The sequence below is a fragment of the Heterodontus francisci genome, chromosome 1, assembly GCF_036365525.1.
Source record: "Heterodontus francisci isolate sHetFra1 chromosome 1, sHetFra1.hap1, whole genome shotgun sequence".
NCBI classification, from domain to species: Eukaryota; Metazoa; Chordata; class Chondrichthyes; order Heterodontiformes; family Heterodontidae; genus Heterodontus; species Heterodontus francisci.
Window position 1 is genome coordinate 201,975,475 of NC_090371.1, and position 144,179 is coordinate 202,119,653.

The window sequence follows — 144,179 nt, forward strand, 5'->3', positions numbered from 1 at the left end:
ATCGGCGCAGGCTTGGCGGGCCGAATGGCCTGTTCCTGTGCTGTACTGTTTTTTGTTCTTTGTTCCCTGGAGATAATGCTGGAGGCTTTAAGGCCAGAGAAAAGTCTTCTTCCCTGAGGTTAGCAGGAAAAGGCCAGCCAACCTAACCAAACAGGCATGGCTGGAAGTAGCAGAGGCTGTCAGCAGCAGGATTGTGGTGCCCAGGACCTGGATACAGTGCCGCAAAAGGTTTCATAACTTTATTGGGACTTGTAAGGTGAGTGTCATAACACTCTCTGACCTCTCTCGTGTTCTCCCGCACAGCACTCCTCTGACCAACACATCTTTCCACACAAATTCCTTTTCCTCCAGTCACCACCTCAAATCTCCTTCTCAACAGACTGCACTCACGCTCGCCCTCAACCTATTGCCCTCTCACACCCATGCCTCACAGTCACTCTCCACAAAAGTTCTCATTCCATCCTCAGCACTCGTTCCACCTCTGACACTCTTAAGTCTCTGCTTTCCCTCATTGCAGAAGTGAGTGCACAATTCCAGGGAGAGGCAGAGAACTAGGGGTGGACCTGCAGCCATCCCCACTGACCATAATGGAGGAGGACACCCTTAAGATCAGCAGAGTGGCACATATACTGGACTTTGGCATAGAGAGATGGGGGTGGCCCAAAGACCTGGTGACAGCATTAGATGAAGCACTCTGGCTCAGCGTTAGGGTTCCTTACAGGAGTCAGCAACCAGGTCTTCAATGGATAGCCCTTGTCTCCCAAGAACCAGCCGCTGAGGCTGTTGAGGAGAGAAAACTGTGGTAGATGTGATTGCTGCAGAATGAATGAGTTATGGCAACTTACTGTAAATCTGGTGCAGACATACATGATCACCATCCAAGTGATCACAAACTAACTGGACATTGAGAGAATGGAATCCCTTGCGATTGATGAAGACTCCAAGCTGATCTGAGGGTACCTTGATTGCCAAATGCCTACAGTCTATGATTTCCTGTAACTGTGAGAAGTCAACAGCCCTCTGGGTTTGACTGGCCTCATCTGTGGTAAAGTTGATGTAATTGGGCAGCCTTGGAGTAAAAGGCATTGGTGACCTGGGAGATGCACTTGTGTGCAGCAGATTGTGAAATCCTGCAGATGTCAGCAGCAGATCCCCGAAAAGAGCTGGCTGCAAAGAAATTCAGGACTGTGGTGACCTTGACAGCCACTGGCAATGTGTAGCCTCCTAACCCTCTTGGGTGGAGTTCTTGTTCCAGGAAGCTGCAGATGTCAGCAATGACCTGCAGTGAGAGCCTGCATCTCCTGAGGCACTGTTGCTATGTCATGTTGAGGAAGTTCCCCCTCGGCCTGGAAACCCTGTGCTGGAGGTATTGCCCCCTTCGAGCTGCAGCTCTCTGTCCATCCCCTCTGTCCGACAGAGTAGCATATGACTGCGGAGAAGGCAGCTGCTGCTACTGCTGTTGCTCTTGTTGTTGTTGTTGTTGTTGTTTCTGCTGGTGTGGCTGCTCGTCATAGATCTAGGCTACTACTACATAAGTTTCTCCCATGCTGCTGCAAAGGCTGACAGGAAGTTGAGGTGCAGGGGAGTATATTCCAAGGCACTTGAAAGTAACTCCAGAAAACTACAATTGATACTCAAAGTAGTGATTCAATGTAGCTAACCACAATCTTGCCAATTTCAATCTTTAAAAATCTTCCTAGCACGACAGTTTCATTCTGCAATCACTCCTGGCAGTGCTGTGCCCTCTGGGACCCTGGTGAGATGCGGAGAGCTTGTAGAACATGTGTGCTGGCTGTTAAAGCCAGAATGCAGGGTTAAAGTGGGACTCAATGACCTGTTTGAATATTTTAATTAGGTTTCGGACAGCTACACAGGGTTCCCCTCTCACCTCCAAACCTGCCTGTGTCAAACCCCGTAGTGGGCAGGATGATGTCTGGTTCCTGACCTGATGCCACTTTTCAGACAATTAACCCCGCACCCACATCTGAGCTGGCCTCCTCTTGCCCGTTAAAATTCTGCCCTGCTTTGCAGACATTTTTCCAGCTTCTTTGGATAAATGGCCTTGCATTCATGGTTGGGATGGTGGCTTGGTTGACCCTTTACTTACTAATAGGTTTCACATATTCACAATTGTCCTTCTGCTGTCTACCATTACTTCCAGCTTTCATCCGTAAGTTGCTGTTTATGCAGTCTGCACTCTCCCTCCATTCAACAACAATTTGTATTTATATAGTGCCTTTTATGCAATAAAATGTCCCAAGGCACTTCACAGGAAGGTTAACAAACAAAATTTTACACCAAGCCACATAAAGAGATATTAGGTAAGATGACCAAAAGCTTGGTCAAAAGAGGTTGGTTTTAAAGAGTGTCTGAAAGGAGGAAAGAGAGGCAGAGAGGTTTAGGCAGGGAATTCCAGACCTTAGGGTTTTGGCAGCTGAAGGCATGGCCACCAATAGTGGAACGATTAAAATCAGGGATGCTCAAGAGGCCAGAATTAGATGAATGTAATGAAAATCTTTTTATGTTGTCTGATGCAACATAAATGAGATGCGTGGAGTCCAGGTTGTTGAAGATCTCAAATAGGTTTATTAACAGCTAACAAGTATATACAGTGCAAAGCTAACTATTTACAGGACTTGCCTCTTGGTATTATAGTAGCAGAGTAATTCTAGCATATAGTCACATGATTACATACTGGTACTGGGCTCATTAGCATACTAAAATCTTAAAGGTACATTGCTCAATCACACAACATCCCCCTTCTTTCCAAAGATAAGTCTCATATGCTGCAAGTAAGAACATATAAAATGGGATAACATCAAAATTATTTGTCCATGAATAGAGATTATGAACTTTACAGATGTAGAGGCTCAACAGTCCGTATATCATCTCGGTGGTTTGACAACTCTTGCTCTGGGAGTTTGTGTCTCATCTGTTGCTGTTTTTTCTGAAGTTTCTCCCTCTCTACATTCAGTTTCTGTTGCTCTGCCTTCAGCCTGCGAACATACTCTGTTGCTTTTCTCAAAACGACCACTTTTGAGGCCTTGCCATGTGTCCTTAGTCTTTCCTCATCCTCCACATCTGAAGGCTTGGGACTCCAGATTGAGGACTTATTCGGGGAAGAGTACTTGGTCTCATGGAGATACTTGACCCTTCTGGCTCATTGTGGTGCTGGCAGTTCCCCGGATAGCAGAAGTAAAGGTGCAGTTTAGTTGTGCTGTTGCTGGGATTCCAGACTGCACTATTTGATGCTGGCCAGAGTCTGCGAGCGGGTTCCGGTCCTTAGAGATTTCCCCTTGGCAATACTTTCGTGGATAGTTATGATGTTGAGGTCCTAACTGCTGGTAGTCCTGCCACTGCTGGTCCGCTTGTGTCTCCTAGGTAGAAAATTTGTGGTTTCCAAGCCAACTTGCCAATGCTGCATTGCAGTGATAGTGTGCCACTGCAAGGATGAGTGACCCATTATATGCAGATAGCTTAGCAGTTGTCAGTTGTATCATTGACTTCCAATGACTCCAGTACATATCTTTGACTATTTAGACTGGTAGGATATTTGCACTAGCGCCGGTGTCAATCTTGACCTTGAGTGTAAGTTAGCCAGCTTTCATTCGGTATATTATGTTAATAGTGGCAAAAGCTTCCAGTTTTGGACTTCATCAAAGTGATGTGTCAGGTTGACAATGTGGAAAGCCTGTTCGTCTTCTGACTGAGAACTACTTCCCTCTGGGTCTTGTCTCAGGTCTGTTTTGCCATGGATTTCATGTGTCAGTTTGCATTTACACCAGTCTCTGTCACTTTCCTTGCTGCTGTTGCCCTATTGTCTGTGCGTTTTCGTCTGACCGTGACTTCTGGCTGCGTCTTTGGAGCCATAATTCCTGCAGAGGCTGGCCCAGTGTCCTTTTGCACCGCATGCCTTGCACAGGTCATGAAATCCAGGACAACTTCGACGTAAGTGGGACCAACAATATTTACAGCTTGCTTGCCCTTTTCGACCTGGTTATTGTGCCGATACAGTTGGCTGCACCTAGTGCTTGCAGATGCTGTTGTCGAGCTACAGTGGTTTCATATTTGTTGTCATCTTCCAGCAGTATGTCAATGCTGTGACCTTTCTTTTTCCCCCAAGAGGTCCTTCTGAAATGCTTCAATGGGTGTTGATTCAATCACCAGCTCAATTATTCGGTCTGACAGCTCAACTTCTGAAAAATCACATTTGTTGCCCTTTCTACAGCATCTGCTGACAAACTAGTCTATTGATTCCTGTGGCTATTGCCCGTAAAACATCAATTCCAGATGGTGAATTCTAAAATCTGTGTTGATCTTCCAGCACTTTCCATATCTTTGTGGGATTTTTCTGGTCCTCTTCAGATAAGCCTGAGGTATTGATTCTGTATAATCCCTCATCTCCAATTGTTATTAGTATTTTAGAGCTTGCTTCTCTGGTTCTACCATCTCTTTGTCTGTGAAGCATAACTGCATTCTCTGCTTGAACATTTGGAGCTCAAATAGGATATCCATCCCTTTCCAGTTCATGCTGGAAAAGCTCGTATCCATCTTTCTGCTGTTCTTTTGCTTTAAACTTGCTTTAAGAATTGGTTGTGTGACTTTGGACTATCTTCCTTTTAAGAAAATCTCTTGGCTGCTTTGATTGGGAGCAGCTTGTCTGTTTATCTAGCTTCCAGCACTCTAGCCTGTCTGTTCATACAGTGTGCAATAGGCATTTCAAGTGCTTTTTTCTCTACTAAAGTTTGTTTATCCAGCCATTCAATAGGCAATTCTTCACACTGGAGTGGATTTGAGTTTTTTTTTAAACTCTGGCTAAATGAATGAAAGCTCTTCACACTGGAGTGATTTAATGGATTTCTTTTTTATAGCTCTAGCTGTGAGCTGCATGAATGGAGGATTCCCGTGCTGTTGGTTGCCTCCTGTAATGGCGCGGACCGCACTAGGCTGGGGAGCCTTTGAAAACAATCGATCAACCTGGGATAGGGATTGGCTTTTTCCTTATTGTTTCTTTTACTGAGCCTTTTCAAAAAATCAACTTTGCGAGCACCTCAAAACTTTTGTTTTTAACTGGGGTTCCTGTACCAATTGCACACTGACTTACCCACTCACAATGATTGATTTGCCCCCTGTCATTCAGCTCTATCTTCTACAGCTGCAGGTGAGTCTTTTTTTCTTGTTTACATTGTTTGGGCCAGTGTTTTGTTTAACTTTCTCTCTTTTACCTGTAGGTAGTTTTTAAAGCTGTTTTCCTGTCATCTTCAATCTTGGATTTTGTCTTCTCATCACCATGTAATGAGAAGCTTTTTATGTTGTCTGATGCAACATAAATGAGATATGTGGACTCCAGGTTGTTGAAGATCTCAAACAAGTTTATTAACAGCTAACAAGTATATACAGTGCAGAGCTAACTATTTACAGGACTGCCTCGTGGTGTTACAGTAGCAGAATGATGCTAGCATGTGGTCACATGATCACATACTGGCACATGGCTCATTAACATACTAAGATCTTAAAGGTACATTACTCTTAAAGTCGATCACACAACAATGAGCACGGATAATATTGGAGGGTTGTAGGGCAGGAGGAGATTACAGACAGAGGGAGGGGTGAGGGCATGGAGGGTTTTGAAAACAAGGATGAGAATATTAAAATTGAGGTGTTGTTTAATGGGGAGCCAGTGTAGGTCAGTGAGCACTGTGGTGATGGGTAAATGGGACTTGATGTAAAATAGAACACAGGCAGCAGAGTTTGGATGTGTTCAGGTTCACAGAAGGTAGAATGTGGGAGGTGGACCAGGAAATTCTCCCTGAAATTGTTCACTCCAGAGCTGTGTTGAGTAATGGAATGCTATTTGTATTAGTTAAGTGGCTGTTCAGGGAGTTGAACAGTGCTATTGCAGGGGCTTTTGGATTGGTCAATAAGAAATTATGTGTTTTAGCGCATTAGCCTCCAGCAAGCTTGACATGTCGTACATGCCTCACAGTATGCTAAAACCAGGCAAATTTAACTCCCATTTAAAGCAGTGAGTGCTAAGAGTAATTTGACTTTCTGTATGTTTTTAAAAAAAATTGATAATCTGTCCTGTAAAAAGATTTTGCATCAGAAAGCAGTGAAGAACAACTGATTACTTTATTATGTTTCAAATTGAAGATGAGAGTCATAGTTATACAGCACAGAAACAGGCCCTTCAGCCCACTGTGTCCATGCCGGCCATCAAGCCGATCTATTCTAATCCCATTGTCCAGCACTTGGCCCATAGCCTTGTACGCTATGGCATTTCAAGTGCTCATCTAAATACTACTTAAATGTTGTGAGGGTTCCTGCCTCTACCACCCCTTCAGGCAGTGTATTCCAGATTCCAACCACCCTCCGAGTGAAAACAAATGTCCTCAAATCCCCTCCCCCTTACCTTAAATCCCCTGGTTATTGACACCTCCGCTAAGGGAAAAAGTTTTTTCCTATCTATGCCCCTCATAATTTTGTATACCTCAATCATGTCCCCCCTCAGCCTTCTCTGCTCTAAGGAAAACAACCCGAGCCTATCCTGTCTCTCTTCATAGCTGATATGCTGCAGCCCAGGCAACATCCTGGTGAATCTCCTCTGCACCCTCTCCAGTGCAGTAACATCTTTCCTATAGTGTGGCGACCAGAATTGTACACAGTTCTCCGGCTGCAGCCTAACCAGCATTCTATACAGCTCCATCATAACCTCCCTGCTCTTTTATTCTATGCCTCGGCTAATAAAGGCAAGTATCCCATATGCCTTCCTAACCACCTTATCTACCTGTCCTGCTGCCTTCAGTGATCTATGGACGTACACCAAGGTCCCTCTGACCCTCTGTACTTCCTATGGTCCTACCAGCCATTGTATCTTCCCTTGCCTTGCTAGTCCACCCAAAATGCATGACCTGACACTTCACAGGATTAAATTCCATTTGCCACTGCTCTGCCCACGTTACCAGCCCATCTATATCGTCCTGTAATCTAAGGAATTCCTCCTCACTATTTACGACACCACCAATTTATGTGTCATCTGCGAACTTACTGATCGTACCTCCCATATTCACGCCAAAATCATTAAGGTACACTACAAACAGCATGGGTCCCAGCACCAATCCCTGCAGTACACCACTAATCACAGGCTTCCAATCGCAAAAACAAACCTCGACCATTGCCTTCTGCCTCCTGCCGCTAAGCCAAGTTTGGATCCAATTTGCCAAATTGCCCTGGATCCCATGGGCTCTTACCTTCTTGACCAATCTCCCATGCGGGACCTTATCAAAAGCCTTACTGAAGTCCATGTAGACTGCATCAACTGCTTTAATCTACACACCTTGTCACTTCCTCGGAAAATTCAACCAAATTGGTTAGATGTGATCTCCCCTGACAAAGCTATGCTGACTATCCTTGATTATTCCCTGCCTCTCAGAATTTTCTCCAATAGTTTCCGTACCACTGATGTTAGACTCACTAGCCTGTAATTACCTGGTTTATCCCTACTACCCTTCTTGAATAACGGTACCACATTCGCTGTCCTCCAGTCCTCTGGCACTTCCCCTGTGGCCAGAGAGGATTTGAAAATTTGTGTCCGAGCCCCTGCAATCTCCTCCCTTGCCTCACATAACAACCAGGGATACATCTCATCTGGGCCTGGGGATTTATCCACTTTTAAGCCCACTAGAACCGCTAATACATCCTCCCTTTCAATGCTAATTTGTTCAAGTATATCACAATCCCCCTCCCTGATCTCTACACCTACATCGTGCTTCCCCATAGTGAACATGGATGAAAAGTAATCATTTAAAACCTCACCTATGTCCTCTGGCTCCACACACAGATTGCCACTTAGGTCCTTAATGGGCCCTACTGTTTCCCTGGTTATCCTCTTGCCCTTAATATATTTATAAAATGCCTTGGGATTTGCCTTTATTGCCTGCCAGTGTTCTTGCATGCCTCCTCTTCACTCTCCTAATTACTTTTTTAAGTTACCCCCCCACCCCCCCACACACTTTCTATACTCCTCTCGGGCCTTCGCTGTTTCAGCCCTCTGAATCTGCCATAAGCCTCCTTTTTTTTCCTTATCCAATCCTCTATATCCCTTGACATCCAAGGTTCCCTGGACTTATTGGTGCTAGCCTTCAGCTTTACGGGAACACGTTGGCCCTGAACTCTTACTATTTCCTTTTTGAATGACTCCCACTGCTCTGATGTAGACTTTCCTACAAGTTGCTGCTCCCAGTCCACTTTGGCCAGATCCTGTTTTATCATATTGAAATCGGTCTTCCGCCAATTCAGTACCTTTTATTTCTGGTCCATCTTTGTCCTTTTCCATAATTACCTTAAACCTTAAAGTTATGGTCACTATCCCCGAAATGCTCCCCCACTGACACTTCTACTACTTATCCGGCTTCACTCCCTAAGATTAGGTCCAGTACTGCCCCTTCTCTTGTAGGACTTCCTACGTGCTGGCTCAAAAAGCTCCCCTGGATGCGCTTTAAGAATTCCACCCCCTTTAAGCCTTTTGTACTCAGACTATCCCAGTTGATATTGGGGAAGTTGAAATCTCCTACTATTATTACCCTATTATTTTTACACCTCTCTGAGATTTGCCGACATATCTGCTCCTCTATCTCTCCCTGACTGTTTGGAAGATTCTGGCATAAAATTAAGAAATAATAAATACTGGAGAAGATGTGTTCTATTTGATGATTTATATCAATGTTTTTGGACATGGCAGTGTTTTTATAACAACGGTACACATTTTTAAAAAAGGATTATTGACATTTTGATCTATGTTATGAAGCTAGCTTAAGTATGATTTATAAATTCTAGTGATACAATTCTGTTTTTGATTTACCATTCAATATAGTTTACTAATGGGTAAAATCAATGCTGAAATACTTCCATCAAATTACATTTGTGCTTTCAAGTTAAAAATGAAAAGCATAACATATTTTTCATCATTTTGTAAGAAACAAATACATAATTTTGCAGAATACAGTGCTGTTTATAACTCATTAGAACATGCATGACTACAAATGTACTAAAGCTTCTCAGTCTACGTGGGTTGTGCTGCTGCCAAGCAATTATGCAGCACATGGTCTGTGAAGCACACAAACATGGGCAAGACGATAACATAAGAATACTGAACGTGCCTATTTACAAAAAAATTTGGGCCATGAAAATGGAGAACAAATTTCTGCGAGTGTGATTCATTTCCAGTTTTCAAAGGGCTAAGCTTAATTTCTTAATGGTGGTCAATCTAAAAATGTCTTATGTCAAACAGCAGCAGGCAAGACTGCCACTGATTGTTCACTGAAGTGTTTTAAAATGTTATTCCTATTGCTCCAGTTTTATTCAGCTGAACAAAGTTTCCTCAAATATCACTGTGTATCCAAAAAGTGTGGATTTTCATGTACTGTGGAAACTGCTGAAGTGGCCCTGAAATAAATAAATAAATATTGTCAATCACAGTGACCTCCATGTCCTGATTCAAACTTCAATACTGTCACAGGAAATTAACCAATAAATACTTAGGCTTCAAACTCTACAATCGGGGGAGTTGTACAGCATCTGCCTGGGGCTGCAGCTAACCCTGCCAAAGTTTGCAGTGTCTGGGGAGGTCCCATAATTTTCCAATGACAGATTCTCGTGTCTCTGGGGTGCCTGTCGCTGAAGTGGCCAAACTGGAGGGGACATAGTGGGGACCTTCTGCAAATAAGAGAAAGCTACCCCCAGTGATCTCCTTGTTTCAACAAAAAAAATTGTTTCTGGATCCAGACTACAATCTGAACCAGGACCCCCAGGTAACCCCTTCAATCTCCAGTTGTTAGGAACATATACCTGATTTGATTTACGGAGTCCTTGCTGTGGCCCCTAATGGGGCAAGTGAAGGTTCTACCACCATCCTCCACCCCCCCCCCCCCCCCCAAACAGGCTATCCTGGATACTCCAGTGTAAGGCTGGAATTTCCCAGGGGCAAGGGTCAGGAATATTGGTGACTTAACAAATTTAAATCCCACTAATCCTTTTAATACAGTTCTCTTCTTAATACTGATACTAGTTGATCTCTTGTGACATTGAATATCGCAATCTGCAGAAAAGGTTGCTCTTTTACCTGTCTCTGATGTCTTTGTTTTGCTGTTCCCCTCTCCTTTTTTGCTTCTGTTTCTGTCCTTTCTGTTGCTTTCCTACTCTTGTCCTTTTTGCTTCCCTCAATTTTCTGTCCTTTAGGATGGGTGGTATGGTGCAGTATGGGAAATAAAGCCAGCAACAGATGCAGGCTGAAAATGGCCCTGAAAAGGGCTCTTTTGTCATCTCTTCTCTCAGTTATGTGTGCTTCCCTATGCTTTTTCAACCCCCCCCCCTCCAACCTGCCCCTCATTCCCATTAGTACCCTGTTGAACTACCCATTCAAGCCCTGTATCCTCCCATCTCCCTGGCTCGGCCGTCACGCACCTCACCCTTAGCCTTGCATCTATTCCACTCATTGACCCCAATAGTTGATACTGATAGGCCTACAGCCTCCTCACCTTGGCCAGTTTCCTCCTTTCTTCCCTGTCAACTCCGCTTCGTGTTTTCCTCAGAGGTTTTGGTTACTTTTAAAATTGAGCTTGCCTTTTTTAAAAAAGAAAAATCAAACGAGAACCAAGTCTACTGTCTTTCTCTGTGTCTCACTTTCCCTCTTTTTTGGTTAGTAGAATCTTATGGGTATAAGCCATTAGCACTGATCTTTTCTAATTGTCAGGTGGAGATAATCAGTTAATTTCAAAATAAATTAGTTGAATTTTGAAGCCATGAAGGAAGATTGATTCTTTCATTTCTCTTTCACTTTCTAAAGTTTATAATAACAGAAAACCTGCAATTGATGTGGAATCAGCAGTCCTTTTTTCAGTCAGTCATTCACCCACAGACTGCCTCCTGTTTCAAAAAAACAAATTAAAAAAATACCTCAGAGAAGCTTTTGAAATTCGTCCTCTTGTTTTTCAAAATTATTTGAAGTAAAGCTACTGGGCAGGAACGACTGGAAGGTAAAGAAAAATATTCCATCAGCAGAGTTGACTGAACAGCACTAATACATCCTGGGAATTCAGGTCCATGCTGAGAGTACACAATCCATATTCAGCTCAGTGTCACCATTCTAGACAAAAATATTAAGCTCAGTCTCAAGAGTTTGGAAAATGCTGTGACCTTTCAGTAAAAATTTTAAATGAAGGCATTAAAAGGTACAATTCAATGGATGTATTTACTAATTGTAATGTGAAATGCATATTTTTAATATGTTGTTTAGACTATTACTTTGAATATTTGAAAATTGAGTTAATGGGGAAAAAAACTCCAGAAAGCTTTGATTTATGGGAACCCAGTGGCCAGATTGCATAATCTCAGGGTAAAGTACACTAACTATACCAGCTATTATGGGTCACTGAGTGGCCAGGCACAATGCATCTATCCGCTACTCCGCCTCTATCCAGCACCCAGGCAGAGGAAAGGGCCAGGAAAATTAGCCCCACACTCTTTTCCAATCCAATACATGTGTTTCTGATTCATCTTTTTCTTTAACAATTTTGACTGTAAGTCCAATTATGTTATTATCATTGCCTCCAAAATGTCTTTACTTGTTGGACTTGGAATGCATTTATAACCATTTTCTATGATTCACACACTATTTTGGCCACCACCATTAATGTTATTTCTATCAAACACTCCGGGCTGAATTTTACGCCACCCCAGCAGGTCAGATGGTGGCCTGGGGGCGGATGGGGGTGGGGGGGGGGGGGTGACGTAAAATTGAGTGGGAGGCCTTCCTGCCCCACTCCCACCTCCGGCTAACTTTACGACGGTTGGGCGTGGAGGGGGTGGTGGGGGGGGGGGGTGTGGAGAAGGCCTGCCCACCCAAAGCCAATCAAGGCCCTTAAGTGGCCACTTAAAAGCCACTTAAGGGCCTTCGCCTGCCTCCATGGGTGTTTTACCCATGGCAAGCAGGCGTGCTGGGGACGTGAAAGGCCACCCAGCGATAGCTGCCGGCCTTTCCACACACTGGGGGGGGGGGGGGTGCCATGGCAGTCAGACACAGGGTGCCTGATTGAGGGCCCCCCCTCCCCCCAAATGACCACCCTAGCCCCTGGTGAGGCATGCCCAACTTGCCTTCACTCCTGGCTCCATGTTGGCTGGGCTGCATTCCCAGCAGTGGCCACCGCTCCCGGTGGCGCTGCTGGGACTAAGAGCTGACAGCCCACTGATTGGCCGGCAGCTCACTGAGGCGGGACTTCCTCCCTCAAGTGGTTGGAAGTCCTGCCTCGGGACAATTAAAGCCCAGAGACTCGTAAAATGTGGGACTGATCCCCAGGCTAGACAGAAGCGGGTTCCCACCTGCCTAAGGTAAAATCCAGCCCTCAGTAGCTGAAGTTCCCCTTTAAAATAAACCTATTACTTTTACAAATCTCTTTGAACAGTCTACAACTCCCTTCCTCTGTTTCTTCTTCACTATATGATGGTCTCTAATGGATGGCTAGCGTTGTTGCAGAGCTCTTATTAGTCTGTCTAATGCATAGAGACTCAATCTGAACACCACCTTAATAATCTCTCTGCCCCCCTTTACCTCTCTCTCAAATTTTATAGCCAAGTATGTTTAATTCCCAGTCCTGCCCCAGCTGAAACAAATTTCTGCAAATTCTATGACATCAAAACACTCCATCAAGCCACACCATAATAATAGTGTGCTTCCAGATCCTCAATTTCATTTATGATCTACTTATTGTTAACACTCACTCATCTGCTCTAAGATATATCTCTCCATTTCACTTTGCTGAGCTTATCAGTTTAATTCGCACAGAAAATTTTGTCTATTCTTGGTGTCAAAGCATTGGTACTCTTTTGGTTCAGGTGAAGTCCCTTCCTCCTATATAACCACCCTTGTTCTAAAATTATTCTTAAAACTCCACAAATTTGAAACCCTTCTTCCAACCACACACTTAGTTGCCTAATGTTCTCATATGCACTGATGGTGGGGTACTCCTCCCCCTCCTCCTCTATCTCTCGGCAGATCCTGCTGTCAGACCTCTTGTCTGACCTTAAGTTTTCCAGCTCAACAGCAGGAAAACCAAAGCCATTGGCCTGGAAATTCAGGCGAGAACATGGGGGACAGAGGGTGCTGGCAGGGCCATTGAATATTTTTAAGGCGGGGGTAGATAGATTCTTGTTAGGCAAGGGAATCTAGGGTTATCAGGGGTAGATGGGAGTGTGGAATTCGAGACACAAACAGATCAGCCATGATCTTATTGAATGGCGGAGGAGGCTAGCAGGGCTGAATGGCCTACTTCTGCTCCTAATTCGTATGTTCGTATGCGCAATCCTTGAATCTCAATGGTGAGGCCCGAGGTGCTCTCCCATGTTGGGCCTCAGGCCTGATTTCCATGGAGCCGTCGAGCAGGGCAGACGGTAAATTGTAATTGGAGATTGGGCCACTACTGGGGAAGTGAGGAATAGTGGGCAAGCGAGCTGTTATCCAATATAGTGAGTGGCACCCTTCCAGCCAGATGTGTATGAGTGCTTCCCATTGCCATAATAGGAGCTTAGTAGACCTAGAAAAACTGGTGCTGATTAGCCGAATAAAAATTCCATCTGCCTCCCCATTTTCCCTACACACTCAGGCAGAATCGGGCTACTAGCATTCTTGGTGTTGCACCTGATTTGTACACAACTTTGAGTCCCAAATTCTAGCCTCACCAAGACTATTTACTTCCAGCTTTGTAACACTGTTTGCCTCCGCCCCTATCACAGCCATTGAAAACCAAACTCCAAACTCAATGGCCCTTCCGAAGAAAGGTCACTGACCCGAAACGTTAACTCTGCTTCTCTTTTCACAGATGCTGCCAGACCTGCTGAGTGGTTCCAGCATTTCTTGTTTTTATATTATATATATTATATATGTAATACGTACTATTGTATTTCATACATTTCACAGGTTTATTTGTTGTATATACCCCTTTAAGCATTATAGAATAATTTAAAAGTCAATTGTATTGAGATGTAAGAAACAAAAGGATTTGGAGGAAGGCTAAAAAAATGATTAAAGTGTTTGCACCAGCACAGGTGGGATCGCTATTGTAATTTCTATAATCTCAAGCCTTGTGTTTTTCTTTATCTACAGTTGTGTTTGTAATTATAATATATTTTTATGAAGAAATTATACCATTTAAAGGCCTGTTATCACCTCACCTCCTTTGAGACAATCACGGTCTAGTGTTACAGAGCACCTAGCTAATGTTCCATAGAAGGACACTATAAATAAAACATACTTAGTGCTGGTTTCTCTGATACTAGCTTGACAATAATTATATGCTTTCATTGACAATAATTCCTGTGGGCAGTGCATAGGTCTTGCTACAAGCTCCATGAAGGATGGGCCCTGATAAATTGAATGACTTTTCCAAATGGGGATGAATTTTACGAGTTTGTCTGTTGTAACTTTGGCAGAAGAGCCGCAAATAGCTTAGATAACAGTAAAAATAGTTCCATTCATGGAAACTATTCTTCAAAGAACAAACTTTCAGCAAAAACAGATGCTGTATCAATTATGTCCTTCAAAATGGAGCTGGATAAATATTTGGTGAGAGTGAGATTGAAGGTTATAGGAACAAGTATAGACCAAGATGAAATAATACATCGGAGGAGAGAGAGAGAGAGTTTAAAAACAGTGCAGGAACTCCGGGACCAGCAGAGCACATGGGGAGGCAGAGAGAGAGAGTTTAAAAACAGTGCAGGAACTCCGGGACCAGCAGAGCACATGGGGAGGCAGAGAGAGAGAGTTTAAAAACAGTGCAGGAACTCCGGGACCAGCAGAGCACATGGGGAGGCAGAGAGAGAGAGTTTAAAAACAGCATGAGAACTCAAGGTGTGACATCACGGGAAAATCATAAGTTGATTGGCTCATTTATCTTTCAAAACTCAGGTAATTTATCAGTAATTGTAAGCTTTTATTTGTAAAGTTTAGCAATTAGTAAGTTGATTGGCTGGTAAGTGCTTAGTGTAAGGGACAGTGTGTTAACAACCAGCTTTGGACACCAGAGTTAGGGAAGATCTATAAATAAAAAGAACTATAAATTTAAAATAAATACTTAACACAAACCTGTATAATTAAGAAATGTATAACTCTTAGTTGTAGGTGGTACTAGCATTTAATAAGCACAGTAAATTGTAGTATACATAGGAATTGTTAGAAATTAATTAAGAAAGTAATTAAATTAACTAAATAACATAAGTAACAATGGCAGGACAGGTGTGTTGCAGCAGTGGAATGTGAGATCTCTTGGATGACAACACAATCCAGGACAAACGCATCTGCAGAAAATGTAAGCAGCTAGACGAATTCTGGATCAGCATTATTGATTTGGAATCTGAACTAGACACACTGCACAATATCTGGGAGGGGGAGAGATACCTGGACACTGTGTACCAGAAGACGGTCACCCCCTTTAGAATAGGATCACCTGTTTTGGCCAGTGGTGAGGGACAGGAGTGTGTGACCGTGAGTGAGGCAGGTAAAGGGACCGAGCAGAGAGTAGTGGAGGACCCTCAGCCTTTGCAATTGTCAGACAGGTTTGAGGTACTTGCAAGCTGATTGGTGAAAGCGAGGTCTGCTGGGTGGATGAGCAGACTGGCCATGGCACTGTGGTACAGGAAGCCATTAAAGCAGAGGGAGCAAAAAGGAAACTAGTGGAGGTTGGGGACAGTATAGTGAGGGGGATTGACATTGTTCTCTGCAGCAAAAAGCCAGAGTTCAGAAGGCTCTGTTGCCTGCCCAGTGCTAGAGTTTGGGACATCTGCTCAGGGCTGGAGAGGAACTTACTGTGGGAGAGGAAGGATCCGGTTGTCATGGTCCATGTAGGAACCAATGATCTAGGCAGGACAAGGAAAGAGGTTCTGCATAGTCAGTATGCGTAGCTAGGCAACAAATTATGACGCAGAACCTCAAAGTTAATAATCTCTGGATTATTACCAGAGGCACGTGCAAATTAGGCTAGGGCAAATAAGATTAGAGAAATGAGTGTGTGGCTCAAAGACTGGTGTGGTAGAAGTGGTTTCAGATTTGTGGGGCGCTGGCACCAATACTGGGGAAAATGGGGGCTGAACCATGCTGGGCCCAGTGTTCTAGCACGCTGCATAACTAGGCAAGTAGAGAGGGTTTTAAACTATATAGTGGGGGCAAGGGATCAAATTTGGGAAGATGTGGTAAATCAAAGAGTAAAGGCAAGAGAGAAAGGTATTAAAATGGGAAACGATAAACAGACTGTGACAGGAAGGGACAGAGCATACAAATCTAACAGTAAATCAGCAGATAAGGTTAGAAGTTACAAAAATAATAAAAGAGCAAAACTAAAGGCTCTGTATCTGAATGCACGTAGCATTCGAAACAAAACAGATGAACTGATCGTACAAATAGAAATAAATATGTACAACTGGATAGTCATTACTGAGACATGGCTTCAGGATAACATAGATTGGGACCTGAATATTCAAGGGTACATGACATTTAGGAATCGACAGAAATCTAGGAAAAGGTGGAGGGGTGGCTCTGTTAATTAATTATGGTATTAGCACAATAGAGAGGGATGACCTTAGTTCAGGAAACCAGGATACTGAAATGGTTTGGGTAGAGATGGGAAATGATAAAGGCAAGAAGTCACTTGAGGGAGTGGTGTACAGGCCACCTAACAATAACCACACGGTAGGACAGGATATAAAGGAAGAAATAATGGGAGCTTCTCAGAAAGGTTCGGCGATAATCGGGGAAAAATCAGAAGGCAAAGGTGGCCTAGATGAGGAGTTAATCGAATGTTTTTGGGATAGTTTCTTAGAACAGCACATTCTGGAGCCAACCAGAGAGCAGGCTATACTAGATCTGGTATTGTGCAACGAGATAGGATTAATTAATGATCTCATACGAACATACGAATTAGGAGCAGGAGTAGGCCACTCAGCACTTCGAGCCTGCCCTGCTATTCAATAAGTTCCTGGCTGAACTGATTACTCCACATTTCCACTTACCCCCGATAACCTTCCATCCCCTTATTGCAGAAAATAAAAGCTCATGGTGTAGGGGGTAACATACTAATATGGATAGAAGATTGACTACCTAACAGGAAACAGGGAGTAGGCATAAATGGGTCATTTTTTGGTTGGCAAGATGTAACGAGCAGTGTGCCACAGGGATCAGTACTGGAGCCTCAACTTTTTACCATTTATCTCAATGACTTGGATGAAGGGACCAAAGGTATGGTTGCTAAATTTCCTGATGACACAAAGATAGGTAGGAAAATAAGTTGAGAAGAGGACATAAGGAGGCAACAAAGTGATATAGATATGTTAAGTGAGTGGGCAAAGATCTGGCAAATGGAGTATAATATGAGAAAATGGGAAATTGTCCATTTTGGCAGGAAGAATAAAAAAGAAGCATATTATCTAAATGGTGAGAGATTGCAGAGCTCTGAGATGCAGAGGGATCTGGGTGTCCTACTGCATGAAACACAAAAAAAGCTTAGTATGCAGGTACAGCACATATTTAGGAAAGCTAATAGAATGTTATTGTTTATTGTGAGGGGAATTTAATACAAAAGTAGGGAGATTATGCATCAGTTGTAAAGGGCATTGCTAAGACCACATCTGGAGTACTGTGTACAGTACTGGTCTCCTTATTTAAGAAAGGATGTAAATGCATCGGAAGCAGTTCGGAGAAGGTTTACTAGACTAATACCTGGACTGGGTGGCTTGTCGTATGAGGAAAGGTTGGACAGATTACGCTCGTATCCGCTGGAGTTTAGAAGAGTAGGAGGCAACTTGATTGAAACATACAAGATCCTGAGGGGTCTTGATTGGGTGGACGTGGAAAGGATGTTTCCCCTTGTGGGAGAATCGAGAACTAGGGATCACTGTTTATAAGACAGAGATGAGAACTATTTTCTCTGAGGGTCATGAGTCTTTGGAACTCTCTTCCTTAAAAGGCAGTGGAAGCAAAGTCTTTGAATAATTTTAAGGCAGTGGTACAGATTCTTGATAAGCAAGGGGATGAAAGGTTATCGGCGGTAGGTGGGAATGTGGAGTTGAGGTTACAATCAAATCAGCCACAATCTCGTTGAATGGCAGAGCAGGCTTGAGGGGCCGAGTGGCCTACTCCTGCTCCTAATTCGTATGTACTCCATAGACCCTGTTGATGGCTCAGCCTTCTCATATTTAGCTAACCTTTACGTCAGCCCATCTTCCCCTCCACCTTGTTAAAACAGAACGTCATACACTGTTTTTAAACTTGTAAAGTGCTGTTATATGTGCAGCTTACCTTCACATATCTTTCGTACCAAGTTGATTTCATAATGTTTAAAATCTTCATAAGAACGAATAGGAATCATGAACTTGCGGCTTCCTGCAATTCTCAGAAGTGATGTTGCCTGAGAATCCGTCTCTCCCAGTACTATTATGGTAATCCCATTATGTCTCAGCTGTTCAGCATCAGCAACAACATCATCTGAACTCTTACCATCAGTAATCATCACAACAAACTTGTGGATTCCTGGCCTAGCTCCCTTCTGGATACTTAGGGTATCCTCCAGTATGTATTTAAGTGCTTTCCCAGTGTGAGCACTTCCATCCAGAAATGGGCCTGAGCTGATTGCCCTTTTAATTTTGCCTTCACTGTCAAAGGAATCCAAGTTAAAGAGAGTTCGGGGTTTGTTGCTGTAGATCACCATAGCAACCTGTGTAAGTTCTTTGTCGATATCAAACTGTGAAATCACGTTCCTCACAAACCCTTTTATTTGACGAAAATTCTGTCTTCCAACATTACCAGAAGCATCCACAGCAAATACTAGATCTAAAGACTTGGAAAAGCAACCTGTAAAACAACAGAGTTACACAGCACCAACATATTCTAATTTATATCCCATCATATCAGAAAGTGTCACATTTTGATTGGTCTCTGAATCTGTAAAATCAATTAAATTTACATTAATACCATTGGGAACACCTTGTGCACGATCCTTTACTTTCCAACTCAGTTATAAGCCCGACAGTGACACAAATTTCAAACAAAAAGGATATAGTTGGATTCTTCATATTTTGACTGCATAAATTCTTGCCCCACTCTCACTTTCAGACATTTTCTGGAAGCAAATTTGGAAGTGTTAATTCAGTCAGTATTGTACATCCTATAGATCCTTCAGGGATACCAGAGGTAATGATGCAGGAGCAGGAAGAGAAGCTGGTGATTAGATTAGATTAGAGATACAGCACTGAAACAGGCCCTTCGGCCCACCGAGTCTGTGCCGAACATCAACCACCCATTTATACTAATCCTACACTAATCCCATATTCCTACCAAACATCCCCACCTGTCCCTATATTTCCCTACCACCTACCTACACTAGTGACAATTTATAATGGCCAATTTACCTATCAACCTGCAAGTCTTTTGGCTTGTGGGAGGAAACCGGAGCACCCGGAGAAAACCCACGCAGACACAGGGAGAACTTGCAAACTCCACACAGGCAGTACCTGGAATCGAACCCGGGTCCCTGGAGCTGTGAGGCTGCGGTGCTAACCACTGCGCCACTGTGCCGCCCATTCTCTGGATACAATTAAGTAGGTAAGAATGGAACCAGATGAGTGCAATCCCACCCAGCTGGAGGACAGTGGAGAGGCATTGGAGGAGGATGATGTGATCAAACAGGTCAAAGGCTGCAGACAGATTGAGAAGGATGAGGAGAGAAAGTTTACTTTCATCACAGTCACTTAGGATGTCATTTCAGTACTGTGGCTGGAGCAGAAACCTGATTGAATGAGATTCAAACATGGAGTTCTAGGAAATGTGGACATGGATTTGGGAGGCAAAACAGGTTCAAGGACTTTAGAGAGGAAAGGGAGGTTAGAGGTGGTATGTAGTTTGTAAGCATGGTGGGGTCAAGGGTATTTTTGAGGAGGGGGTGATGATAGCAGATTTGAAGGAGAGGGGGACAGTGCTTGAAGAGAGAGAAGCACTAACAATATCGGCCAACAAGCGGACCAGGAAAAGAAGTTGGGTCGTCTGTAGTTTAGTGGGAATAGGGTTGAGAGAGAAGGAGACAGATCTCATTGATAAGATGAGCTCAGAGCGGGCATGAGATAGGAGAGAAGCTAGAGAAAGGTACAAGGTCAGGGCTAGGGCAAGGGAAAACCTTAGAGGAAGTTTGGCCCCGTGGGCTAGAGGAAGGGAGGGAAGTGGCAGATGCAGCTGATCAAATGGTCTCAATCTTGGTGACAAAGAAGTTCATGAACACTCGCACTCCTTTTTGGAGGTGAGAGTGGAGGAAACAGGGGAAAAAAGAATACAGTTTGCAGTCAAGAAAGAAGCCTGAGGTTACCTTTGCATTCCAGAATGACCCTGGAATAGTGAGCAGCTTTCACAGATGAGCGCAGGACCCGATAGTGCTTATAGCTAGGGCCTTACCAAATTCATAGCCATGAAAAATGCATCATGGACTGTGAAATCTTGGGTCCTCTGTGAAATTGGCCATTTTGCAAACTTTGAGCATTTTATTCATTGACACAAGATTCACCTCGCTGATTGCTGGGCATGTTGTGAACATTGTGCGTTTGTGATTGACACAAGGCTCGACTCGCTGATTGGTAGATGAGGGAGGACTTGCGGTGCAGTTTTGAGAGAAGTATTAGCAGACAAGTGAGAATGCCAGAATGAGCAAGTCAAAAATGGCCACAACCATTACTGCAGCAGTGAAAGAATTTGGAAGCCAAATTGGGCATGCCGATGGTGGAATACTGTTTTGTACAAGCTGCAATGTTATGTTGGATCATACTCAGCGGGCAACAGTTCAGCGCCACTTACAGTCTAAAAGCCAACACAGCAGAAAGAGAACATCCGACACCACACTGCTGGGAAATGAACATGCAAAAAAAACAAGCAATGATTTCATCTCTTTTTAAGATGTCAACAGAGAGCTCAGAAAATCGCCAGTTGGTTACAATGGAGTTTGTAGATGGTTTTGCAAGCGCCAACATACCATTGCAAAAACGTGATCAGCCAAAGCTGCTCATCTTCATTCAACGTAATGTGTAAAATGGTGGTTGCTTGCTAATTGCAAATAAACGATGACAGGGCTACCCACCGAAGGTTTTTGCTACACACTGTGAGGTGATGAAATCTCAGATTAACGTATGTGAGTCTTCTGCAATTATTTGTGATGATTCCACTGATGAGCAAGACAACTATGTTCTGCGTGTTTTCTTTGACTTTATGTCTGGTAAGGCTGAAGATGTACAATCAGGATGTACAATGTAACAACTGTGCTCACAGACTGCGCCCACTGAGAAGCTGTTAAGTACAACACAGTTTCTCAAGCAATGATCAAAATTGTTTTGAAATATGGCACGGTTTTCAACAGTGTCTGCTTTCGTTAGTGACAATGCAACTTACATGACAAAGGACGGAATTTTACGCCCCCCAAATGAGCCGGCTGGTGGCAGGGGTGGCGTAAATTAAGTGGGAGGCGGGGGAAGCCCTTCCCGACACCCTCCCGCCCCCGCTGTAATTTTACGAGGGGCAGCGGCAGCGCAAAACGGCCCGCCCACCCCAGGCCAATCAAGGCCCTTAAATGGCCAATTAACTGGCACCTGCTGCTGCGGGTATTTTACCCTTGGCAGCTGGACGGCAAAAGCGTCAAAAAGCCCACTTGGTAAAAGCAGGTGGTCTTCTTGCAGGCTGGTGAGGGGCCCTCCTGATTGGGCACCCTATGCCCTTCAGAGGGCCGCCCTGAAGCCCCAACCGCTTCCAACACACAACAGTCCCTCCCCACCCTCCTAAGCGACATCCCCCCTTTGCCTCACTGGACCCCGACCGATTGTCCCCGTCGAGGCCTTAAAAACTTACCTTAGATTAGATTAGAGATACAGCACTGAAACAGGCCCTTCGGCCCACCGAGTCTGTGCCGAACATCAACCACCCATTTATACTAATCCTACACTAATCCCATATTCCTACCAAACATCCCCACCTGTCCCTATATTTCCCTACCACCTACCTACACTAGTGACAATTTATAATGGCCAATTTACCTATCAACCTGCAAGTCTTTTGGCTTGTGGGAGGAAACCGGAGCACCCGGAGAAAACCCACGCAAACACAGGGAGAACTTGCAAACTCCACACAGGCAGTACCTGGAATCGAACCCGGGTCCCTGGAGCTGTGAGGCTGCGGTGCTAACCACTGCGCCACTGTGCCGCCCTTAGTTCCAGGGCCGTCCTTCACCTTGCTTGCGCTGGCTATGTGTAGTCCCATCAGTGGCCACCACTCCCGGTGGTGCTGCTGGGACTAACAGTTGCCGGCCCACTGATTGGCTGGCAGCTCCATTAGGCGGGACTTCTTGCCTCAAGGAGGTGGAAGTCCCGCACAAGACCAATTAAAGGCCTGGGAAGTGAAAAATGCGATCCGGGTGGAGACAGGCTCGCCACCGACTTCTCGGCCGGTGGACGGGGCCTCTCGCCCAATGAAAAATTCTGGTCAATGTCTTTCAAATCTGTGATCCAAGGTGTAATGCCTAATGCTGTCCATATTACATGTAAGGCACATTTAGGGCTGGATTTTGTGCAGCCATCGAGGATGGGAAAGGTGCCGGAGGGGCCGGAGAATCGCAACGCAGCCGTCTGCCTGGAAATCCGGCATCAGTTCTGGATTTTGTCAGTGGCGGGAAAGCACAATGGCGGCACTCTCACCGCAACGTGACAGGAATCAATTTTAAATTGCAGGGATGTGATTAAAATGTTATTATAAGCGACTTAATGATCAATGACTGATTCTGTGAATGGCGGGGAAGCACTGATGTGTCTCCGGCTTCACAACCAGTAAAACCTGACAGCACAAAGGCGAGAGGGCACATTGATGTGATAGGTAGGCAGCTTGGAGCATTGCTTCATTGAGGAAGAGTGGGGTATGGAGGTCATTGTGGGAGTCCATTGCTGCCGGGTCTGCAGAAGAGGCTGGGGTAGGAAGGGCTTTGCAAGGATGTGAAATATATATTTGGGGGGCTGGGGGTGGGGGTGTCAGTATCGGGTAGGCAAACTGCTGCAGCAGAGGGTGGGCCATCAAGGTTGGGATCTGAGGTCCATGAGAGACTACACCGACAGAATTGGCACATCCTCAGGTACCAAGGAAGCAGGCCAAATGGGAACAATGATGCGTGAAGGAGGCAAAAGACAACCTCACAATGACTTGTTTGCGCAGCCATCCTGGTGTCCATTCACAAAGAGTAAAATAAAGGCTCATCTTAATGCCTGAGCTCTGTCGCCTCCTTTCCATTTGTGGTCCTTGTGTTCCGAGCCAATGCAATGTGTGCTGGTGCCCATGGGAAAGCATATGTTAATGAGGGCTGTCATCACATTGACATGTTAGTGAGTCTGTGGTCACATTGGCATTGCACTAAGAGGAAAGGGTGAGGTCTACATCTCATAATTAAGGCACAATGGCACATCCTTTTCAGATAGTGAAGCCTAAAGATTTGAACAAAGGATCTTTATTTAACACAAAACTTATGTTCTACACTCGTGAAACCCAAAGTGTGGCTCTATGCTCTTTTTAATCCATTTGTGGGTGCTCCTACACGGTGTGATCCCCGCGACAGCCGCTGTGCTGAAGGCAGGCTGCTGATCAGGCTTCCCCTTGGCCTGTGAAGACTTTGGCAGCCATCCTCTGACTGCCTGAGGCCTGGAAGGCCCCAGCTGCCTGGGGGTGTCCTGGACTGGTGCAGGACTGTCCTCAGGCATCGCGGTGGCTGGAGATGGGCTCATGGCAGAAGGGCTGAGGAGCAGGGTGCCACACTCGGAACACCCTGAGCGGAGCCTCTCCTCCTCCCTTTGAAGGTTCTCTTGCGCCTCCATGCTCACCAGAGAAGGACCAGGAGCTGCAGAATCATCTGGGCTCCTGTTCCTTCTCTCGCCTTGCCACTGCTGCGTTGAGCTCGTGCCAACACAATTGTGTGCAGGTCAGTGCGTATCTTTGGGATCTGGCTCTCCTTGAGGGTTACCAACCTCTCAATGGAGGAAGCCATGTGCTCTTAGGCCTGAGACATGGCAGCTGTCATGGCATGGATGGATTCCTCCATCGTCCACTAATGGCTGTGCATGGCCTCTGGCATCTCCACCAGATTTTGCCTATCCCTCTCTGCAACTCCAGCATGCTTTGTGCTGTCGACCTGGGGCACAGCATGGGCCTGGCCACCCACAGTCCTCCAACTGTCGGAGACCTCGCCTGTCTCAGCCTCTGCCAGCTGTTTGGGTGTGTGGTTCTCTCACCAGCTTGTGTCCCTGATTCTAAAGCTGAGCGGGTACCCACCAAGGTGAAGGTATCTGTGCTGATGGAGGGTGCAATAGCATCATGGGACAGTGCATCCTCTGAGTTGTCCTCCTCCTCAGAGGTAGATGGTTGTCTGCCAGTGGTTGTGGGCCCCTGCAAATGGCTACCCTGCATTAGAGAACACAAACATGTGTGGGTTAGGATGTGCAGATCTCCTGATGCCTACCAGGCGTTGTCTCCAGCATTGATGCGCATGCCGACGGGATGCAATCCTCACTCCCTTGTGCAGGGACTCCAATATTACGCGGCTGCCCTGTGTGCCCGCCAGCTCCAAGGCCTGTTCCTCGGCAGAGGTAAGTGAATGTGCATCTTGGATTCCTCCACCTGTGTGGGATCTCCCTCCTCTCATGTGCCCTCTTGTCCTGTAAGAGGAAGGATGGAGACGGTAGAGAATGGCACACAGATCAACATGACAGTTCAGCTCTTTTCAGTCTGTCATTCCTTACTGGGGAATCTGATGTCTCTCATACTGATGCTCGCTGCCACAGGAGTTAAGGGGGATGAGCTATGAAGGAAAGTGGCCTCTGGCTGAGAGACAGCCATGGATCTGTCAGGAAGAGACAGAACCCTAGCCACACAGCCTATGTCACAGCGCTGCCACCCTCCCCAAGTCATGCAACCTTCCACATATTCACATGCAATCCTGTAGAAGGTGACTGGTATGGAGCTCTCACCTTGGCAGAATGCAAGAGGTCATTGACCCTCTTTCTGCACTGGACCCAGTTGTGTTGGGTGACCCCATAGCTGTGACCTCCACTGCGATCTCCATCCAGTCTTGCTTGGTCAGGCGGAAGGACCTCTTCTTGCCATTGTGAGGGAAGAGAACCTCCCATCTTTCCCTTGCAGCCTGGAGGAGAATCTGCAGGGATTCATCACTGAACTGTGGGCCCACCTTAGGTCTTGCCTCAGCCATCATCATCTTCCCTCCTCGGGGAGTGAGGGGGTACAGGAATCAGTCAGACAAAGTTGTAGGCTGCACAAAGCTGACAATGTATGCAGGACAGGACTTAAATATAATGCCAGCATCTGCTCCAGTGTCATCTGAGGCTGTAATCAACAAATCACCTCCTGGCCCTGCCATGTGACTGGGGGGACCCATGCCTCCCCTATGCAAAATGGGCACCCGGCACGTAATTATGATTGGGGAGGCGCCCACGTGACAGACGGGAATGATGCCAACTATCAGGCGGCGGCGGGCTCATTAAATTCAGCCCATAATTTCTCTAGTCAGCGAGCTGTGGAAAAGCGAGTTTGGTAAATTCGATAAACTGGTCAGCTACATTAAAAAGATCTTCAAACAATGTCCTAGCCACAAGCTAACACATTGCAAATTCAGCTGAAATTGGGGGAACAAAATATCGCCCTTCCTCCAGAGCCGGTAATTACACATTGGATTTCTTGGTTTCTGGCCGTACAGTATCAGACAGCTCACCTGAAATACTACTCAGACTTCATCTCAGATGAGCTTTCACTGACACCAAAAACACAAAGCACAAAGAGGGTTAAGTGCCATTCCTCCATGGAAAAGGAAGAAATGGCCACCCTCACCTGAGGAGCACAGGGACCCAGATCTCAGAGGCCCAATCCTCAAAAGGACAATGTTTCAGGAGAATCAAACTCGGATGCAGGCAGTGGGAGAGAGTTTCCTCACATACGGTTGAGATGATAAGTAAGTGACAGGAGTCCACTACTTGCATTCTACAACCTATTGCAGTACATTTCTGCAGGCTTGATCTCTCGGGAGCTTGCCGGAACCCAGTGAGTTGAAGCATACTGATCACCACCCTCGCAAACATGGAACCCCCCTCCATTTTGGGGTTCAAGTATGTGTTGCAGCTTGGACTGCCAAAGACAAGTAAGTGGTATTTAACTAACCCAGATGTGTCTCCAGTGGCACAGGTGTCTGTCGTAGGCACTCAAATTAGGTAGTCTCTCATTGATCCCAAAATACTCTGTAGGGTTATTGCCAGAGATCACCAGTGGCCACGATCCAGCGTAATTGCAGGGCTTGCAGTCTGTAGATTTCCAGGACCTTAAATTTTTTTTTTTAAGTTCAAAGCAAACATTTTAGGCTTGGGGTTAAATTTTGCATGACCCCACATTGCCAGCTGGGTTTTGCTGACAGCCGCTGGATATCAGAAAATTTCCCTTATTTATTTTTCTCCCTGAACAAAAGGTGATGCCTCTAGACTTTACTTCCAATTTAAGATATTAAGGGACTATATCTGCACACTCATACCCATTGGATCTCCAGATATAGCATTAGATTTGGGTATGAGCTACTTTACACAACAGGAGCAGAGCTTGGCGAGATTATCTTATGTTGTCTGACTACTGCCCCAAACTAGGTGCATCATTTGCAATTGCCCCTAATTAAAACAGTCCAAGCCTCATTTCTTCTGCAGTGAGTCACCTCACCATCCACATCTTGCCTGGAGTTAAAACCGGTGCTTAAGTGCTCATTATTAGACTACAGCAACTAACCAAAACAATAAAACAACTTACCAGGTGTGTTAACGCCACATATTTTCATCCTAAGCTCCAAAACCTTACTGTCGAGTTCCTGGGGCTCATTATATGTAAATGCCAGCTGAACATCTCCAGCTATTTGGTTTAGTTGATTTATTATATGGTTTGCTCCAACAGACAGAATAAATATTTCCTTCTCTTTAGTGTGCTGTGCAGGGAGCATCACTGAATCATGAGATTTCGAATTGGACAGCACCACAAGAACATGAGGAACACCCATTCTGGAGCCTTCACTGAAACCATTTTCAGCTACATAATGCAGGGCCTTTCCTGTAAAAGTGTTACCTCCGGTAAAGTGTATGTCATCTATTGCTTTCAGCAAGTCGTTGAAGCCACTATACTGTCCCATTCCGATCTCGATATAAACTCTGTCACTATACTGAGCAAACCCCACTAGGACTCTCGATGAAGAGGTCATGATGGATCGAAGAAGTCTTTGAGTAAAAGCTTTAGCTTGAAGGAATCCCTCGAGGCCCATGTTCCATGATCCGTCCACCAAAAAGAGCAGGTCAACAGAACAGTCCATAATTCCAGCAGGGACTGAATAGGGAATGTAAATACATTGGTTCATGAGGACAAGGCTTTGAAATGGCACACTCCACTGAGTGAATTGTCTTAGTCAGGTACTTACTCAGGTATCTGTTTCCAGCTGTATAACAAAACAATAAAAGCTAATTAGTAAAGGAAAGTGTTTATTAAGATTGATACAATTGCTATTTGTATAGATTTCCAGCACTCTCAGTCCTTTTGTGAAATCTAATCTATAAAAGCATTTCTTACGTCCAGAGATGTTGTCAAAGAACCACTACTGATAACTCCTTCAATAATTAAGAGTTTATATCAGATCACTTGACCAACTGATGCTGTTGTCATACCTTAGGGGCCCCCTTACTCACACTCACAGATAGTGATGTTCCTGTTACCTTTGAAACACTGAGCAGTGTGTTTAGATATGTGTACTTTGCACATGCATAGTAGGATTTCAATTTTTAGAGCAAATAAGAGTGCCTGATGTGTGGGGCCTATTTCGCCTAACTGCATACATGCTGAATATATGGATGGCTGAGTCGGACACCAACACATGTGGTTTCAAATGCACATCATTAGTTTCTGTGGTATGTGTAAACTACTCCTTTTATACTGCAGCTAATACAGTGCTATTCTACTACCAAACTATTTGCTTAGGTGGATCTCAATGGAGGTGGAACAGCCCAAATGACTGTAAAGTGGAGCTACTCTCAGAATACAGGAGTTCACAGGAGCAGAATAAACCATTTAGCTGGTGTCAATGTTTAAAGGAAAACATATTCAGCCTCTGAGTGACTTATGTCACCAGAAATACTCTCTTGAACTTTCAACACTGTCTCCACAGACAGTTTACTCCACATGCTGACTCCTCACGCCTGAGGTAAGTAGACCTAAAATTATCACGTACCTTCCCTCTTTTTCAGCTGTAATCTTTACCCCATTACAGAAATTGTGATTGTATTTTAATAGGGTCCAGGTTATCCTTTATTTAGTTTTTATTTTTTTTAGACATACAGCACTGAAACAGGCCCTTCGGCCCACCGAGTCTGTGCCGACCATCAACCATCCATTTATACTAAACCTACACTAATTCCATATTCCTACCACATCCCCACCTGTCCCTATATTTCCCTACCACCTACCTATACTAGGGGCAATTTATAATGGCCAATTAACCTATCAACCTGCAAGTCTTTGGCATGTGGGAGGAAACCGGAGCACCCGGAGGAAACCCACGCAGACACAGGGAGAACTTGCAAACTCCACACAGGCAGTACCCAGAATTGAACCCGGGTCACTGGAGCTGTGAGACTGCGGTGCTAACCACTGCGCCACTGTGCTGCTCTAAGAAAATTCTATAAGATTTCCCTTGAGCCTTAATTTCTCCAGTCTAAATATTCACAGCCTCCTTACTCTGTCCTCACATCTCAGGAATGTGAAAGGTGCTTTAGAAATGCAAGTTCTATCTTTCTCCTCATAGCTCAGATACCTGATCCCTGGGATCAGTTGACCTGCTCTTTTATACTTTGTCCAGAATCAGATCCTGTGCAATATCGGGACCAGAATTGTTCACAGTACTCCTGAGCCGACTACTAATCCCTACTATGATACTTGCAGTGAACAGGAGACCTACAGAGAGTCCAATCAGACTAACTGAATTGAGAAAAACCCAAGTAAGAGTAAATAATTGGCCTCAATCAGCTTTTACTGATTGTTATAATTTGGGCCCTCTTCAAACTGTCTTTCTTTCGGTGAGGGTCATTTGCAGTTTTCATAGGCAAACCAGCCTTTCCAATGAGTCAAAACTTACAACTTGCCATGTGGTGATTGGCATTCGCATGTTTCAGGATTAATAATATAACTTTATACCATTTTATACACTAGATTATACAAAAGAAGTCCTATAGGAGTCCCACCATATACGACCAATCACTTTGATAGACAGTAAAAACATCACATAGTCTCAGAGTATATTGTTCAGGATAAAGTACAAATCAGATTTATTACAAAATACAACTTTTTTATTTATTCATGGGATGTGGGCATCGCTGGCTGGGAAAGCATTTATTTCCCATCCCTAATTGCCCTTGAAAAGGTGGTGGTGAGCTGCCTTCTTTAACCACTGCAGTCCTTGTGGTGTAGGTGCAGCCGCAGTGCTGTTAGAAAGGGAGTTCTAGGATTTTGACCTTAGCGACAGTGAAGGAACGGCGATATTGTTCCAAGTCAGGATGGTGTATGGCTTGGAGGGGCACTTGCTGGTGATGGTGTTCCCATGCATTTGCTACCCTTGTCGTTCTAGGTGGCAGAGGTCGCGCGTTTGGAAGGTGCTGTCTAAGGAGCCTTGGTGCGTTGCTGCATTGCATCTTGTATTTGGTACACACTGCTGCCACTGTGGGTCGGTGGTGGAGGGAGTGTTTAAGGTGGTAGATAGGGTGAACCAAGTGGGCTGCTTTGTACTGGATAGTGTCGAGCTTCTTGAGTGTTGTTGGAGCTGCACACATCCAGGCAAGTGGAGAGTATTCCATCACACTCCTGACTTGTGCCTTGTAGATGGTGGACAGGCTTTGGGAATCAGGAGGTGAGTTACTCGCCGCAGGATTCCGAGCCTCTGACCTGCTCTTGCAACCATGGTATTTATTTGGCTAATCCAGTTCAGGTTTTGGTCAATGGTAACCCCCAGGATGTTGAAAGTGGGGAGGATTCAACGATCGTAATGCCATTGCATGTCACGAGGGGATGGTTAGATTCAATGCCTGGCACTAGTGTGGTGCAAATGATACTTGCCACTTATCAGCACAAGCCCGGATGTTATCCAGGTCTTGCTGCATTTCAAACATGGACTGCTTCAGTATCTGAGGAGTCGCGAATTGTGCTGAACATTGTGCACTCATCAGCGAACATCCCCACTTCTGACCTTATGATAGAAGGAAGGTCATGGATGAAGCAGCTGAAGATGGTTTGTCCTAGGACACTACCCTGAGGAACTCCTGCAGTGATGTCCTGGAGCTCAGATGACAGATCTCCAACAACAACAACCATCTTCCCTTGCACTAGGTATGACTCGAACCAGCGGGGAGTTCCACCCACCCACCCCCCCCGCCCCGATTCCCATTGACTCCAGTTTTGCTCGGGCTCCTTGATGCCATACTCGGTCAAATGCTGCCTTGATGTCAAGGGCAGTCACTCTCACCTCACCTCTTGAGTTCAGCCCTTTTGTCCATGTTTGAACCAAGACTGTAATGAAGCCAGGAGCTGAGTGGCCCTGGCGAACCCAAACTGAGCATCACTAAGCAGATTATTGCTAAGCAAGTGCCACTTGATCGCACTGTCAGTGACATCTTCCATCACTTTACTGATGATTGAGAGTAAACTGATGGGGTGGTAATTGGCCAGGTTGTATTTGTCCTGCTTTTTGTGTACAGGACATACCTGGGCAATTTTCCACATTGTCAGACAGATGCCAGTGTTTTAGCTTTACTGGAACAGCTTGGTGAGGGGCGCGCCTAGTTCTGGAGCACAGGACTTCAGTATTATCGCTGGAATATTGTTAGGGCCCATAGCCTTTGCAGTATCCAGTGCCTTCAGTCCTTTCCTGATATCATGTGGAGTGAATCGAGTTGGCTGAAGACTGGCATCTGTGATGCTGGGGACTTCAGGAGGAGGGCGAGAAGGCCTCAGGAGAACCGGAAAGGTGGGTTGCATCCCACTTTCAGACGCCAACGCCCACACTCTGACTTTCCCAGCATTTTCTTGCACAGCATTATTCAGACCAACACGCCTTAGAGCTCCACTCATTCCTTTCTCTCCAGGTACCTCCTCATATCCCCATATGAACAGCCAACACTCACAATCATCGTATTGCCATTTCACAGTCACCCTCCACAAGTGGTGTCATTCCCTCCTCTCCATGCAATCCATTTCTCATACTTATAACTCTCTGTTTTCTCTCCTTGCAGGATAAGAGAGCACACAACTTCAGGGAGAGGCGGAGAACCTGGGGTCGCCCTCCAACAATAGCCACCACGACGGTCATTGGCAACATCTGCCCATTTGGTCCACTGGGAAGGAGGTCTTGCTCCAAGAGGTTGTACATATTAGTAACAACCTGCTGTTGAAGCCTGAGCTTCATGCAGAATTGTTGCGCATACATGTCGAGAGAGCTGATTCTTTGCCTGTAGACCCTGGGCTGGGGTGCATTGCCTCCATGGAGCTGGATCTGTGTGTCCATCCCCTCTGTCCTGTGGAGCAGCATGTTGCTGAGGAGAAGGCAGCTGGTGCTCCTGCTGCTGTTGCTCCTCTCGTCCCTCATCAGAGATACAAGGGAGAGCTGCATAAGCTGTTCCCATTCTGCAGTGAATGGTTGACAGTAGGGAAGTACAGATCGAGATGAGTGAAGTCCAATGCAAGTGCAATGGCTTCCAGAAAGTTGGAAATCACCTGTGAAACAGTGAAATCTGTCTCTCAGAAAAACTGTTGTGAGTGCAAGCCTTTCACATAGGCAGCCCAGCAGCTATGCAGTTTCACTGTTTGAAGGGTTTCAAGCTTATCAGTTTCATTGAATAACGGCTCTCTGCTGTGTTCTCATCTTATGACTCTGGTGAGTTCCACACAGTTCGGAAAACCCATGCACTGGCTGTTAAAGCCAGAATGTTTGGTTAAATTCATAGCTAATTGCCTATTTAAATATTAAAATTACTTACTCAACAGCTCCATGAGAATTTCCTGCTCAACTCCAAATGTGTCCATGTTAAACCTGAAAGTTGTCAGGATCATTTCAGGTTTCTGAGCTGAGGCCACTTTTCAGGGGCTTTAATTCTGCCTAGTCCACACCCGAACCTGCCTGCCCATGGCAGTTAATGTTAGAATTCTTCCCAAAATGTCTGAATTCCAAGTGTCCTTTTCAGACTCCAGTAAATAAGTGTCTGAAATTTTACTGTTATCCATTGCTGTGAACGGTGTCCAAAATCAGTGGGGCAGGGTCATTTAAATACCCGGGGATGGGCGACCTATGCCCTTATGGGCACTGCAGAAGTATCTGCCTTGAAACCACCAGGAAAACTAAAGATGTGTCATACCACTCTAATGGCAGAACTGAGTCCTGGGAAGCACAGAAGAGAATTTATTTAGTGCCGCTAAGAGAGAAAATGGATACGTTTTGGCGGAGATAACTGACCCTCTGGGATCGATTACCTGCCTCTCATTCAGTCTTGTGGCCTTTACTAGACTCACATCATCATGCAGGTCATCCCTCAGCAGAGATCTGCTGGACTTTATAGGGGCGTAATGATGGAATTCCTGGGTTAGCCTGGGAATATCGCTAGAGATCCCAAGATGTGGGAGGGGTGTCTGAGAGACTTGCTTGTTCATTCTAGCAGAATTTAGTTTAAATGGGGTGAAAACTTAGCCAAGAGCCAGTTTGAGCTGTGATGAGGCCCCAGGAAAGGCACAAACATCTTAGCAGGCCAAGACAATCAATCTGTTTTATTCATTTGGGGGATGTGGGTGTCACTGGCTAAGCCAGCATTTATTGCCCATCCTTAATTGCCCTTGAGAAGGTGGTGGTGAGCTGTCTTCTTGAACCGCTGCAGTCCTTGGGGTGGAGGTACACCAACAGTGCTGTTAGGAAGGGAGTTCCAGGATTATGACCCAGTGACAGTGAAGGAACGGCGATATATTTCCAAGTCAGGATGGTGTGTGGCTTGGAGGGGAACTTGCAGGTGGTGATGTTCCCATGCATCTGCTGCCCTTGTCCTTCTATGTGGTAAAGGTCGCAGGTTTGTAAGGTGCTGTTGAAGGAGCCTTGGTGAGTTGCTGCAGTGTATCTTGCATATGATACACACTACTGGCACTGTGGAGGAAGTGAATGTTGAAGGTGGTGATGGGGCGCTGATCAAGCGGGCTGTTTTGTCCTGGATGGTGTTGAGCTTCTTGAGTGTTGATGGAGCTGCACCCATCCAGACAAGTGGAGAGTATTCCATCACACTCCTGACTTGCGCCTTGTAGATGGTGGACAGGCATAGGGGTGAGTTACTCACCACAGAATTCCCAGCTTCTGACCTGCATTGTAGCCACAGCATTTATGTGTCTGATGAAGTTCAGTTTCTGGTCAATGGTGACCACCAGGATGTTGATAGTGGGGAATTCAGTGATGGTAATGCAATCCTGAGATTTATTACCTCCATAAAATCCCACAGGAGCTAATGATCAAATATTTGAAGTCATACTGTAGGATAGAGTGTTTCATCTATCACAATAGGGCCAAACATGGTTGTCATTATTTCTGAGATTAGATCCATCTACCAGTTCTCTCACCATATTTCTCAATCCATTTTTCTCTCCTGAGGCATGGCCAATAGTCTCTTGACCCCTTTCAAATATTTCCCTTCTCTGGTGTTATCAGCTACCTCATTTCACAATGCTATTACATTTGAAATGAAAAAGCACATCATTGCAAATAAAGTGCAAGTTCTTGGTTCAAGATCTTATAATATATACTTACTACAATGTTTGTCCCCTCCGTAACCAAGGGGGCACAAACAGCTGTAATCATCCACAGTCTCTGGAACACAGGTTCCTCCATTATGACATGGACCTGAATCACAGGGATCTGTAACAATTCACAGAAAAGAGTAACAATGATATTTCATAATTGTGGTACAGTACCAGTAATAGAGCTGAGAAGAATGGATTAGCAACAAAACTATAAATATGCAAATATCATAGTCATTTCAGATATGTAATAAATGATTCGTTTGTTCAAGAGTGCAGGAATTTATCAAACGTATTGGAGTCCACAGAGGACAGTGAATATTTAATACAATTAAAAACAGCGAAACATTCTCATATAAACAGAACATGCTGGGAATATTAACCCACTGAGGATTTCCAGCATTTTATGTTTATATTTCAAATTTTTAGCATCCACATTATTTTGCCTTTTGTATAACATTTGTATTCGTCATCAAAGAGACTTCGCTTCAAAGTATTTTCTCCGCTTCTTTGGGTCTCCCCATATTTCACATCTTCCCCAGTCAAGAGGATGGGCATGCATTCTGCTTCCAACATCCATGAATGTGGCTCTGAAACTGAGGGGGCATACAAGTGCAATCTGGGATTTCCTGCTCACTGATCATATCTCCCTTCCTATCCTCTATTTAACATCTCCGAAGATGCTACAACTGAGAAAACTAGGAGCTGAAATCAAACTGGCCACAGTTGACATTCACAGGTTCTAATGAATACTGTTACAAGCATTTCCTTTTTTCAATGGTATCTTTGTTAATTTCACTGTAATCATGTCACAAATTCCTCATTCTCATCTAAGTTCAACTGCTATAACAAGGAATCAAGCAGATGCTAGGCACTTCCTTGCAGGAAGGAAGGGAAAGTCAAAAGGCAAGTCATTCAGGATAAAATTATGCAACATGCAGTAGGCAGTTGCAAACTGACAATGTTGGCAAAGACTGTTTATCCAAATGAAACCTAAAAAAGATGGAAGGTGAAAAAAATCTAATGAAAAAATATAAAATAGCAGGAGAACTTGATGCTTTTAAAAGATAGGGTAAAACTTCCATATGGGTTCTCCAATTTCCTGCTTTAACTTTGGCTGAAGATTGGAAGAACCCTGCAGAATTGCCAGCCAGATGTATTTACCTGGGCAGAGCGTGCGGTAACAGCGACTTTGAATCTGACTGTATGTTCTTTTCCAGCTGAATGGATGAAAAATTCTGACTATTAAAATAGAGCAATCACATTTCTCATTGATTTCTTTTTTAAAACAAAAACTTCCACTGTGCATTAAGTCTTTACAAAACCGGTTACATGTTCATCTCTTTACCATGATAGCATTCAATCAGCTGGCATTTAACTATTTTGTGGTAAAACTGAATTTCCAATCATAATATTTTAGAGCCTTGCATTCTAACATTAAACCATGCATTCAAAAGTAAATGCATTCAAAAAGAGTGTCCTTACAGGTGTTACTGCACATTGTGACCAGAGTAAATATTTATAGATCTATAGCAATGTTTGGCACTGCACATAGCTTCTTAGCTAGAGTGATTGTGAATATTGATCGGGCTGGAAGAGGTACAATGCAGGATGAATTATTTTGAGCATTGGTTTCCTTGTGAGAAATGGAAGAATCTTTCATGTCAGCCCAATTATTAACTATGTTAATATGAAAAAGAGAAGAAAGGTTGTATGCATGTATGTACATGTTTGCATGTGTAGATATGTGCCCAAAATGTGTAGCCCAGGATGTGTACATGCATATGCGCACGAGAGGATGTCTGCTGGCATTGTCTGCTTTGGGTCCCAGCCACCATTCTTCCCATCAGATGTCCTGTTCACATGCTACAAATGTTGACTGTTGGTGAGATCACTGTCAAATGAAATAATAAAACATGCTAGAAGTATCTGCTGCTATTCAGACAAACTGACGTGTAGAAAGGACAGAAGGTAGCCATGGGTTTTCCAGGTCGTTTTGTGCTGTCAGTTTTGCCTTTCCAGCAAATGTGGTTTCCAAGGTATTTCTTCTCGGCGTTGACTGTTGTTCTCTGACAAAACCGTGACACCACCCTGCAGGCTGCAAAATCACAGGACCAAATATGACTGAATTAAATATTTTTAAATTTGGCAGTGAATTTTAAAGACAAATAATGAAAGATAATCACACTGGCACTAAAATGATTGGACATGTGTTTCAAGAGTATCTTCATTCAAACCGGAGTTACAAACTAGAAACATTGGAAAAGACCATCAAGTTATCCAGCTCCCTCCAACATTTAGATTCCATCTATTTGTCCATCTCCCACAAGCCATCTGACTCCACCAGTACTGGTTTAATTCCCTGCTCTCCCCATCCCTGCCCCCACTCCCAAAAAATCACAAGAACTAAAAAAGGGTTAGCAAATTATAGTTCAAAACAATCATCACATTTTAAGTTATGACAAGTCACCAAGCTAAACTTGGTGGGCGGCACAGTGGCGCAGTGGTTAGCACCGCAGCCTCACAGCTCCAGCGACCCGGGTTCAATTCTGGGTACTGCCTGTGTGGAGTTTGCAAGTTCTCCCTGTGTCTGTGTGGGTTTCCTCCGGGTGCTCCTGTTTCCTCCCACATGCCAAAGACTTGCTGGTTGATAGGTTAATTGGCCATTATAAATTGCCCCTAGTATAGGTAGGTGGTAGGGAAATATAGGGACAGGTGGGGATGTGGTAGTAATGTGGAATTAGTGTAGGATTAGTATAAAATGGGTGGTTGATGGTCGGCACAGACTCGGTGGGCCGAAGGGCCTGTTTCAGTGCTGTATCTCTAAACTAAACTCACTTTCATTGGAGAAAAGAACATTGAAGTTGATCTGACCATTTTGCATAGCTCTCCTACTCAAACCCATGTGCCTCTACTGTAATGAATCAAGGATCTGAAGGTTGATAAGAGTATACAATGCTAATTTATAATAATTTGGGAGTCAATTTAAAACACCTTGAGTACACACTGGCAACATAAGAAAGCATGGTCTGAGAAAAGGCTATTTGCCCCATCAAACCCTATCAGGGATCCGTGCTGGGACCACTGTTGTTTGTGATATACATAAATGATTTGGAGGAAAGTATAGGTGGTCTGATTAGCAAGTTTGCAGACGACACTAAGATTGGTGGAGTAGCAGATACTGAAGGGGACTGTCAGAGAATACAGCAGAATATAGATAGACTGGAGAGTTGGGCAGAGAAATGGCAGATGGAGTTCAATCCGAGCAAATGCGAGGTGATGCATTTTGGAAGATCCAATTCAAGAGTGAACTATACAATAAATGGAAAAGTCCTGGGGAAAATTGATGTACAGAGAGATTTGGGTGTTCAGGTCCATTGTTCCCTGAAGGTGGCAACGCAGGTCAATAGAGTGGTCAAGAAGGCATATGGCATGCTTTCCTTCATCGGACGGGGTATTGAGTACAAGAGTTGGCAGGTCATGTTACAGTTGTATAAGACTTTGGTTCGGCCACATTTGGAATACTGCGTGCAGTTCTGGTCGCCACATTACCAAAAGGATGTAGATGCTTTGGAGAGGGTGCAGAGGAGGTTCACCAGGATGTTGCCTGGTATGGAGGGCACTAGCTATGAAGAGAGGTTGAGTAGATTAGGATTATTTTCATTAGAAAGACGGAGGTTGAGGGGGGACCTGATTGAGGTGTACAAAATCATGAGAGGTATAGACAGGGTGGATAGCAAGAAGATTTTTCCCAGAGTGGGGGATTCAATTACTAGGGGTCACGAGTTCAAAGTGAGGGGGGAAAAGTTTAGGGGGGATATGCGTGGAAAGTTCTTTACGCAGAGGGTGGTGGGTGCCTGGAACGCGTTGCCAGCGGAGGTGGTAGACGCGGGCACGATAGCGTCTTTTAAGATGTATCTAGACAGATACATGAATGGGCAGGAAGCAAAGAGTTACAGACCCTTAGAAAATAGGCGACAGGTTTAGATAGAGGATCTGGATCGACACAGGCTTGGAGGGCCGAAGGGCCTGTTCCTGTGCTGTAATTTTCTTTGTTCTTTGTTCATGGATTGTACCCATCTAGCTAACCTCTGGAGTGTGCTAGCACAAGCCCTGTGCACAGACATGTAGTTTTTATCCTCTTCAGACAGCAAATCAGTTGTTACAGTGTGAGATTGAGGGCAACTAGTTGACACCGATATGCTCAGTCATTAGGGGAACAGCAAAAGCATTTTTATTAATTCCCATTCCAAAAACTTGAGCACATAATCTAGGCTAACACTTCACTGCAGTACTGAGGGAGTGCAGCCATGTCGGAGGTGCCATCTTCCGGATGAGACATTGAGTAAAACACTAAAACAGATGATCTGGTCATTATCACATTGCTATTTGTGGGAGCTTACTGTGGGCTAATTGGCTGCTGCACTTCCTACATTACAATAGTGACTACACTTCAAAAGGACTTCATTTACTATAAATGGCTTTGGGATGTTCTAAGGTCATGCTATATAAATGCAGTTCTTTCTTCCTTTAGCAAATGACAGAAATTGACAGTCATGAGGCTGGCTACAGAGATTGGCCAGTGCAGTAACATGGGCAAAAATGTTCATGAGCATGTGATTAATGAAGCCTGTGAATACTGTGAGACTTGGTATTAAAGTGCTCACACAGTCTGCATCAAACCGAAAAGAAGTAAATGTTGATTCCCCTGCACTCCAGCAACATTTTGCAGTAGAACACACAATGGTGTCTTAGACAGGCTGAAACTAAACCCGACTTTTCTTCGTCCAAACAAGTTATTTTTAGGTCCTCTGTAACTGGCTGAAAAATTTTGTCCTGAAACTACGGGCTGCAATTTAAGACTCCACTGCAGAAATAGATGGCGGGCGTAATAAAATGCTGCCCTCATGCATGGGGACCACGTCACGGAGCTGCCGCGATTTCAAACGCAGTGGCTCATTTGCATGGCTGCGGCACACGCCCCTGCGATGACATGGAGGGGGTGGGTGAGCTGCTGCTGGCAATGGCAGCCAGCACCAATGCATAGGCACCAGCACCATTTTTAAAGGGCTTGCAGCCTGAAAAGAGCTTTGACATTTTTAAAGGGCCAGTAACTTTAGAGTTTAAAAAAATGAATGGACAAGTCTTCCCATGCACCTTTCTCTATACCCCTTCCCATCAAACCCCACCCCCCCCCCGCCAACCAATACGAGTCATTCTAACCTCGCTCCCCACCTCCCACACAGAGAAAAAAACCTGCTCCCCACTCCCCACAGGAGCTGCGCCACGTTTCCCTGAATGGGGATTCGAAGGCGCAGCATTGTCAGCCAGCAGAATAAAAATTGGAACGTACTGGAAGAATCGCTGCTGCCTGCATGGTAAATAGCAATTAACATATTTGAATGCGAGTCCTGTCGCCGAGCAGCAGGGGCGGCTGCAACGAGACCTTGCCACCGCTGCCGCCGTCAAGATCAGTAAGGGGTCTGCCGGTTTCAGGGTCGGTGGCAGGCCTCCACCGTACTGATCTTCATTGACCCCCCCCGCCACTGTTCGTGACGGCGGAGGGCTTTTAAAATCCAGCCTATGAAATAATTAGTCTCCCAGACCCAGCAGAGCTTAAAACTACTGTAGGAAGAGTAAGAGGCAGGCTGGATCTGCCTTTAGGCTCATTCACGGTCTTGTCAATGGCAACCCTGGCTGGAGCACTTATTTGTTACTGGTAAAGGGGGTAGACTTTACCATGTGCTGTGAGTATCATTCCCAGTTACTTGATATGTGGTCCTGATGTGGACGGACACACATACACACACACACACGCTCTGTGAACTGGAGGCACCTGGGTTAGAAAAGAAGAATACGTCTGCGAAGGGGAGGTGAGTATCCCTAAGAAGGGGGAAGAGTGATTATTCAAACAGCTTTTTGGAAAAGTAAAGTTCTGGTTGAGCTGTTGAAAATAGTCAAACCCAAATACTACTTATTTTTCCTTTCTTGACTGATTACCCACACAGCAACAGTAATCACACTTCAATGTAATTCATTGCATATTAAGTGCTTTGGGATACATTGAGAGATGTACTGAAGTGTTATATACAGGCAAGACTTTCTTTATTGGAATAAAAACCTAACAGCTGTGGAGTGAAATACTATTATAAAAATGCAGCTTTTTAAACTTAACAATTAAATCTTTCCAGGAGTACCTGCTTCTGGACCCACCTAGACATGCCCACAGCAGTGGGCATGGGGCAGCATTTGAAAGGAGCCTGCATAATTCTAAATTTTCTGCCTTAGTCACTGTCCTGAAAGGATTTTGGATTAAAAACTACCTGATCCCCAAAAGGTAATGAATTCAACTCTTGCATGTCCATATTAACTGCATATGTGCGGTTGCTGGAAGTTGCTGTCTTATTTTCAAGTAACAGTGAGCACTGTTTATTTATTCATTCATGGGATGTGGGTGTTGCTGGCAAGGCCAGCATTTATTGCCTATCCTTATCATATTTCTGATATTTAGCTCTGGGCTACTGTACTCCAGATAAAATCCCCATTGCTTCCACAGTGCATTAACCATTGTATTTCATCATTTCTATCTATACCTGACCTGTGTCCCAGACATTTATGCAGTTCCTCGTTAAACATGTTGTGGGCCAGATTTTGTTGTAAAGATAATGGTGAAGCTAACATTCATGCAAGTTACATTCAGGCCACACATGTATCAGATAATGACCATCTCCAACAAGACAGAGTCTAACCACCTCCTCTTGGCATTCAATGAAATTACCATTGCTGAATCCCTCAACATCAACATCCTGGGGGTCATCATTGACCAGAAACTTAACTGGATCAGCCATATAAATATTGTGGCTACAAGACCAGGTCAGAGGCTGGAAATCCTGACTCGCAAAAGTCTGTCCACCATCTACAAGGCACAAGTCAGGAGCATTATGGAATACTCTCAACTTGCCTGGATGAGTACAGCTCCTACAACACTCAAGTAGCTCAACACCATCCAGAACAAAGCAGCCCACTGGTTCGGCACTCATCCAACACCTTACACATTCACTCCCTCCACCACCAGCACACAATGGCAGTAGTGTGTACCATCTGCAAAATGCACTGCAGCAACTCGCCAAAGGTTCTTTGATAGCATCTTCCAAACTCGTGACCTCTACCACCCAGAAGGACAAGGGCAGCAGCTGCATGGGAACACCACCACCTCCAAGTTCCCCTCCAAGTCGGCATCTTCCCGACTTGGAAATATATTGCTGTTCCCTCACCATCGCTGGGTCAAACTCTTGGACCTTCCTCCCTAACAGCACTGTGGGTATATCTACTCCATATGGACTGCAGCAGTTCAAGAAGGCAGCTCATCACCACCTTCTCAAGGGCAATTAGGAATGGCAATAAATGCTGGACTACCAGTGATGTCCACATCCTGTGAAAGAATTTTTAAAAAGCACCACAGGTGTTCACATTGGCTTGTGTCTTGTCTGCCACTTAACATCATACAGCTCTTTGGCCTCCACCAACTTGACTTTAAATGAGATAATATCCTAACAGCCCCATTACTCTCTATAACATGTATCTGCCATAATATTAATAACAAGCTGTATCAGTTTTTTTTAAGTCACATTAATGATCTGTGTATGCAATTTCTACTATTTGTTTATGTCTTATTTCGATGTGTACTTTAAAAAAAAATGTTTGGTTCTCCCCCCAAAGCATTCACTAAGCAATTTTACTGTTTAAAAAATCATAAATATGCATACATTGAGTTCTGAGGTGAAACAAATAGAGTTGAATTTAGCTTCATTATAGAAAAGTAGATTGTAGGGGAACATGATCCAAACTTTAAAATACGAAGATGATGCTGACATAAACGGGTTATTTGATGTAAACTTGGGCTGAATTTAATCATGCCAGTGGGGTTCCTGGCTCCCTGCTGAAAAGGCGAAGGGAGCCTGGCCTCGGCCTTTCGGAGCCCACCGCCCCTCCTCCCCCACCCGGGCAGGGTTCAACGGCGCTCAAACACTGAAGTGCCTGGCATCAGAATCCCCATCCTTTTACGGATGGGGATCCTGCCTCCCAGAGCTGCCAGCCAATATGAGGGCCAGCAGCTCAATAGTATCGGCAGTGCCACTGAGAGTGATGGCCACTGTCAGTACTACAGGAGGCCTGGGACCAGACACAGCGCTGGAGCCCGACACCAGGGGCTGAATTTTACCGGTCCCTCGACACCACGGGTTGTGGGACGGGGGCCGGTAAAATTCTGCGGGGCGAGGCACGCCTCGACCCGCGACGTTGAGAAGGGCCCGCCGCATATTACTGGCAGCAGCAGGCCCTTCATCAACATATGCAAATTAACATTAATAATATGTAAATAAACTTAAGCATACGGAGTTCCGAGGCGGGAACCTGGTGGGGAGGGGGGAGGAATAAAATTTTAAGGGCAGGAGGGGTGAGGGAGTGGGGAAAACAATCTTCATTGGATGTCGGGATGGTGGGAAGAGGTTGAAGGGCAAAAGTTTGAAGGTTGGGATGTAAAGTTCGGGTAGGGAAAATGGCATGTTTCTGTTATCCTGGGCAATTAAATGACTATTGGGGGGTTGGGGAAGGGCCTCCATCACAAAAGTTTTTATTTAATAAAAATTTATAATGATACACCTTTAAAAATTAAAATTAATTGTAAGGGCTTAAAGCTCTTTAAAATTGGCACCTGCGCAGTGGCACCAGACACCGTTGCTGGGGACATAGTGACCACTCCCTCTATGTCATCGGGGCGACCCCCTCTATTTAAATGAGCCCCCACGCGGAATACCGTGGGGGCTCAGGGACGGCGCAGCCGCGCAGGATGCACGCCGCCATCAGAGTGCACCGCCGTGAATTGCGGTACACTCATAAAATTCAGCCCTAGAGGTAAGTGACGTGGCCGGGGAAGAGTGGTGGCGGTTGCCGGGGCCAGTCCGGCAGGCACCAGCAATGTTGATTGCTCAGATTCAGAGCACAAAACGACAACAGCAACTTACATTTATATAGCACCTTTAAATGAAACAAAATGTCCCAAAATGCTTCATTGAAATTTAAAGAAAGGCTGAGTTTGCTGACAGGACAACCACTAGGTGGCACAGTACTGGCACATGTTCAAATGCAGCCTCATTGACAGAAATATCACTCTCTGCGACGTCTCAGGTAGCTGCCAGTAATAAAGATGGCACTGCTCAATTTAACACAAAAAAAGAAGTGAACCCAAACCCCCTCATCCCTCAATGACCACGATCACTGCCTCCACTCCCCAACAGTACCCTCTTGTGTTTGTCACATTTGTTCGCACTCCCTCCTGCGATCGCCGCCTCAATCACTGCATTCAGTTTCCTGCTCCCTCCCACGCCCACCTTCTTGCCGCTCCTTCCCACTGCTCGCCACTCCATCCCACCACTCTCTCCCACGCCTGGCTGGTTGCTATTCCCTCCCGCTGCTCGCTCCTCACCTCGCTGCCCAGCAAAGCGGCGGGTTGGGGGCAGGGAGGGGGAGCAAGCAGGGTGCTAGCGGCGACGCTGGAAGTGAGCGGCGGGATGGAGCGGCGACCATTCGGGAGCAGTGAAATGGAGCAGCGAGCAGGCAGGTATGGGAGAGAACAGCGGCAGGGAGCGGGGAAGAGAAGCGGCGATTGAGGCCGCTTTCCAAAACTCGCGCTGGAGGCCGATGTCTCTTTGTGTAATGATGTATTCATGATCATGCATGCCCGAGTACTGGCAAGCTGACAAAGCTTGGGTGTAATTTGCACGTGTGCAAAGATGCGTTCTGCACATGTGCGCAGTTCGGACCGGTGATGACGTCAGCGCTTGGCTGTGTTGTCAGGAGATGCTCCGTCAAACAAATCATCAACTTCTATAATGAGCCAAAGTAAGAAGCTTAAGCAAAAGCTATTTATGGACATAAGCTTAAAAATTACTTCTGTCAAGATTAGTGGACAAACTCTTCATGTGTTTGATATTCTACTGCCTGTTATTTTAATGGAGACATTGAGGCATTTAAAATAAATGGATTACTGCCTCGGTCAAAAGAGTGGGAAGGGGAATGTCATGTGAGCACATGAACATGTTTGTCTGGCCATACTGGCAACAGCATTATCTAAGTTGCAGGTGGAACATGTTCCACAGTGTCCATGATAGAGGTGATAATCTGGCTTTGCACTTCCAGCAGACAGCTGCCCCACTGCAAGAGCATATTGAAAATCTAACTGCACAATGAACAGTTTAACTGGTTGGAAAATAATGCTCTGAGCACACCGCGGTTTCCAATGGGAGTGCAAAGTAAGGAAATTAACCTACAATATTTCCAGACACATTAAGCACATACGGAGATTTACTGCATTGTGTCCAACAGAGGATTCAAAGCAATGCTCCCTACCTGGATGCACATCAGAGCAGACTGTGGACTGTGTCAGTGTGGTGTACAAACCGTTAACAGCATCATCATAGTGTTCTGCATAGAACACATGCATCTCACTGGGAACGCTGGCTAAACTGTCCAGTTCTTTCCACCTACAGATGGCATAGCAGTGAGTGAAAAGCAATGCAGCAATTGTTGTTCAAGCATAAAATTAGTATCACAGCTTTCTTTCAGCACAACAATATATTCTTACCCTGGATGCTTAATTCCTACAGCAAATATTGTCATTCCACTGTTCCTAGCAAACCTCAAAGGCACTGTTGCATTGTCTTGTGATTTACCATCGGTTAGAATCACAATGATCTTCAGGGCATCTTTCCGCCCTCCACGAAACCCTTTGCGTAGCACGTACATTATTGCTCTGCCAATCTCAGTGCTACCACCCCTAAATGAAAACATTGAGAGAAAACACCAGGTTAATTCTTTGAGAACTTTTGAAGTTTGGAGTTTAGTAGAAAGTTATGGTCCTATATACCAGGAATGTATCTCCGGATTCTTTCCACTAGTTATGCAGTGGCCATACATGCCTGAAGAAAATCTTTTTAATAGCTTCTTTTGCTTCTTCTCTTGTAGAGTAGGTTTCTAACCCAAATTCTACTTTTGGTTTGGAACTGAACTGGATCACTCCAATGCGAACCTATTTGAGAGTAAACAAAGTCTTCAACGAAATTTGAAGATACACCGATATGACAACCATAGCCACTGTTGCTGTGGGATCTGAATTCGATCGTTTTTCTCCCAATTGTTCAAGTTTACATTTTGATCAGACTTGTTAAAGCTGTATTATCTGAAACTATACCCAAAATTTCAGAGGCACTTGACTCGCAAAACAGAAAAGTTTCCATTTGTCACAAGTGTAGCCTCTTGTACTGTGTAACTAACTGATATTGAATACCAGGTTTAAGGCATATTAAGTATTGCCATGGCCCAACAGACTTCAGTAAAAAAACTGATTTAATATTTCATGCTATAAAATATTGTTGCTACGTGTAGTGAGTGGATCTTCACAATATGCAAACAATGGGCAGAATAGCTGAAGTTCAGTTCTGTTGTTTGGTTCATGACAAAATAGGAATGGGGTATGCCCTTTAAACTGGCACATTTTGCTTGAAGGAATACTTCAGGGTAAGGTACTTCAGGATAGGAGTCTGTAAAATTCTCATTCTTAAGTATTCATATGAAATACATCTGAAATGTATTTTTCAGAACATCTCTTGTTAGCTTGGCTCAGTTGGTAGCAATTTTGCCTTATGTCCAAACCTCGCTCCTGGACACTTCAGAGCAGAACTAGAGGTATCATCTTTCAGATGAGAATTAAATTGAGGTCTCAGCTGCCTGTTCAGTTAGATGGTAAAGACCACATGGCATTATATGAAGAAGAGGAGTTCTTCCATGATTGACATTATTCACACCATCACCAAAATCTGTTGTTTGTAGGATCTTACTGTATACAAATTTGCTGCTGTGTTTGCCTACCGAACAATAGTGGCCCACTTCAAAAGTAATTCATTGAATGTGAAGCACTTTGTGATGTCCCAAGGTACAGTCATAGAGATACAGCACTGAAACAGGCCCTCGGCCCACCGAGTCTGTGCCGACCATCAACCACCCATTTATACTAATCCTACATTAATCCCATTTCCTGTGATAAGATTTCTGGATTTCTGATTATGACAGCAGGACTTTAGTGCAATGTTGAAAAAAATTTACTACTTAGCTAAATATAGTTCAATGTGGATTGGATTGACAGGGCAGCAAGACTTGGAGATGTGGATTTAGAGTCAGATGGGGCTTCTAAACCAGGGTGTTGCAGACAAAGAAAAGTAGTATTACATTATAGAGATCATTCACACTTAATGCTGCTGCAAAAACTTTATTTATTTAAACTCAGCCAGTTAGACTGGTGGATTATACAAGGGAAGGACAGGGAGATTGACTAAAATCTAACACTGGAGTCAGACTGACCAGAGAGGAAATTCAGCCTTGGACATAAGGCAAGCATGCAAGGGTTCACTTTCTCATAGCCAGTATTTGTACAGAATGTAAGTTAATTCCAAAAATACAACTAAGCAAGTCCACCGATGTGAAGCGACATGCCGAGTTCACCATATATTGAAACTAAGTGTAACTGAGTGGAATAAATACGCATTGATTACAACTGATACTTTGTAAGTTCACTCGCTCTCTAGAAAAATAAAACAGCTTAATGATTCAAATCTTCTGGTGTTACCAAGTACTTTTATCGGTTTGCCTTTGAAGAGGCACAAACGTGAAAGACGCAAATATCCAATTCAGATCACAGCAGGATACTATTGTTACATCCCTGGGTTATGCCAATAGATATAGAGCAGTGAGAAACAATTCCCATAAAAATAGGATCAACTGCTACCACTGAATCTGAGAAGGTATCTATGGCAGATCTGAATTCATAATAGTTCTAAATATTGTGTGCCATCCTGTCCTGCAAGAGGGAGGGTAGAATGTCAGTGACTGTGTAAGTGTGTTTGGGTGATGTGCCTGCCATAGCTAAATAGCTAGATTTATGTGGGGGCAGTGAGAGGAGGGTGTGAGGCTGGCAGCATTGGTAGGTGTGTGAGGGTGAGGTGGAGTATCTGGATGTTATGCGTGAGTTCTGAGAGCCAGGGAGTGCTGCTGGGTGTGTGGTACATTGAGCAGTGTGAGAGGCTGGTGGTATGGTGGGTAGGAGGTGTCGTGGGAAGATGCATTCACGGACCTTGACCACCCATTGGGGTCATTAGACTTCTGGTGGCACTGCTACCAGCCCCTCGGGTCCAGAATCCGGGAGTTGATCTTGCTGGTCACCTGCTCCCAATCTCCTCTGAGAGGGTGGTCCTTGAGGGGCTCCTGGCGGATCCGGGGTGTCTCTCCTCATGACCACATGAACTACTAATGCCTCCAGCACCGCATTCATCACTATGTCTGCTCAGGTGTTCATTTTCCAAGAACTGCCATTGCAGCAATCTTTTTGTCCAGCTTCCCTTTAAGAGACAACCTGTACCACATGGTTGGCAAACACTGCCAAGGACTCCTAATATGTGCAGAGCTCACCGTCAGCATAGATCAGAGTTGGAGGCATTACCAGCTAGCGTCACAATTATTCAGATGAGGTGGGCATGTGAATTTTGCATGTTTCCCACCTTGATCCAAACAGTCGTGGGCACATCACCAATCTTGACCTTAATGCCCAAAAATCAGGGCAAACAAATTGCTAGTCCATAAATCCTACTTGTCCATTTTCTTTTCCAATCACACTTTCTTTCCTCCTCTCCCGAAGGGCAAACTATTTGATTATGGAGGGTATCACGGGCAAACTCTTTTTCAACATCCACACATATGTACTTTCCAGCACTTTTTCCCCCCAAAAATATACTTTATTCATAAAAATCTGTAAAAAAAAACATTACAAAACAGTTCAAAACTGCACCAAGTTGACATTCCAGAAAGTGCAAAGGAAATCAGTTTTCTTCAAATTAGGAGTGAGTTGCCTCACAACCCTTCTATTCCATTTTAAATGCCATGTACATTTTACAGCAAAACCATATTTGGTGTATACAGCCAGAGGGGTTTCCCATAGATCCAACCCCTCAGTTCACTATGGCGGAAGGACCTTACACTGTGGTCTTTTCCCATTGAGCCTTTGCAGCGGCTGCCCCAAGCTTTAGTGCGTCCCTCAGCACATAGTCCTGGACCTTGGAATGTGCCAGTCTGCAGCACTCAGTCGTGGACAACTCTTTGCAGTGGAAGACCAGCATGTTTTGGGGAGACCAAAGAGCGTCTTTCATCGAATTGATGGTCCTCCAGCAGCAGTTGATGGTTATCTCGGTGCGCGTCCCTGGGTACAGCCCATAGAGCACAGACTCCTGTGTTACACAGCTGCTTGGGATGAACCTCGACAAAAATTACTGCATCTCATTCCACACCTATTTTGCAAAGGCACATTCCAGAAGGAGGTGGGCAACAGTCTCTTCCCCACCACTGCCACCTTGAGGGCAGCGTGTGGAAGTGGTGAGATTCCGGGCATGCAGGAAAGATCTGATGGGGAGGGCCCTTCTCACCAGCAGCCAAGCTACGTCTTGGTGCTTGTTTGAAAGTTCTGGTGATGAGGCGTTCTGCCAAATGACTTTGGCAGTCTGCTTGGGGAACTATCTGACAGGATCCATCATCTCCTTTTCCCGTAGGGCCTTGAGGACAGTCAGTGCAGACCACTGCCTGATGGATTGGTGGTCAAAGGTGTTTTTCTGCATAAGCTTTTCCACGAAAGACAGGTGGTACGACACAGTTCAACAGGATGGAGCGTTTCGCAGCAATGTGGCCAGACCCATCCTTCGTAACACTGTGGACAGATAGAACCTCAACATGTAGTTTTCTATGTACAGCTTGATACAGCCGCACATGAAGGTGGTCATCAGGATGAGGGCAACATTGGATACATTTTTTCCGCCTTTATCCAGAGGTTTGAATATCGTATCCCTCTAGACCCGGTCCATTTTGCATCTCCAGATAAAGCAGAAAATGGCTCGGGTCACCGCCACGACGCAGGAGTGGGGTATGGGCCAGACCTGCTCCCCATACAGCAACAACGTGATCTCCTTGCACCTGATGACCAGGTTCTTACCCACAATGGAGAGAGAACGCTGTTCCCACATGCTCAGTTTATAGTGTACCATGGCTACTCGTTCCTCCCAGGTTTTGGTGCATGCCCGGCCCTTCCGAACCATATCTCCAGCACTTTCAGGTAGTCTGACCTGATGGTGAAGGGGACAAGGGATCGGTCAGCCCAGTTCCCAAAGAACATGGCCTCACTTTTGCCGTGGTTAACTTTGGCTCCCGAGGCCAGTTCAAACTGGTCGCAGAACATACAGCGGGTCCGAGCAGAAGACGGCGACATCATCCATGTACAGGGAGGCTTTGACCCGAGTGCCTCCGTTTCCTGGGATTGTCACTCCTCTTATGCCGCATCCTTCCTAATAGACTCAGCAAAAGGTTCGATACAGCAAGCAAACAAGACAGGGGAGAGACACAGAGACACAGAGAGAGAGAGAGAACAGCCCTGTCTGACTCCAGATGTGATCGGGAACCTTTCCGATTCCCACCCATTGATTGAAACAGCATTACTGATGTTTGTGTAGAGCAGTTTGATCCAATTGCAGATTCCCTCCCCAAACCCCATTTTGGAAAGCACGTCCATCATGTAGGTGTGCGGTATCCTGTCAAAAGCCTTCTCTTGGTCCAAGCTGATGAGGCAGGTGTCCACCCTCCTGTCCCGTACATAGGCGATCGTATCCCTGAGTAGCGCGAGACTATCAGAGATCTTCCTGCCAGGTACAGTGCAGGTCTGGTCAGGGTGAATCACCAACTCCAGAGCACACTTGACCTGGTGATGACTTTGGACAGAATCTTGTCATCTACGTTAAGCAGTGAGATGGGCCGCCAATTTTTGATTTCCGCCCTCTCCCCGTTCCGATTGTAGATGAGGGCGATGATGCCTTTCCTCATGGATTCTGACATGCTGCCGGCCAGAAGCATACTCCCGTATACTTCCAGCAGGTCTGGGCCGATCCAGTCCCACAGAGTAAAATACAACTCAACCGGTAAGCCGTCGCTTCTGGGAGTTTTACTCGTCTCGAAGGACCTGACGGCCTTTGTCAGCTCATCCAGAGTTAGCGGTTTGTCCAGACTCTCCCGCATGCTGTCATCTAAGACCTCCGTGATGGATGACAGGAAGGACTGGGAGGCCAGGCTGTCCGTGGGCTTCACATCATGGATTTGCTGATCCTTAGTATGTCAGACTGAGAAGACATTACTGAACCATCCTCTTCCTTCAGGTTGCTGATCACAGAGCTTTCTCTGTGTACCTTTTGGAAGAAGAAATGCGAACACATCTCATCCTGCTCAACGGAGCGGACTCTGGGCTGGAAGATGATCTTGGGAGCCTCCGTGGCAGAGCGAGGCCTGCTGGCTCTTCATCTCTTGGAGAGCCTCCTTGACCTCGACCCCATCAACTGCAGCCGGAGCAGATTTTGCAGTCTTTCCTGGAGTCAGGACATTTCCCTCGGTCTTTCTCTCACCCTCTGAACACCTTTCCAGCACAAGCCACTGGACCTTGATCAGGATTGAGAGTGCTGATGGATTGTTCCTCTCCTTAGCTCAGTGGTGCTGAGGCTAATTGCACTGACCTGTTAGTCACACTGGCTACCATCAGCTAACTCAGCAAAGAAATAGAAGTGAATGTAGGACCTTGCTGGTTTGTACATCTCAATGGACTTTCCAACTGAGCCTCTGGACAAGCATTCACCATTTGTCTTAAATGTCAACTGAAGTGTGTGTTTGTGTGTGTGGTGCCATATGATGTAAATTTACTGTTACTGTATTGTCAGTCTGTACAAAAATAAATGGAAGCTTTGTTAATTGCCATGGTATTTTCACGGGCAGTGGATCTTAGCAGACAAACTGAATAATCAATAAAAATGCATAGTTAACTTTCACAGCATTAGCACAAACAAATCTATTAGAATTTAGAATAAACATGGCGCTTCGGTTTTCCAGCTAATTTTATTACATTCATTCTCTCTTACCCTGTCAGGATTAATGTCAAGAATATCGCACAGTTTGGCAGCAAAGTGCTTTGATCTTTCAAAGCTTCCTTTTCCTATACTATGGGATCCATCCATCAGCAACAAAATGTCAATAGCTGACGAGCACTGAATTACTAAAAAAGGAAATAAAACATGGTTGCATGTTCAAATTAACAGTTTTCAAGTGTGCAGGTAATTTCGGTAATAGTACAAAAAGCTAGGCATATTCTCGCTTTCAAATGTTAGTATAAGTTCAAGGAAATCTTGGTACTTTAACGCAACATTCACTAGAAAATATTTAAAGGAGGCACTGTTCTTATCACAGAGGACAAAACTGGTAGAAAAGCCACACAAGACTTTCTTTTAAAATGATGCCACTTGCTCATGATGGGATGTAACGACATACATTGATGCAAGTTGTGTCATCAGACTGCAGTAAAAGGTTTGATGAAAATTTCTCAATAGATGGTGTCCCTTAGATTGAGCATAAATGTCTCTAAACATGACTCTGTTCAGCTCCATAGGGATTTTCCATTGATTGCCTCATATCTGCAGATAATATTCCATTACTGTGTACTTGGGAAATGACAGGTGAGTGTCAGGCACATGGAATTGCAGCATAGCTCCAGCTGATTGGGTTTTACTGTTCCTGCATTTACATAGTTGGTTTGCTACCAACAGCAATTCTACTGTCACCGACAAATAGGTAATACAAAGCTGTTAAAAAAAAAGGTGATCGGCACCTCCAACTGTGATTTTCTCATGTGCTTGTTTGCCCTGTACAGACCAGCAAAGTGGTTTGAAAAGACAAAGGCCCCCAACTCAATTAATTTCAAGCTCAGCACAATGCTGAGCTCTTCTTCTAGTGCCTTCGCCATCACACCTACTTCTTTGGCCAGGAGTCCTCCCCCTGCATGACGGACTCTTTTACCCATCTCCAGTATTTCCCCCTTCATCTGGATCCCTCCCTCTGATCTCTTACCCTGTTTTGGTCATTTCATTGAGAACTGCCGTCTCAATTTCTCTACTCCCCTCACTCACTCTAACCGGTTTTCCTCTGAACTTGCTGCTTTCCAGTCTCTCAGGTTAAACCCTAACATTGTCATTAAACCTGATGACATGGGTGGTGCTGTTGTTATCTGGCAAACTGACCTCAACCTTGCAGAAAATGTGCACCAACTCTCCGACACTGCCTCCTACCTCCCCCGGACCATGAGCCCACCACCGAACATCAAGCCAATGTTTCCAGGTCTGTCACTGATCTCATCTCCTCTGGAGATTTTCCCTCCATGACCTCCAACCTCATAGTCCCCCAACCCCGAACAGCTTGCTTCTGCCTCCTTCCCAAGATTCCAACTGGACTGTCCTGGTAGACCCACTGTTTCAGCCTGTTCCTGCCCCACTTAACTCATTTCTTCCTATCTTAACTCTTTTTTTTCTCTCCTTGTCCTGTCCCTTCCCACCTACATCTGTGACTCTTCTGATGCCCTCTGTCACTTTAATAGCTTCCAATTTCCTGGCCCTAAATGTCTCCTCTTCACTATGGACGTCCAATCACTCTACACCTCCATCGCAAACCAGGACGGTCTGAGGACTCTCCGCTTCTTCCTCGAACAGAGGCCCAACCAGTCCCCATCCACCACCACCCTCCTTCACCTGGCTGAACTTTTTCTTACATTGAACAACTTCTCCTTCAACTCCATTCACTTCCTCCAAATAAAAGGTGTTGCTATGGGTATCCACACGGGTCCTAGCTATGCCTGCCTTTTTGCAGGATATGTGGAACATTGCTTGTTCCAGTCCTACTTGGGCCCCCTTCCCTCAACTCTTTTTCCGTTACATTGATGACTGTATCAGTGCCGTTTCCTGCTCTCGCCCTGAACTGGAAAACTTCATTAACTTTGCTTCCAATTTCCACCCTTCTCTCACCTTCACATGGTCCATCTCTGACTCTTCCCTTCCTTTCCTCGACTTCTCAAGGCTGGACTTTGTTGAGCTCCTGGCGTCGGGCTCCATGGAGGGGTGGGGGCCAGAAGATCAAAGCAGCAGCGGCGCACCACGGAGCCTGACGGCAGGAATGCTGGGCTCGATCTTCCCGGCACAGGGAAGCTCTGTAGCAGAACTTCCGCCACTCTGTGGTGGGACTTGGATTTCAATATTCAAATCAATTATTCAAATAAATTTAAATGGAAGCCATAGCAATCTTACCTGCAGTTCCAGATCTTCCGAGCGACATGCGGCACTCCTGCGCCTTCACTTTCCCATCCAAGGTAAGCTAACACCACCGAGGTGCAGGAGGAGGGATCTCTGCATTTGTAGTGAAGTTGTGGGGTTGAGGGGAAGGGGGTCAAATCTGCACTTAGTGCATTTGGGATGGAAAAGAGGTAATCTGGGCTTTTTTGGTGTGATTGGGGTGGGTCAAACTTTATTTTTTAATGCAGTTGGTGGGGGGGAAATGGGGTCAACTTTCATCTGTCAATACAGGCCTGGCAGCCCTTTAAAAATGGTGCTAGCATCTACGCAGAAACAGGCGATGGCATCAAGCCACCCCTGCCACGTGATTGGGGGGTGGGGGGGGGGGGGTGCTGGTGGCTGGCAGGCAGCCGCCCTGCATATTATAATGAGCAGCTGCGTGCTAGATCGTGGCGGCATGGCGGTGCACAGCTCACACATGCGGGCCGCCATTTTTTCGCCAGCCAAATCCAGCCCTCTGTCTCTATTTGTGGGGAAAGGAGATCAATAATATTCACGATAAGCCCAATGACTCCCACAGCTACCTGGACTACACTTCCTCACATCCTATTTCCTGTAAGGACTCTATTCCATTCTCCCAGTTTCTCAGTCTCTGCCGCATCTGTTCTGATGATGCAACCATCCACATCAACGCTTCTGATATGTCTTCCTTTATCCTCAACCAAGGATTTCCCCCGCACCATGGCTGGCAGGGCCCTCAACCATTAAAGCGTGGCTCCCCGACCAGACCCGACGATATATGGTCTTATTACTGACGCTCTCACATGAATATCGAGGTGTGAAATGCTCAACCTCACTTACCCAGCAGCTCAAAGCACACTGGCCTCAAGTCTTTCACTAGATGTTTCATTTAGCCCGTTTTAGTGCATGTGTGTGTGTTTTTTTTTTTTAAATGGAGCCGTTCTCTGTCCTTTTAAAGCTAGCGAGAGAGCGCCAAATTGTGGAGAAACGACTGAGTGCCTGAGAGACAGCGAGAAGGGCAAGACTGGAGCCTACTTTCCGCAAGACAGCAAGACAAGAACCAACAGAAATCAGAGGCGAGAAGAGTGAAGGGGAAAGAAGGGGAAAGAAACAGCTACAAGTTCCGACATAAAGCACTCGAGTGAAATTAACACAACCCCTTACACTCTGAAATCTATCAAGTCCAGAAGAAACTGACAAGCCCGTGTAAGATAGCAGCAACTGCAGTAAGTACAGAAATATCAACTGAGCTTTTGCTTTAATCTATACTTGGCCCAAGGATTTAAAATTATCTGGAAATAGGGAGATTGAACTTCCCAAACTGAGTTCTCCACGGAGATTTATTTTTGTTAATGTCATCTGAACTTGATAAAGCTCAGAAGCTTGTTTGTTACATTGCAAGATTTCCTGAAGTGAATACTTCTTTTCCCTGCGAGTGTTTAGGGTCACGACGCCTTCGCCTGTTTGAAATCAGTGTTTGTTGTTTTTTTTTAAACTTTATGATGTTAATTGAACATGGGTACATCAACAACTGGCATTGTATTTGATCACTGGTGACCAGTTAAAAAAAAAACAACAAACACTGATTTCAAACAGGCGAAGGCGTCGCGACCCTGAACACTCGCAGGGAAAAGTAGCATTCACTTCAGGAAATCATGCAATGTAACAAACAAGCTTCTGAGCTTTATCAAGTTCAGATGACATTAACAAAAATAAATCTCCGTGGAGAACTCAGTTTGGGAAGTTCAATCTCCCTATTTCCAGATACTTTTAAATCCTTGGGCCAAGTATAGATTAAAGCAAAAGCTCGGTTGATGTTTCCGCACTTAGTGCAGTTACTGGTATCTTACCCGGGCTTGTCAGTTTCTCCCGCACTTGATAGATTTCAGAGTGTAAGGGGTTGTGTTAATTTCACTGGGGTGCTTTATGTCAGAACTTGTAGCTGTTTCTTTCCCCCCCACTCTTCTCACCTCTGATTAAAGCCTGGTTACCCGACCAAACCTGAATACATGTGTTGGGTTCGGGTCGGGTCAGGCATTTAAAAAAATTAAAGGACTCGGGCTCGGGCTGGCTGTTGTCAGGTTGGGCCCGGGTCAGGTTTTAATTTTGTACCTGAACCAGGCTATATTGACCATGTCCAGCCCACTTCCCACACTTCTGCTCTTACCCCTTCCCTTTTTTTTTTAAAAGTCGTTCTTGACGTGAATGTCACTGGCAATGCCTTCCCCTCCTTCCCAGAACCATGATCGGATTCCTGTGGTCCTCACCTTCCACTCCACCAGCCTCTACATTCAATGGATCATCCCCCATTTCCACCATCTCCAGCATGATGCCACAGCCAAATACATCCTGCCCTTCCCTTTCAACATTCTGAAGAGACCATTCCCTTCACGACACCCTGGTCCACTCCTCAATCACCCCCAAAACCCCATCGCCTTTCCATGCAATCACAGGAGATGTAACACCTGCCCTTTTACCTCCTCTCTCCTCACCGTCCAAGGCCCCAAACATTCCTTCCAGGTGGAACAGTCACTTACATGTACTGCTTTCAATTTAGTATACTGTATTCACTCCTCACAATGCGGCCGCCTCTACAATGGGGAGACCAAATGCAGATTAGGTAACTGCTTTGCAGAACACCTCCTTCATGTGTGATCCCAAGTTTCTGGTCACCTGTCATTTTAATTCTCCTCCTTGCTCTCATGCTGACCTCTCTGTCCTAGGCCTCTTGCTGTGTTCCAATGAAGCTCAATGTAAGCTCAAGGCACAGCACCTCATCTTACCATTGGCACATTACAGCCTTCCGGACTAATGTTGAGTTCAACAATTTCAGACCATAATTTCTGCTCCCATTTTCTTTCCTTTTTCTTTGCAGGTTTCGGGTTTTTCTCTGGTTTTTGCTTTCGGACAGCTGCTGTACATCATTCTGCCAGTCACTCCTCCTCTAGACACATCTTCTGTTTCTTTACTTGCCCCATTGCCACTCACTTAGGCCTTGCACCACCAACTTTTTTGTCATTTAATCTCTCCTGTCTTCCAGCCTCTCACAGACTTTCCCTTTCTTTCTTTTTCCACCTTTGCCCCATTTCACTTGCTTAAAACCTTTTACATTTCTAAATTTTCCAAGTCCTGATGAAAGATCATCGACATGAAGTGTTAACTGTTTCTCTCTCCACGGATGTTGCCTGACCTGCTGAATATTTCCAGCATTTTCTGTTGTTACTTTATGGTTTGAAAAGACCTTCCCTGGCCATTGAGCAATGTACTAGTGTCAGTGGAGTAGATGCTACTTACAATCGTTTTGTAGTGGAACCAGCTGCTGTGGAAAGATGCCACAATATAAATGAGGTGGTTCCCAAAGCACTGGGACTAGGACCCAATAATTATTGAACAATTCAATTTAATTTCATATATCTGAACGCCAAAAGCTTCATATATACTTTGCACTTATGTTTCCCTACTCCAGGAGTCAGATGTTATGAAAACTGAAGCATGAGGTTGCAGCGTTAAGTGGATAGGAGGTGCATTAAAAACCCTGTGAGTCTTTGCATACCATCCTTTTCATATGTTCAGTAACTATATATTGCGCAATTCAAAACTGTGAGCTTGAACAGGCCATACCTAGAACCTGCTTCAAATCCAAACCAAACCAGCAATATTATGGAATAGAAGTTCCGTGCTGGTTCTCCTGATCTCAAACTGTAACTTCAGCAGACGAACAATGAAAACCCAAGGTCATTGGAACAGGAATAGGCCATTTAGCCCCTTTAGCCTCTTCCATCATTCAATTAGAACATGGCTGATCAGTTTCTTAATGCCATCTACCCACCTTGGTTCCACAACCCTTAATAGAACAAAAATATATCAATCTCAGTTTTGAAATTTGCAATTGACCTAGCCTGAACAGCTTTTTTGGGGAGAGAGTTGCAGATTTCCACTATCCTTTATTTGAATAAATGCTCCTGACATCACCCCTGAATGTTCTAGCTCTAATTTTAAGGTTATTTAATTTTAAGCCCCTTGTTCTGGATCTCCCACTGGAGGAAACAGTTTCTCTATATCTTCCCTATCAACTCCCTTAATCATCTCAATTAGATCACCCTTAATACTTCTATACTCAAGTGATTACAAGCCTAGTATACACAAGTCCTCATTATTTAACCCTTTTAGCCCCAGTATTATTCTGGTGAATCTGTGCTGGAATGGCTTCAAGGTTAATATATCCTTCCTGTTGTGCAGTATCCGGAACTGAACACAGTACTCCAACTGAGATCTAAACGGAGCTTTATAAAGCTTACTCCGGGGTTTATTCTGAAGTTGTGAAAGGAGATTGGGAGAAACACCGCAGAAATTCCAGGCTTGCCGGTCCTCTGTGAAACAGATCAGAACAGTCTTAACTCAGTTCCTAGTGAATGTCGTCAGCCTATAGCCAAATTTGTCCATAATTTGGTACAAGTTGCCAAATTTGGCAGTTTCACTCAGAGATGAGGATGTGAGATTTTTTTTTTAAATGACGCTGGCGTAGTAGGGGGTACTTTTCTGAGATTGGTTTTAAGGTTTAGGGCAAACTTGAAAGAGTTTTAAGATGCATCTGGTCAATGCTTCACCTGGCCTTAGAATGCTCAATGCTCATGTTGGGTATTTTCTATCTTTGTACCATTGTCCTCTTGAGACTGATATTCATTAATGGCCAACTATAGAAACAACATTTCACTTCAGTGAGAATGTTCATAGCACTGAATTAGTTGAATAGGTTATTTTTAGATGCATTTTTCAAACAATTTATAGATTTGACTTCAGGACGACACTAATCTAGGATTGTATGCTTGTTTGATAAACCCAACTTACACTTCCCTGAAGACAAAATCTTCACAATTGTTCCTTTGTCAGCCATGAGCTGCTGCAAGCCATAACCTTGGGAGACTGTTAAGAAATAAATGGAGTGGATTACTTTAAAAACCAATGTACTTAAACTCACTTATATGTAACTCCAAAATTCCACTTGTATATAATTCTTCCTCAAGGCCCAATTCCTTTATCTAGCTTAATCCAAATTTGAATTGGTATTTAAATTTAGATTGTATACCCCAGATGAATACATTAGCAAGGCTTGTTGTATTGCTAGCACATAGCATTTTTAAATTCACATCCATTTTATACTTGTTTCCTTTTGTTGTGTACTCCAGGTCAAAGATAAATTACCCAGCTTCAATTTCTCTCAGTAGTTTAAAAAACTGGATTGTGTCTCCTTTCAAGCTTTTTATCAGTGAAATCAGGTTACATTATATTCTCTCCTTGCAACTCTTGTCTGGTCTCTCCACAATTTCTAAATGTTCTTTTGTGCCATAAACCATGCACAATATTCCAAATACTGTTTCATCAATAATCAAAGAAGAACAAAGAACAAAGAACAAAGAAAATTACAGCACAGGAACAGGCCCTTCGGCCCTCCAAGCCTGCGCCGATCCAGATCCTCTCTCTAAACATGTCGCCTATTTTCCAAGGGTCTGTATCTCTTTGCTTCCTGCCCATTCATGTATCTGTCTAGATACATCTTAAAAGACGCTATCGTGCCCGCGTCTACCATCTCCGCTGGCAACGCGTTCCAGGCACCCACCACCCTCTGCGTAAAGAACTTTCCACGCATATCCCCCCTAAACCTTTCCCCTCTCACTTTGAACTCGTGACCCCTAGTAATTGAATCCCCCACTCTGGGAAAAAGCTTCTTGCTATCCACCCTGTCTATACCTCTCATGATTTTGTACACCTCAATCAGGTCCCCCCTCAACCTCCGTCTTTCTAATGAAAATAATCCTAATCTACTCAACCTCTCTTCATAGCTAGTGCCCTCCATACCAGGCAACATCAATACAAGGTGCTCCATTAATCAAATGGTCTATACACTGATATTTTCTGCTTGTCCTTTCTTAAAACAGAAGGTTCCTGGCCTCAGATTGTAGGAATTCCCTACTACTGTGTTCCTCTCGGCCACACACATATGGAGTATATTTTCTAATCAGGGGAGTTCACATGCAAATGCTTCAGATACTTTAATTTCATTCCTCCAATGCATCATTTTTAGGTTGGTAGTTTTTGAATAAGTTTAATGTCAGCTGACAAATATATAAAGGGGAATGTAGTCTGAGCATGATAAACATTCATATGTGAACTTTGCCAATTGAAACTATGTCAACTATACCCCCATTCCTGGTGTCTTAGCTCTCTTTCACTCTTGATTCCAGTTTCCACATAAGAAATGACTCGAATATCACTTAAAGTCTCCCATAATAGAAAGTTATATTGACCTTGGGGCTTGGGTATTAGAGCACTGAATTTTCGTCTTCAGGATCTAGCTTCATAGATAATTTGTCTACTCATTTTTTGGTTGATGATGCTAAGTGAAATGAACCTGGGGACTCTCAGGCTAGTTCCTAGGGGATTTAAGCATGGAGGAAAAAACCTTCAGTTTTACGTTTCTTAATATAACTGGCAGCATAGAATAGTCAGACTGATGAAATATGAAGGGCTCTTCGGAACTATGGTGTGCTGTCAGGCTAATGTAGGAAGCCTCGATTGTATCTCACTAATGTAATCATCAGGGGAGTAATGCTATGACTCAGTACAAACTGGTAAATTACTGCTTTCAGTAGCACTGCTCTCCTTCATCTCCGAGTGTACATATGTTCCACATAGCATTGTGAGAAGGAATAGATATGTAACATAAAAGAACCTGCACTTGCTTTCATTATGAGATTTTAGTGATATTTACCAGAGAGAGCCCATTGTCTATAATTGTTTTGATACTCACTTGTGATATGTAAGGTAGCTTGCCACAGGCAGAGACATGTGTTATGAGAGTACTTTTTTTTCGTAAAATATGTTTTAAGGTCTTATAGTTGAATTATGCACATTTATTCATCCGGAATCTTGAACAGTTGCTGAACTTTGTGGGTTTTTTTACAAAAAGAAGTCACCAGAAGGTTCCTGGATTTGGCTTGTAAACAGGTTTTATTGTAAGGCACCTCTCTGTGGATAATCACCCAGCAGGGGTTGTTTTTAGAACTGGGGAGATGTCTGCAAAGAAGTGAGGTGTCAAGATTTATAGAGGTCAGGAGACTTGACTTCTGAAATGTTTTTAGTTTCAGTTTGAACTGTTGAAAAGGACAGTTGGTTTTTGCCTGCCAGAGAAGACCCTGCTCTCTCTCTCTCTTGAAAAAAACCCTGCATACAGTGTGTCAGTTTCCTATTTCCAATTGTATTGGAATAAACCCTGCGTATCAATTGTGTGGGAACTGAAAACCCTTGTTGCTGCATTTCTGCTGCATGACCTAACTGAAGCCTCTGTAGCTGTATTTCTTGGAAAGCCTACCCAAACTGATCTTCAACATCGCCTGGAAAGTACTGTAATAGGAAGATCCCAGTGACAGCCGTCTATACGCATTTGGGATGCTAAACCAAAACCAAGGACAAGTATTCTGCCTAAGTGTTTTTAAAAAAAATTCTTTGTAACAGTGCTGTAAACAATCATCGTTTTTATTTTTCCAGTTAATTGGCGTATGTATGTGGGTGTGTGGGGGGGAGGGGCTAGGATAGATAAGGGGCTTCGATATTTCGATTTGTGTGTGTATGTTTTACTTCATTACTGGTTAAGATAATGAAATAAATAGAATATAAAATATATAATATATAATAAACTGATAGTTTTGTTGTTTATTAAAGAAACCTGGTTGTTGTGTTTTATTTTGGGAAAAATAGAATATATGATTTACGGTCTCGCTAAGTGGGAAAATTTAAATATATGGTGTGACCTATGGAGAAGTGGGACTAGAATAAACAGTGCACTCCTCCCACCTCGGTCATAACACAATGAAAATGTACCCTTGTATCTTCCAAAAGCAAATACTATCCAATCTTTCATTTCTGATAAAAAAAAGTTTAGGGAAAAAAATCTTACCCAAACTCATGAGAAGAACAAAATAAAAACTGCTGCTTATGGACCTCATCCACAGATTCATCTAAAGATAAGAAACAAAAAATAGTCAATCAATGGTGAAGTGGCATAAATTAATGTTTCTTTTCCAGAAAAATGCAGCTATTCAGTGTAATATGTGATGTTGCTCATGAATGATCTGTCATCTTGCACCCGTTTTCTGGGTTTACATATTAAAAATAGATCACTTAGGCAGGGTACCGGGACAGGGCATCTAGCATCAGTGGAATATGCTCCAGTGTGATTCAATGCTTCCAGGATAAGAGAGGAGAACATTGGAAAAAAAAGAGGCTTAAATATTTGGGATCTGAAAAGCCCGTAGGCAATTCAACCTGCTGAAAGTGCCAGCATGGGTCTGTTAGTGACGTCTGCTGCTCACCCTGCCAAAATGTCTGTTATATTGAAAACAGTCAACCTATTTACATAACCTGGGCACCCAACAGAAGAAAAAAATACAAAATATGACATATGGTGCCCTCTCCAGGGGAGAGAACCTACTGAAAAGATCTCCAATGTGACCCACTGGCCTTCTTTACAGGGGGGACTGGAAAACCTGCAAAACCTTTTTAAATCTTCTGGGGTCAGGCCTAGACCGCTTGATGGGCCCTATTTCCACCGAATGCCACTTGCTAACTGACCCACTACACTTTGTCCAGGCGAAGATGGCAAAACCCCCAACTAAGGAGTTTCCTAACCTGGATGGGCCTCTTCTAATGCAGGGGACTACGTTTGGGGCAAACAGATGTGTTCTCCCAGCAAGGAGGCTCCATGTTGGAAGAATTCATTCAGAAAATGTTTCTTCATGAATACACCATGAGCAGAAACATTTTGCTTGTGATGTGTTTTATGGCTTGCTATGATCTAAAATAAATATATTTTCATGAACAAAGAAATCATTGTATAATTGTTTTCAACTTGTCAGAAAACAAACATAATATTTGATAATTATAGGAACCGTATTCATCACTAGACAACAGAGAAATTCTAAGAAGAAGATAGCAAGGCACAATTTTTGACTTAATCTTCACATTTTGGACCTCAGCTTTATGTTAAGGAGGCAAAAGGGTTCAAAGGTTTTGAGTAATAAGTTACTATGGCACTCATCTTTAGATACAAAACAAATAGGGAAATAATGAATAGCCACAAAATTACCTCTGTTACTGAGAGATCCCAGAACTCCTAGATGCAAGATATATGTTTTGAGTGTGTAATTGGCGATAGGAGCTTGCAGAGGCAATGCACAAATTAAAATTAGTTAAAACAAATTCTTAGTTTTTTTTTAACCTAATTTACAGCTTCTGTCTACAGGATTAGCATAACAACCTGCATAATAAAGGTGGTCATTTATAAAGAAAAAATGCAAATGACCCACTAAGTGTGCTATCAGATTCCATCTGTCCATTGGTTCCATACCTCTGCTATCCCTCCTACTCACACCATAATGTCTGTGCCTTGCATCTGTGCTGATCCTATTGCCTCTTACAAGTGAAATGTTGTGGAATATTAACAAGAAGGGTGTTTAGCACATCTGAAACTATTCTATAACTTTTGGTGATTACAGCACATTTTCAGTGCAGCTGAAGAGTAAAAGGAGGAAGTATGTGTCTTTGGACAGGGGGAAGAGAAGAACAAAAACATAGTGTGGAGTCAGGGGGGAAAGCATGACAGAATCATAGCAGAGAGAGATGATAAAAACATTGAGTAGAGGGAAAGAGGCTGGCAAAATGAGAAGGAGGAGTGTACAAATGAGTGGAAGAAAACATACTATATTCATCAGTAAGGTTAGTCTATGTTTAGTTCAAAAGACAACTCTGAGCATATTCTACAATAATCCATTGGAGGTGGCCATAATTTTGGCTAGATGAGTTTAGGGAGGATAGCAGGGCAGTGAATTTAGAGGTTAGAAGATTGGAATCACTGAGGATGAGACGTTATTCAGTGCAAAGGCTGAGGGAGGAATGAAGCGAGGACAGTTCAGTGAGAGATTTGGTGTGGGGTTTGAAGGCAGTAGACAACAAAGCTTTTAAAGGAGGAGAGACTGTTGGAACAAGGTGAGGTCCTTGAAGGCGGAGAAAGTACCAGACGGATAAGGGAGAGACCAAGGCTGGAATTTTATCCCAGCGAGAGGAGTTCTGGCAGCAGGCTGAAAGGCAAGGGGAGAGAGGAGTGGGTGAGACCCCACCTCGGCCCTCTGTTAGACCCCTAGTGGAATTTTACAGCAGGCAGCCAATTAACTACCCACCAACAGGTATGCCATCCCTTTAAGGGACAAGCTCCCATCTCCAAAGCTGCTGGCCAGTTGGAGGGGCTGGTAGCTCAGCAGTACCAGCGGCACCATCAGGAAGCCTGTAGTGGCAAGATGGAGGAGACCTGGGACACAGCTAAGTTGGGTTGTGGGTTGCCGGGGCCAGTCAGGCAGGTCCCGATGAGGGCATGGGGGGGTGGCTAGTTGGTGAGGGAGGGGTGGGGGGCCTTGCCGTGGGGATGGCCATTGCCATTGGGTGCATCCTCTGTGGACCATGGATTTCCCCCGGAGGAGGGACACCCCCGAGCCCGTTAGGAGGCTGCTGGGTCTCACCTCGGGGTGTCTCCATGTGGTGACAGGACCCTCTGACATTCATGAAATGGAAGCAGAAGGGTGAAGCTTCCCTTAAGGGGATGTAATTGGTCACTTAAGGGCCTCAATTGACTTTGGGTGGGAGGGCTGTCCCCCAACTTCCCTACCGTGGACAAAATGATGTGGTCACAACAAAGTTGGGCATGCTGCCCGATGCCACCCCATGACATTTTGTGTGCCCCTGCACCTCCATTCCTGTCTCCAAGGGTTGGATAAAATCCAGCCTCAAGGTGCAATTTGGTGATCTGATCCACACCATCATTGTGACAGTTTGAGTGGGATAGGTAGTGGAAACTATAGCCAGGTAGAGAGACTTCAGTAAGGGGAGAGGTGTTACCACCTATGCGCAAAGTTTCAGTCAAACACAGGGCCAGATTTATTCCAGTGACAGGGGTCTCAGCAGCATGTCTGAAGGAGGGGGAATACCCCGCCTCGGCCCTCGGTCAGACACCTGCTGCGACTTCACGGCGGGCAGGCAATTAACTGCCTGTCATCAGGAATGCCATCCCTTTAGGGGATGAGCACCCACCTCTGGAGCTGCTGGTTAATTGGAGGGCCAGCAGCTCTGCAGTACCAGCAGTGCCACTGGGAGTGGTGGCCACTGTCGGAGGCCTTGCACAGTAGAAGATTGATGAAATTCACAGGAGAGGTACGCCGGGGGGGTGGGGGTGGGTTGGTGGTGGTGGTGTTAGTAAGGGGAGAGTCTGCTAAGGGGCGTGCCCCTCACTGCTGGGAGGCCCTCCAGGGGCTGAGGACTGTCCCAAAGGCGGGACCACCCCGACTCCAATAGGTGACAACCAGGTTTTATATGGCGGCGTCTCCCCGCAGCAGCTGCCCCCTCTGCCTTCAACTAAATCGAGGTGGAGGTGGGAAGAGACCCTTAAGAGGCCATTAAATTTTTTAAAACACAACCTCCAAACTGGAACATAAAAATATGTTTAAAATAAGTTTACAGAGTTCAGAGTGAATAATGAGCCTCCCTGTATATTTCAACGAAATGCATGCATTCCTTTTCCTCTTCAAAATTCTTTTCGAGATATTCCAAACAAGGAACTGTAGCAAGTTGCAGCAAGCAACTGTCAAAGTGACCTATTATTCTCCGATTTGATGCATTGGGTGAAGAATGTTAGACTTTAGAGACACATACACGTGTTCTAATATTAAACATTGCGCACATTCACTTCGTTGCTTCAACGTCTTTCAACAACAAATGAACAGCAAAGCAACTCACTTCTTAAATTGTACAAATATAACACGGAACGAAGCATTGTGCATATTCTGGGTTAGCAATGCACTCTGTCGCCCTAATGATTTAATAATTGGACCTAAAAAACTAAAGACTCACCTCCCCAGTTCGAGCAGACAGGGCGTGAGTACTGCGCTGACACTGGGTTTATTTAACAGAATGAGCCAGGTTCCTCCAACACTCAGAATTTTGGAGAGGTCGCCAAGTGCCAGTGCAACCAAGTAAAAAAAGAGAGAGGGCACAGCTCCAGATCCGAGCTATCACGAATTCTTCTCTCCGCTCAGATTCCAGCTGTCAAATTTCTGCATTTAAAGCATCTTTCCTCACACACCTGCAACCACGCCCAGAAATCACAAACACTGAGGGAAGGGAAAAACATGGAGATTGGAAAACAAAATCCGTCTCAAGTTCCTCTGGAAACGCCACAACAGATAGTTGTCATAGCCATCAATCATCTTCATCTATATTTATAAAATAAAAGTGTGCATATGTTTTTACAATTTGTATAATAAAGGCAGAAAAAGAATTCGAACTTTTTTCCAATCCCTGCAATCCTGAACAATTCTGATCAACCTGAAACTTTTTGCTAAACTATAATTAAACTTTAAAGGGATTTTAAAGGGATATAAACTCTAACTTAGCAACACCTTGCATGGCCTTACATTCCTGTTCTTATAAAACTGCCTATTGTGTGACTTACTGTGAGCAATGCAACAGGAGATACACTAGTGTATATTTCATTATTAAAGTGATCAAGACTACTAATAACCCTGCAGCTGATGTTGTTGCGATGCTGTTTAGTAGGCAGTGAGTTTATTATGAAGCAAAGTGCTTACATATCCTGTAATTTTTACCAGATTATTTTTAAATTTACAAAAAACTCCCTTCAGAAACAGTATATCTGCTTGTTAAAACCGAAAATCTGCTTATACAATGAACACGATGAGAAAATCCAAACACATAACTAAACTGTTTGGCAGGAGGCTACTCAGTAATTTTGCATAAACCTGAAAAAATGTGATTCAAATCTATTTGTGCGTAAACAAATGTTTTACATTTTAAACTAACATCAACAGCACCTTGCATTTATATAGTGCTTTTAATGTAGGAAAATCCCCCATGGCACTTCATAGGTGTGTAATCAGATAATAACTTGACATTGAGTCACATAAGGAGATATTAGGAGAGGTGCCTAAAAGCATGGTAAAAGAGATATGTTTTAGAGGAGAAGAAAGAGGTGGAGAGACAGAGAGGTTTAATGAGGGAATTGCTGACCCGAGAACCTGAGCAACTGAAGGCACAGCCGCCAATGTTGGGGTGAAAGGACTGGGGTTCACAAAGAGGACAAAATTGAAGGAGAGTAGGGTTCTTGGAGGGTTGCAGTGCTGCAAGAGCTTACAGAGATAGGGAGAAATAAGGGCATGGAGGGATTTGAACATGAGGATGAAAATTTTAAATTTGAAGTGTTGCTGGACTGGGAATCAATGTTGGACAGTAAGCACAGAGGTAATGAGTGAATGGGACTTGTTTTGGGCAAGATACAGGCAGCAGAATTTTGGGTGATCTAAAATTTATGAAGGGTGGAAGATTGGAGGTCAGTCAGGAAAGCATGGAAATCGTTGGATCTGTTGGTAAAAAAATCATGGATGAGGGTTTCATGGATGGACTAAGCAGAGCAGAGACTGATGATTGCAGAGGTGGAAAAGGTGTTTTTGGTGATGGGGAAGACATGGAATTGGAAGCTCAGTTCAGCATCATACAGGATGTGAAGGACATGAACAGTCAGATTCAGTCTGAGACAGGTGACAAGGAAGGGGATGGAATCAGTAGCTAGGAAACTGAGTTTGTGGTCGTGACCAAAGACAATGGCTTCTGCCTTCCCACTACTCAGCTGGAAAAAATTGCAGCTCATTCAAGACTGGATGTCAAACCAGCAACCTAACAACACAAAGGCAGTGGAACAGTCGAGAGAGGTGGTGGTAAGGTAGTGCTGGGTGTCATAAGTGCACCCATTGGAGCCTGATATTATATCTTCACACGTTATCATTGAGGGGCAGCATATAGATGAGAAACAGGAGGGGGTAGCAAGAATCAATCCTTGGTGAACTTCTGGGGTAATGGCGGTAGAGCGGGAAGATAAAACTAGCAGGAGATTCTCTGAATAGAACTGGATCGATCAGAGTGAAACGAGGCAAGGGCAGTCCCTCTCAGCTGGACAACAGAAGAGAGGCATTGGAGAAAGATGGCATGGCCAACCATGTCAAAGATGCAGAGATGTCAGAAAGGTTGAGGAGGGATAGTGCACCACGCTGTCATTTGTGACTTTAATTAAGGCCATTTCAATGTTGTGGCAGGAGCAGAAACATGATTGGAGGAGTTCAAACGTGAAGTTGCAGAGAAGATAGGAAAGAATTTGGAAGGTGCAAACATGTTCAAGGACTTTGAAGAAGAAAAAGAGGTTTGAGATGGAGCAGTAGTTTGCAAGGACAGAGGAATCAAGGGTGAGTTTTTTGAGGAGGGGGTGATGATGGCAGGTTTGAAAGTGTGGGGGACGATGCCCGAGGAGAGGAAACAGTTTATAATATCAGGTAACATGGGGTGAGGAAAGGAAGCTTGGCTGCCAGCAGTTATTTGGAATGGGGTTGAAAAAAGCAAGAGCTGTGTCTCATGGATAATATGAGCTCAGAAAGGGCATGAGGAGTGATAAATGAGAAACTAGAAAAAGATGAGAATTCAGGGTTAGGGCAGGGCTGGGGGTGGGGGGGGGGGGGGCGCATGTTGTTGGGACTTTGACGGAAGTTTGGTTTGGTGTGCCAGGAGCAAGCAGCAGAGGCAGCTAAATGGATTGTCTCAATTTTAGTGACAAAGATGTTCATGAGCTCCTCACACTTGTCACAGGTGAAGATGGAGGGGACACTGTAGAGGGGTCTAAGGAGATGGTTGCTAATAAAGAAAAGAAGCCAGGCATATCTTTGCATTCCAGGATGATCTTGGAATAATGAGCAGTTTTGGCAGCGGAGAGCATTGCTCAGCAGGAACACCCCTCAAGCCTATCTGCCATTTAATAAGATCATGACTGATCTGCACATCATTGTTTCTATTTTCCCATCTTTGTTCTATATCCTCTGATACCCTTACTTAACAAAAATTTATCACTCAGTCTTGAAAGCTTCAATTGTCCCAGTTTCCTCAGCCTTTTGGGGAAAGAAAGTTCCAGATTTCTATTACCCATTGTGTGAAAAAGTGCTTCTTGATTTCACTCCTAAATGGCCCAGCTCTAATTTTAAGATTGTGCCCCTTGTTTTTGATTCCCCCAGCTGAAGAAATGATTTCTCTGTATGTACGGTATCGAATTCTTTTAACATTTTAAACATCTTGATCAGATCACCTCTCAATCTTCTATACTCAAGGGAATACAACAACTACAGGAACTTGTATTTATATAGCACCTTTAAAAAAACAAAACATCCCAAAGCACTTCCCAGGAGCACTACAAAGCAAAATTTGATATTGCGCCACATAAGGTTGCCAAAGATTTGTCAAAGAGGCAATTTTTAAGGAGCATCTTAAAGGAGGAAAGAGAGGTAGAGAGGCAGAGAGGTTGAGGGAGGGAATTCCAGAGCCTGGGGCCTTGGCAGCTGAAGCTATGGCCTCCAATGGTGAAGCAATTTGGCAGGAAGAATAGAAAAGCAGTATACTATTTAAATGGAGAGAGATTGCAGAACTCGGTGGTATAGAGGGATCGGGGTGTCCTGGTACATGAATGTGGTGGAGGCAGGTTCAACTGAAGCATTCAAAAGGGAATTAGACAGTTATATGAACAGGAAGAATGTGCAGGGCAGGGGAATGGAACTAAGGGAGTTGCCCTTTCAGGGAACAGGTGCGGATATGATGGGCTGAATGGCCTCCTTCTGCGCTGTAACAATTCTGTGATTCTGTGAAAATGAACATGGTATTCGTGCTGTGCAATCCTGCAACTGAACTATTTCTGCTTAGCTTAGGTATGTTATTCCTTGCATGTTATCTTTTACTGTTTTCTTAGCGAAAATACCACCTGGTCTGGAAAATTGGTCCATAAATGTCACAGAAATCTCTGAAAAAAGCAATGAGGGGAATCTTGACTTGGGTGATGGTGTAAAACAGGCAATATTGATCCAGCCGAATGTTACTCATCTCTCCTGATTTTCATTCCCGTAGTGTTATTTTTAAATGCACTTAATCCTTTAAGTTTGTAATCACCAAAAAATCCTGAAACAAAAAGAAATTCAGAAATACAACAAAAATATTGAATAAGTACATGTGCCTGCATGCTTTCCTCCTCCTCTGATATTCAGCTATAACCATTTACAGGTCCTCTGGACCCCCTATTGTTTCTATACTTGTTTCGCCTCATCTTTCCTCTCACCATCGTCACTTTTGTCATTTGGTTTACTCCTTCCCTCCACCCTATTACACACCTTTCCCTGTTGCTCTTTTTTGACCCCCATTTTCTTGGTTCTTTATTTGCTTAAAAGCTGTTCATCTCTATCATCTTCCAGTTCAGATGAAAGATCTTGCAACTGAAACATTAACTCTGCTTCTCTCCAAAACCGCTGCCAAATCTGCTGAGTATTTCCAGCATTTTCTGTTTTTATTTATCTATCCAATTGCATCTAGTAAGGAAAATCATTTTTATTTGTCAGGATTTGATTTTTTTAAAAAACTTAATTTTGCAATATCTAGGGAGATCATTTCCAAACTTCTTTTCAAATTCTTTCACGAGATCTAAATGTGTGCTACATCACTCCTCTCCACTTGCACTAATGCTGCAGTTTTAACTATTACTTACCATGAACGATACTAAGGTATTTTTTTTCTCAGGTAATATTTATGTCATAAAAATAATCTACTTTAGTTGTTTCATGAAATAGTGAAATGTAGTAATAAAAATGGCTTCTTATATTAGTTTCTTGTTTACATATATATGAATTTAGATTAAATATTACCATATTTTTTGGCACTGTCTCATTTTCTATTGTTGGCGACACTTTATCGCAGAATGATAGACTACATTATACCACATGGTTACCTAGAATATTTCCCATTTAAATACGTGGAGCAGTGGCGATATGAGCAGCATTAATGACTGGGCCCTGCATCACATGGGAGCCTTCATTTTCTGTATTCATATAGTTTTCCGATCACCCACCAGACAACATCTGTCCCAGATTTTGCGGTGATAGTAACAATGAGACTATCAGCACTCATACAGGGTAAATCTGACAGCAATGTGACCTCAGCACCTGTGTATTTAAACATGGAAAACCAAAGGGTGCACTGTTGTGGTCCTCGCTGATAGACTTGGCATTGAAATGAATACAACAGCATAAACTTTGAGTACTTGCCCACTAGTTCCTTACTAAAGATGGCTGAAAAAGTTAGGGCTGGTGTATTGAGGAGTGAATGAGTTAGTAATGGCATAATAAGCTAAAATTACTGCTCGTCAACTTCTCTGGGCCTGAAAAATTATTTTTACAATTATGGAGTCTCATTCCCTCAAAAGAAAATTAATGTTGCAGTTTTTTTTTTACCTTTTCTGTTTGTTTCTTTTATCTCTCCCCATTAATCCCATCTGTATTTTTCAATCTTTCCTTGCTTTCTATACATCATTTAAATTTAATTCATATTTCCTGCTTCATACTTCATGGTTTGGGGTCTCTGCATGTGTCAGTGAGGATACTTCATTCTGATTGGCTGGCAAGCCTCACTCTTGCTTGCCCTGTTCACAGATCTTCTGTAGGTGGCACTGCACTGGAAAAGATGCCCGATTAGAGGAAATCTCTGCTGACAAGCCCGCAGATGTCTGTGGGCAGTTGTTAGCAAGGTGAACAGTGAGCACCATTCCTTCGTCATTGAAAGCAAAATGCAGGCCATCATCGCATTGCACAGCCCATTAACATGAGTCTTCTCCTGTTTGAGACAATTCATCCTCACAGCACTTGAAAGATTAAATTCAATTTATGTTGTCTTGCATTGCACTTGTATCTCAAACTCTCATGACTAACACATTGTGTCTCTTATCCAGAATTTATAGTCTCTGTGACTTATTAGTTAATTTCCTTCATCCAGCCGGGGTTCCTGTGCATCGCACTAGATAATGAGAATCCATTGCTAGTATGTTAATCGATGTCTAGTCCATCTTCCTTATCACAGCTATACCTTATGTCAATTAGTGACTATTAATCAAATGTTCAAGTCCAGCATATGACAAAATTTACAGCCTGGTAGGCCTCAGCAGTCGGCAACAGGTTTCTGTCACTGAAACGCATGATTTAGACAGAAGTGTAATATGGTTTTGCTGTTAGTTGCAGGGAAATATCAAACCTGATGGATATGATATTGGGCCATCATACCTATTAACAGATTGGTTATCCAGAATAAATTATTTCTCATTGTGGCATTGATGGCTAGGCATGGGATGCTTTTATTCACGTTTTCGGCAGGTATAGCCAAACTTTCATCATTAACAAAATATGCATTTGTGACCTATCATGTGACATTGAATAGCATTCCATACTAAGCATGGCCTAAAGCTGCAGTTCAGCCAGACAGCAATTCATGTCAGTACTTGAGAAGAATGCCATTCTGTAATAGAAAGCAGCAAAGGTGCTTCCTTCAATTTGGAATATCTAAGTCTAAAATTAAATGATTTTTTTGACAAAACACATAATTATAATTCTTTGCAATTCAATATTTTAATTAATTTGACATTCCAGCAAATGTAATTAATTTTAGTAAGAGATCATCATTGCTGTTTACATAAATTACACACAGAATTTTGAATTTGTAGGAAAATCTAAAACGGGCAATAGCAAATCTTACATCTCTCCCAATTTTTATTTCCTTTGAATTCAATGGAAATAAGGAGAGAGATGTAGAACAGGTTGCTAATTCACTATTGCCTATTTTGCACTACATACAATGTCAAAATTAACCCACACATAGACAAATGGTTGGAACACTGTAGCAGGCAGTCTTTACACAAATCTAATAATCATACAGCACACTTTATCCCAGAGCCATCACTGTAAAGACTCGGTTATATTTAGTGATCTTCAGGTAATTACATCCGCAGTATTTTGCTTTTATTCAGGTAATTACAACTTATTTCATCTGTCAAGTGCCAATGATAACAGTTAAACATACAACAATGAAAAGATGTCCATGCTGACAGCCATTTAAAGATTACAACCTCCTTCAATAGTCTTCATCTTAAAATATTAAAATTGTCAAGTGAGTCCATGAGAAAAATGAGCCAACTATATGACATTACTTGAGTCATTGATAATTAATTTGTCTAGATGAGGGTAAATGAATATGATGATAAAAGCTGGTTGCCAAGTTCTTTTATCATGAACATGGTCGGGTGGGGGTGGGTGGTGAATTCCCTCATCGCCTCTCCACTCCAACACCTTAACTTCAGTAGTAGTTCAGGGGAAACCCATTTAAATACAGAAACAAGGGGCTGAATTTTGAGCGCGCCACAGTCACGGCAACATGCTCTGATCTTGGCGGTCTGCCCGCACAGATCCGCTGTCACTGAGCCCCCGTGATATTTCGCACAGGGGGCTCATTTAAATAGAGGGGTGGAGTGCCCGCCCCGGCTACGTCATCGGGGGTGGGCGCTCTGCCCCCAGCAACGACGTCCGGCGCCATTTTTAAAGGGCTACAAGCCCTTACCGGCAATTTTAATTTTTAAAGTGACCATTACCTTTAATTTATATAAAAACATTAATATACAGATCAAAGCATCTCTTCCACCACCTCCCCCCCCCCACAATCATAAACCAATACATTTAGTTCCTTCACCACCACCCCCCCCATAAACCATTTTTGACGGTCCTGACCTTTCACCCCAAACTTTATGTTCTTTGCCCTTCAACCCCTTCTCACCATCCCCTCAGCCAATGGAGTAAGTTTCCTCTGTTTACCCCCTCCCGACCTGAAAATTAAACTCCTTCCCCCTCCTCACCAGTGTCTCACCTTGAATCCTCAAACGGAGATCGGAAGGCGCGGAACTTCCAGCCACCGGCCGGAATATCGGCGTGAGACGGCCGCCCAGTCCAGGTAAGTTAATTAACATGTATCAGCCAACATTTTATTAGGCAGATGAAGGCCCCACTGCTGAGCAGCAAGGCCTCGCCGCTGCCGGTAAAATGCGGGGGTCGTGACAGGCCTCTCTCATAGGAATTTTCTAGGCCGCCCCACCACAACCTCCGACGCCGGAGGGCAAGTAAAATATAGCCCAAGGTTTCTGCTGAACTTCTGTTGAGGTTTGCTTGAGGTCATCATAGCCACAGTTAAACTGCCTGAGCACCTTTCCGAACTTGGGGAGGAAACACTGTACAGAAGTGAATAGCTACTGATGGTTCCAGGTGAGAAACAGGAAAATGTAGGGATGTTTTATTTTAGTGGCGTTCATTTTATGCCTGAAAAATGGACAGCCAGGCATTAAAACTGGAGGGGGCGGCGACTGCATCATTGACACACAAGACCTGCCTAATTCCATATTAAGGCAGATCTTTAAATTGGTGAGCAATCTATCCCCCTAAAACAGGCATAAGTCTGCTTGCTATACTATGTTGGCTGTACAACGCTGATGGAAAATTCAATTACAATTTAGAGCTTACAATGTACCAGATGAGCAGGTGTGCTCCTCCGGGCCCTAATAGGAGACCTTGTGTTTCCCCAGCCCTTACCTTGCATTTCCCTTCCCCAAATGAGATCAGTCCTGCAATTCTGTCTCAGTACTTAACTAATGGCGGAGATTGTTCTCTTGCTTTCATGGTGGCATCTGCCTTCAGCCCTAAATCCTGCTCCCAGCCCTGACATCATTCCTGATGTCCTCGGGCGACAGAGATTTTAGAAATTTAAATGATGCTCACGAGTTAAAATTGGCCTGGCCTTGCTCACTTCCTTCACGATTTCTGGGTTTGCTGCCCACTTTGAACCCTGCATGCACCGATCCTGCTCCCAGTTAAAATCACACCCCAGTCTCAACTGTCATGGCACTTGGGATATACAATTCTGTTATATACTTCAAATGGTTCCAGCTAATGGGCTTAATTATCTTTCTGAGAAGGTTTGTGCATTGTGAGGAGTTAACCTCTGGGAGTCAGTTGCCAGCATTCGCCAGAGCTGGCGGGCAGCCATAAAGACAGGGCTAAATTGTGGCGAGTCGAAGAGACTTAGTAGTTGGCAGGAAAAAAGACAGAGGCGCAAGGGGAGAGCCAACTGTGCAACAGCCCCAACAAACAAATTTCTCTGCAGCACCTGTGGAAGAGCCTGTCACTCCAGAATTGGCCTTTATAGCCACTCCAGGCGCTGCTTCACAAACCACTGACCACCTCCAGGCGCGTATCCATTGTCTCTCGAGATAAGGAGGCCCAAAAGAAAAGAAAAAAGAAAGAACCTCTTGTGGGCTGAATTTAACTTAATTGCATCATCTTGATATAAATCAACTTTGGGCTGGATTCTATATGCCCGCCGCCAATATTGGTGGCGGGCGATGAAAATGACGGCCCACACACCGGGGTTGCATGCCAAAGAGCTACCGTGATTCCAAGCAGAGCAGCTCATTTAAATAGCCAGGGCGGGCCGCCCTCCCCAATCGCATGGAGGGGGCGGCCCGTCCATCATTGGCAATGGCATCTGGTGCCACTGCGCAGGTGCCGGTGCCATTTTTAAAGGGTTTAGAGCCCTAAATGACAATTGGAAGTTTTAAAGGTAAAATGCATTAAAAATTATTATAAATAATTTAAAAATTCTTTCCAGCCCCTTTCCCACCCCCTGCCCCTTAGCATTACATGTCATTTCTGCCCTTTCCCCTACCCCAGAATACCTACCTTGAATATATGACCTTCCCCCTCCCCGCAAAGTTTAGAAGCTTTGTCCTTTACCACTTCCCATCACCCCCTCGACCAATCAGGTAAGTTTGACCCCACACCCCCTCTCTCACACTGAGAAAGTACCTCCCCCCCCCCCCCCCCCCCCCTTGCCACATGTGTCATGCCTCATTTCCCTGGATAGGGATTTGAAGACGCGGCAGTGCTGGCTGCCATAATGAAGATCGCGACAGCAAATCAGGAGGCAACGGGAATTTCATTAATTCAGGTAAGTTAATTTATTTAAATAAGTAAATCGTGGTCCCGTTGCCGAGCGGCGGGCTGGGGTGGGGGTGGGGCTGCCGCTAGGCCTCTCTGCCTCTGTTGAGATCAGGACAGGCCGTGCCGGCGTCGAGGTTGGTGGCGGGCATCATCTGGGGCAATCTTCATGCCGCCCCTGCCACCGTTCCCGATGTCGAGCGCTCTGTAAAATTCAGCACTTTAAATTTTTGATAGGCTAAATAGGCAAAAACCTCAAAATGTGAGAAATATATGTGAGAAATGCCTGCAAGATATAACTTCTGTAGCATTATAAACCGTCTTTTTCTTGCATCGTCAAAAAAATAATTTCACTAAAACCTTTAGGATCTTCATTTTTATAATGTACTTTCTTAATGATTTACTCTTTGTCTTTTTTAATAAGATTTATTCTCCAGGGTTGACAGCTGTTGCTTGAGGGACTTCCAAGCAACCTATTCAACAGCCTTTTTAACCAATAGTGACTACGGGCTGAATTTTATCCGGCTAGCATGAGCGGGATTGGGGGCATGGAGGGCTGACAAATTGGAAGGGGAATCGCTTGTCTGGAAACATCGCGACGTCAGTTCCAGATTTCATCAGCGGCAGGAAAGGTGATGTTACCATTACAACGAGGAGGGACTGCAATTACCGTTACTGTACAGCTATTTACCATGTATTTGCATTGACCTGACTCGGATTTTATGGGGGATTTCCAATTTAGTGAACGGCAGACGGGGATCTCCTGCCTTCAGATCCCCGGCTGTTTAAAGGTGATGGCACCAAGCTGAGGTCTCAGTGCCACCACGGGAAGGCAGCCACGGGGGGTGTTGGATGAATGCAGGAACGGGAAAGGTAGTGGGGGAGAGAGTGTGCAGCGGCCATTGCCCGATAGTGGTGCAGCCCTCATCGCAAGGTGTGTGTAGAGGGGTTGCAACCCTCTCAGCAAGGATGGGCACAGAGGGGTTGCAGCCCTTGAGGCAAGGGTGGATGCAGAGGAGCATTAGCCTGTGTTTTGAGGAGAGTGGCAAGGGGGAAGGTTCCAAATACAGGTCCTCTCTCCAAGGACAGTGCACAGGAGGGGGAGTGACCAGCTGGCATGAGTCTCATACAACCAGTCTTTGTAGGCACCCGTGCCATGTACAGAGACTCAGAGGGAGGCATAGCCAGGCAGTGGCTGGATAAGCTGGTGACGATCGACTGGGGAGCCACAGCAGCCAGCCGCACCAAGAAGGGCCAATCTGCGGCAGAGAGTGTACCGGACTCACCTCAGTTACCTACAAATGTCCAAGCAGCAGTGCCAGCGAAGACTGCGGCTCTACAGGGAGGCTTAACTGACTTATGTGTCATGCTGCAGGATGAGCTGTGACCCATGGGCTTTGGTGAACATCCAATGCCCAATGGCCTGAAGATCACATTGGCACTCAACTTTTAAACCTCCGGCTCTTTCCAGGGATCCACTAGGGACATGTGTGGAGTGTCCCAGGCAGCAGTCCACCGCTGCATCAAGGAGCCCAGTTCAAGAGGGCTGGTGACTACTTGCGATACTGGACTGACCCTAACAGTCAGCCAGAGAGAGCATCGGATTCAGAGCAATCGCTGGATTCCCCCAGGTGCAAGGCAATTGTCAATTGCATGCCTGTGGCCATCAAGGCTCCCATGGAGCAACCAGTGGCCTTCATCAACAGGAAGGGCTTCCATTCTATCAATGTACAACTGGTCTGCCACCACCTGCATTTCTTGCAGATGTGTGCCCGCTTCCTGGGAAGCAGCCACGCCACCTACATACTTTAGCAGTCCCAGGTGCCACAGATTTTCTGGCTCCCTGCTCACCTTCAGAGATGGATTCTCGAGGACAAAGGCTACCCATTGAAGTCATGTGAGGAACCCTCACAATGCAGCAGAGGAGAGATACAACACCTGCAACAGCTCCACCAGAGCAACCATCAAGCAGGCCATTGGACTGCTGAAGATGAGATTCCGATGCCTCAATCAATCCAGTGGAGCCCAGCGCTATGCCCCCGTGAGGGTATCCCATATTGTGATGGTCTGCTGTGCTCTGCACAATCTAGCACTGCAGAGTGGGGAGGCCTTGCATCAAGAGGACATGATTGATTGCCAGCCCTTATCTGATGAGGAGGATGTGGAGGAGGATGCTGAGCAGGCAGCGCGGGATGATGAAGCCCTTGTACTGCAGGCGAGTGCCATTGAGGGATGCTCAGGACAACCTCATACATACCTGGTTCCTGCCACCATGAGGCTCATTCCAACTGACCTCAATAAATACTCACCTCACTGTATTCCACATGTTGCCTCTTTCCTATCTCACTCCCACACCTTGCCCCCAAGCTGACCAGGTACACTCACAGACCTGAGAAGCTGCACATACACAGCCTGTCTGTGCATTTGCAGCCCATTGAGGGAGCAAGCGTAAAGATGGCATCTGACAGGGCAGCAGGGAAAGCATGAGAGAGTCTCAACAATGAAAGTGGTCTCCATGTATTTAAACATTCACGATACCCAATTACAAGACCAAGTTGCACACACCCGTGAAACTCCAAGTGCATCTAGGCACTCTTCTTCACGAACTCTGTGAGCTTCTATGAAGTGCTCCCCCTGCGCTGGCAGCTGTGGAGGAAAGCTGCTGAACGTGCTGTCCACTGGCCGGGGATGACTTCAGCAGCAGTTCTCTGGCTTCCTGAAGCCTTGAGGGCCCTGGCTGGCTGAGGACTTCCTGTACAGATAGTAAGAGTTTCTACAGATATTTTTTAAAAAGAGTGAGCGTTGGTCCTATAGAAAGTGAATCTAGGGAATTAATGAGGGAAAATAAAGAGATGGCAGATGAATTGAACAGGTATTTTGCCTCGGTCTTCACTACAGAGGATACAAGTAGCATCCCAGAAATAGATGTAAATCAGGAAATGGAAGGGAGGGAGGAACTCAAGAAAATTACAATTGCCAGGGAAGTGGTACTGAGTGGTACTGGATAAAGGGGAACCGGTGGATGTACTGCACTTAGATTTCCAGAAGGCATTTGATAAGGTGCCACATCAAAGGTTATTGCAGAAAATAAAAGCTCATGGTGTAGGGGGTAACATATTGGCATGGACAGAAGATTGGTTAGCTAACAGGAAACAGAGAGTAGGCATAAATGGGTCAGTTTCTGGTTGGCAAGACGTAACGAGTGGTGTGTTGCAGGGATCAGTGCTGGGGCCTCTACTTTTTACAATTTATATAAATGACTTGGATGAAGGGACCGAAGGTATGGTTACTAAATTTGCTGATGACACAAAGATAGGTAAGGAAAATAAGTTGTGAAGAGGACATAATGAGGTTACAAACTGTTATAGATACGTTAAGTGAGTGGGCAAAGATCTGGCAAATGGAGTATAATGTGGGAAAATGGGAAATTGTCCATTTTGGCAGGAAGAATGAAAAAGAAGCATATTATCTAAATGGTGAGAGATTGCAGAGCTCTGAGATGCAGAGGGATCTGGGTGTCCTAGTGCATAGAACATAGAACATTACAGCGCAGTACAGGCCCTTCGACCCTCGATGTTGCGCCGACCTGTGAAACCATCTGACCTACACTATTCCATTTCCATCCATATGTCTATCCAATGACCACTTAAATGCCTTTAAAGTTGGCGAGTCCACTACTGTTGCAGGCAGGGCGTTCCACACCCCTACTACTCTCTGAGTAAAGAAACTACCTCTAACATCTGTCCTATATCTATCACCCCTCAACTTAAAGCTATGTCCCCTCGTGTTTGTCATCACCATCCGGGGAAATAGACTCTCACTATCCACCCTATCTAACCCTCTGATTATCTTATATGTCTCTATTAAGCATGAATCACAAAAGGTTAGTATGCAGGTTCAGCAAGTAATTAGGAAAGCTAATAGAATGTTATTGCTTATTGCAAGCGGAATTGAATATAAAAGTAGGGAGGTTATGCTAGTTATACAGGGCATTGGTGAGACCACATCTGGAGTAATGTGTACAATATTGGTCTCCTTATTTACGGAAGGATGTAAATGCATTGGAAGCAGTTCAGAGAAGGTTTACTAGACTAATACCTGGAATGGGCTTATGAGGAAAGGTTGGACAGGCTAGGCTTGTATCCGCTGAAATTTAGAAGAGTAAGAGGCGACTTGATTGAAACATACAAACTTCTGAGGGGTCTTGACAGGTTGGATGTGGAAGGGATGTTTCCCCTTGTGGGAGAATCTAGAACTAGGGGTCACTGTTTAAAAATAAGGGGTCACCCATTTAGGACAGAGATGAGGAGAAATTTTTACTCTGAGTGTTATGAGTCTTTGGAACTCTCTTCCTCAAAAGGCAGGGGAAGCAGAGTCATTGAATATTTATAAGGAAGGTAGATAGATTTGTGATAAGCAAGGGGGTGAAATTCTATTGGGCGTAGCTGGGAATGTGGAGTTGAGATTACAATAAGATCAGCCATGATCTTGTTGAATGGTGGAACAGGCTTGAGGGGCCGAGTGGCCTACTCCTGCTTCTAATTCATATGTTCATATAAGCCTTTGCAGCTACTGGAGCTGGCCTCACTGGCAGAGGGGCTGAGGAGCCACTGTCCACATTCAAGAGTGCCCTGAGAGGAGCCCCCAGCTGTGAAGGTCAGCCTCTCTTTCTCCCTTTCAAGGCTCACTTGAAGCTCCCTGCTGACCATAGAAAGATGAGGATCTGGAGAAGACTCCAGGTACCTCATGCCCCTTTCACCTTGTGTTGAACTCATGGCCAAGGTGATGGTGCACAAGTCTGCATGTGTCTTTGGGTGCTGGCTCTCCAGAAGGGTCGCCAACCTCTCCACGGGGGAAGACATGCGCCCACATGCCTGAGACATGGCAACAGTCATGGCATGGATAGACTCTTCCATTATCTGTGCATGACAGTGCATGGCCTCTGGCAGCTTCGCCAGATTTTCCCTTACCTCTCTCTGCAACTCCAGTATGTTCTGTGCTGCTGACACCAGAGGCTCATCATCAGCCTGGGGCTCAGCATGGGCCAGGCCTCCCACAGTCCTCCAACTGTCAGTGGCCTCGCCTGTCACAGCCTTTGTCAGCTGCTCGGATGCAAGTGTAGTGCTCTAACCTGCTTGTGACCCTGCATTTAAGCTGGAGCGCATACGCACTGAGGTGAGAGTAATCGCACTGGTGGAAGGTGCATGAGAACGGTATGATGGTGCACCCTCTGAGGATTCTTCCTCCTTGTCCTCAGAGAAGACAGGATTTCAGCGGCAACAGAAGATGATCTTCCCTCCAAGGTGCCACAAGCTGCATGAGAAATCACAAACATTTCTGGGTTCTGCCTATAGCAACTATATGTGACATCGTTCTCCAGAAGGGCAGTGGTGGGCACATAAACACAATGCCTCCTCACTCTCATCGGCGGACAGTCCAGGCTCTTCATCTGCTATGGAACAGCCACCCTGGGAGCCCACTAGTTCCAGGGCTTCCACCTCTGCCGGGGTCAGTTCTCGGATGTACGGAATCCCACCTCCAGTCCTCGCCCTTTCTCTAGTGTTGTGGGCCGTTTTCTCCTGCGAGCAGAAAGAGGGACACAGTTAGTCTTCCAAAGTGAAGGGGGTCATGGGCTTTCTGGTAGCATTGGACTCTGTTTCGGAGGGTGACCCCATGGATGCTGACCTCCTCTGAAATCTCTATCCAGGCTAGCTTGGTCAGTTGGGAGAGTCTCTTGTTGTCCCTTGGGAAGACGACCTCCTGCCTTTCCCTTACAGCCTGGAGGAAAATTCACAGGGAGGCATTGCTGACATGGTCCCTCTTGGCTCCCAGTCAGCTCCAGGCCTTATGAGGCCTTGGTCAGCAGCACAGTCTCCAGGCAGGGGGGTCAGCAGTATAGGGACTCCATCCAGGGGGTCAGCAACACATGGTCTCCAGGCAGGGGGGTCAACAGTATAGGGACTCCATCCAGGGGGGTCAGCAACACACGGTCTCCAGCCAGGGGGGTCAGCAGTACAGGGACACCAGGCAGGGGGGTCAGCAATACAGGGGCACCAAGCAGGGGGGTTAGCAGCACAGCAGCACAGGGACACCAGCCAGGGGGGGTCAGCAGCACAGAAACTCTGTCCAGTGGGGTCAGCAGTACATGGACTCCGTCCAGGGGGGGTCAGCAGCACAGACACTCCAGCCAGGGACGTCAGTAACACAGCAACACAGGGTCTACAGTCAGCAGCACAAAGGCAAAGCAGCAGCAAACTCACAAAGTGAAGCAGCAGTTCAAGCAGGGATGGCCATGCTTTAAATATGGTGCCAGCACTTGAGTTCATCTCTGCTGATGAAGCCATTGGCGTCTCACTGTCCACTCCCATCCTCCAATGGGACGGGCTCCCTGCCTCCTGCATTTAAATGGACCAGCCACCACGTGGTCGTGGTCGGCCACACACTGAACGTGCAGCAATGCCACCCTCATCTAGTCACATTGCTGGCACCTGGGATGGGCTGATAAAATTCAGCTCTACATGTCCATCCGTTTGGGTGTAACAGTAGTTAAGGCACTATTGATATTTAAGAAATGCATCAGTGAAAACACAAGATGTAGTTTACGATAGACTCAAACACTTGAAGAAAATTGAACTGGCTTAACAAAGAAGGAGAAATTACCTAAGGCAGAATCAGGCAATGTTCCTTCCATGCCTATTTTACCCTTTCTGGTGCAGTTATCACACAAACAATATGTTGGAGCCATTCCGACTTAAGCCTCTTTATCCACTTGAAAACAGAGTGCAGTCAAGTAAAAGAAAATCCCAGTACATTCCACACATTGCTAAGAGGGCAAAGGTCTATAATTCTGGATATATTATAAAGTGCTCTGTCTACCACATAATGGGTGAGATATTGCAGTGCTGATTTGATGCCAGCGGTGGCATTTTTGGAGTTCAGCGCTCCAGCTAACACCCTCTCTTAACCTCATACAGCGGAACAAGTATATAGCAGCAGGAAGGGCACCCCAACAGTGCTATTTAAAGGGATTATCAACTACTTACAGATTAGTTGCCGGTTGATTTCTTCTGGCTGTAACTTCAGTTCTGTAAGGGTTTGGTGATTTCTATAGTTATTTAAAATTGCAGAAGTCTCCAAGGATTGGTGTGGCAGGTGCTGAAGGAGATTTTGATGACTTCAAGGCTTCTGCAAAAACCAATTGCTCCCAGTTATGGGTGCACTAGTCGGCATTCACCTTGGAATACAGCATGACTTAGAGAATGAGCAGAGGCCACACAGAGTAGGACAAGCTGCTGGAAGAGGGAGGAAGATGAGCAGGAGAAGGGCTCTCATGAGGATGCCATATCTTCCTAGGGTGTTCGGGGAGCAATTCTCCTACCTGAATTTCAGTGAAGAACAGCGCGTGAGACATCTACATTTCAGTAAGGACGTCCTCATTGAAATCTACCACCTACTGCAGCCACAACTGCAACCTTAGAGCAGGGCAGGGAATGCATTGGCAGTGGCTGTAAAGGTGACCCTGGCAATGAACTTCTCAGCTTTTGGTTCCTTCCAAGCTGCAACTGGAGATTTTTGCAACATCTCACAGTTTGCGCCCACTGTTGCATAAGGGAGAACACAGAGGCTCTCTATTCAAAGAGAGTAATTACATTTCATTTTCACATGCCAGAGAGAAGCAGAGAGAATGAGCATGTGGCTTCACTCGGATTGCTAGCTTCCCAATGGTGCAGGGTACCATTGACTGCACACACACACATCACTTTTCAGGCACTGCATGTCAATGCTACCTTATACCAGAACTGAAAGTGATTCCACTCCCTCAAGGTCCAGCTGGTATATAACAATAGGCAGCAAATCAGGCAGGTCAAAGCCTGGTATCCTGGCAGCAGTCATGATGCCTTCATTCTGAAGCAGCCTGCTGTGCCAGCTGCATTTGAGCCACCACAACAAATCAAACAAGTGGCTACTTGGCCACAAGGGCGATTCACTGATGACATGGCTGATGATTCTGGTGCACAACCCATGTACATCTGCGCAGCATGAATACAATGAAAACCATGCTGTCATACAAAGTGTGATAAAGCAGACCGTTAGTGTGCTGAAACAGTTCTGCTGTTTGCATCGCTCTGGAGGATTCTTGCAGTACTCGGCAGAGTAGATGTCAAGGTTCGTGGTAGTCTGCTGAATGCTGCACGACCTTACCATTATGCCAGGACAGCCCTTGCCACCAGCTATATGTGCGAAGCTCATAAGCAAGCGCATGAGGAAGAAGAGGAGGAAGAGGAAAGATGGAGGCATCCTAGACAGCCCCTTTCTGGCTGGGATGTCTGTGAAGAACTCATTCCAGTGGGCTAACAGTAAACAGAACCCCAAATCCCCATTCAACAACAGTCCCACATACCTTCCCTTCCCTCTGTCACTGACTAGAACTGCATCCTCGTTGCCACAATGCAAACATAAAAGTTACCACAAAAGAACTTCCAAAGTAAATGTATAAATTAAATCATGCCATATTGCAAACAAAATTCAATAATCACCCTTGTGCATGCCTTAGTGCCTCTCTTCCTTGTGCCCTAGCCTTTCCTAGACTTTCACTGGGGGAGACTGCAGAGGCTGGAAGATGGCGGTGTAGTGGTAATGTCACTGGACTAGTAGTTTAGAGGCCCAGGCTAATGCCCTGGGGACACAGGTTCAAATCCCACCATGGTAGCTGGTGAATTTAAATTCAATTAATTAATAAAAATCTGAAATTGAAAGCTAGTACCATGAACTGGCAGCCATACTATCCTTGCCCCCTGCCCTATTTGTGGGCCATTCATGCTCAGTGTCTCACCTCATACAGATCGCCCCCCCCAATGCTATCGTCTAAGTTACATGCAGTGGATAGTATCTAAGATTGTGGCTGCGAGTATGAAATCGAGTGATGGTGTATCTTCATCATCACTCTCTTCTTGCTGTTCCGCCACTGCCTGGTCAGCCTGCACTTCTTGGGTATCTGAAAGTGGAAAGGTTCAAGAAGAAGGTTCTGTTGCAGGGAGGAGGGGGAGTAATAGGTGAATTCTTACAACATCTGCAGCTTGTAAATCAGAAATGAGTGTGGAACAAGGGAGAGGTGAGATATGAAACAGGAAGATTAGGTGTGAGGATACCATCATCTTTGATGGCTTCAGCACTTCCGCTGGCCATGGCCTCAGCAATGGTGTCCCAATAATGGCCAGCACTGTCTCCTCTATCTGCTATCTGTTTGGCAGATGTGGTTGTCATGGTTGAATAGCTGGCAGTGTGTGCAAGCTGTGAAATGTGGATGTGAGGCTTGTAGCACTGCTAAGTGTGTGAGGGTGAGGTAAAGCAGATGAATATCAGGTATAAGTCCTGATTGATAGAGATTGCTTGTAGGTGAGTGATGGGGGTGTGGTGCATTGAGCAGTGTCTGATGCTATTGGTACAGTTGATGAGATATGGCATTTGAAGATGACTTTGACTGGTCATGTGAGGTCATTGAACTTCTTGCATTGCTGCATCCAAGTCCTCGGGACTTGACTCCTGCCGATGACCTCCACAGTGATCTGGTCCCACTGCCTTCAGAATGTTTGTCTGGAGGGTCTCCTGGCTCTCTGTAGATACAGGACATCTCTCCTCCTTTCCACCACCTCCACCACGGCCTCCAGTGCAGCGTTCAAAAACCTTGGAGCACTCTCTCTCCCATGTTGTTCCATTTGTCAATGTTTCCCACGTTAGAGTCTCTTCCTGCATGACAGCCAGTATCTGCTCCAGCCACAATGCTTCTCCTTTTTAAGAGCTGCTGGCTAGCTTTCAGCAGTGCATCTTAGAACACAAGAACACAAGAAATAGGAGCAGAATTAGACCATATGGCCCATCAAGCCTGCTCCGCCATTCAATACGATCATGGCTGATCTTGGGCTTCAATTCCACTTTCCTGCCAGCTCCCCATATCCCTTGATACCCTGCAAGACCAAAAATCTATCCCAGTCTTAAATGTATTCAGTGATGGAGCATCCACAATCCCCTGGGGTAGAGAATTCCAAAGATTCACAACCCTTTGAGTGTAGTAATTTCTCCTCATCTCATTCCTGAAGGATTTATCCCTTATCCTGAGACTGTGTCCCCATGTTCTCGATTCCCTGACCGGCTTCTACCCTATCAAGCCCTTTCAGAATCTTGTATGTCTCAATGTGATCGCCTCTCATTCTCCTAAGCTCCAGAGAATATAGGCCCAATTTACTCAGCCTGTCATCATAGGACAAAAGCTTTGCTGCACTGCCTCCAATGCAAGTATATCCTTTCTTAAATGTGGAGACCAAAACTGCACACAATATTCCAGGTGCGGTCTCACCAAAGCCCTGTACAATTTTAGTAAGACTTCTTTATTCCTATACTCCAATCCCCTTTCAATAAAGGCCAACATGCCATTTGCCTTCCTAATAGCCTGCTGCACCTGCATGTCAACTTTGTGCATTCCTTGTATGAGTACCCCCAAGTTTCTCTGAACGTCAACACTTACCAGTTTCACACCTTTTAAAAAATATTCTGCTTTTCTATTTTTATGACCAAAGTGAACAACTTCACACTTCCCTACATTATACTCCATTTGCCATCTTGTTGTCCACTCACTTAAACTGTCTATATCTCTTTGCATCCTCTCTACATCCTCCCCGGATCTTACCTTTACACCGAGTTTTGTATCATCAGCAAACTTAGATACATTACTCTCTGCCTCTTCATCCAAGTCATAAATATAGAGCGTAAATAGCTGAGACCCCAGCACTGATCCTTGCGGCACCCCACTATTCACTGTCTACCAACTTGAAAATGTGTCATTTATGCTCACTCTCTGCTTCCTGTCTGTTAACCAATCCTATATCCATGCTAATATATTACCCCTAACACCATGAGCCCTTATCTTGCCTATTAATCTTTTAGATGGCACCTTGTTGAATACCTTTTGAAAATCCAGGTATACTACATCTACTGGTTTCCCTTTATCTACCCTACTAGTTACATCCTCAAAAAACTCTATACATTTTTCAAACAGGATCTCCCTTTAGTAAAACCATGCTGACTTGTTCTAATCATACTATGCTTTTCCAAGTGCAATTTTAAGACTTCCTTATTAATAGTTTCCAGCATCTTCCCAACGCTTTAAGCGTTGCTAGCTACTCTTGATATCAGTCCCCTGAATGGGCATTCAGCCCATCACCAGTGTGGTTAGAACTGGCAGGATACTGAAATCATTGAAATGAGCAGGCAGCATGAAGTTGGCACGCTGTCTACATTGCAATCAACAGATGCTGGTTAATTGCCCATCACGATGTCCATGCCTGTTTTAGGGGCAATTCAATGTAGCCCCCTACATGTTCTACTTACAAAATAAACTCCTTTTTACCAACAAAATTTAATGGTAATGTGTAAGTTCTATGATTCAAAACAGTATTTGAAATATTATTACTGAGAAAACATCTAGAAATATCTATTTTGTTGGTACTTATCCCTTTATATATTTCCTTTGCAGCAATGAAGATGAAATATCCTTCAACCATATGTCACCTATAGTGACCCCATAAACATCCTTTCAACAATGTTTAATGATCGATATTTACTTTGCTTGCATAAAAATTGCCATTTTTTGCTGAATCTTCTAGAGCACAATAAGAGAATTGTACAAAACCATATTTCATTTTTCTTGCCTGGATGCAGGTGCTCATTTTTTATGATATTGTATAATTCTGAAATAAAAATAAAAGATGCTGGAAATACACAAGTTGACCATAATTTAAAAGAGTAAGAAAGGCAGATTACCATTTTAGAAATGACTCTTCATCAGAATTGTCTTTATTATTTAAATATTTTATACAAAGCTGTATTATGAAATAGTTATCAATGACCTAGCTAAGAGAGGTTCCACATGCAAGTTGAAGTCACAAATCTTCAGTAGTCACTAGTTACCAGTATTCTATCTGTTTCAGTTAACGAACTCACGAGCTAATTAACAGAAGATAACAATAGGTATCTGTACACCTGTGATCATCAGCCCTAAATCTTTGCATGTAAAAATTTGTGCATGTTGTGGGCAAATAGGCAAATTTCTCCCATTAATGGTCCCTGCTGTTTTAAGCATTGGAATGGCAGGGCCATCAGCATGGGCTTCTCCGGGAACCCATTCAGGTGCACCACAACCTGTGGATTTCAGCGTAAGTGAGATTGCTGGAAGATGCAGTGCCTTCCTGACCCTCAATATTGGAAAAGGAAAATTCAGGCCAACAACTACTGTGCAGCTAAGCCTCTAACCTAAGTTTACTTAGCAATATAGTCAATGACCCATTCATCTGGCCATAAAGGGTTCATAAACCAATATAATTGACTTTTTACTGCCTCCTGAAGTGGCCTAGCAAGCCTCTCAGTTACGTCAAGACGGCATGAAGAATAAAACTGAATTGACCAGTCAGCTGCGACCTAGGCTTCAAATCACTGCATGGCAAAGGCACATTTGGCTCAGTGAACTTTGCAAAATCTTTCTCACTATTATTTGGGGTCTGATATCAAGCTTGGAATAAACATATTCTCAGAATCATACCCATCAGCCAAGATCCCAGATTCCTCCATCACCATCCTGGGTGTTTCCTGTCCCACAGGCAGGACAAACCCACCAGAGATGGGAGCACAGTGGTATACAATTGGGTGGAAGTAGCCATGGAAGTTCTCAACATTGACTCAGGACCGCAAGAAGTCTCATGGCTTCAGGTCAAATATGGGCAAGGAAAGTTCCCGCTAATTACCACCTACCATCCTCCCTCAGTTGATTGGGCAGTACTCTTCCATGATGAACATCACTGGAGGAGCGACTGAGGGTAGGCAGCATGGGTACAGAATATACTCTAGGTGGGAGACTTTAATATCCATCACTATGAGTGATTCAGTAGTTCCACCAGCGACTGAACTAGCTGAGTCCTGAAGGACATAGCTGCCAGACCAGTCTTGCAGGAAATGGTGAGAAAACCAACACAAGGGATTAGCCTACATGACCTTAGTCTCGCCAATCTACCGGTTACAGTTATGTCTGTCCATGGAGGCATTGTTAGGAGTAACCACTGCACAGCGCATGGAGAAACCAAATCCTGTTTTCACACTGAAGACACTCTTCATTCTGCCATGCAGCACTACCTGTGTACTCAAAACTGGGGATAAATGAGGCACAGTGGGCCTTCAGCGTAATTGTGTACCATCACAATCTGTAACCTCATGGCCTAGCATATCCCTTACTCCTGAATCACCATCAATCTAGATGACTAACCCTAGTGCAATGGAAAGTCTAGAAAGAGGATGCCAGGAGCAGCATCCATGCCAACCTGGTAAAGCTAAACACAGCACTACATGCATACTGAACAGCAGAAGCAGCATGCTATAGACAAAGCTAAGTGATTCCACGACCAATGAACCAGTTCAAAGCTCTGCAGTCCTGCCACATCCAGTTGCAAATGGGAGTGGACAATTAAACAACTAACAGGAGGAGGAGGTTCTATGAACATCCCCATCCTCGATGATTGGACAGCCCAGCATGTGAGTGCAAAAGACAAGGCTGAAGCATTCCCACAATCTTCAGCCGGAAAAGCGAAGTGTATGCTCCTTCTCAGCCTTCACCTGAGGTTCCAACCATCATAAATACCAATCTTCACTTTGATTCACTTCATGTAACATCAAGAATCAGCAAATGCTAAAAGGCCTAACATAGAGTGGTAATGGCGCAGAAAGAGGCCAATTGGCCCATCAAATCCATGTCAGTTCTCTGCAGAACAATCCAATCAGTCCCATTCTCCGGCTTTATCCCGTGGTCCTGTAAATTAATTTCCCTCAAGTGCCCATTCAATTTCCTTTTGAAATCATTCATCGTCTCCCCTTCCACCATCCTCAAAGACAGGAAGTTGCAGGTCATTACCACTTGCTGCGTAAAAAAGTTCCTCCTCACATCCCCCCTGCATCTTCTGCCCAAAACCTTGCATCTGTGTCCCCTAGTCCTAGTACCACCAGCTAATGGGAACAGCTTTTCTTTGTCTACCTTATCTAAACCTGTCAGAATCTTGTGCACCTCTATCAAACCTCCTGTCAATCCAAGGAATCTCCAAGGAGAACAACCCCAGCTGCTCCAATCTAACCTTGTAGCTAAAATCCCTCAACCCTGGAACCATTTGGTGAATCCCCTCTCCACCCTCTGAAAGATGCTCACATCCTTCCTAAAGTGTGCTGACAAGAACTGGGTGCAGTACTCTAGTTGTGGCCTAACCTGAGCTTTATAAAGGTTCAACATAAAGTCCCTGCTTTTGTACTCAGTACCTATATTTATGAAGCTCAAGATCCAATATGCTTTGCTAACCATTCTCTTGCTATGTCCTGCCACCTTTAACGATATATGCATTTGAACCCCCATGCCCTGTATAGTTTTTAGAACTGTACCTATTTCTCTGTGTTAAATTCCATCTGTCACTTTCTGCCCATTCTGCTAGTATATCTATGCCCTGTTGTCAGTTTTGCACAAGTGTTCTTGGACTAGACAAAAGTCGAAGGACAAGAAAGCTATTCCAAACAGAAAGGAGATTTATTAAGTATCACAGAATCATAGAATTGTTACAGTGCAGAAGGAGGGCATTCGGCCCATCGTATCCGCACTGGCTCTCTGAAAGAGCAATTCCCTCAATCCCATTCCCCTGCCTTCTCCCCATAACCCTGCACATTCTTCCTTTTCATATTACTGTCTAATTCCCTTTTGAATGCTTCAATTGAACCTACATCCACCACGTTCTCAGGCAGCACATTCCAGACCTTAACTACTCACTGCGTGAAAAAGTTTTTCCTCATGTCACTTTTGCTTCTCTTATCAAATACTTTAAATCTGTACCCACTCATTCTCAATCCTTTCACGAGTGGGAACAGTTTCTCTCCATCTACTCTATCCAGACCCCTCATGATTTTGAATACTTCTATCAAATCACCTCTCAGCCTTCTCTTCTCCAAGGAAAACAGTCCTAACTTCTCCAATCTATCTTCATAACTGAAATTCCTCATCCCTGGAACCATTCTTGTGAATCTCTTCTGTACTCTCTCCAATGCCCTCATATCTTTCCTCAAGTATGGTTCCCAGAATTGGACGCAATACTCCAGCTGAGACCGAACTAGTGTCTTCTACAAGTTCAACATAACTTCCTTGCATCCTATACTCTATGCCTCCATTAATAAAGCCCAGGATACTGTATGCTTTATTAACTGCTCTCTCAACCTGTCCTACCACCTTTAATGACTTATGCACATATACACCTAGGTCCCTCTGCTCCTGCAACCCCTTTAGAATTGTACCCTTTATTCTATATTGTCACTCCATGTTCTTCCAAAATGAATCACCTCACATTTGTCTGCATTGAACTTCATCTGCAACCTGTCTGCCCATTCCACCAACTTGCCTATGTCCTTTTGAAGTTCTACACTATCCTCGTCACAGTTCACAATGCTTCCATCTGCGAAATTTGAAATTGTGCCCTGTACACCAAGGTCATTAATATATATCAGGAAAAGCAAGGGTTCCAATACTGATCCCTGGAGAGCTCCACTACAAACCTTCATCCCAAAAAACATCCATTAACCACTACTCTTTGTTTCCTGTCACTCAGCCATTTTCGTATCCATGCTGCTTCCGTCCCTTTTATTTCATGAGCTGCAAATGTGCTCACAAGTTAGTCGTGTGGCACTGTATCAAATGCCTTTTGAAAGTCTATGTATACCACAACAACGTCACATCACATCAAAAAACTCCAACAAGTTAAACAGGATTTCCCTTAAGAAATCCATGCTGGCTTAATTAACTCACATTTGTCCATGTGACTATTGATTTTGTCCTGAATTATTTTTTCTAGAAGTTTTCCCACCACCAAAGTTAAACTGACTGGCCTATAGTTGCTGGGCTTATCTTTTACACCTTTTTTTGAACAAGGGTGTAACGTTTGCAATTCTCCAGTCCTCTAGCATCGCCCCTGAGTCTAAGGAAGACTGAAAAGTTATGGCCAGTGCCTCTGCAATTTCCACCCTCACTTTCCTCAGTATCTTTGGATGCATCTCATCCAGTCCTGGTGCTTTATCCACTTTAATACTTCCTCTTTACCAATTTTAAACCCCTCTAGTGTTGTATGTACCTCCTCTTTCAACATTGCCTGGGTTGCATCTTCTTTCTTGGTAAAGACAGATGCAAAGTATTCATTTAATACCTCAGCCATGCACTCTGCCTCCATGTGTAAATCCCCTTTCTGGTCTCTAATCGGCCCCACTCCTCCACTCCTCCTTTTATCACCCCTTTACTATTTATATGCCTTTAGGAAACTTTGGGATTTCCTTTAATGCTAGCTGCCAGTCTCTCTTTGTGCTCTCTCTTTGCTTCTCTTATTTGCTTTATCACTTCCCCTCTGGACCTTCTATATTCCGCCTGGTTCTCTATTGTATTTCCTACCTGGCATCTGTCATAGGCACACTTTTTCTTCTTTATCTTAGTCTTTACCTCTTTTGTCATCCAGAGAGCTTTGGATTTGTTTGCTCTACTTTTCCCCTTCGAGGGAACATATCTTGACTGTGCCCAAACTATCTCTTCTTTGAAGGTAGCCCATTGTTCATCTACCTGTTTTCCTGCCAGCTTTTGACTCCAATATATTCGCCCCAGCTTCATTCTTACCCCATTGAAATTGGCCTTCCCTTAGTTAATTATTCTTACCCTGGATTGCTCCTTGCCCTTTTCCATAGTCAGCCTAAACCTTATGATACGATGATCACTGTCCCCTAAATGCTCTCCTACTGATACTTGATCCACTTGGCCCACCTCATTCCCAAGAACTAGGTCTCGCAGTGCCTCCTTTCTTGTTGGACTAGCAACATACTGTTATAGAAAATTTTCCTGAACACACTCAAGGAACTCTTGCCCTTCACTGCCCTTTACACTACTACTATCCCAGTCTACGTTTGGATAATTAAAGCTCCCCATTAAAACTACCCTATAATATTTGCACCTCTCTGTAATTTCCTTGCAAATTTGTTCCTCCATGTCCTTCCCACTAGCTGGTGGCCTGTAGACAACGCCGAGCAATGTAAGTGCACCTTTTTTGTTCCTTAGCTCTAGCCAAATTGATTCTGTCCTCGACCCCTCTGGGACATACTTTTTCTCCAGCACTGCAATGCTCTCCTTAATCAATGCTGCCACATTTCCCCCTTGTTTTCCTTTCCTATCTTTCCTGAACACCTTGTATCCTGGAATATTTAACACCTAGTCTTGCCCTTCTTTGAGCCAGGTTTCTGTTATAGCCAGAACATCATATTTCCACAAGGAAATCTGTGCCTGTACCTCATCAGTCTTATTAACCACACTCCGTGCATTCACATACATGCACATTAACCCTGATTCAGACTTTATTACTTTCTCCCTTACTCTGACCCCAGCTAATAATGTACTATTCCCTACTCTTGTGCTATCTATCTCCCCCAGTATTCTATGCGCCTTGGTATTCCTCTTTAATACTTGCTCCTGGTTCCCATACCCCTGACTAGTTACCAGTTTTGCTTCCCTCCAATCTGAGCTCCCTCTAAGGTTCCCATCCCCCTGACAATTTAGTTTAAACCCTCCCCAACAGCACTAGCAAATCTCCCTGTGAGGATATTCGTCCCAGTCCTGCTAAGATGCAACCCGTCCATCTTGTACAGGTCCTACCTGCCCCAGAACCAGTACCAATGTCTTAGAAATCTAATGCCCTCCCTCCTACACCAGTTCTCCAGCCATGTGTACAATCGCTCAATTTTCCTATTCCTATGCTCACTTGCACATGGGACTGGGAGTAATCCTGAGATTAACTGCTTTTGAGGTCCTGCTTTTCAATCTCCTTCCTAGCTCCCTAAAATCTGCTTTCAGGACCTCTTCCCCCTGCTTACCTATGTCATTGGTACCAATGTGGACCACGACCTCTAGACCACCCTCCCCCAGAAGAATGTCCTGCAGCCTCTCCATGACATCCTTAACCCTGGCACCAGAGAAGCAACACACCATCCTGGAGTCACATTTAGTGCTGCAGAAATGTCTGTCTGTTCCTCTAACTAATGAATCCCATATCACTACTGCTCTTCCACTCCTTTTCCTCCCCTCCTGTGCAGCTGAGCCACTTGTGGTGCCACAAACTTGGCTCTGACTGCACTCAAAGAACAAAGAACAGTACAGCACAGGAACAGGCCATTCGGCCCTCCAAACCTGCGCCGATCTTGATGCCTGTCTAAACTAAAACCTTCTGCACTTCCGTTGTTCGTATCCCTCTATTCCCATCCTATTCATGTATTTGTCAAGATGCCTCTTAAACGTCGCTATCGTACCTTCTTCCATCACCTTCCCCAGCAGCAAGTTCCAGGCACTCACCACCCGCTGTGTAAAAAATTTGCCTCGCACATTCCCTCTAAACTTTGTCCCTCGCACATTAAACCTATGTCCCCTAGTAACTGACTCTTCCACCCTGGGAAAAAGCTTCTGACTATCCACTCTGTCCATGCCACTCATAACTTTTTAAACCTCTATCATGTCATATCCTCCACCTCCGTCGTTCCAGTGAAAACAATCTGAGTTTATCCAACCTCTCCTCATAGCTCATAGCCTCCAGACTAGGCAACATCCTGGTAAACCTCTTCTGCACCCTCTCCACAGCCTCCACACCCTTCTGGGGTAGTATAGCGACCAGAATTGCATGCGATATTCCAAGTGTGGCCTAATTAAGGTTCTGTACAGCTGCAGCATGACTTGCCAATTTTTATACTCTATGCCCCGACCAATGAAGGCAAGCATGCCGTATGCCTTCTTGACTACCTTATCCACCTGCGTTGCCACTTTTAGTGACCTGTGGACCTGTACGCCCAGACCTCTCTGCCTGTCAATACTCCAAAAGGTTCTGCCATTTACTGTATACTTCCCACCTGCATTAGATCTTCCAAAATGCATTACCTCACATTTGTCCGGATTAAACTCCATCTGCCATTTCTCTGCGCAAGTCTCCAACCGATCTATATCCTGCTGTATCCTCTGACAATCCTCATCACTATCCGCAGCTCCACCAACCTTTGTGTTGTCCGCAAACTTACTAATCAGACCAGCTCCATTTTCCTCCAAATCATTTATATATACTACAAAGAGCAAAGGTCCCAGCACTGATCCCTGCGGAACACCACTAGTCACAGCCCTCCATTTAGAAAAGCACCCTTCCACTGCTACCCTCTGTCTTCTATGACCGAGCCAGTTCTGTATCCATCTTGCCAGCTCACCTCTGATCCCGTGTGACTTCACCTTTTGTACCAGTCTGCCATGAGGGACCTTGTCAAAGGCTTTACTGAAGGCCATGTAGACAACATCCACTGCCCTTCCTTCATCAATCATCTTGGTCACTTCCTCAAAAAACTCAATCAAATTAGTGAGACACGACCTCCCCTTCACAAAACCATGCTGTCTCTCGCTAATAAGTCCATTTGCTTCCAAATGGGAGTAAATCCTGTCCCGAATAATCCTCTCCAATAATTTCCCTACCACTGACGAAAAGCTCACCGGCCTATAATTTCCTGGATTATCCTTGCCACCCTTCTTAAACAAAGGAACAACATTGGCTATTCTCCAGTCCTCTGGGACCTCACCTGTAGCCAATGAGGATACAAAGATTTCTGTCAAGGCCCCAGCAATTTCCTCCCTTGCCTCCCTCAGTATTCTGGCGTAGATCCCATCAGGCCCTGGGGACTTATCTACCTTAATGCTGTTCAAGACGCCCAACACCTCCTCCTTTTTGATAACGACACTCCCTTCCCTAGACTCATTATCCACCAAATCCTTCTCTTTGGTGAATACTGATGCAAAGTACTCATTTAGTATCTCGCCCATTTCCTCTGGCTCCACGCATAGATTCCCTCCTCTGTCCTGAGTGGGCCAACTCTTACCCTGGCTACCCTCTTGCTCTTTATAAACGTATAAAAAGCCTTGGGATTCTCCTTAATCCTGTTTGCCAATGACTTTTCATGACCCCTTTTAGCCCTCCTGACTCCTTGCTTAAGTTCCTTCCTACTTTCTTTATATTCCTCAAGGGCTTCGTCTGTTCCCAGCCTTCTAGCCCTTATGATTACTTCCTTTTTCTTTTTGACTAGGCTCACAATATCCCTCGTTATCCAAGGTTCCCGAAACTTGCCAAACTCATCCTTCTTCCTCACAGGAACATGCTGGTCCTGGATTCTAATCAACTGACGTTTGAAGGACTCCCATATGTCAGATGTTGATTTACCCTCAAACAGCCGCCCCCAATCTAAATTCTTCAGTTCCTGCCTAATATTGTTATAATTAGCCTTCCCCCAATTTAGCACCTCCACCCGAGGACTACTCTTACTCCTCTGAGGAACCATCACCCTCACCAGTTTCCAACATGGAAAACCGATTAGCGAGTGAGATCATATCAGGGGACTCCTGCACTACCTGTCTGGTTCTCTTAGACTGCCTTGTAATCACCCATCTGCCTGCATGCCCCTAATCTGTGGTGTGACCACCTCCCTAAACGTGCTATCCACGTAGTCCTCCACCTTGTGCATACACAACAGTGACTCCAGCTGCCGCTTGAGTTCCGAAACCCGGAGCTCAAGCTTCTGCAGCCGGTGACACTTCCGGCAGATGTATTTGTCTAGGACACATGGTGTGTCCATAACTTCCCACATACTACAGGCTGCACATTCCACTCAGCAGAGCTGCCCTGCCATACCTTAACTTCACAGACTATTTGTTATAAGTAGAATAGCTTACCAGGTACTCACCAAACAGCTCCTTCCACTGCACCAAAGCAAGAAGCAAATGCAGGAGGGTTAAAAAAGTAGAAAAAAAAAGAACGGAGCACCTCTGCCCCCTTCATAGAACTCGACACTCACCAAACTTGAATCTCCACACTCAGCTTGTAATCTGCACACCATGAGTCTAATAAACCTTACCAATGATATAAAGCTTTGCCAATACTAATAAACCTTACTACTATTAGTAAACTCCTGTGTGGAGTTTGCAAGTTCTCCCTGTGTCTGCGTGGGTTTTCTTCGGGTGCTCCGGTTTCCTCCCACAAGCCAAAAGACTTGCAGGTTGGTAGGTAAATTGGCCATTATAAATTGCCCCTAATATAGGTAGGTGGTAGGGAAATATAGGGACAGGTGGGGATGTGGTAGGAATATTGGGATTAGTGTAGGATTAGTATAAATGGGTGGTTGATGGTCGGCACAGACACAGTGGGCCGAAGGGCCTGTTTCAGTGCTTTATCTCTAAACTAAACTAATCCTTACAAATACTGATAAACCCTAGTAATACTTTATATAGTTTATGTATTAAATTGTCCCAATTTGAATTAATACACTTTCTACTGGTCTCTCTTTCACTCTGTAGTATATATTATAAAATCCGCTCTAGTTTTTAGTTCGAATACTAATAAATCGATCAAGTCTTATTCTATATTTGATTTAAATTAAATTTAAATTAAAAGCTTACCTATATACTCACCCCACCTGCTTTCTGTGTCCCTGCTCTCACTGTTGATTGTGACGTCACTTAACAAACAGGCAGCAGTTGATGGACGACACACAGTTTTTACTTTGCCATGCGGCCTGGGCACAGTTTGGCGCAAACTGCCTTCTCCTCTTCTTCTCTTCTTTTTCTGTTTTCTCTCTTCTATGAAACTGCACAGAACCTCCCTGACGAGCCCTTCTTATCCCTCTCTGACTCGAATCTCCACTGCACTTCCCTGCGCACTTCGACTAGGGGAGGCAACACCCTCACGGCTTCTCTGCCCTCCTGAGGACTTTCTTTGTCTCTGCAGGTTCCTGTAAATGCTGTTAGCAACACTGGTGGGGTGCTTCTAGTGTCTGAATTTACATAGGAGGTTGTGGGGTCTAATTTTTCAAACATTTCAGAGTTGGCTGACCGGACAGTTGGGATTTCCATTTGTGATCCCTCTTGGATCTCTTTTAACCTGTCCTCTTAGTCCCTTTTTCCCCTTTTCTCTCCACCCTTTTGCCAGCCTTGTGCCTGCCTGTCCCCTTTTGTTCTTCACAGGGGTCCCTTACAGTTCACCAGCCCTCTGCTGGAGGGTCCTCCAAATGCTGGTACAGGACTTAGGGGTGCAGCTTTCACTGTAGGTTGGGGTTCCCCCACAACCTGGCACATGTGGCAACTCCTACAGTACTCCACCACATATTTGTGGAGTTTTTACCAGTCAAACTGCTGTCTTACGCGGGCTTTAGCTTTTCGTATACCGACATGTACAGCCACTGTACTCTTATGGGCCATTCTTAATATTTCTCTCCAGTACCTCTGCGGCACCACTACCTGGTGAATCACTGTCCACTCCTTGCTCTCAGGTCTGTGAGGAGAACTCCACTTCCTCATCAGTACCTCATTCTTTAAATTGTAGCAATCAGGGACTCCTTCTGCTTCAATTTCAGACTGGACAGCCTGTATTAACTCTCTCAGTACTGGGTCGGCTCGCTGCGCCTCAGCTAGGGAAGATTCATTTAATTCATTCCTTGGGTCTTCTAACTTTCCAAAGAAAGTCTCAGACAAGACAGACCTCATGGTCATCTACCTGCAGTGCCAATTCAGTCTCCTCTGGGGGAGCTGGTTTGGTCATGGCCCCATTCACTACACATTCAGGGGAACTGCAGGGAACCGTCTCCTGCCACTGCCCTTGTCTCTCTTTCACTACTGGGGAAGCTACCACCTTCGCCCCCACCATATTATTACCTAGGAGCAGGTCAACCCCGTCCACAGGCAAACTAGGGACAACCCCTACAGTCACCAGTTCCAAAATTAGGTTGCATTCCAAGTGCACCCGAAGTAAAGGTACAGGCGTACACTGCCCTCCAATACCATTCACCGCCATTCTGGTATTTACTGCACTCTCTGGGGGAAAGGTCAGGCCTTTTCCCAGTAAAAGGGATCTAATGGACCCTGTGCCCCTGAGGATTACTATGGGTTTGCTTGCCCTACTCGAGGGGCATGGGGTTATTCTCCCTTCAGACAAAAAATCCTGATACCCTTCAGGAATCCTGTTAAATTTTCCTGCACTCACAACAGTATGTTTTCTGGGCCTTACTACTGCTGCAGTTAAAGCCACAGCTTCTTCAGCTGTGCTTTCCATCAGGGTCCCTGCTCCTTCACTGAGCGGGTATGCCCTGATTAACCCTACAGGCTTTCCCTGTAGTTTCCAGCAGTCAGCTCTTACAGGACCTGCTTTATTACAATGGAAGCACACAGGTCTCTGGGTCTCACTCCTACTTACAGCATTATCCTTTTTGGCTGGAAGGGGTTCTCCTGTGTCTCCTGCTTTTCCTTCTCTCCCAGGACTGCTTGGGCTTCTATCACCTTCCCACCCTTGGTCCTTTTCAGATTTGTGGGGGTGACGAGGAAACGTGTTCCCCTGGGGAACCAACTTATAGATGAGAGCAAACTCATCAGCCAGAACTGCAGCTTGCCTCGCTCTATGAACTTTTTGTTCCTCTACATGTGTCTTTATGAAGAGTGGGAGAGAGATTTAAATTCCTCTAGCAAAATTACCTTTCTGAGATTTTCATAGCTGAGCTGCACTTTAAGAGCCCTCATCCATTGGTCAAATGCCAGCTGCTTATTCTCTCAAACTCCAGGTAAGTTTGATCAGCTTGCTTCTTGAGGGTTCGAAATTTCTGGTGATAGGCTTCCAGTCCTAGCTCATATGCACCGAGGATAGCATTTTTTGTCAGTTCATAATTGGAGGATCTCTCATCTGGAAACAGGGAATAAACCTCATGGGCTTTTCCTGTTAACTTGTTTTGTAACAGAAGTGTCCAAGCCTCAGCTGGCCACTATAACTGCCTTGCAAGTTTTTCAAAAGATACAAAAATTGCTTCCACGTCTCCCTCATTGAATTTTGGGATCAGTTGAGTAAATTTTAACAATTCAGTACATAGCCCTGAATTACGATCCTTCATATTGGCCATGCTTTCACTGGGGTTACTCTGTGCCCCCTAGTTAAATCAAGCCGCCTCAGCTCTCTATCCTCGCATTCCTTCTGGAAAGTTCTTCCTCTTTCTCTCTCCTCTCTCTCTTTTTCTTTCTCCTGTCTCTCTCTTTTTCTTTTCTCACATTCCTTCTGGAAACTTATTTCTTTCTCTCTCCTCTCTTTTTTTGCTTTCATCTGTCTCTCTCTTTCTCTTTCTTCAAATTCAAGTTTCCTCTTTCCAATTGTATATTTGCTAGCAATATCCTGTTGGAGTCTATTTCTAACCCTGTTACTGCTTATTCAGATTCAAGGGAAAATTGGTTGGCCTCTAGTCTTAGGAGTTCAGACTTTCTGGCCTTGGCATGGACAGTGATCCCACACTGCTCAGCCATTTTTCTCAACTCTTCCATAGACAGTGCTTTTAACTTATCCCAAGTTATTGCACCCTGGCTTGGGGGGCTACTGGCTTCAGTCACAGACATGTTAGTATTCTAGCGCACACATAACCACAAGAAAACCTGAATTGAAATATTTTCTTATTTTTTTGATTGGGATCAATTTGACTTCACACTTCCAAATTTTCTTGTTTGCCTGTGGGTAGAATCTGGATGCTAGACCCCAAATTTAATTTGTGACCAGGTGAGAAAGGGGTCTAGGGGTTCCCGCTCAGCCTTTTCCTGGTTTGACTGTAACAGGGTTTAATTTTTAAAACACTTTGTTTTTAGCTTCACCTCAGTGAATCCTTGTTCACTGTTCTCCAATTGTAAGGCAAAGAAATCAACCAGACAGGTTTTCTTAGATTTAAACAAGAAAGGTGTAAGTTTAATGGTAAAACTCTAATTCGGTTAAAACTACTAAAAATACACGACATGACCATGCTAGCATGCATACGCGATGAACACGCATGCAGATAGAGACAGAAAAGGAGATAGAATCGAGTGGAAAGGTTTGAAGCAATAGCTGGAGTTCATTTACTGTCTTTTGAGTTCAATGTAAAGTCTTTAGTTCTCGTTAAATCTTGCCATCTTGTTGGGGCCCAGTACACACTTTCAAACTTGTTACGATGGTTTTCTGTCTTCTTGAAATCAAGTTGCAATCTCTTCTTTTCGTGAGAGAGAGAGAGCGTGACAGGGAAATGCTCTCTCTTCAAGTTCAGTTGCAGTCTGATCTCAACTATTCTGTGAACACAATTCAAACCAAGCCTGGGCCAGCAGGCCAGTCATGTGACTAGCTCTTTTTTTCAGGCCAGCCTTCCCGGGGAGGTTTTGTGAATTCTTTCAATCTTAGTAGACATTCTTAGTAGGTGGCTGGAATGCTGACCTACACATATTCAATGTCTTTTGATCAAAATCCATTTGGTTAATTGAATCAAGGAGCAGTTCCATTGTTTTCCCCAGGCAACTGTCTCTTAGAATGCAAATTTTTCCAGCCTCTGTTTGCTTATAATGCAGGTGCAGCCATGTTTTCAGTTCAGTAAGAGTTTAAAATTAATGTTCTATGTGACAAAATTAATATGCCTCATTCTTGGCAGGTGTGATTTTCCTCACATTGAGGAATGCACCCTAAACAGCTCCAGCTGTGACAATGGTGCTAGAAAGCAGGAATTACTGCTGCTGTGAACATTGCACAGGTACTCGGGACTAGAGGAGTTTGTGAAGTAAGACTAAAACCTTTTCATAACCTCTTGACATCCACAACATTCCAGTGCCAGCTGTATTTGGACACCCTACAGCCTTGAACATATAATAAGGAACAAGCACATACAATTCTCCTACGAATCACAAAAGCACTTCCTTGGGTCATTGGATGTCAGAGTGGATTAGAAAACAGACCTTTCATCTCTGTGACCTGGCTTCAAATCCAGCTGAAACAGATGAGGTGAAAGACTCTTCTCTGATGACAGTTAAAATACTAAGAGAATTGCACAGTTTCAGAGCAATGCCCCATGGCTGCCAACAATCCCCCATCCCTTTCACATCATATTGTTTATATGACACATGGTTCAGCAAAGATTAGTTATTACTTGCCCCCGAGAAGGATGTCAAAATGTAGTAACACTAGGATCCGACCTCTGTTCAGCTCCTGGCGATTCAATGTTCTTGCCTTTTAACTATCACTCCATTAACTGTTGTTTTTTTAAAAAATATTTTTGTAAGTTTATTTTTGTACCTTGTTTTCAAGGGACTAAAGTAAGAAAAAATGTAATGGAAATTGTTTTATTGTTAATTACATTTAAGCTTTCAAAAAAAAATTACATTTGTAAGCATGCACAAAGGTCTGTATAGTACCATTTATTACTTAATTCAATAAGCCCTAAAAAAGAAACAATAAAAATTCTGGAAATCTGAAATAAAAGCTGAACTCGTGTGAAATAAACAACAGGAATTGAAAGACAAAAGAAACTCCGGATGGTACTCTTCACAGAACTGGACTGACTAAAATATAGACAGGAGAGAAAAATGATAGATAGAGGCCGAGGAAACAGAAATGTTAATGTTCATGGTTGAAAGCCTGAGGTGATGCTGGCCCGCAGACCCATGATGGCAACAGTCTAAGCTCCTAGTGAAGGTGTCAGAGCTGTCACCAGAGGTTCCATCATTGTGGGTCTCATTGCATATTCATAGAACTGATTACTCACTCCATAGTTGACTGCATGGTCTCAAACCTGTGCTTGATGACCCCAAACAAGTTGGAGATGGACTCCTTTATGCTCGTGTCATTACATGCAAGCTCGCTTGCAATTGCCCAGTGCAATTAAAAGGTCTTGGTAAATAGCCATCAGTCTTTTTATGTAGGCTGTGACTCTACAGCAGGGTTAGGATGCGAGCTTTCCTTCTGGGGAGCTACTTTCTGGGCAGTCTTATCCCCTGCCCATGCTTGGTAAGACTTCTAGTGTTTGCTAGGATAAGGTTAAGTGACCCTATGCTTTCAATAGTGCTGCCCTCTTCCAGCTTCTCGTCCGCTAGGTGTTCTATATTTGCTTCACCTGACAGAGGAGAGGGATGAGACAGATGAGTGGCTGTTGAGAGCAGCTGTTCTTTGTCATTTATAGTTTCTAAGGCTAAAATTTCAGTAAGAATGTACAGAGTGTAAGATTGCTAAGAATCCCATAAGGTGCATCCCCAGACTTGCCACTCACTACATCCCTGACATAACCCATCCCTCGATCTCCATGACATCCACTTCAACTGGGGAGAGGACATTAATGGGCATTCTCTGTCCTCCTGTCATCGCCTGTTCCCTGTAAGCTTGCAAGTTTGACCTGTTACATGGCTGCAGTGGGGGCTGCAGAGATGGGAAGTTTAGAAGAATTTGTAAGAAAGAAGGGAGAGTGTTAGTGGTAGCCGAGTGAGGTGCTCTGAGAATGTGAATGTCTCTTTAGAATACCTGTACTAGGGTGTGGAGGGTAGCGGGGATGGGGGTGGGGGAGGTGTTGAGAGGGTGAAGGAAGTGATAGAGAGGAGGGGAGCTGGTGGAGAGCTAGGCACTCAAAATAGAAGGAGGTGGAGCAGTGTGCTGCACTGATTGTAGGAGAGTGCTTGGAACCAGAAGAGGGAAGGGTTGTCCAGATTGGGGTTATTGCTAATGCAGGATAAAGCAGAGAGGATTGTGAGGTCTGAATTAGAAGTCTGACCTTAGAAATCCTTGTACAGACATCAAACATCTTCCGCCTTTGCAGGCAAGTCCGTGGCATGATGCTTCTGCCGTTAACCAACTCTTCCCCCTCTGCCCATTTCAGCCAAGCAACTTGTCTGGATATCCTCCCTCCTCCTGCCAACCTCCTCCATCAATATCTCTAAAGCAGCGCCTGAGAACCAGAGGGACCTGCGCAGCTTCACTTTGCTCTGTCATTCTGAGAGATCTTCAGCAACAATTGCCTGCAGCCAAAGTGCACCTCTTTTTTACGAGGTGCCAGCTGCCTTTAAATAACATCAGGGAGGCCTGAAATTTCCAACTACTCATTAGGCAAGCTGCCAATCAATATCACTGGCAGTCCACCTATTTAAAGGTAAAGAGAGCCCCTGACCAATTTTTCAATTTCTAATTCACAGCCATGTGCATGTGCAGGACTAGTCTTGAGTCTGGAAACAGGCCCAGACAAATTTCTACCCCAATAACTACAAAATGTAACCTATTTTCTTTGACACCAGTGGGCTTTGCAAACAACAGGCAGCTTGTCTGTTGAACACGCTGACTTACAACAGCATATTGGCATGGGTGCCATTGATGCATCATTGCACTCATTACACAATCTCACCATGGATATTCCCCCGGTACAGCCCTCATCTCCACTCCCTTAAGTCGAAGGGATGCAGACTTGAATGGATATGGCAGAGCCACCCACTGCCAGATCTGGCTGGACCACATAAAGAACTGTCAGGTCCTGCTCTTGTCTGCTTAAACTGTTCACTATTCCAGGATAATCCAGGAATGCAAAAATAAACCCCAGCTTCTTTTCTCTACTGAAAAGCATCTGCTCAAACATCTCTCTCCTGTCCCCTCCATCCTCACCTCCAAAAATAAGTGCAAGGAGCTCATGGAATTCTTTGTCACTAAGCTCGAGACCATTCAATCAGCTGCTCAACTGCTTCTGCCACATCCCTTCCTTCCACTATCTCACGTGGCTAAACTTCCTCCAAGGCATTCCCCCACCCCCGTCCTAGCCCTGAACTCGCACCTTTCTCTAGCTTCTCTCCCATCTTCCCTCCTGCCCTCTCCAAGTTCATCTTGTCCATGAGACCCACCTCCTGCTCTCTTGACCCTATTGCCACTAAACTGCTGATCACCTAACTTCTCTTCCTGGTCCTCACATTAGCCGATATTGTTAACAGTTCTCTCTCTTTGCATATTGTCCCTCTGTCCTTCAAATTTGCTGTCATCACCTCTCTCCTCAAAAGACCAACGCTTAACCCCACCGTTCTTGCAAAGTACTGACCCATCTCAAACCTCCCTTTCCTCTCCAAAGTCTTTGAACATGTTGTCGCCTCCCAAATCCAAACCACCTTTCAGACAACTCCATGTTTGAACCCCTCCAAACAGGTTTCTGCTCCTGCCACAGAACCAAAACAGCTCTTACCAAAGTCATAATAACATTCTATATGACTGTGACAAAGGTAAACTATCCCTCCTCATCGTTCTTGACCTATCTGCAGCCTTTGACATGGTTGGCCACACCATTCTCCTCCAACACCTCTCCACAGTCATCCAGCTTGGTGGGACTGCACTTACCTGGTTCCATTCTTATACACCTAATCATAGCCACTGTATCACTTGTGAGGCCATTCTTCCCAATCTCGCACTGTTACCTCTTGTGTCCCCCAAGGATCTAACCTTGTCCCCCGCCTGTCTCTCGTCTACATGTTGCCCCTCACCAATATCATCCAAAAGTGCAGTGTTTATTTTCATATGTATGCTGATGACGCTCGGTTCTACCTCACCATCACTTCTCTCAACTCTTCCATTGTTGCTAAATTATCAGACTGCTTATCCAACATCCAGTACTGGACTAGCAGAAATTTCTTCCAATTAAATTGGGAAGACTGAAGCCATTATTTACATTCCCAGCTCCAAACTCCGTTCCCTAGCTACTGATTCCATCCCTCTCCCTGGCAACAGTCTCAGAGTATACCAGTCTATTTGCAACCTTGGTGTCATATTTGACCCCGAAATGAGTTTCTGACCATATCATTAAGACTACCTACTTCTTAACTCGCACAAGTCCCTTTCACCTATCACCCCTGTGCTTACTGACCTACATTAGCTCCTGGTTAAGCAATGTCTTGATTTTAAAATTCTCATTATTGTTTTTAAATCCCTCCATGGCCTCCCCCCTCCCTATCTCTATAATCTCCTCCAACCCTCTGAGATATCTGCGCTCATCTAATTCTGGCCTCTTGAGCATCCCTGATTTTAATCGCACTACATTTGGTGGCCGTGCCTTCAGTTACCTGGGCCCTAAGCTCTGGAATACCCTCTCTATACCTCTCCGCCTCGCTTTCCTCCTTTAAGACACTCCTTAAAACCAAGCTTTTGATCATGTGACCTAATATTTACTTTTGTGGCTCAGTATTATATTTTGTTTTGTAATGCTCCTGTGAAGCGCCTTGGGATTTTTTTTATTACATTAAAGGCGCTATATAAATATGAGTTATTTTTGTTGTCATGTTTAATGGTCATCAAATAAATGGGTGCTTATCTAGCTGTAGATTTTGCAAAGCTTCATTGAAGTAGACCAACTAGAATTTTGTAAAAACCCATTTTCTAGATAGTATAGATTTTATAGAAGCCCTGATAGATATTAATACCCAATTGCTGTCGAAACCTCAGCTTGACCCGATTCGTCCTGGAAACCCTGAACGGACTGGTCTCTGACTGGTAGCCCTGCCTTTATTTGATTCTGTAGATAGCCTTACTTGGGAGGGCTCGGGTGAAGGGAGATTTAAAAATCCAGTGAGAAAGGCTGAGGCATCAGAACAGTATAGTGTTGTAGGCAAAGAGAAGCAGAGTGGGACAGGAAGGGACAGAGAATTTAACAAAAATTGTACATCAGCAAATAGGGTCATTGCAGGGAATAGAAGTAAAAAAATGAAATTAATGGTTCTTTTTCTCTGAATGCAAGAAGCATCTGCAATAAGATCGTTGAACTAGTGGCATAAATAGAGGTAAATGATTTAGATCTAATCACCATTACAGAGACATGGTTACAAGGTGACCAAGGTTGTGAAATAAATATTCCAGGGTACACAATATATCAGAAAGACATTCAGAATGGCAATGGATGACATAAGGACATTAGGGAGAAAGGATCTGGCCTCAGAAGATCATGAAGTAGAATCAGTATGGGTGGAAATTAGGAATAGCAAGAATCAGAAAACACTGGTGGGAGTAGTTTATTGGCCTCCTAACAGTAGTTATACCATTGGACAGAGTATTAAACAAGAAACTATTGGAACTCATAACAAAGTCAATGTAATAATTGTGAGGGTCTTTATTCTTCATATAGACTGGGACAATGAAATTGGCAAGAGTAGTCTGGAATATGAGTGTGTAGAATGTTTTCGTGACAGTTTCTTGGAGCAATAGGTTGTGGATAAAATTATTTTAGATCTAGTATTGCATAATGAAGCAGGCTTAATGAGGAATGTCAGAGTAAAAGATCCACTGGGAAATCTTAAACTTAAACAAAGCCAATTATATAGGTATGAGGAGACAATTGGCTGAGGTTAATTGGGTAAATAGACTAAAAGTAAATGAACAATGGAAAATATTTAAAGAAACAATTCAAAATGTTCAACTAACATATATTCCATTGAAAAACAAAAACTCAGCAAGAAAGACCGATCGGTGGCTCACTCAGGAGAAATTAAGGATAGTATTAGATTAAAAAGAAGAGGCTTACACTGTTGCAAAAAACATTAGGAAGTCTGAGGATTGGGAGTTTTTTAGAAACTAGCAAAGGGTCACCAAAAATTGATAAAAAGGGAAAAAATAGAATGAGTAAACTTGCCAGAAATATCTATACAGATTGTAAGAGCTTTTATAAGTGTGTAAAAAGGAAGAGTGTAGTTAAAGTAAACATTAGTCCCTTGGAAGTAGAGACAGGAGAAATTATCATGAGGAATGAGGAAATGGCAAAGGCATTAAACAAATATTTATTGTCTATTTTCACAATAGAGGACAGAATTTTCACCCAGAAATAGACAGTAACCTATACAGCAGAATATAGATAGACTGGCGAGTTGGGCAGAGAAATGGCAGATGGAGTTCAATCAGGGCAAATGCGAGGTGATGCATTTTGGAAGATCCAATTCAAGAGTGAACTATACAGTAAATGGAAAAGTCCTGGGGAAAATTGATGTACAGAGAGATTTGGGTGTTCAGGTCCATTGTTCCCTGAAGGTGGCAACGCAGGTCAATAGAGTGGTCAAGAAGGCATACGGCATGCTTTCCTTCATCGGACGGGGTATTGAGTACAAGAGTTGGCAGGTCATGTTACAGTTGTATAGGACTTTGGTTCGGCCACATTTGGAATACTGCGTGCAGTTCTGGTCGCCACATTACCAAAAGGATGTGGATGCTTTGGAGAGGGTGCAGAGGAGCTTCACCAGGATGTTGCCTGGTATGGAGGGTGCTAGCTATGAAGAGAGGTTGAGTAGATTAGGATTATTTTCATTAGAAAGATGGAGGTTGAGGGGGGACCTGATTGAGGTGTACAAAATCATGAGAGGTATAGACAGGGTGGATAGCAAGAAGCTTTTTCCCAGAGTGGGGGATTCAATTACAAGGGGACACGAGTTCAAAGTGAAAGGGGAAAAGTGTAGGGGGGATATGCGTGGAAAGTTCTTTACGCAGAGGGTGGTGGGTGCATGGAACGCATTACCAGCGGAGGTGGTAGACGCAGGCACGATAGCGTCTTTTAAGATGTATCTAGACAGATACATGAATGAGCAGGAAGTAACGAGATACAGACCCTTAGAAAATAGGTGACAGGTTTAGATAGAGGATTTGGATCGGTGTAGGCTTGGAGGGCCGAAGGGCCTGTTCCTGTGCTGTAATTTTCTTTGCTCTTTGTTCTTTGTTCTAGGGGCTAAAAAAGTAAGGAAATTAATATCAGCAGAGGAAAAGTAGTGGAGACACTTATGGGACTAAAATCTGACAAATCCCAGGGGCCTGATGGCCTACATCCTAGGAGCTGGATTTTGTTCTCCCTTAGGTGTCGGGGTCTGTGACGGGGTGGCCTGAAGATGCCTCCAGGAGAGGGCTGCCACGAACCCCGGCACCTGAAGGGTCCGGCCCAATATTACCGGCGGCCCAGCGAGGCCTCGTGGCAGCTCCCTGCCGCTCGGCGACAGGACCCCTATTTGAATGTTTAAATAAATTAAAATGAATGAATTAATGATATTTACGCTGCAGCCTGATGTTCCACTGCGATCTTCGGGCTGCTGGCTGGCACTCCTGCGCTTTTGGATCCCCTCCGGGGAACAAGGCACCACACTGGTGGGGAGGGGGGAGGAGGTAAGTTTATTTGTGCGAGGTGGGGGGGTGGAGTGGGGAACGGGGTCAAAGAAACATCACGGGTGTAGGTGATGGTGGGAAGGGCTGGAGTTTAAAGTTTATGCAGTTTAGGGTGGGGAAGGTCACATGGACAGTGTTTTGGGGGGGGGAGGGCAAATAAATAATTTAATTGTTATGGGGAGGTAGGAGAGAGGCAGAAGAAATGTCTTTATTTATTTTTAGTAACTTTATCTTTAAATATTTAAATTTACAGGTAGGGCTGAAAGCGTCTGCGCGCAGGCAGCTGATGCTATTGCCGGGGACGGACAGCCAACCCTATCCATGTGATCGGGGGGCGGGGGGGCAGCTCGCCCCGGCTATTTAAATGAGCTGCTGCACGGAAGATTGCAGCGGCTCCGTGACATGCAGGCCGCCAACATCAGCGGCAGGCACAGAAGTTTCAGCCTTAGGGTTCTAAAAGAGATAGCTGCAGAGATAGTGAATGCGCTAGCTATGATTTTCCAAAATTCCTTAGATTCGGGAATGGTGCCATCAGATTGGAAGTTGGCAAATGTTACTCCACTTTTCAAGAAAGGAGGGGGAGGGAGAACAGTGAACTACAGGCCAGTCAGCCTAACATCAGTCATTCCGAAAATGATGGAAACTATTCTTAAGGAAGTTTTAACAATGCACTTAGAAAAGCATAGGATGATTAGAACAATTCAACATGGTTTTACTAAAGGGAAACTTAGCAAGTGGGTAAGTGGAGTTGAATCCTAAGATCAACCATGATCCTATTGAATGGCAAAGCAGGTTCGATGGGCCACATGGATTACTCTTGCTCCTATTTCTTGTGTTCTTGTGACTCAACCCAACCCTTGCAGGTAGCTCACGTGCCCAAATGAATTGTCTTACAGCTGCCAAGTAAACCACTCCGAATATAGACAGGGGGACATATATAAGTGGTGCAGTAGTAAAAGTTAATTTTTCAAGGAAAATAAGTGAATTTGTCAGTTTGTGGATTTGTCACAGGAGTTCAAAATGTAATAAAATAAATTCACTTTTCATATAGCTTGAAGTCTGCCATCTCTTTATTATGAAGGAAAAAATATCAGTTGTGCAAAAGACAAAGTGATCGATTCCTGGGGTGTGTCTGGAAGTTCCCTGTGACATCAAGATTATGATCAATGGTACCCTTCACTGCCATGCCTAATGAACAATAGATCATTGGCTGCCCTGATTTACTTGAGCCAAGTGGGACAATTCAGTCACAAAATCCCTGATGAGCCTAAGCCTCCCCATGCTCTGCTCAACTAGCTGACTTTGTTGCAATAGATCCACTTCCTGAGGTAGTACTTGCTACAAGTTCCTGCCTCCTAAGCCCTTTGTGCTTCCAGACTGCTCTATCTTCTAGCTCCACATAATATGTTCTCCAATGACCTCTATACCAATGCTGTCAGGCATAAATCTCCTCATGGCTGCACTGTATTCAAATTGTTGTTGCTACCACAGAAATCTTTAAGCCATACCTCAAGACACTGTTTTTGCCTTTTGCTGTGGTGATGTTTTGAAATGTTTCCCTTCATTAAGTTCATTACTGCCATGCCTAAATGCTGCACAAATATGTCAATAATGACATTAACACACCATTACTGGCCAGTTTCTCATGTTTTGTGAGCTTTTTTTGCAGTCAAAATTCTGAAAGTTGTGTAAACCAATGAAAATAGTCCGTCAGTAATTTTTAGCCATAACTTAACCTTTCTCACTGAAATCAATGATGAAAGGAAGGCAAATACAGCATAAGTTCTTTTTAAATTATTTGGAAAGTAATATATGTAGATACAAATAATTTTTAGCCTAAAGCTCGAAAAATAAATGTCTGGAGAATAAACACATTTCATATTTCTTTGCAAAATGCCACGCTTCCATCATCACCTGCGATAAGGGCTCTGACATTAGATCCTCCATTATCTCAGACAACATTATTCTAGTTCTTTATCACTAGTTATGAAATTTCTTTCATAACTGTCTGTCTAAACTGGAAGCAATTTTCAGAATAATTGAAGAGACTGTATTCTGGTGACTTACCCGGGTCTGTAATTTAAAAAATTGGCAGCCATAGATCTGCTTTAACTGTTTCCAGCTTGAAAACTACAAAGGAATATTACATAGATCTTGAAATCAATGATGCTAAAGCTAACATTTTCCTGCAATGACTTTATTCAAATTACCTCAGCCTTGCAACTAGAATAAAAAGGCTGAAATAAAGTTTTAACATTGCACAGGTCTAATCCTTTAATTCTTGTTTGCATCTAATTCCTGTAATTAAAATGTATCTTTTTTGGTGTCTTTGTATTTTCATCTAAAGTAACACTGATCATATAGAATAATAGAGTGGTTACAGCACAGAAGGAGGCCATTCAGTCCATCATATCCATGCTGGCTCTCTGCAACAGCAACACAGCTAGTCCCGCTCCCCCGACTTTCTCCATAACCCTCCAAATTTTTCTCTTCAGGTGTTTCTCCAATTCCCTTTTGAAAGCCACAATTGAATCTGTCTCCACCACACTCTCAAGTCATGCATTCCAGATTCTAACCACTTGCTACATAAAAAAGTTATTCCTTATCTCACTGTTGGTTCTTTTGCCATTCACCTTATTGGTGTCCTCTGGTTCTCAACACTTCCATCAATAAAACATTTTCTCTCCATTTACATTGTCGAGTCCCCTCATGATTTTGAGCACCTCCATCAAATCTCCTCTCAACCTTCTCTTCTCTAAGGAGAACAGCCCCAGCTTCTCCAATCTATCCATGTAACTGAAGTCTCTCATCCCTGGAACCATTCTAGTAAATCTTTCTGCACCCTCTCTAAAGTCTTCATACCCTTCCTAAAGTGTGGTGCCAGACTTTCCAAATGATTTAAAAAGAACTATTTTCCTTCCTTCATTGATTTCAGTGAAAAAGGTTAAGTTATGACTAAAAAACACTGACATAATACTCCAGTTAAGGCTGAACCAGTGTCTTATAAAGATCATCATATCTTCCTTATTTTTGTACTCTGTGCTTCTATTTATAAAGCCCAGGATCCTATATGCCTTTTTAACCACTTTCTCAACTTGCCCTGTCACCTTCAACAATTTGTGCACATATAACCCCAGGGCCCCTTGCTGCTGTACCCCCTAAGAATTTTACCCTTTATTTTATATTACCTCTTCTCATTCTTTCTACTCAAATGTATCACTTCACACTTCTCAGCGGCACAGTGGCGCAGTGGTTAGCACCGCAGCCTCACAGCTCCAGCGACCCGGGTTCAATTCTGGGTACTGCCTGTGTGGCGTTTGCAAGTTCTCCCTATGTCTGCGTGGGTTTCCTCCGGGTGCTCCTGTTTCCTCCCACGTGCCAAAGACTTGCTGGTTGATAGGTAAATTGGCCATTATAAATTGCCCCTAGAATAGGTAGGTGGTAGGGAAATATAGAGACAGGTGGGGATGTGGTAGGAATATGGGATTAGTGTAGGATTAGTAGAAAATGGGTGGTTGATGGTCGGCACAGACTCGGTGGGCCGAAGGGCCTCTTTCAGTGCTGTATCTCTAAACTAAACTAAATTTCATCTGCCACATGTCTGCCCATTCCATCAGCCTGTCAATGCCCTCTTAAAGTCTACTGCTATCCTCCTCACAGTTCACAATACTTCCGAGTATAGTCTCATCTGCAAATTTTGAAATTACACCCTGCACACCCAAGTCTAAGTCATTAATGTAGATCAAGAAAGCTTTACAGCCAATGAAATACATTTGCAGTGTAGTCACTGTGGTAATGTAGGAAACACGGCAGCCAATCTATGCACACCAATCTCCCACAAACAGCAGTGTGATAATGACCAAATAATTTGTTTTTGTAATGTTCATTGAGGGATAAATATCGGCCAGGGCACTGATGATAACTCCCATAGTCTTCTTTGAAATAATCCGATCTTTTATAACCACCCGAGCATGCATTTGGGGCCTCAGTTTAACACCTAATCCTAAAGACAACACCTCTGACAGTGCAGCACTCCATCAATACCCCACTGGTGTGTCGTCCTGGATTTTTGTGCATAAGCCCAGGAGTGGGACTTGAACATAGGACTAAGGAGCAGGAGTAGGCCATTCAGCCCTTTGAGACTGCTCCGCCATTCGATAAGATCATGGTTGATCTGGTTGTGGTCTCAACTCCACTTTCCTGTCTTCCCTCCATAACCCTTGACTCCCTTGTCTATCAAAAATCTATCTAACATTCAAAACCCAACATCCACTGCTTTCTGGGGAAGAGAATTCCACAGACTAGCGACCCTCTTAGAGAAAAAATTTCTTCTCATCGCCTTCTTAAAAGGGAGACCTCTTATTCTTAAACTGTGTCCCCTGGTTGTAGTCTCCCCCACAAGAGGAAACATTCTCCCAGTATCCACTCGATCAAGTCCCCTCAGGATAGAATATGTTTCAATAAGATTACCTATCATTCTTCTGAATTCCAATGGGTTTTGACCTAACCTGTTCAACCTTTCTTCATAAGATAAGCCGTTTAACCCTAAAATTAGTTGAGTGAATCTTCTCTGAACTGCTTCTAACACAATTATATCCTTTTTCAAATAAGGAAACCAAAACTGTACACAGTATTTCAGATGTGGTCTCACCAAGGCCCTGTACAGCTGCAGTAAAACCTCTCTACATTTACACTCGATTCCTCTTGCAATAAAGGCCAACATTCCATTTGCCTTCCTAACCATTTGCTGTACCTGCACGCTACCTTTTTGTAATTCATGTACCAGGACACCCCGATCCCTCTATACCACCGAGTTCTGCAATCTCTCTCCATTTAAATAGTATACTGCTTTTCTATTCTTCCTGCCAAAGTGGACAAGTTCACAATTTCCCACATTATACTCCAACTGCCAAATTTTTGCCCACTCACTTAACTTATCTATATCCTTTTGTAGTCTCTTTACCTCCTCTTGACAGCTTCCTTTCATTCCTATCTTGGTGTCATCAGCAAATTTAGCTACCATACATTCTGCCCCTTCATCCAAGATATAGATTGTAAATAGTTGAGGCCCTAGCACTGATCCCTGTGGCATTCCACTAGTTACAGCTTGCCAACCCTAAAAAGGCCCATTTATCCCTACTCTCTGCTTCCTGTTAGCTAAGCAGTCCTTTATCCATGCTAATATGATATCTCCTACAGCACGTGCTCTTATCTTGTGTAATTACCTTAGATGTGGCACCTTATCAAGTGCCTTTTGGAAATCCATGTACACCACATCTACAGGTTCCCTTTGATCCACCTTGCTGGTTACTTCCTTGAAAAATTCTATTAAATTAGTTTCACACAATTTCCCTTTCACAAAACAATGTTGACTCTGTCTGATCCCATTATGATTTTCTGCATATCCTGCTATAACCTCCTCAATAATGGATTCTAGTAATATCCCTATGACAGATGTTAGGCTAATTGGCTTATAGTTTCCTGCTTTCTGTCTCCCTCCTTTCTTGTATAAAGGTGTTACATTTGCTATTTCCAATCTGCTGGAACCCTTCCAGAATCTAAGGAATTTTGGAACATTATAACCAAAGCCTCTACGATCTCTGCAGCCTCTTCTTTTAAGACTCTAGGATGCAAGCCATCAGGTCCTGGGGACTTATCAGCATTTAGGTCCAATAGTTTTCCCAGCACCTTTTCCCTGGTGATAGTGACTGTTTTAAGTTCCACCCACCCTTTCACCTCTTGATTTTCCACTATCTCTGGGAGGTTTTCCAAGTCTTCTATACTGAAAACCGATAAACTACCTGTTCAACGCCTTTCCTTGTTTTCCACGATCAATTCCCTAGCTTCACTCTCTAGAGGACCAAATCTAGCTTTAGTTACTCTTTTCTTATTTAAATTCCTATTTAAATATTTGTAGAAACTCTTACTATCTGTTTTCATATTACCAACTAGCTTTCTCTCATACTCTACTTTCTCCATCTTAATTACTTTTTTAGTAATTCTTTGCTGGTTCTTAAAATCTGTCCAATCTTCTGACCTACCACTAATCTTTGCAGATTTGTACAGTGTTTCTTTTAATTTGATACTATCTTTAATTTCCTTATTTAGCCACAGATGATGCATCCTTCTGAAATAATTTTTTTCTCACTGGGATAAAGCTTTGCTGAGAATTATTAAATATGCCACTGCATCTCGACTGTCCTATCTTTTAACCTAGTTTCCCAGTTCACTTTAGGCAGTTCTGCCTTCATACCCTTGTAATTACCTTTATTTAGGTTTAAAATACCTGTCCCAGACCCACACTTCTCCCTTTCAAACTGAAAGTGAAATTCTAACTTGTTATGATGGCTGTCGCCTAGAGGTTCCTTTACCAAGAGTTTATTGATTAATCCTGTCTCATTGCACATTACCAGGTCTAGAATAGCCTGCTCCCTAGTTGGCTCTAGAATGTATTGCTCTAAGAAATTGTCCTGAATACACTCTGTGGACTCATATTCCAGACTACCTTTGTCAATCAGATTCGCCCAATCTACATGTAAATTAAAGTACCTTTCTTCCACTCCCCATTTATTTCTTCTTGTATACTCTGTCCTACAGTGTAGCAACTGTTAGGTGGTCTATAAACTACTCCCACAAGTGCCCTCTTACCTTATCTATTTCTTATCTTTATCCAAACTGATTCTACATCTTGGTCTTCCCATCTAAGGTCATCTCTCTCTAATGTACTGATGACATCCTTAATTAACAAGCTATTCCACCACCTTTTCCTAGCTTCCTGTCTTTTCAAAATGTTGAATATCCTTCAATATTCAGGTCCCAGCCTTGGTCACTTTGTAACCATGTCTCTGTAATACTTATCAGGTCAGAAATATTTATTTCTACCTGTGCTAACAATTCATCATTTTGTTACAAATGCTGTGTGTATTCAGATACAGAGCCTTTAACTCTGTCTTTTTACCATTTCTGTAATCTTTGGCCTTATCTGCAGGTGCAGCCTTACATTTGTATGCTCTGTCCCTTCCTGCCACACTCTGGTTATCATTACTTAAATTGCTACCCTGCTCTATTACCCCATTGTTTCCCTTTGATTTACCACATCTCCTCTCACATGATCCCTTCCCCTCACTATTTAGTTTAAAGTCCTCGCTACAGCCCTGGTTATATGACTTGCCAGAACACTGGTTCCAGCATAATTCAGGTGAAGATTGATAAAAAAGCATATTATCTAAATGGTGAAAGATTGCAGAGCTCTGAGATGCAGAGGGCTGTCCTAGTGCATTAATCACAAAAGGTTAGTATGCAGGTACAGCACACAATTAGGAAAGCTAATAGAATGTTATTGTTTATTGCGAGGGGAATTGATACAAAAGTAGGGAGGTTATGCTTCAGCTATACAGGGCATTGGTAAGACCACATCTGGAGTACAATGTACAGTACTGGTCTCCTTATTTAAGGAAGGATGTAAATGCCTTGGAGGCAGTACAGAGAAGGTTTACTAGACTAATACCTGGAACGGGCGGGCTGTCTTACGAGGAAAAATTGGACAGGCTAGGCTTGAATTTAGAAGAGTAAGAGGCGACTTGATTGAAACATATAAGATCCTGAGGGGTCTTGACAGGGTGGATGTGGAAAGGAGGTTTCCCCTTTTGGGAGAGTCTAGAACTAGGGATCTCTGTTTAAAAATAAGGTTTCGCCCATTTAAGACAGAGATGAGAAATTTTTTCTCTCAGAGGGTCGTGAGTGTTTGGCATGCTCTTCCTCAAAAGGCGGTGGAAGCAGAGTCTTTGAATATTTTTAAGGCAGAGGTAGATAGGTTCTTGATAAGCAAGGGGGTGGAAGGTTATCGGGGGTCGGTGGAAATGTGGAGTAATCAGTTCAGCCATGAACGTATTGAATGGTGGAGCAAGCTCGAAGGGCAGAGTGGCCTACTCCTGCTCCTAATTTGTATGTCCCAATGGTACAGCTCCCACTTTCCCCAGTACTGATGCCAATGCCCCATAAATCAAAACCCATTTCTAGTACACCAGTCTTTGAGCCATGCATTCACCTCTCTAATCTTATTTACCCTATGCCAATTTGCTTGTGGCTCAGATAATAATACAGAGATTATTACCTTTGAGGCTCTGCTTTCTATCTTAGCCCCTAGCTGCTCATACTCCTGAGCAGAATTTCTTTCTAGTCCGATCTATGCCATTGGTACCCATGTGGACCATGACGACTGGATCCTTCCCTTCCGACTGCAAGTTCCTCTCCAGCCCAGAGCAGATGTCCTGAACTCTGGCACTGGGCAGGCAACTCAGCCTTCTCGACACTTGCTCTTGGCTGCAGAGAACAGTGTCTATCCCCCTGGCTATACTATCTCCTACTACCACTACATTTCTATTTACACCCCCATTTGAATGGCTTCCTGTACCACGGTGCCATGGTCAGTTTGCTCATTCATCTGCAGCCCTTGTTCTCATCCATACAAGCTGAAAGGACCTCAAACCTGTTGGACAATTACAAGGGCTGAGGCTCCTCCACTTCTGCCTTCTCGATCCTCTTACCTGTCGCACTCGCAGTCACACCTCCCTGCCCCTGACCACTGACCAAATCAGAAGACGCTATCCTATGGGGTGTGACTGCCTTCTGGAACAAAGTGTCCAGGTAACTTTTCCCCTCCCTGATACATCGCAGTGTCTGTAGCTCGGCCTCAAGCTCATCTACTCTGAGCCGAAGTTTCTCCAGTCGTAGACACATACTGCGGACACGGTTGCTGTGGGTCCACGAGCTCCCGCATACTGCAGCTGCAGCACATCAGCTGCCCTGCCATCCTGGTTGTATTTTAAACAATGAATTAATTCTTTTTGTAATAATTTTTTTTAATTAATGCCTCTCCTCACCAGCACTTACTGTACTAATTTAAACTTTGGTATTACAATAAACCTTACTGCTTAAAAATGAAACAAAACAGTAGACTTAACAGTTCTGAAGAAGAGTCACTGACCTGAAACGTTAACTCTGCTTCTCTCTCCACAGATGCTGCCAGACCTGCTGAGTATTTCTAGCACTTGTGTTTTTATTTCAGATTTCCAGCATCTTCAGTATTTTGCTTTTATTACAGTGGACTTAACTTCTTACTTCCCTTCTGCTTGCGTGTCTTAATTAATTAGACGGTACCTACTTAAATTTTAATTCTAATTTTACATTTTTAAAATTTCCAGCTATTAACACATGCGCCTAACAGCAGTGCACTAATCTAGCTATTTCCAGATATTCCTTCACAGAAGGGCCTGTTTCAGTGCTGTATCTCTCTATGACTCTATGAGAAGTTATTCACCAACTAATCACCTTATTGTTTTCCTGCGATGTCACTGTCTCAAGGTTGCCCTCGATTTCTGGGAAGCAACTTGCGACTTCTACATCAACTGGAGGCTGAAAAAGGAGCACCTCTTTCCCCCTCTGCACTGAATTCCCATGAAAACCAAATTCTCACCTTCACACTCTGACTGTGTCTCACTCAGGCAAAGTCTCCTCTCCTTGCACCACTAGAACCTAGAACCTTGCAACTCAGAGGCAGAGTGCAACCAACTAAGCCACACTGACACCTCTAAATAAGATTTAAATATCTTCTTAAAAGACCTCTGGAGATGTTTAAAAGCAAATTCATTAATAATAGGATAAGGAATACAATTAATTAGCATTGTGTAAAACCTGTACATCAAAGGAGCTTTAAGATGGATTATGTCACAGTGAAGTGCATATGTATTAGAAGAGGATGCTCATCAGCACTTCAGTGCAGGACAAATGGAACACATTTCAAGGACTACTTCAGAGCATGCAGAACAAATGCATACATAGGATGAGCAAGCTCAGACTAACAATGGCCTGACAAAAAAATTCAAATGCAATGAAGAGATAAAAATGACCTATTCAAATCTTGCAGGGAGAAAGAGGCAGGGGTTCACTAGGATGAATATAGGTACCGGCTAACAAGCCTCAAAGGACTAAATGAAACATAAATAATCAAATTCCTTGCAGAGTACAATAAATAAACAATTGTGTCGTGGTCATAATTGATTGATTCATTCAGTGGAATAACTGATTAAATGACCAACCGTCTGAATTAAATATTAAATACCCAGACAGGACTAAATCAATAATCTTTTCACTTAAATAAATAATTATGTTACTTATTGGAGTAAGTAATCATATACATTTAAGAATTAATGAATTACCTGATTCAAATAAAAAATAAAATCTGAAAAAAACTGATTGCGGGAACGTTCAGAGGATCTTACACAGCTGCATGAGTAATTCAACTCACTCTGACCTTGTTACCTATTATTAACTCTGTTTAGCAGTTGGTGCTCCAGTTCCCTATTCCGAGCTAAGGTTTCTCTTGGCATTTGCCTGGATGTTCCTTGTTTGCTAGTCTCTCCCTTAGTGGTTCCTGGTAGGTGTGTTCTGTTCCTTATGACAGCTCTTCTTTTACAGCTGTTTCTTCTTCCAGCTGTTATGTGGAGTGAGGGTGTAGTGGGGGTCTTCCCTCCCAAATTACTTCCACATCAGCTTGTTTCCATCCGACATAGCATATTCCAAGCAAGTTTAACACTGAATTTCCATACTTTGCTGAATCCATCAGATAATCCTGTGTGGAGGCTAAATGACGCTCATTATGTTGTAGCCTGAGTGTTAGATAGAAAGAGAGATAACACCCTACTGGAAAGACTATGTGCTCCCAATTTTAGTTTCCCACTGTCCAAGGATATTTCTCTGACAGGTGGCACAACAGTCCACTTCAATTTTAAAGTGATTTCCCAATTTATTGTTGCTAAGACAGTTAATTTCTGTGTGCTCTCTGTAATATCTTCCCACACAAGATATCGTCCATATCTTGGAATTTTCATTGACACTCATTCATACATACTCTTTAATTTAGCTACATTTTCTTCACTGTTTAACACCATTGATTAATTAATTTGCCAATCTTCAATCCTCCCTCCCTGATCTCCTAATTTTGGAATTCGCTATGTGAAAAACTGTGGTTGTCAACATTCCAGAACACTCAAGACTGGAGTTAATTTAATGAAAATATCCTTCAATCTGAGATTGGAATGAAACATACATTAACATGTGCGGTTGTCAACGTATTTGCATGCCCTTGATTTACTGGCCTAGCATTGATATATTCTCCATGTATTTTGAAAAATACAGTAGGATTTTCCACAATATAACCATTCTCATTGCAACACCCTAATATTTTAGAACATTTTAGGGTGATTTTAACTCTGCTGGCCCAGCAGAAACCAAATGGAATGGTAAAATCACCAGTGGGGCTTACCCACCAAGGTGCCACACTCTTTAAGCAGGCTTAGATTTTAACCTGTTCTTCTGAACAGATCTGGCTCTGATTATATCATGGGGACAGTCTGCTATTTTAACCAGAAGCCCACACAGGAACGCCATTGTGGCTTTCTTACCAGGCCAATCCAGAGAGGAGAGGGAACAAAAACATAAAATGCTGGAAATACTCAGTAGGTTAGGCAGCATCCGTGGAGAAGAAAAGCAGAGTTAACAGGTCGATGACATTTTTGCTTCAGATTTCCAGCACCTGCGGTATTTTGCTTTTGTATCAGAGAGAAGACGGGTTGGGTCTCAAGAGACCCAAAAAGGTAAGTTTTAAAAATTCCCTTGGGTGGCCTGGAGGAGCAGGAGTGCTATTCTGGGCTCCTCAAGAAAGATTCACCCCTTTCTTGCTCTGGGCTTCCCCACACGCTCTTTCAATCGACTTTCCTAAGTGCTGGGGACTGTTCCTTTGGTCCCACCAACTGCTTCCTGATGCCCTACATTGCCACCCACCCATTGGCCAGCAAGCTGTCACTAGACATCGGTTCTGGATGGGAAATTGGCAGGAGCATGTAGATGAGTCTCAGGAGGTAAAAACACTAGGTCCGGCACCTCACACTAATTGTTTGCTCCTCAACAGCCTCCAGTTAAATTTGAGGGTTTAGTCTAGTTTTAATTATTCCACAAAAATAATTAGACTCTAAAGAGCATTACTAAGAGGTAAAACATTTGATCGATTGGGCAAAGTATAAATTTTTTTTCATTCGTTCATGGGATGTGGACGTTGCTGGCTAGGAAAGCATTTTTTACCCATTCCTAATTGTCCTTGAGATGTTGGTGGTGAGCTGCCTTCTTGAACTGCTGCAGTCCATGTGGAGTAGGTACACCCACAATGCTGTTAGGAAGGGAGTTCCAGGATTTTGACCCAGCGACAGTGAAGGAACAGTGATATAGTTCCAAGTCAGGATGGTGTATGGCTTGGAGCGGAACTTGCAGGTGGTGGTGTTCCCATGTATTTGCTGCCCTTGTCCTTCTAGGTGGTACAGGTCACGGGTTTGGAAGGTGCTGTTGAAGGAGCCTTGGTGAGTTGCTGCAGTGCACCTTGTAGATGGTACACATTGTTGCCATTGTGCGTCGGTGGTGGTAGGACTGAACCTTGACGGTGGTGGATGGAGTGCCAATCAAGTGGGCTGCTTTGTCCTGGATGGTGTCAAGCTTCTTGGGTGTTGTTGGAGCTGCACCCATCCAGGCAGGTGGAGAGTACTCCATTACACTCCTGACTCGTGGCTTGTAGATGGTGGACAGGCATTGGAGAGACAGGAGATGAGTTACTTGCCGCAGAATTCCTAGCCTCTGACATGCTCTTGTAGCCACAGTATTTATGTGGCTGGTCCAGTTCAGGTTCTGGTCAATAGTAACCCCCATGATGTTGATAGTGGGGGATTCAGCAAAGGTAATGCCATTGAACATCAAGGGGAGTTGGTTAGATTCTCTGTTGTTTGAGATGATCATTGCCTGGCACTTGTGTGCTGTGAATGTTACTTGCCACTTATTAGCCCAAGCCTGAATGTTGTCCAGGTCTTGTTGCATCCGGACATGGGCTGCTTCAGTATCTGAGGAGTCGCGAATGGTGCTGAACGTTGTGCAATCATCAGTAAACATCCCCACTTCTGACCTTATGATGGAGGGAAGGTCATTGATGAAGCAGCTGAAGATGGTTGGGCCTAGGACACTACCCTGAGGAACTCCTGCAGTGATGTCCTGGAGCTCAGATGATTGACCTCCAACAACCACAACCATCTTCCTTTGCGCTAGGTATGACTCCCACCAGTGGAGCGTTTTCCTTCTGACTCCATTGACTCCAGTTTTGCTAGGGCTCGTTGATGCCATACTCAGTCAAATTCTGCCCTGATTTCAGCGGCAGTCACTCTCACCTCGTATCTGGGCTGCCAATTTACTGTCACACATTTTTGCCAACAGCCTAAAGACAAGTTTCATGTCCAGAGAGAAAGAGTTAGACATTGCGACAATGCAAGACAGTAAACAGAGGTTTTTTTAAATTGATGAAACTCTACAGCTTGAGTTCCAGGGTCCATTAATGTAGGTTGCAAAGGGCTTCTTCACCTTCCCTTGTTGAACTGCACCACCCCACCCTGCCCACCACCCTCTCCACTTTGCCTGTCTCCCAGGCAGGGCCCATTCTACTATTAATGCAAGCTGCACAAGGCCACAACCACCTAAACTTGTTCATCCAGATTCTTTGCCAAAGTTTGCAAGCAGTCTGGATGTGACCGTTTTCATTTTGCTGGGATGGATGGTTTGCATTCCAGGGAGCTGCTCAACTTGATTAATTGTGCCTGAAGCACATTCTGCAAAAGGCTTGGTGACTGGGAGGGAGGCCTACAGATAAATCTCATCTGTTCACAGTGTGAAGGAAGGGCACAGACAGGGAAGTGAAACTTGTACACACTCCTTCAAACTTCTGCAGCTCTCCCCCACTCTCCCAGATCCCTGTGAGTACTGATGTGAGTACACCCCATGGAGTGGAGCTCAAACAGGACAGATGTCGGGTGAAAAGAGGTGAGAGTCAGCAACAGAGAGAGTTAAAGGCATTTATTCCATGAAAACTCTCACTTATTGATTGTTAAAGTCAATGGAAAAAATGAATATTTAAACAAACTTGCATTTATATAGAGCCTTTCATGACCTGAGGATGTCACAAAGTGTTTTACAACCAATGAAGTACTTTTGAAGTGTAGCCACTGTTGTGATGTAGGAAATGCAGCAACTTCAATTTGCACACAACAAAGTCCCACAAACAGCAATGAGATAAATAACCAGATAATCCATTTCCCTTCTTGTCTTTGATCATGTAGATACTAAAACTCGCTTTCACAGCCACATCTCTTTCCTCAGCAACTGTCGTTGGCTCTGACTTTTTCCTCATGGATTCCAACTGAAATTTGCCCTTCATGCTTTGGAACCACCCATGATTCTGTCCTCAGCCTCCAACACTATTCCAATGAAGCTCAACAGAAGCTCCAGGAACAGCACATCATCTTTCAATTAAGCACTTTACAACAGTTCAGATTCAACACTGAATTCAACAATTTCAGATAATCACTGCTCTCATTTTTTTGGACAGCGGCTTTTGGTAATGATTCTGCTGTTGTAATTTACACCTCCTCGAGTTCCAGATTTTGTTTGTTTACTTGTCCCATTACCAATGCCTATTTTGTTGTACCATCATCCTTTTTGTCATTTAATCACTCCTGCCTTCCGACCTATCTTTCCTCCCCCCACTTTTCCCTGCTTCTGTACTTGCTTTAAAACCTGTTACATTTCTAACATTTTCCAGCTCTGATGAAAGGTGATCAACCTGAAATGGTAGCTTTGATTTTTCTACACAGGTGTTTTAGTGGTGTTGGTTGAGGGATACGTATTGACTGGGACTCGAGGAGAATTCCACTACTCTTCTTTGAAATAGTGATACCTTTTACACCCGCCTGAGAGGAAATGGTTTAATATCTCATTACAAAAGACAGCAGTTTAATGCATCTGACTATAAGTGGAAAAATCTTGATTCACACTGAAAACATGACAGATCAGCTCTACAAATGTGCCTACTGACTGGCACTCGCAGAAGTTTGACTTTTGTTTAGTCTCATGAATCATGACATGTCACAGAAAGAGTTCCAAAATATGTTCTGCAGTATTATCATTCAAAAAGAAAAAGAAAATACCCCTGTCTGTATTAAAGTAAACCTCAGATAGTGAAGGAAGTTTGGTATGGATCCATTAACACAGCTATGATTGTTTTATTTACAACACCATTGTCATAGGTGTCAACTCCAGCTCTTGCCTTTGGATCAGAAGCTTAAGGTTTTAATCCCACTACACAAAATCTAGGCTGAGACTCCAGTGCAGTGCTGAGGGAGTGTTGCACTGTCATACAGGGATGAGATATTAAACCCATTTCTTTCTTTCTTTCATAGGTCAAGTCTCTGTGCTCATGGGCACTTTACCTGGACACATAATAAATTATTTGGCTCTACTGCACCACAATCTCTTGTTTAATCTACAAGTGGGCAACCTACAATTTTAACCTGAAACAACTAAGATATCTTGGCGGCACAGCGGTTAGCACCGCAGCCTCACAGCTCCAGGGACCCGGGTTCAATTCTGGGTACTGCCTGTGTGGAGTTTGCAAATTCTCCCTGTGACCGTGTGGGTTTTCGCCGGGTGCTCTGGTTTCCTCCCACTGCCAAAGACTTGCAGGTGATAGGTAAATTGGCCATTGTAAATTGCCCCTAGTGTAGTGAGGTGGTAGGGAATATGGGATTATTGTAGGGTTAGTATAAATAGGTGGTTCTTGGTCAGTACAGACTTGGTGGGCCGAAGGGCCTGTTTCAGTGCTGTATCTTTAAATAAATAAAATTGGACAGGGCCGGAATACCGGGAGGGATAGAGTATTCCAATGCATGCTTAACTTGTGATGCAAATTTTGTGCTGATTTCCATGAAAGCTGCACGCAGAGGGCTAAACATGCTGCTGTATGGCTGCATGACTCAGCAGGTAGCCCACTTTTGTGTGATGCTAGCACCAGTTAAAACTACCCTGTATTACTTATAACCAGCCTGCACCACTTAAAGGGGAGGTAGACCCTACTTGGAGCAGGTGCTGGAATTGGTTGCAGAAGAGACTGTGAGCAAGAAGAACTTTGAATTATGGTGCAACAAGGCAGAGAGTGGTCTCCAAGGCTCTGACGCAGTACTGACATATTGGTGGGGGTGGTGGACAGGAGGAGAGAGGTTCTCGATCCACAAGGGCCAGGAGATCCTCAAGACAAATTGTGCAAAGGTAGTTAGTGGGGATAACGATGGTAGTCAATCTCAGGAATCTAGCCTCGAAAATCTGGATGCAGTGTCATAAGAAGTTCAATGACCTCACATGAGTAGTCCAGGACAGTAAATTCATCTTCAAATGTCATATAATGCCACAAGCCTCACACACTGCTCAATGCACCGTGCCCCCATCACTCACCTACCAATAATCTCTAATGACGATGACTCAAACATAACATTGGAATGCTTCACCTCACTCTCAACACTTAGCACTGCTGCAAGCCTGACACCCATATCTCACATTGCACACAATGCTAGCTATTCAACCTTGACAGCCATATCACCCAAACACATTACACCACATTCACAGGCACGCTTCCCTTTTTCCTGCAGGACAAGCTGGGGCATAACCGGAGACAGCAGCACCTAACTGGCGGGGAATGGGCTGTATGACCGTACCCCCTTGAAGCAAATGGTTGTCACCATCATTGGTGTTGCCATGACTGAGGCCATGGCCAGCAGCGGGGCTGAAACAATCAAAGATCCTCATACCTCTTTCTCACATCTCACTGCCCCCTCAACCCACACTCTATTCTAATTTACAAACAGCAGATGGTGTAGTCATGCACCATTGCTTTCCCCCACTCCCCTCACCACCCTTGTGCCTTTCTCCTTTCAAACACAGAAGAACTGCAACCTGCATGGCTGTGATTGAGGAGAAAGAGCAAAAAGACACTGATGAAGAGTAAACACCATCACTTGCTCTCATACTGCAGCCACCAGCTCAGATACCGACACTGCATGCACTTTAAGAGAGGAATAATTGACAATCTAGTTGTGCGAGACCCCTTGGGGATGAGTGACCATAATATGATAGAACTCTTCATCAAGATGGAGAGTGACGTGGTTGATTCTGAGACTAGGGTCCTGAATCTTAACAAAGGAAACTACGAAGGTATGAGGCACGAGTTGGCTATGACGGATTGGGAAACATTACTTAAAGGGATGATGGTGGAAAGGCAATGGCAAACATTCAAAGAGCGCATGGATGAACTGCAACAATTGTTTATTCCTGTCTGGCGCAAAAGTAAAACGGGAAAGGTAGCCAAACTATGGCTTACAAGGGAAATTAGAGATAGCATTAGATCCAAGGAAGAGGCATATAAATTTGCCAGAAAAAACAACAGACCTGAGGACTGGGAGCAGTTTAGAATTCAGCAAAGGAGGACCAAGGGATTGATTAAGAAGGGGAAAAAGAGTACGAGAGCAAGCTCGCGGGGAACATAAAAACTGATTGTAAAAGTTTCTATAGGTATAGGAAGAGAAAAAGATTGGTGAAGACAAATGTAGGTCCCTTACAGTCAGAAACAGGGGAATTTATTATGGGGAATAAAGAAATAGCTGACCAACTAAATGCATACTTTGGTTCTGTCTTCACAAAGGAGGACACAAATAATATATCTGAAATGTTGGGGAACACAGGGTTTAGTGAGAGGGTGGAACTGAAGGAAATCAGTATTAGTAGAGAAATGGTGTTGGGGAAATTGATGGGATTGAAGGCCGATAAATCCCCAGGGCCTGATAATCTACATCCCAGAGTGCTTAAGGAAGTGGCCCTAGAAATAGTGGATGCATTGGTGGTCATCTTCCAAGATTCTATAGAGTCTGGAACAGTTCCTACAGATTGGAGGGTAGCTAATGTAACCCCACTATTTAAAAAGGGAGGTAGAGAGAAAACAGGGAATTACAGACCAGTCAGCCTGACGTCAGTAGTGGGGAAAATTCTAGAGTCCATTATCAAAGATTTTATAGCAGAGCACTAGGAGAACAGTGGTAGAATCGGACAATGTTAGCATGGATTTATGAAAGGGAAATCATGCTTGACAAATCTCCAAGAATTCTTCGAGGATGTAACTAGTAGAGTTGATGACGGGGAGCCGGTGGATGTGGTTTATTTGGATTTTCAGAAGGCTTTCGACAATGTCCCACATAAGAGGTTTGCATGTAAAATTAAAGCGCATGGGATTGGGGGTCATGCATTGCAATGGATAGAAAATTGGGTTGGCAGACAGGAACCAAAGAGTAGGAATGAATGGGTCTTTTTCTGAATGGCAGGCAGTGACTAGTGGGGTACCGCAGGGATCGGTGCTAGGACCCCAGCTGCTTCACAAACCACTGACCACCTCCAGGCGCTTATCCATTGTCTCTCGAGATAAGGAGGCCAAAGAAGATATTAATGATTTAGATGAGGGAACTAAATGTAATATTTTCAAATTTGCAGATGACACAAAACTGGGTGGGAGGGTGAGTTGTGAGGAGGATGCAAAGAGGCTTCAGGGTGATTTGGACAAGTTGAGTGAGTGGGCTAATGCATGGCAGATGCAGTATAATGTGGATAAATGTGAGGTTATCCACTTTGGTAGCAAAAACAGGAAGGCAGATTATTATCTGAACGGCTATAAACTGAGAGAGGGGAATATGCAACGAGACCTGGGTGTTCTCGTACACCAGTCGCTGAAGGTAAGCATGCAGGTGTAACAGGCAGTAGAAAGAGCAAATGGTATGTTGGCCTTCATAGCGAGAGGATTCAAGTACAGGAGCAGGGATGTCTTGCTGCAATTAAAAAGGACCTTGGCGTGGCCACACCGGGAATCTTGTGTTTGGTCTCCTTATCTGAGGAAGGATGTTGTTGCTATAGAAGGAGTGCAGCGAAGGTTTACCAGACTGATTTCTGGGATTGCAGAACTGATGAATGAGGAGAGATTGAGTTGGTTAGGATTATATTCACTGGAGTTCAGAAGAGTGAGGGGGGATCTCGTAGAAACCCATAAAATTCTAACAGGGCTTGACAGGAAGGATGTTCCTGATGGTGGGGGAGTCCAGAACCAGGGGTCATAGTCTAAGGATATGGGATAAACCTTTCAGGATTGAGATGAGGAGAAATTTCTTCACCCAGAGAGTGGTGAGCCTGTGGAATTGGCTAGCACAGAAAGCAGTTGAGGCCAAAACATTGTATGTTTTCAAGAAGGAGTTAGATATTGCTCTTGGGTCTGAAGGGATCAAAGGATATGGGGGGAAAGCGGGAACAGATTACAGTTGGATGATCGGCCATGATCATAATGAATGGCGGAGCAGGCTCGAAGGGCCGAATGACCTCCTCCTGCTCCTAGTTTCTATGTTTCTGTGTTTGGAGGATATTTTAGAGGTGGGATCTGCATGTGGTGAAACACAGGTCACAAGTGTCCTGCAGCCAGGGCAGGGAACATGGGTAGCACAGATACCAGCTTGCCGGAAGGCGAGGTTGCACACCAGTACTGCTGCAGAGGACTCAGATGAAGACTTCGATGGTGTGGCCTACAGAAGAAGGCTGATGGGTATGCATAGTGAAATGCTTGGTGCAATGGCAGCCTGTCAGAAAGCCTACGGTCAATGTCAAGGAACATAGAGGACCTGGCACAGCTTGGAGCCCATCCTTTCCAGCATGGAAGTATTGACCAACTTCATCTACACACTTGTGGACCCACAAATGATGTAGTGTCTGACGGCCAATGTCTCAGCACAAGCAGAAGCTGTCGAACGTCTGGGTGCAGCAATGGAAGCTCGACTGATGTCTTGCCAAGTCAGCTTGCTGCCATGCAAGCCCAGACTGCTGCCATCATGACTGTGGATACTTGTGTGCAAAGGGCTTGCACGGTGTCACAGTAGTCCAGCAAATTGTCCCCTAGCAGGATTGCTGAGGTACTGCCCCAGAGGAGTGGCAGTGGTAATGTAGAGCACAACTTCTGATGAAAGGTCACTGACCTGAAACGTTAACTTTGCTTCTCTCTCCACAGATGCTGCCAGACCTGCTGAGTATTTCCAGCACTTTTTGGTTTTATTTTATGTATTATTATTCTTAATGTGGAGCACAAACCAGCTGTCCTCTCTCAGGGTGATAGTATTCGCTCTCCCATCCCTGCTATTCCAGTACTGCCCTTGCTCTTGCCTATCAGCCAGCCAGCCTAGATTGATGCTGCCCATGCCAAGGTGCTGCAGTCCACATCCAGGCCTTCTAGAGCCAGGGTGGTTCAAGGTCATCCTGCAAGGCCTTGTGCAGTCTCCCCCACTGAGAGTCAGCAACCATCACCAGCCATGCTGCAACCACTTGGGTAGCATTGCAAGGGAGCACCAGGCCAGGGAAAGGAACATGGAAGACAGGTACTAAAGGAATGCACAATGATGATTAGTTGGAAGTCTGTGTGCAAAATGGCATGGTTTGATTTTTAAATTTTGTTTGGAATGCTGGTTTTGTGGTCACTTTTATTTTTACATTGTGGCCAAGAGGACGCTGTGATGGTCAGTGACAGAGGGAAGGGAAGGGGTGAGACTGTTGGCGAATGAAGAATTGGGGTTATGTTCACTGATACCACAGTCAGATGCGTTGATCATAGACAGCCTGGACAGGAAGGGGCTGTATTGTTTGCCTCCTGCCTTCCACTTCCTCCTCTTTCTCCTCTGCTTCTTCTTCCTCCTCCTCCTCAGTTGGTTGCTGTATGCCTGGTGGCAAGGGCTTTGTCCTCATGATGGTGAGGTTGTACAGCATGCAGCTGACGATGACAAATCTTAACATCCTCTATGTCCAGTATGGCAGGGCTTCTCCAGAGCTGTCCAAGCAGTGGGAAACATTGTTTAACACCTAATTGTCTGTTCTATCACATTTCATGCGGCAACATGGCTTTCATTGTATGCATGTTGTCCACATGTGCATGAAATGTGCACTGGAGTCATCAGCCAATAACCCTTGTCACCTAGTAGGCACCCTCTGGTTTGTTGTGGTGAGTCAAATGCAGATAACATAGTGGACTGCTGCACAATGATGGCTGGGTGCTGGGTGAGTATGGGGTTATGGGGTAATTAGTTTGGGTGCTGGGTGAGTTTGGGGTTCTGGGTGAGTTTGGGGTTATGGGGTAGTGAGTTTGGGTGCTGGGTGAGTTTGGGGTTCTGGGTGAGTTTGGGGTTATGGGGTAGTGAGTTTGGGTGCTGGGTGAGTTTGGGGTTCTGGGTAATTAGTTTGGGTGCTGGGTGAGTTTGGGGTTCTGGGTAATTAGTTTGGGTGCTGGGTGAGTTTGGGGTTCTGGGGTAGTGAGTTTGGGTGCTGGGTGAGTTTGGGATTCTGGGTGAGTTTGGGGTTATGGGGTAGTGAGTTTGGGTGCTGGGTGAGTTTGGGGTTCTGGGTAATTAGTTTGGGTGCTGGGTGAGTTTGGGGTTCTGGGTAATTAGTTTGGGTGCTGGGTGAGTTTGGGGTTCTGGGGTAGTTAGTTTGGGTGCTGGGTGAGTTTGGGGTTATGGGATAGTTAGTTTGGGTGCTGGGTAAGTCTGGGGTTATGGGGTAGTTAGTTTGGGTGCTGCGTGAGTTTGGGGTTTTGGAGTAGTTAGTTTGGGTGCTGGGTGTGTTTGGGGTTATGGGGTAGTTAGTTTGGGTGCTGGGTGAGTTTGGGGTTATGGGGTAGTTAGTTTGGGTGCTGGGTGAGTTTGGGGTTCTGGATAGTTAGTTTGGATGCTGGGTGAGTTTGGGGTTATGGGGTAGTTAGTTTGGGTGCTGGGTGAGTTTGTGGTTCTGGGCTAGTTAGTTTGGGTGCTGGGTGAGTTTGGGGTTTATTTATTTAGTTTATTTAGAGATACAGCACTGAAACAGCCCTTCGGCCCACCGAGTCTGTGCCGACCAACAACCATCCATTTATACTAATCCTACATTGACCCCATATTCTCTACCAGATCCCCACCATTCTCCTACCACCTACCTACACTCGGGGCAATTGACAATGGCCAATTTACTTATCAACCTGCAAGTCTTTGGCTGTGGGAGGAAACCGGAGCACCCGACGGAAACCCACGCAGACACAGGGAGAACTTGCAAACTCCACACAGGCAGTACCCAGAACTGAACCCGCGTTGCTGGAGCTGTGAGGCTGCAGTGCTAACCACTGCGCCACTGTGCCAGGTGAGTTTGGAGTTATGGGGTAGTTAGTTTGGGTGCTGGGTGAGTTTGGGGTTCTGGGTAGTTAGTTTGGTGCTGGGTGAGTTTGGGGTGCTGGTCATTTTAGGGTGCTTGTTCATTTAGAAGTGCTGCACTGGTTTGGGGTTTTGGGTCAATTTGAGGTGCTCGGGTAAATTCATCTGCTGGCCTTTGGAATGCTGGGTGAGTCTGAGTGTTGAATTAGTGCTAACTGATCTCACAACCAACAGATCAGATCAAAATTCTGCAGTTCTGTCACATTTAGCCATGAATGGTGGCGGACAATTAAAGAACCAACAGGAGGAGGAGCTGGCATGGACATCCCCATCCTCAATGATGGCAGAGCCCAGCACATGAGTCCAAAAGACAAGACTGAAATATTTGCAAACATCTTCAGGCAGAAGTGGCGAATGGATAATCCATCTCAGCCGCCTCCTGAGGTTCCCAGCATCACACGTGTCAGTCTTCAGCCAATTTGATTCGCTCCATGTGATTTCCATCATTGGCAAAGCATACTGGCTGCAACAACGGCTATGGGTTCTATCAACATCTTGGCTGCAGTACTAAAGACTTGTGCTCTAGCACTAGCCGGGCCCATAGCCAAGCTGTTCCAGTACAGCTACAACATTTCCATCTACCTGACAATGTGGAAAATTGCTCAGGTATGTCCTGTCCACAAGAAACAGGACAAATCCAATCCGGCCAATTACCACCTTATCAGTCCATTCTTGATCATCAGCAAAGTGATGGAAAGTGTTATCGAGAGTGCTATCAAGCGACACTTAAACTGCAATAACCTGCTCACCGATGCTCAGTTTGGGCTCTGCCTACAGCACTAAACTCCAGACCTCATTACTTGACCACATCCCATGAACGAATAAAAAAAATTGCCCTTCCCTCCATCATAAGGTCAGAAGTGGGGATGTTCACTGATGATTGCACTGTATTCAGTACCATTCGCAACTCATCAGATAATGAAGCAGTCTGTGCCTGCATGCAGCAAGACCTGGACAACATTCAGGCTTGGGCTGTTAAGTGGTCAGTAACACAACCTCTACCACCTAGAAGGACAAGGACAGAAGGCGCATGGGAACACTACCACCTGCTAGTTCCTTTCCAAGTCACATATCATACTGACTTGGAAATAGATCACTGCTCCTTCACGATCACTGGGTCAAAGTCCTGGAACTACCTCCCTAACAGCACTGTGGGTGTACCTACACATTATGGACTGCAGCAGTTCAAGAAAGCAGTATACCACAACCTTCTCAAGGGCAATAAATGCTGGCCTTGCCAGCGATGCCCCCATCACAGGAATTTAAAAAAAACTGGGGTACTGGGTGAGATTGGTGTTGTGAATCAGTCCATGGTAATGGGTGAGTTTGGGATTTTAAATTAGTGCATGGTAATGGGTGAGATTGGCATGTTGAAATAGTCCTGGGTACTGAGTGAGTTTGGAGTGGTGAATTAGTCCTGGGTACTGCATGAGTTTGGAGTGGTGAATTAGTCCTGGTTATGAGTGAGTTTGGAGTGGTGAATTAGTCCTGGGTACTGCGTGAGTTTGGAGTGGTGAATTAGTCCTGGGTACTGTGTGAGTTTGGAGTGGTGAATTAGTCCTGGGTACTGTGTGAGTTTGGAGTGGTGAATTAGTCCTGGGTAATGCGTGCGTTTGGAGTGGTGAATTAGTCCTGGGTACTGCGTGAGTTTGGAGTGGTGAATTAGTCCTGGGTACTGTGTGAGTTTGGAGTGGTGAATTAGTCCTGGTTATGAGTGAGTTTGGAGTGGTGAATTAGTCCTGGGTACTGTGTGAGTTTGGAGTGGTGAATTAGTCCTGGGTACTGCGTGAGTTTGGAGTGGTGAATTAGTCCTGGGTAATGCGTGAGTGTGGAGTGGTGAATTAGTCCTGGTTATGAGTGAGTTTGGTGGTGAATTAGTTCCGGGTAATGAGTGAGTTTGGAGTGGTGAATTAGTCCTGGGTACTGCATGAGTTTGGAGTGGTGAATTAGTCCTGGGTACTGCGTGAGTTTGGAGTGGTGAATTAGTCCTGGGTAGTGCGTGAGCTTGGAGTGGTGAATTAGTCCTGGGTAGTGCGTGAGTTTGGAGTGGTGAATTAGTCCTGGGTACTGTGTGAGTTTGGAGTGGTGAATTAGTCCTGGGTACTGTGTGAGTTTGGAGTGGTGAATTAGTCCTGGGTACTGTGTGAGTTTGGAGTGGTGAATTAGTCCTGGGTAATGCGTGCGTTTGGAGTGGTGAATTCGTCCTGGGTACTGCGTGAGTTTGGAGTGGTGAATTAGTCCTGGGTACTGTGTGAGTTTGGAGTGGTGAATTAGTCCTGGGTACTGCGTGAGTTTGGAGTGGTGAATTAGTCCTGAAGTAATGCGTGAGTGTGGAGTGGCGAATTAGTCCTGGTTATGAGTGAGTTTGGTGGTGAATTAGTACCGGGTAATGAGTGAGTTTGGAGTGGTGAATTAGTCCTGGGTACTGCATGAGGTTGGAGTGGTGAATTAATCCTGGGTACTGCGTGAGTTTGGAGTGGTGAATTAGTCCTGGGTAGTGCGTGAGCTTGGAGTGGTGAATTAGTCCTGGGTAGTGCGTGAGTTTGGAGTGGTGAATTAGTCCTGGGTACTGTGTGAGTTTGGAGTGGTGAATTAGTCCTGGGTACTGCGTGAGTTTGGAGTGGTGAATTAGTCCTGGGTAGTGCGTGAGCTTGGAGTGGTGAATTAGTCCTGGGTAATGCGTGAGTTTGGTGGTGAATTAGTACCGGGTAATGAGTGAGTTTGGAGTGGTGAATTAGTCCTGGGTACTGCATGAGTTTGGAGTGGTGAATTAGTCCTGGGTACTGCGTGAGTTTGGAGTGGTGAATTAGTCCTGGGTAGTGCGTGAGCTTGGAGTGGTGAATTAGTCCTGGGTAATGCGTGAGCTTGGAGTGGTGAATTAGTCCTGGGTAATGCGTGAGTTTGGTGGTGAATTAGTACCGGGTAATGAGTGAGTTTGGAGTGGTGAATTAGTCCCGGGTAATGAGTGAGTTTGGAGTGGTGAATTAGTCCTGGGTACTGCATGAGTTTGGAGTGGTGAATTAGTCCTGGGTACTGCGTGAGTTTGGAGTGGTGAATTAGTCCTGGGTAGTGCGTGAGCTTGGAGTGGTGAATTAGTCCTGGGTACTGTGTGAGTTTGGAGTGGTGAATTAGTCCTGGGTAATGCGTGAGTGTGGAGTGGTGAATTAGTCCTGGTTATGAGTGAGTTTGGTGGTGAATTAGTACCGGGTAATGAGTGAGTTTGGAGTGGTGAATTAGTCCTGGGTACTGTGTGAGTTTGGAGTGGTGAATTAGTCCTGGGTACTGCATGAGTTTGGAGTGGTGAATTAGTCCTGGGTACTGCGTGAGTTTGGAGTGGTGAATTAGTCCTGGGTACTGCATGAGTTTGGAGTGGTGAATTAGTCCTGGGTACTGCGTGAGTTTGGAGTGGTGAATTAGTCCTGGGTAGTGCGTGAGCTTGGAGTGGTGAATTAGTCCTGGGTAGTGCGTGAGTTTGGAGTGGTGAATTAGTCCTGGGTACTGCGTGAGCTTGGAGTGGTGAATTAGTCCTGGGTAGTGCGTGAGCTTGGAGTGGTGAATTAGTCCTGGGTACTGCGTGAGCTTGGAGTGGTGAATTAGTCCTGGGTAGTGCGTGAGTTTGGAGTGGTGAATTAGTCCTGGGTAGTGCGTGAGTTTGGATTGGTGAATTAGTCCTGGTTATGAGTGAGTTTGGTGGTGAATTAGTCCTGGGTAGTGCATGAGTTTGGATTGGTGAATTAGTCCTGGGTACTGCATGAGTTTGGAGTGGTGAATTAGTCCTGGGTACTGTGTGAGTTTGGAGTGGTGAATTAGTCCTGGTTATGAGTGAGTTTGGAGTGGTGAATTAGTCCTGGGTACTGCGTGAGCTTGGAGTGGTGAATTAGTCCTGGGTACTGCGTGAGCTTGGAGTGGTGAATTAGTCCTGGGTACTGCGTGAGTTTGGAGTGGTGAATTAGTCCTGGGTAGTGCGTGAGCTTGGAGTGGTGAATTAGTCCTGGGTAGTGCGTGAGTTTGGAGTGGTGAATTAGTCCTGGGTACTGCGTGAGCTTGGAGTGGTGAATTAGTCCTGGGTAGTGCGTGAGCTTGGAGTGGTGAATTAGTCCTGGGTACTGCGTGAGCTTGGAGTGGTGAATTAGTCCTGGGTAGTGCGTGAGTTTGGAGTGGTGAATTAGTCCTGGGTAGTGCGTGAGCTTGGAGTGGTGAATTAGTCCTGGGTAGTGCGTGAGTTTGGAGTGGTGAATTAGTCCTGGGTAGTGCGTGAGTTTGGATTGGTGAATTAGTCCTGGTTATGAGTGAGTTTGGTGGTGAATTAGTCCCGGGTAATGAGTGAGTTTGGAGTGGTGAATTAGTCCCGGGTAATGAGTGAGTTTGGAGTGGTGAATTAGTCCCGGGTAATGAGTGAGTTTGGAGTGGTGAATTAGTCCCGGGTAATGAGTGAGTTTGGAGTGGTGAATTAGTCCCGGGTAATGAGTGAGTTTGGAGTGGTGAATTAGTCCCGGGTAATGAGTGAGTTTGGAGTGGTGAATTAGTCCCGGGTAATGAGTGAGTTTGGAGTGGTGAATTAGTCCCGGGTAATGAGTGAGTTTGGAGTGGTGAATTAGTCCTGGGTACTTCACTATAGAGGATACAAGTAACATCCCAGAAATACCTGTAAATCAGGAAATGGAAGGGAAGGAGGAACTCAAAAAAATTACAATCACCTGTGAAGTGGTACTGAGCAAATTGTTGGAGCTGTGGGCTGACAATCCCCGGGTCCTGATGAACTTCATCCTAGGGTCCTTAATGAAGTGGCTAGTGAGATAGTTGAAGCGTTGATTTTAATTTTCCAAAATCCCCTAGATTCGGATAAGATTCCATTCAATTGAAAATTGCGAATGTGACTCCTTCATTCAAAAAGGGAGGGAGACAGAAAGCAGGAAACTTCAGGCCAGTTAGCTTAACATCTGTCATAGGGAAAATGTTAGAAGCTATTTTTAAAGACGTTATAGCAGGGCACTTCAAAAAATTCAAGGTAATCAAGCAGAATCAACATGGTTTTGTGAAAGGGAAATCATGTTTAACCAATTTATTGGCGTTCTCTGAAGAAGTAACATGTGCTGTGGATAAATGAGAACCGGTGGATGTACTGTACTTAGATTTCCAGAAGGCATTTGATAAGGTGCCACAAAAAGGTTATTGCAGAAGATAAAAGCGCATGGTGTAGCGGGTAACATATTGGCATGGATAGACGATTGGCTAGCTTACAGGAAACAGAGAGTAGGCATAAGTGGGTCAGTTTCTGGTTGGCAAGATATAATGAGTGATGTGCCACAGGGATCAGTGCTGGGGCCTCAACTTTTTACAATTTATATAAATGACTTGGATGAAGGGGCTGAAGGTATGGTTGCTAAATTTGCTGATGACACAAAGATAGGTAGGAAAATAAGTTGTGAAGAGGACATAAGGAGGTTACAAAGTGATATAGGATGGTTAAGTAAGTGAGTGGACAAAGATCTGGCAAATGGAGTCTAATGTGGGAAAATGTGAAATTGTCCATTTTGTCCAGGAAGAATAAAAATAAACATATTATCTAAATGGTCAGAGATTGCAGAGCTCTGAGATACAGAGGGATCTGGGTGTCCTAGTGCAAAAGGTTAGAATGCAGGTTCAGCAAGTAATTAGCATCTAATAGAATGTTATTGTTTATTGTGAGGGGAATTGAATACAAAATTAGGGAGGTTATGCTACAGTTATACAGGACATTGCTGAGACCTCATCTGGAATATTGTGTATATTATTGGTCTCCTTATTCAAGGAAGAATGTAAATACATTGGAAGCAGTTCAGAGAAGGTTTACTAGGTTAATACCTGGAATGGGGGGGGTTTGTCTTATGAGGCAAGTTGGACTAGCTAGGCGTGTATCCACTGAAGTTTAGGAGAATAAGAGGTGACTTGATTGAAACATATAAGATCCTGAGGGGTCTTGACAGGGTGGATGTGGAAAGGATGTTTCTCCTTCTGGGAGAATCGAGAACTAGGGGTCATTATTTAACAATAAGGGGTCTCCCATCTAAGACAGAGATGAGGAGAAATTTATTTTCTCAGAGGGTCATAAGTCTTTGAAACTCTCTTCCTCAAAAGGCAGTGGAAGCAGAGTCTTCAAATATTTTTAAGGCCGAGGTAGATAGATACTTGATAAGCAAGGGGGTGAAAGGTTATCGGGGGTAGGCAGGAATGTGGAGTTGAGGCTACAATCAGATCAGCCATGATCATATTGAATTGCGGAGCAGGCCCGAGGGGCCTTGTGGCCTACTCCTGCTCCTAACTCGTATGTTCGTATGTACTGAGTGAGCTTGGAGTGGTGAATTAGTCCTGGATATTGAGTGAGTTTGGAGTGGAGTGGTGAATCGGTCCTGGATAATGAGTGAGTTTGGAGTGGTGAATTGGTCCTGGGTAATGAGCGAGTTTGGAGTGGAGTGGTGAATTAGTCCTGGGTACTGAATGAGTTTGGAGTGGTGAATTGGTCCTGGGTAATGAGTGAATCTGGAGTGGAGTGGTGAATTAGTCCTGGATAATGAATGAGTTTGGAGTGGTGAATTGGTCCTGGGTAATGAGTGAGTTTGGAGTGGCGAATTGGTCCTGGATAATGAATGAGTTTGGAGTGGTGAATTAGTCCTGGGTAATTGTTGAGATATTGGGTACAGCAATGGATTCAGCAGCTGCAGTAATTATGGGTCTGGGGTAGTTTCTAAAGCTTATTTGTGTTGAGAAATGGTTGTTTTCACTGGCACATTTATTGTAGGGGTGTGCATTATTCTGTAATGGTTAAAGGTGCCCAGTTAGTTTGGGGTGAAGGATTGCTTTGAGATATTGGAGTGGCTTGAAATGCACTATTCATTTGAGATGCTTGAGTTGTTTGTGGTGCTAGGTTATCTTGGGTGAATTAGCTTGAAGTGCTGCATTAATTTGGGGTGCTCGGGTCATTTGGTGTGCGTGGTGTTTTTAGGTATTAGAGTGTTTTGGGGTGATTACCAGTGCAGAGTTAGTTAGGCGTGCTGAGACATTTAGAGGGAGTGGGGTAGTTACAGTTGCTCGAGTGGTTTGAAGCACTGGCCCAGTTTTAGGCACTGGAGTGGGTTGGCTACATGGCTCTTTGGGATCCTCTGGCAGTTACAAGCGGTGCGGTGGTTTGAAGTGCCTGAGTAGTTTCATGCAGTGGGGTTAGTTTGACTGCTGGGTTTGTTCTGAGGTGCTAAGGAGGTTTTTACTGCCAGGCTGATTTGGGTTACTGGGTTAGCTTTGGCTGCCAGGATGGTTTTGAGGTACAGGTTGAGTTTGGAGTGGAGTGCACTTTACAATGCTGATTTAAGAGGCTGGGTTGTTATCAGCAACCTTGGTTAGTGTGTATTAGGTTGAGCTGCTGTGTTAGTTTGGTTGTTATTTAGAGTGGATGTTGTGTTAAAATGAATGCAACATTCATCTAAGGTACTATAAGGGTTTGAAATTTGAGGCTCCGCAACAGTTTTGGAGGGACTGTATCGATGTGAGGGTCTGGCTTGCTGTGTGATTTTTGATGTGTTGTTGAGGTCTCCAGTGTTGGCTTAGATGCTGGTTGTTGGCGTAGTTTTAGGTGCTGGGATAGTTTGAGATTCTCAAGCAGTTTGGGTGCTGTGGTGTTGCACCAGGTTGAGAGACAACAGACTCAGATACATAGGTCTGAAATTTATTGCGGGTTTCAGGACCCCGCATCAGGACCAAATTGGGTTGCTGAGCCTGCACTTGCTGGCAGCAGGACTGGCGTGGCAATTTTACTGGAGGCAGCCACCTAATTGGCTGCCTGTGGGCCCACTGCCCAAATAAGGACAGTGGGAGGGCTCGTGAAGCTGCTGGTCCAATCAGAAAGCTGGCAGCTTTGAAGTTTCAGCAGTGCCACTGGAAGAGGTGGGCTCGGTTGAGGCAGGCAGGAGACACTGGGGGCAGCTCAACCTGGAGGTGCCCTGGAACAGGTAAGTAGATAAAATAATACAGGAATGGCTGAGGGCAAAAGGCCCTGGCAATTGGAGGGGAACCCTTCCAGGGGGTTGTTGGAGCCATGGGGGCTGCCTTTCGCGCCTGTGGCCCCCCTCTTTGAGCCATGGAGCCTCTGACTCTGGTGGGTCCCCGAACCGCTGCAGGTAGTCCACCTCCATGAAGCTGGCAGGCTCCCCACGAGGCAGGGGCCCACCCTGCCACTGGCAAAATGCCAGCGGCCGTTCATAATGGCCCCTAGTAGGGGCCTTAATTATGAAATTGCCTCCTGTCTGCCAGTGAGAAATTTCAGTGGTGGGACTGCATTAGTGAGCTATCCCGAAGCGGCATCCTGGGGCCAGTATAATTTAGGTCATACTGTCAAAAGAAAATGCAAGAGCTGAAGGAGAGGATAAAAGTTTCAAATTGTGTGTGTGACTTTGTGGAAGTTTATGGACCTACAAATGTCTAACAGAACTAAAAGTAGTCTTAACCTCTGTAGTCTTGTCTTTGATTGCTTTTGTTTGAAAATCCGACTTAAAAAAGTGTCTGGGTGATGTTTGTTTTTGTTGTCAGCGCCACCCTTCATTTTGTCCATAGAGTTAAAAAGAGTTAAGCCTCTGCAGTCTTGTCTTTGATGATTGGAAGTATTTTAAGCACTTTAATCAATGCCTCTTCTACTTTTTAAAGTTTGTTATTGTTATCTCAATCTATGTATAAACATGTGCATTATTCTTGAGTCACCTTTTTTGATGTTGAACTGATTTAAACTGAATATTTCTCAGGCTCACCACCTGGGAATATCACATAAAAATTTGGCACTTTTGAGTTCATAAACCCATCACAGGGATCAATGTACTTGTACAAGCAATTAAGGTGCATACATCAGGTACTACTATAATATAGATGATGCCCCTTGCTGCCTCCCTGAGCTCTAACTTCTCACAACATCACCGTTGAGCAGCAGCTCCCCAGCTCTGAGTTCCTGGCTAATAGTCATCGGGTGAAACACAGAGGTTATAACCTTGGCACAAGAGGGGTGAGGTCACGGGGAAGGGCAAGGTGCAGGAGGCAGCAGGTGTGATGTACTCAGGACTTGAGTGAGGTTTAGCCATGTTTGGTATAGGATATAAGGCAAAGACAGAGAGACAAAAACTGCAGCAGTTGAACATAAAGGTTTCTCCTTTTGTTCTGTCTTAATGTCCCTTTCCCTTTGCTAGCATGTGTGTTCTACAGCGGCCTCTAGAGTACACAATGCACAATATAATTGCAATTTCAAAACACGACATCCCTCCTCTTAGTAAATGAAAGACATAGCATGTTTCAATGGTTTGTTTCTAAAACTGTAAACAGCCATAAAGGCGGGGCTAAAGTGTGGCGAGTCGAAGAGACTTAGCAGTTGGCAGGAAAAAAGACAGAGGCGCAAGGGGAGACCCAACTGTGTAACAGCCCCGACAAACAAATTTTTCTGCAGCACCTGTGGAAGAGCCTGTCACTCTAGAATTGGCCTTTATAGCCACTCCAGGCGCCGCTCCACACACCACTGACCACCTCCAGGCGCTTATCCATTGTCTCTCGAGATAAGGAGGCCAAAGAAAACAATAAACTCAAACATAAATAGTTCATTTTGTAACATAGTCATTTAAGTATGGTGGGCATTTTCTTTCACGAGTAGGCTATCGTGTGACATTAGATGTAATCTCATTTGACTCATGTTCTTCACCTGAGGTGTCGATGTTGGAATCGGATTCAATGCTTGCGAGTGGTGTTTTCAGCGCTTTGAAGAATGACGCATTCCTTGTGATGATTTGTGAACTGTGCTTAGCAAGGATCATTGATCCTTTTGTGTTGGTCACAACAAATGGTTGGATGTCATAAGGGGTTGTTTGCTTTCCAAATTGACCATCATGCTTCACAAGTACTTTATCTCTTGGCTTAAGTGGCGTAGTTCTTAATTTCATGTTTCGCTCTGCATTTACTTTCATTCAATCCTTCTGTTTTCGATCATGCTCGTGTCGATGTTGAGCATCAGCTCCGCAGGGTAGCTCAGGTAGACGTGTGTGCATAGGATGTACAAAGATGAGTGCAGCTGGAGGTTTTCCTGGCACATGAGCGATGAATAGTGTTCACAAGAGTCGAACTTGGAGTGTGGTAGTTACTGTTAACCTCAACTTCAGTAGCTCTGAACTCTGAGATTGATAGTGATCTTGCTGCCTCCAGCAGCTCTGACAGCTTTCTATCTTTCTAGAGTGCTTTTTGAGAGACAACCTTCCACTATTCATGTTCTGATTTTCCCGCTCGACATGTTCGGCATCACCAAAGTCACATTTGGTTTCTAGTTGCCTCAAAAGCATGCAATATTGGTCAGTTGTCTTGTTTGCTTCTTGCTTAGTGCGTCAGAAGATAATAGTTTTGTACAGGGTGTTTTTCTTAGGTGTGAAGTAGTTTGTCAGTGCATGTTTTGCTCAGGCAGAAGTGTCTCAAAGATATCTTCTAATTCTTCACCTCCATAGTGTGGACGCAGGGCCTTTTTCCTAGTGTCGCCTGTGATTGTGAAACCTGCCATCGCGCCTTCGAAATGTCACAGCCTCTATTGCCAACGTAGGGATACGGGTGACAGCTCTGAATGTACCTCAAAAGGTGGTAAAAGTGGGCACAGACAACACCATACTGATCAGCAATGCAGTGATAAAGGATCCATGATCACACTCCTTTCGAAGGAAACTTCTCTGCAGTGATCCAAAATTATATCCTTTTTTTTGGTTGGATGATTATTTTAGAACGATCAGTGTGTGTGTATATACACAATACAAGCTTCCTGTGTGTTACTCTAATACAGTCTGCAAGTTAAAATGCTGTCTGTGAAAGTAGACAATAGCTTCCAAAATTTTCATATCTGAAAGTAATGTTTCCATTTTTTTCCATCCTTTTCTGTTTACCATATCGCCATTGTGATGTCCTCAGGACTTGAGTGAGGTTTAGCTGAGTTTGGTATCGGATATAAGGCAAAGAGAGACAAAGGCTGTAGCATCTGAACATAAAGGCTTCTCTTTTATTCTGTCTTAGTTTCACTTTCCCTTTGCTAGCACGTGTTCTACAGCAGCCTCGAGAGTACACAAGTCACAATGCAACTGCAATTTCAAAACACGACAACATTACAGCAAGGTGCCACTCTTGCAAAGTCCACCTCCTTTTACTCGTACCTTGTCACAGTGATCCTCAGGCCTGGATATGAGAGGGCATGTCTGTTTCTTTATATTTGTTGTTCTTGAAATGTTGGTATTATGTTATTTACTGAAATTTATATTTACGTTATGATTGCATTATTGATTTTGTTGCTGTTGTACTTACTCTGAAGTCATTTGAAATTATTTAAATTTTTTATTATCATTGAACATTTTACTGTTACAAATGCTTACAAAGTAGAATTTAGTTTGTTAATTCAATTTTTATTTAAAGTTGCACTTAACACTGCAACAAGTGTATAATGTTTAGCAATAACTACCTCAAAGATTTGTTTATTGCTTCACTTTCAATTTTGCCCATTCTTTCATGTGCTTTCCTGCAGGAGGGGGAAGGAAGAGGCATCTCACCACATTCTTCACTGTTCAACTACATGAGCCACAAGTTGTTCTCTAGCCAAAATTATGAAATGATGAAAGGTCACAGATGTGAAACGTTGGGCTGGATTTTACTTTAGGCAGATGGGAATTCACCACCGACGTAAAAGTCGCTTCCGCCTAGCCCGGGGATCATTCCGTATTTTACGGGTCCCCAGGCTTTAATTGGCCTGAAGCGGGATTTCCACCCATTTGAGGGAGGAGGTCCCGCCTCAGTGAGCTGCCGACCAATCAGTGGGCCAGCAGCACTTAGTCCCAGCAGCACCACCTGGAGCGGTGGCCACTGCTGGGACTGCAGCCCAGCCGACGCCATGGAGCCTGTGGACGAGGTAAGTTGGGCTTGCCTCACCAGAGGGATCGGTCCTTCCCTGGTGAGGCTGGAGTGGTTGTTTGGGGGAGAGGGGGGCGTTTTGGGTCCCGGGGGTGGGTTGGGAGGCGGGTTCAGCCCTCAATCGGGCATCCTGTGCCCGACTGCCTTGGCCCCACCCCCCCACCGGGGCGCAGAAAGGCAGGCGGCTATCATTGGGTGGACTTTCACATCCCCAGCACGCCAGCTTGCTTTGGGTAATACACTTAAGGGCTTTGATTGGCCTTGGGCGGGGTGGGCTGTTCCCCCTCACCCCCCCCCCCCACCCACCACCGCCCCCCACCCCCCCAACCGCTGTAAAGTTCACCGGAGGTGGGACCGGGGCGGGTAGGCCTCCCTCTCAATTTTACACCGCCCCCATGCCACCATCCGATGCGCAGGGCAGCGTAACATTCAACCCGTTAACTCTGTTTCTCTCTCCACAGATGCTGCCTGACCTGCTGAGTATTTCCAGTACTTTCTGTTTTTATTTCAGATTTCCAGCATCTGCAGTATTTTGCTTTTGTTCTCTAGCCACTCTGCCCACTGCAGTCATGGCTTCCTCAGGTGGTCCACAAAACATGACCCTGCAACATCTGTGTCGGAATCCTCCATGTTGTCCATTTGCACCAGAATCCTGTATTGGCTGCTCACAATGTGGTCTCCTCTACATTGGGGAGACCAAACGCAGACTGGGTGACCGCTTTGTGGAATACCTCCGCTCAGTCCAAAAGCAGGACCCTGAGCTTCCAGTTGCTTGCCATTTCAGCACTCCCCGCTGCTCTCACGCTCACATCTCTGTCCTGTGATTGCTGCAGTGTTCCAGTGAACATCAACGCAAGCTCAAGGAACAGCATCTCATTTACCGATTAGGCACGCTACTGCCTGCCGGACTGAATATTGAATTCAATAATTTCAGAGCATGATGGGCCCCACATTTTACTTTTATTTTTAGTTATTTTTCTTTTTTCTTTTTTATAATTTTTTTTGCGTTTATTTTATTTTATCTTAGTTTGTTCAGTTTGCCTACCCACTTTTTTTCATGTTTGTGCTTGTGGCTGTTCAACTTTCAGTCCATTAACACCCTATCTGTACTAATGCTTTGTCTTTCAACACACATTAACATATTGTTTGCCTTTGCTCCATGACCTTCTGGTCGGTTATTCTCTGTGACCTTGTCCGATCTACACCTTCTCCTTTGTTATCTCTTGCCCCACCCCCGCTTTACTTGCTTAAAACCTTGCACATTTCTAATATCTGCTAATTCTGAAGAAGGGTCACTGACCTGAAACGTTAACTCTGCTTCTCTCTCCACAGATGCTGCCAGTCCTGCTGAGTATTTCCAGCATTTCTTGTTTTTATTCCACCAGATTCCTGTCTGCTGGGCTAAGCATCAATCCTTCCCCAAGGGCAATGTTGTGCAATGCACAACAGACCACCAGAATCCTCCCACTTTCTCCACTGACCTTCCCAGGCACCGAGAACGTGATTTCAGTACGCCAATTGTCCTCTCCAACTCTTGACATGTACACATGTGCGCGGTTGTATCTTTCCTGTGTTTCATTATTGATTCTGCAATAGTGTCTTCAGCCATAGCTTCGGCGAGTAGCCCTTGTCGCCTAATACCCATCCAGATTCTTGACACATGCTATTGAGTGCACTATGCAGTCTGAGTGTCGGAAAACAAAGGCAGCATGGAAACTTTCCCAGCGATCTGCATTGACATTCAGAATCTGTGGTTGGCCATC

General features: G+C 44.5%; 1 protein-coding gene and 1 long non-coding RNA gene across 3 annotated transcripts; one reads left to right on the forward strand and one right to left on the reverse strand.

Moving 5' to 3' along the window:
* Positions 1–8,975: 8,975 nt before the first annotated feature.
* LOC137353535 (von Willebrand factor A domain-containing protein 2-like) lies at positions 8,976–69,201 on the reverse strand. Its single transcript, XM_068019936.1, has 16 exons — positions 69,107–69,201; positions 65,152–65,411; positions 61,154–61,214; positions 58,048–58,122; positions 50,986–51,119; positions 44,917–45,026; positions 44,583–44,774; positions 44,348–44,481; positions 35,894–36,038; positions 35,105–35,160; positions 33,951–34,058; positions 27,555–27,572; positions 26,900–27,463; positions 18,338–18,889; positions 10,954–11,026; positions 8,976–9,444 (listed from the first exon to the last, which is right to left on the reverse strand). The coding sequence occupies exons 3-15, from the start codon at positions 61,212–61,214 to the stop codon at positions 11,010–11,012; spliced, it is 2,166 nt and encodes a 721-aa protein (XP_067876037.1). The 5' UTR covers positions 65,152–65,411; positions 69,107–69,201; the 3' UTR covers positions 8,976–9,444; positions 10,954–11,009.
* A 3,729-nt stretch (positions 69,202–72,930) lies between these two features.
* On the forward strand, positions 72,931–86,958 carry LOC137353638 (uncharacterized). 2 transcript variants are annotated; one of them, XR_010969867.1, is made up of 3 exons: positions 72,931–73,158; positions 75,619–75,826; positions 86,725–86,958. It is a non-coding gene; the product is annotated as an uncharacterized lncRNA (long non-coding RNA). The 2 variants fall into 2 exon arrangements; XR_010969868.1 differs by lacking the exon at positions 72,931–73,158 and adding an exon at positions 75,093–75,204.
* Positions 86,959–144,179: the final 57,221 nt, after the last annotated feature.

What these genes read in the sequence shown, in the direction of transcription:
- LOC137353535 (XM_068019936.1), bottom strand. Translation starts at nt 61,214, where the DNA reads ATGAATCTGTGGATGAGGTCCATAAGCAGCAGTTTTTATTTTGTTCTT. An exon ending in TTGACATTAATCCTGACAGG is followed by an intron (nt 45,027 to 50,985) that starts GTAAGAGAGAAT and finishes ACTCTCAAATAG; the next exon opens with GTTCGCATTGGAGTGATCCA. An exon ending in CTGCTCTGATGTGCATCCAG is followed by an intron (nt 36,039 to 44,347) that starts GTAGGGAGCATT and finishes GTGATTTTGCAG; the next exon opens with CCTGCAGGGTGGTGTCACGG.